The sequence below is a fragment of the Schistocerca nitens genome, chromosome 1, assembly GCF_023898315.1.
Source record: "Schistocerca nitens isolate TAMUIC-IGC-003100 chromosome 1, iqSchNite1.1, whole genome shotgun sequence".
Taxonomy (NCBI): domain Eukaryota; kingdom Metazoa; phylum Arthropoda; class Insecta; order Orthoptera; family Acrididae; genus Schistocerca; species Schistocerca nitens.
The window spans coordinates 933,239,798-933,383,976 of NC_064614.1; the positions used below are offsets into that span (position 1 = coordinate 933,239,798).

Sequence of the window (144,179 nt, forward strand, 5' to 3'; positions counted from 1 at the left end):
AGAGAGGAGAAAATTTTTCTTCGAGATTGCAACAGTTAAAACGAAACCGAGGTGTTTAATTACTCGAATGCGGGTACTTATCAGTAAATACAACACTGCTGCTCATTAAAACTCCGTCATCAGGAAGGAAAGCAAGTAACTAAATTTTAATTGTTCTAGGCACACAGTGTAATATGAAGAATTCATTAAATTCGTAGGTAATTTGGGAAAATGCAGGGTGCGAAATTCAGGGCACAGAGTTGCCACCTCTGACAGCGACAACAGCTCTAACCGATCTTGCCGTCAGTTCGAACTGAACTCTGATGACAGACATGGGCTTATCATTCCATGTTGCTCAGCTCTGTGTCAGACTTCATCGATCGTAGAGGCTGGCGACACGTGGTGTGCTCGTCTCTCGACAATCCAACTCCAGATGTTACCAGCGAGTGAGCGATGAGGAGAGCGTGCTGTCCAGAGCAACAGTCCAACAGCCTCCGCACCGAAACAGATCAGGACGCATCTGGCAAAATGGGATCTCCTGATATGTCGATGAAAGGTGTATGTTGATGAAAGGTGACATCACGAAACTAGGGCACAGCCACCAGACTGAAAACGTCAGGAGTGTAATGGCTGCTGTCCAAATTATCAGCTAAGAGAACCAGAGTTGATCATGGCGTGTACCCAATAACATTCCATATCATCACAGTTGGTGCTGAGCCCACGTGGCCATGTCAAATGCAATCTGGCTACGTTGATCCTCTTCCGAGGCTCCACACATTGGTACATCCATCGTGACGCAGACTGCAGAACCGGCACTCGCCTGAAAAAACGACGTAGTGCCACTCACGTGTCCAGTACTGTCATCGGGCACGCCACTGGAGAGACGCCTGTCTCTGCTGCTTCCTGAAGGTAAGGGGCGACAGTGGTCGCTGTACTAACAGTCCGTGGTGCTCCAGACGTCGATACACGGCCTGTTTCGATACTTGTCTCACTGCAAACAAGCCGATTTCCCGAATGGTACGCGACGTGACCTGAGCGAAGAATATGGTCCTTCATGCGCTCTTCGCGCGAGGCCACTGAGATCCTGTAAGACTCTGAGCCTCCTTGACCCATCGATTCTACACTCTCACGACAACAGCTGGTTCCCTATCAGTGCCGTGGATTACTGCTAAGATTTTTTAATTCGAGAGGTAGCTTATTGACAATGGATGCAGCAGTATACTGCACACCTTTCTGCACAAGAGTTAAGGAAGTCCGATCCAAATGCGGGTTTGATTTCTGTCCAGTATTAACTGAGTGAAAGCTGCTTATTTTTGGGGATAAGCTAATGTTAACAAGAAGTGACAGTAAGGAACATACATATTGAGAGTACAATTTCAAAATACCCGGACACGTGAACAGGGGTCGACAAGAGATTCGTGTATTTACACCACTTATTGCTCGAACCGCCAGTGCTGTGAGCCAAAAACATCCTTTTACAGTGGGAAGAGTTACCCCAAGATACAATACCATACGACATAAGCGAATAAAAATAAGCAAAGTAGACTAATTTTCGTGTCGAACGATCACTGACTTCAGATACCGTTCGAATACTAAAAATGGCAGTATTAAGTCTTTGGACAAGATCCTGAATGTGGATTCTACACGACAGTTGACTGTCTATCTGAACACCTAGAAATATAAATTGTTCAGTTTCACTAAATATATGCCCATTCTGTGAAATTAAAACGTCAGGTTTTGTTTAATTGTTAGTTAGAAACTGTAAAAACTGAGTCTTACTGTGATTTAGCATTGGTTTATTTTCTACAAGCCATGAACTTAGGTCATGAACTACACTATTTGAAACCGAACCAATGTTGCACACAACATCCTTTACTACCAAGCTAGTGTCTTCAGCAAACAGAAGTATTTTAGAGTTACCCATAATACTAGAGGGCATATTATTTAGGAAGAGGAGTGGCCCCAACACTGGCCCTGGGGCACCCCCTACTTGACTGTACCTCACTCAGACCTCACATCACAGTCATTCTCAACATTGTGAATAATGACCTATTGCTGTCTGTTGCTAAAGTAAGAGGTGAACCATTTGTGAGCTACTCCCTTTATGCCCCAATGATCCAACTTCTGGAGCAATATTTTGTGATCAACACAATTAAACGTCTTAGTTAAATCAAAAAATATGCCTAGCGTTCGAAACCCTTTGTTTAACCCATCCAGTATCTCACAGAAAAAAGAAGATACAGCATTTTCAGTTGTTAAACGACTTCTAAAGCCAAACTGTACATTTGATAGCAAATCGTCTGATATAAAATGATCAATTATCCTTACAAACACAGCCTTTTCAATAACTTTAGCAAATACCGATAGCATAGAAATAGGTTTAAAATTGTCTAAATGATCCCTTTCTCCCTTTTTATAAAGCGGCATTACTACTGAGTGCTTTAATCGTTCAGGAAACTGGCCATTCCTAAAGGAAAAATTACAAATGCGGCTAAATACAGGGCTAACATGTGTAGCACAGTACTTTAATCTTCTGCTAGGCACTCCTTTATAACCATGAGTGTCCTTAGTCTTCAGTGATTTAATTATTGATCAGACAGAGGAGTATTTCAGACATCAATTTCGGAAAGGCATTTGCTAAAAATGATTCACAGTAGAAACTAATTTTTTTATTTTATTCACCAGCAATGCTCAGAAAATGATTGTTAAATACTGTACACATACCTGACTTGTCAGTAACAGAAATATTTTTACTACGAACTCACTTTATATCATAGACCTTGTGCTGCTGACCAGACACTTCCTTCAAAACTGACCATATGGTTTAAATTTTATCCTGTGAATTAGCTGTTCTATTTGCATACAACATACTCTTTGCCTTACTAATAACATTTTAAGCACCCTACAATACTGTTTGTAATGGGCTCCTGTAGCTTTATTGTGACAACTTCTAATATTTTGATATAATTCCCGCTTTTTCTACATGATATCCTTATCCCACTAGTCAGCCACCCAGCTGCCTATTACTGCTAGTACCCTGTTTAAAATGTTCTAATGGAAAGCAACTCTCAAAGAGCATGAGAAATGTGTTACGCAAAGCATTATATTTATCATCTGTGTTATGAGCACTATAAACATCCTGCCACTCTTATTTCTTGACAAGGTTTAAAAAATTCTCTATTGTTGTTGAATTAACTTTCCTACATAGTTGGTAATTATATGTGACATTTGTTTGAGCACAAAAGCCTTTTAGTATTAAAATTTGTGCACTGTAGTCTGAAAGGCCATTCACCCTATTATTTATTTTTATTTATTTATTTATTTATTTATTTATTGTTACATAAGACAACATTAAGGAGAAGTCTCCATGGTCATGGAACGAGTCAATACATGAAATTATAACTCGATAGTGGAAATAGATAAAATGAAATATAAGAAACATATTCAGGCGGCAATTCGTAAGTTTAAATAAAGAAAATCAACAATGTAACACTGGAATTTGCTTAATTTTTCAGCTCTTCCAGGAGCACCTCGACAGAATAGAAGGAGTGAGCCATGAGGAAACTATTCAGTTTAGACTTAAAAGTGTTTGGGCTACTGCTAGCATTTTTGAGTTCTTGTGGTAGCTTATTGAAAATGGATGCAGCAGAACACTGCACTCCTTTCTGCACAAGATTCAAGTAAGTGCATTCCACATGCAGATTTGATTTCTGCCTAGTATTAACTGAGTGAAAGCTGCTAACTCTTGGGAATAAGCTAATATTGCTAACAACAAACGACATTAAAGAAAATATATACTGTGAGGTCAGTGTCAGAATTCCCAGACTATTGAATAGGGGTCGACAAGAGGTTCTCGAACTTAACACCACACATAGCTCGAACAGCCTGTTTTTGAGCCGAAAATACCCTTTTTGAATCAGAAGAATTGCCCCAAAAAATAATACCATATGACATAAGCGTATGAAAATATGCGAAGTAGACTACTTTTCGTGTTGAACTGTCACTTATTTCAGATATGTTCTAATGGTAAATAAAGCAGCATTTAGTTTCTGAACAAGATCCTGAACATGGGCTTTCCACAACAGCTTACTATCTATCCAAACGCCTAGGAACTTCAACTGATCCGTCTCGCTTATAATACACCCATTCTGTCTGATCAAAATATCGGTTCTTGTTGAATTGTGAGTTAGAAACTGTAAAAACTGAGTCTTACTGTGATTTAGCATCAAATTATTTTCCACAAGCCACGAACTTATTTCATGAACTACATTATTTGATAATGTTTCAATATTACACTATCAAGCTGGTGTCATCAGCAAACAAATATTTTTGAATCACCTGTAATACTAGAAGGCATATCATTTATATAAATAAGAAACAGCAGTGGCCCCAGCACCGACCCTTGGGGAATGCCTCACTTAACAGTGTCCCATTGGGACTGAACATCATTACCACTCTCAATATTGCGGAGAATTACCTTCTGCTTTCTGTTCTTAAAGTAAGAGGTGAACAAATTGTAAGCTACTCCCCTTACTCCATAATGGTCCAACTTCTGCAGTAATATTTTGTGGTCAGCACAGTCAAAAGCCTTCGTTAAATCAAAGAAAACACCTAGCGTTCGCAGCATTTTACTTAATCCGTCCAAAACCTCACAGAGAAAAGAGAATATAGCATTTTCAGTTGTTAAGCCATTTCTAAAACCAAACTGTGCATTTGACAGCAAATTATGTGAATTTAAATGCTCCAGTAACCTTTTATATACAACCCTCTCGATAACTTTAGCAAACACCGATGGCATAGAAATAGGTCTATAATTGTCAACATTATCCCTGTCTACCTTTTTATAAAGTGGCTTCACTACCGAGTACTTTATCGGTCAGGAAACCGACCACTCCTAAAGGAAAAGTTACAGATATGGCTAAGTACTGGGCTAACATACATAGAACAATACTTCAGTATTCTGCTAGATACCCGGTCATAACCATGAGAGTTCTTGGTCTTTAGTGACTTAATTATTAACTCAATCTCCCTCTTGTCAGTATCATGGAGGAGCATTTCAGGTAACAGTCTCGGAACACTTTTTTCTAAGAGCACTATATGGTTCCCTGTTGGGACTAGGTTTCTATTTAGTTCACCTGCTATATTCAGAAAGTGATTATTAAATACTGTACATATATGCGACTTATCAGTAACACGGACATTCCCACTATGCACTGATTCTATATCCTCGACCTGTCTCTGCAGACCAGCCACTTCCTTTACGACTGACCATATGGTTTTAATTTTATCGTGAGACTTAGCTATTCTATCTGCATACCACATCCTTTTTGCCTTCCTAATAACTTTTTGAAGCACCTTGCAATACTGTTTGTAATGGGCTGCTGCATTTAGATTGTGACTGTTTCTAACGTTTTGATGTAATTGCCACTTTGTTCTGCAAGATATTCTTATCCCTTTAGTCAGCCGCCCAGGCTGCCTGTGTACCCTGTTTTGAACGTTCTAACGGAAAGCAACTTTCAAAGAGCACGAGAAAAATCTTGAGGAAAGCATTATATGTATCCTCTACAGTATCAGCACTATAAACCTCTTGCCACTCTTGTTCCTTGATAAGGTTTACAAAGGTCTCTACAGCAATTGCATCAGCTTTCCTAAAATGTTGATAACTATATTTAACATGTGTTGCAGCACAAAAGTCTTTTAGAGTTAAAATTTGTGCATCATGATCTGAAAGGCCATTCACCTTTTTGCTAACAGAATGCCCTTCTAGTAATGAGGAATGAACAAAAATATTGTCTATGGTTGTTCTACTGTTCCCTTGCACTCTCGTTGGAAAGAATACTATTTGCATAAGATTATATGAATTAAGGAGGTCTACCAGCATCCTTTTCCTTGCACAATCACTTATTCCATTAACATTGAAGTCACCACATATAACTAACTTTTTTTATTTCCTATAAAGTGAACCAAGAACGTCCTCCAGCTTTAGCAAAAATGTTGTGAAATCGGAGTCTGGAGATCTATAAATAACAACAGTAAGAAGTTTAGCTCCACTAAATTTAACCACACCTGCACAACATTCAAACACCTTTTCAGTGCAGTACTTTGAAACATCAACTGACTCAAATGGGATACCATTTTTCACATACATGGGTGCTCCCCCACACCGCAACAGAACACTAACAGAATGCCCATCTAGTAATGAAGAATGTATAAAAATACTGTCTATAGTTGTGCTACTTACTGTTCCCCTGCACCCTAGATGGAAAAACACAGTTTGTATATGATCATATGAATTTAGCAGATCTACCAACATCCTTTTTATTGCACCATCATATACAAAATGTATATTGAAGTCACCACATGTAACTAATTTGTGGTACACCCTATAAAGTGAATCAAGAACACTCTCTAGCTTGAGCAGGAATGCTCTGAAGTCAGAGTTAGGGGACCTATAAACAACAACAATTAGATGTTTAGTTTCACTAAATTCAACTGCCCCTGCACAACATTCAAATACCTGTTCAGTGCAGTGCTGTGATACATCTATGGGCTCAAATGGAATACTGGTTTTTACGTGCATGGCCACTCCCCCACCCCGCAAAAAACTCCTTGAAAAACAGCCAGCCAATCTGTATCCTAGTAAAGGAAGCCTCTGAATTGTTAAATTATTTAAGTGGTGCTCTGGCATACCAATAATTTCAGAGTCAACATCTATAAGCAGTTCACTGACTTCATCTCTAATACCTCTTAAATTTTGATGAAATATACTAATTTCTTCTCTACTTGGAAACATGACGTGCTCTGAAGGTGAGCCCTTAGTTAGAGGGACTTCCTTTAAGCAGGTATACCTATCAGCTGACTTCAGTCTAAAAAAGGTGCAGCTCTAACACCAACTACTACAGGAATTTTTTATTAGTGATCTCACCACCACCCACTACACTATCACCTGTAAGATTTGCCAGTGTCCCCTTCCCATACTTATTGAGGTGTAGGTCATGCCTAGTGAAACCCAATCTACTGATAGACCCAACTGGCACCACTGAAATGTGACCCATGCCCTCTGCCATCAGCGCCCTTTACAGCACCATGTTAACGCATCTAACAGCCGCATTAAGATGAGGCCGATCATGACGCTGAAACAGTTGCACGAAATGCACATTAGTGCCACCAGTTTGAGTAGCTATCTTTACCAGGTCACCACCTACATAATATTGCCCGTCCCTATCACGACTGTTCCCTGCTCCACCCACTATCACTAGCTGATCCTCCTTTGTAAAATTCCTACATAACTCCCCTATGTCGTCAGTCACCTGAGCCAACCCTGCACTAGGCTTCACAGTTCTGGTGACCTGGTACTCACTAACCAACACTTCCTGCAACTGCTGGTCCACACCTCTACCATGCGAACCACCTAGCAGCAGAACCTTCTTCTTTCTGTTAGACTTTTGCAACTGACGTAGGTCTCCTAACTGCTGAGGACTGCTGCATGTTCCCTACATCTACAGCTGCAGGAGGCCCATCTTCACTCAACTCTGACAGTTAGTCAAATCTATTGCATATACGAAAAGTAGAACTGTCTAAATACTTCCTCCTCCTAGCTGCCTTCTTGCCAACCGTCAGTTCCCGTTCCCCAATCAATTAATCACGGACGACGCCCACACTTGTAATGTTCCCCCTCCTTCATACTTCCATCTACTGTCCACATTAAACAATGTCCAGTCCAAGTAATTAATAACGAAAGTCTTTTAGGAAAATTTGAGAGGAGTGAAGATTACAATAAACTTTGTAGTTTACTTAGCTTGTCATGTTGGCTACAGTTATTGTCCAGGGGTCTGATTCTTGAAGCTGAAAATGTCACATCAGGTACTCACAGGTGGTTTGAACTAAATAAATTTGAAGATTGTTCTTGCAGCATTTTTTACATAAATATATTTTCTCACATTTTAGTACACCATTCAGAGTTTTGATTTGTCACATTAACAAAGTCAAAATTACATTGTTCGCACAAAATAGAAAAATACGTCCGATCACACCAGAGGCATGCTTACGACCCTCATGCTCTGCGGAATTAACAATACTGCAAAGGGCTTACAATTTTTCTTAACAAATGAATTTCTACTAGTTTTCGTTACATTATTAATTTCGATTATTATTTCATAAATGAATCCAGAAATAAACATAGTAAACAGTATGCGATTGTGTAATTAGTAATAGAAATTTTAAGTGTGTCAATAATTCGTAATTTCACATGTTTCTTAAAAAATAATTTTAACTGTACATTCAGAACTAGTGCTTATCGATTATAACATCGAGACTAAAATATTTTATGACGCAATTACTTTTCATAAATTTTAGCTTAGTATAAAATTATATGAAAGTTTTCAGAAAAGCAACTGAGATAATATTGACCTGTCCAAAACTCGAAAAATAAAATGGGAACGACAACTACTGTTGAGGAAAAGTAATACTAGAGGTGTCTGTTCCTTTACAGGTGTTTCAGCACATCACTGTTGGTCATGTAGTAACTAAGGATTTGGCACCCAGTAATTGATCACATGGTCATGAGCACAGATTCGGAATACCGTGATGTGTCTGGGAAAGCTCCTCCAAACGATAAGAAAAAACACTGCTTTGGAAAAATCCTACGAAATACGTATTTCAAAACATTTTTCGCAGATTTTTAGAGTTAATGTTGATCCAAAGCTGGTAGGGATTGCATGTGGAAAACGAGAAAGTAATACTTAATGCTTGAAATGAAAGGAAACCAGTCTGAAAGGTCGCCAAAGGGTAAACTGGTAAAAATGAACAGAAACACAATAGCTCACATCTAAAAGACAAGTATCTGCAATAAAGGTACATTACAATAAATGATCCATGGGAGCTAGCATATTTTATAGAGATATATTTATAAAGTATTGCAAGAGAGGATACAACACAAATTCACGTCATAGGCGTACTCCAGTATAAAAAGAGGTTTGCACAAGTACAGTGGCTGACCAGAGGATGAAGGCAGGGAAGCAGCACAAATATTGAAATAAAAAGTCAGCATTCTTAAATGACCTCCCAGTCTGTGTTGTGGAAGAATGTATCGAGAGCATACAAGCTGCCTTAACTAAGGTATAAAAGAAATCTTACAACTCAGGTAATGTTCTAGAACAGATGTGTTTAGGACACATCTAAGAGAGCGTGAGCATTCACGCTCGCTCGCCGCCATGATAGTGAGCGCTCACGGCAAAACGTCGCGCTCAGACGTCATCATGTAGCGCAGGCAATGTGCAAACTGTGCGCTGTCTTCAGAGGGAAGACAGTACGGTAATATAGCAGTAGTTTTAAAACTAAGCGTATATACTTAATGGTATAGTGCATAAAGTGGCGAGTAGCTCTCTTAAATTCGATGAAAAGTAGCAATATGGCTGGGTTAGGAACTTGAAAGCAGTATCAGTTTACGAGTATAACAGTGTTAACACCTCAGTGAAGGCTGCCTTGTTACGGGGTGGACTTACACAGCATCAGTGTGGTGGAGAGCTGAGTGATAAGTTTCATAATAAAATAAGTCTTGACGACTCGTACAAAAATTTTCTTCAACGTTAATTTTTCGCAACTTCACAAGTTTGCATGTACGATTATGTCAGTGTTGGCTGTACATACGTGTAGAGCAACTTTTTTCTCCGTACTGAAAAGAACGAAATCCACCCACAGATGCTCACTGACAGACTGCAATTCAAAAGTTTATCATCGAATTAGCAGTGTTCAGGATACGAGACAGTGACATTTTAGTGAAGAGCGAAGTAACTAGTACTCATTAACATGTAGTATTCCTGTGTTTAACATGTGAATAAAATAGTGACGAAATACATGTTGACATTAGTTTAAACTTCACCAGAAAGTAACATTTCATAATGCTGCGTTAATCACAACAAATGTCATGTTTCGTACTTTGCTGCCTCATGCACTTTGCTTCATCAGTAGAAAGAAATGCAGTTTTGTTTCAGTGTCATTTCTCACCAATGCGACAATGTTAGGAAATAAATTTGTCACGAAAGCCATTAATTAGCCACCGTGAAGAGATACATCTCATTAGGGCTACTGGGTTGGCGCATATGTTCGTAGCGTTTTTTCATAAGTTTAACAAAACTGATACACATCACAGAGACTTTAGTCATCAATAACATGGTCTCCTCCATAACAATCCGCCATTGACGGGTAACTTTTCGAGTGCACGACTGTAGAAATCACGTTGTTTGGAGGCGAAGAACTCGTTGAGCCATGTGTGGAGCACATTTTCGTCCGGATACAAAGTTCCTTGAAGGTGGGTGCGGAATTACTTCCCAACCCAACTACTTTTTGTCAATCTAGCAGAATGCGGGCGGACTTCATCATGGAGTAGCATCACATCATGCTGTCTTCCTGGTCGTTGTTCTTAGATTACGTCGGGAAGAAGTCTCGGTTGTTGAAAATAAATAACAATTCGTTGTCCAACAGGTGCATAACATTATGTTTTGGGGATTCATGCAGTCTTTGTATTGGGAATTGCTGCTTTTATTGGGGTCAGCCATCCCTGTTTTTCCTCTCGTTCACGTAAAAAAACTATTTGTCGTCGCTAGTAAAGATACAAGATAGGAATGGTCGGTGTTGTTCAACAGCCAGTTGTTGTCGAGCAAGCAGAGTTGCACGTATGACCAACCGCTGACTTTTGCGATTTTGACTTAGAACATGCTGTACAGATACACCCGATTTTTGAACGTTCCCCATAGCATGCAAGCGTCGCGCGATGGAGGAATGATAAGAGTTCACCACATTTGCCATTTCGCAGGTACAATGACGTGGATCACTGTGGATTAATGCGTTTAAGGTCTCCCTCAATGTCGAGAGTCATTAACGTCAAAACGATTCTCCTTAACACAAGAAAACCATTTTCTTGCCATGCTCCATCCAATGGCACTATTGCCATACATGAGGCAAATGTTTCTGGCTGCCTCCAATGATGTCACCCTTCTATTGAACTCAAAGAGAAGAATACGTCGGAAATATTCCCATTTCTCCACTTGACACTTAATCTTTTTCCTTCCGCAGGCCCACTCACTATCTAAGAATGACAAGATGACAATATGAAAATTCAATTAACAGCAGTGAACGACAAATAAAAAATGACAACCGATAAATATATCAATAGCAACCGGAATACCAACATTAAAAACAAAAACGGTACGAACCTATGCACCAACCTGATGTTTGTGGCCATGGAACAGACTCGTACAGAGTTGTCTTGTTCTGTCTCCTCCTGCCCTCTCTACCTCTTCCCTTTCCGTTACTCACCGTGAGTTGGCCTGTTGCTCACTGCTGAAGCTGGAGCGGGAGCCAGCTCGCACGAGGAGATCGGCGAACAGGTCTTTTCTAGAATACTGAGCTGTCGTAATGTCGGCACTGTGGCGGTCCCAGCCCACTCATCATCTGGCGCTAAAATTCAATGCAGTTCTATCGCTGCGTGCGGGAGTGTGCCCGAAATGTTGAGAGTGGGTAGGGCGGAGAGGATGGGGAGGGGGGGTGATGATTGAATCTAGCGCCACAGATGTCGGGGTTGCATTGACAGAGCGACCGATGCGGTGTGACGTTGGGTGCAGCGGAACCAACACGGTATCTGGGGCAGCAAATGAAGACACCGAGCCACGACCATGGAGGACGATTCACTGCTGGTAGTGCGCCTTACGGGTAACTGAAGAACAGGACAACCCGGTGGCTGTCGAATCTGGAGCAGGCCAACACAGCGAAAGCGGCACTGACTGACCCCATGAGTCCTAGCAAGAGTCTTTAGCTCCGTCCGTCTTCCAGGTGCCTGCAGGATTCTTGCCATTGGAGTACTCGGGCGATGCCTGTGTCCTTTTGCTGTGTTGCTTTATACTTCATATAGCACAAGTGGGGGATCTTTCTACTGTGGGTATTGCGGTTTAGCTGTTAACACTTTCCAATCTTGAAGTTTGAATTAAACTAACTGAACGGTGCTACTCGGCAGGGCTGGGATGTTAAGGGTTATGTGTAATACATTCCATTCACTACATATTCGCTGTTAAAGGTAGTGCCATGACTCTTTATTTCCATTACAATTTTTAGTTCATCGTGACTCTTGTCAAGATCAAATTACGTGTCTTTTGATAAATTTAACTGTTATTCTCATGTCCATGTTTGGTACTTTACTTAGTTGCCTTGAGTCCTACTTTCGAGTGTGTTGGTTGATTTTTTTAAAAAAAATCATTGTTCTATTTATTTAATTACCAAGCCAATTTCTTGTACCAAGAGAGTTTTGGACCTAGTTCTATTCTGATTATTTCTAATGTGCTACTAATTAAAAGCCAACATTACGCGCCCACAATTTCCATCCCTTCCACTCCACAGCCGCAACGCTGCTCAAGCCCTCTCTGTAGAGTGAGAATGAGTAATTCCCTCATACCCATAGTAGAGTGATATTTGGTACAGCAGTCTGCTACGGTGTTAGGCTCTGTGTGCTGAACTTTCTGAAGTACCCAACAGATAGCGCAAGTCGCCAGCTTTCCAGGTCTATGACATACTCCAGCAGTCTGTGGGAAAGAAGTCGAGTACAGCGATGAACAGTGGTGAAATCCTCGAGATTTTCTGTGCTTTGTGACCACTGCTGAAGAAATACTGAACTGAGAGGTAAATATCAATGTAAAAATGTTTTTAATGGTGATAATGTAGGTAAATTAGAGGCAATCAATGAATCTCATTGTGACAATAATCAAGTGCTTACACAGTGCTGGAAGAACTTCCCCGTGTCATACTACATTATTGCATTTTGTGCAACGTGGTCTTTTTACTTAACGAGGGTTGCCATAACAAATGCAGATACAAAGGGTGATTAAATAAAATAGTTTGTGAAAGTGAGGCTATGCTTACATTTACATTCTGTGAAGTGCGTAGACAAGTAATATATAATTTTCATTAATTATTAGCGTACGAAAATAGCGGAAAATATTGTCAAATACACCTCCCTGGCCGGCCGAAGTGGCCGTGCGGTTAAAGGCGCTGCAGTCTGGAACCGCAAGACCGCTACGGTCGCAGGTTCGAATCCTGCCTCGGGCATGGATGTTTGTGATGTCCTTAGGTTAGTTAGGTTTAACTAGTTCTAAGTTCTAGGGGACTAATGACCTCAGCAGTTGAGTCCCATAGTGCTCAGAGCCATTTGAGCCATTTTACACCTCCCTGTACCACAATGAGATTCTCGCTGTTCCATATTTGTTTTCGAAGTAATATAGAGTAACTTGCATATTTTTACTCCTTGTTTTGTTCCGCTGTCAGCAATAGGAAAAGTAAAGACAGACACGAAACATGTAAAACCTTCCATCAAGTCATATGAGCTTAGAAAGCTTGAACTGGCCATAAGGAAAATTTTACAGGAAGACTGGATCATTTTCAAAGATTCAAATTTTTTTTCAATTGCTTGGGCTACTCTAAAAGCAAATGTCGTGAAACCTACACAGCACTTCGACTGCAACACGAATCAGTTTCAAAAATTTGAACATGAAGAAGTGGGTAGGCCGTTTGCTCTCTCGTTGGAGGTTGAACAACAGCTTACATCATACACAGTTGAAATGCAGAAGATCGCCTTTAGGCCATATGTTATCCAAATAAGAAAACTTACCTACATATTAAGAGAAAAATGTAGAGCAATAGTAAGGTTCAGCTGTAAAAGGCAGGTTGCTAGACAAAAGTAGTGTGCTAATTTTAAGAGCTCATTCTGTCTTACAATGTGAAAAACTTGAAAACTTATCTAAATATCATCTTGTGCAATCCACGTTAGTTCAAATATTTTATGACTGTCCTGAGAAAGTTCTGTGGCATGCGTCACATCTACTACTACTGCTAGATATAAGTGTCCACAAATGACTGAAATGTTCCTGGAAATCTGAACTCAATTCGCATATGAGGATGAACCCTGGAAAGGCACCAAGCAGATGTGCTTTGCCGGCATTCTCCAATGCATGCTATGAGAAAGCCTTCTGTCATCAATTAATTAAATCTGGGTTCAAGAAGGCCTACATTCTCCCTTTTAACAGAGATGCAATCACACCAGAGGCTCTACCACCCTTTTCAGTCTCCGACCAGCCACTTGCTGAAGTTTATCAAATCTCAGAGGAAAAACAGTTATTGTCCATTCCCGTATGTGAACCATTCCCAGCGACGAACACTCGCAGAAAATAACGGACTGCACAAGTTCATACCACAACCCCAACTACATGCAATGCTGATCCTGAACTTAGCCCATCTTCTAAAAAGCCACAGGGAAGAAATGACAAATTTCATGACAACACTACTTGTTCCATGTGCAATTTCGTCTATGAATATAATGTACAGATACACTCCTGGAAATGGAAAAAAGAACACATTGACACCGGTGTGTCAGACCCACCATACTTGCTCCGGACACTGCGAGAGGGCTGTACAAGCAATGATCACACGCACGGCACAGCGGACACACCAGGAACCGCGGTGTTGGCCGTCGAATGGCGCTAGCTGCGCAGCATTTGTGCACCGCCGCCGTCAGTGTCAGCCAGTTTGCCGTGGCATACGGAGCTCCATCGCAGTCTTTAACACTGGTAGCATGCCGCGACAGCGTGGACGTGAACCGTATGTGCAGTTGACGGACTTCGAGCGAGGGCGTATAGTGGGCATGCGGGAGGCCGGGTGGACGTACCGCCGAATTGCTCAACACGTGGGGCGTGAGGTCTCCACAGTACATCGATGTTGTCGCCAGTGATCGGCGGAAGGTGCACGTGCCCGTCGACCTGGGACCGGACCGCAGCGACGCACGGATACACGCCAAGACCGTAGGATCCTACGCAGTGCCGTAGGGGACCGCACCGCCACTTCCCAGCAAATTAGGGACACTGTTGCTCCTGGGGTATCGGCGAGGACCATTCGCAACCGTCTCCATGAAGCTGGGCTACGGTCCCGCACACCGTTAGGCCGTCTTCCGCTCACGCCCCAACATCGTGCAGCCCGCCTCCAGTGGTGTCGCGACAGGCGTGAATGGAGGGACGAATGGAGACGTGTCGTCTTCAGCGATGAGAGTCGCTTCTGCCTTGGTGCCAATGATGGTCGTATGCGTGTTTGGCGCCGTGCAGGTGAGCGCCACAATCAGGACTGCATACGACCGAGGCACACAGGGCCAACACCCGGCATCATGGTGTGGGGAGCGATCTCCTACACTGGCCGTACACCACTGGTGATCGTCGAGGGGACACTGAATAGTGCACGGTACATCCAAACCGTCATCGAACCCATCGTTCTACCATTCCTAGACCGGCAAGGAAACTTGCTGTTCCAACAGGACAATGCACGTCCGCATGTATCCCGTGCCACCCAACGTGCTCTAGAAGGTGTAAGTCAACTACCCTGGCCAGCAAGTTCTCCGGATCTGTCCCCCATTGAGCATGTTTGGGACTGGATGAAGCGTCGTCTCACGCGGTCTGCACGTCCAGCACGAACGCTGGTCCAACTGAGGCGCCAGGTGGAAATGGCATGGCAAGCCGTTCCACAGGACTACATCCAGCATCTCTACGATCGTCTCCATGGGAGAATAGCAGCCTGCATTGCTGCGAAAGGTGGATATACACTGTACTAGTGCCGACATTGTGCATGCTCTGTTGCCTGTGTCTATGTGCCTGTGGTTCTGTCAGTGTGATCATGTGATGTATCTGACCCCAGGAATGTGTCAATTAAGTTTCCCCTTCCTGGGACAATGAATTCACGGTGTTCTTATTTCAATTTCCAGGAGTGTATAAAGATATATGATGTACAGAATCGCACTGGAGCAGAATGGATAATATGTTGTTTCTACCTAGAGAGGTACCACAACAAATGTGAGAATCTAAGAGATGATTATGATGAAGACGTTTATATGTGATCAGTAATTGCAGATTAATACTTGTACTTGAACAAAAAGACAATATCCTGTTGTGTTATACTGTTTGTATATGTTTTTCCCTTTTTTCTTCTTTAGGACATGTGTCGCTTTAGGCGAAAAGAGTTTCGTACATTTGCACATTTACGACTTTTTCATCAAATAAATATGTTAGCAATATTAACACAATGTAGTGGATCACTATGTAATATTAGCAAACAGTGGTTTTGTATATTTCATGTTCGTTGCTTTTAGTTACATGGAATTAGGACACCATTCACAGAATTAAGATACCACTAACATGGAGATTTAGATTTCCTGTCAAGCATTTAGATGTATCATCACACAATTCACTACATTTGCCAAAACTTAACAATACTTATTCAAATAAAAAAATGTTCTAGAACTTTCGATCTGTCTTACAGAGTTGCTGTTTAAATGACGTTTTTTCATTTATGAGTACTGTGCATAACTAGCTGAAAAATATCACAGAATTAGGCATCCTTGCAGTACCCAAATGAGAGATGAGTCGAAGATTTGTAAAATGATGCTGAATAACAAGATATAGAAAATTGTAGGTATGTCTATTTGTTGTCATCATACCCAAAAATAGATCAATTAAGCACAAACATATTAATGATACTAAATATTTCTCCAGGAAAGCATAGTTTGCTTGCCACAGTAGTAAAAGTCCATAATCGGCTGTAGATGAGTTTACCAAGTGTTACTTTATGTACTAGACAGTGATGACTCCATCACAGACGTTTTAAAATAAGTTATGCAAGGCTTCAAAACTAAAATTATTTTTATTTCCAGACAATACCTTTTTTATACTTTCAGGTCAGCAGTTTTGAGCATCTCAACTTGATATTTTAAGATTTAAAAGTAATAGCTGCAACACTGATAATTTGACATATGAATTATATTCATTACTATAAGATAAAACCCAGGAAAAGCTAACCATAATATTCTGCTAAATAATTTACGCCTGGTTCTGAGCTATGTAGGAAAAAATGATAAGGAGACTGGAGAAATGCATGATTGGCAACATTGTGGCGACTCAGTAGGAAGATAAGAGATAAAATGAAGCTTCTGTTATAAAATTGTGTTACACAACAAAGACTTCTGTAATAACAGCATTCATATACACTCCTGGAAATTGAAATAAGAACACCGTGAATTCATTGTCCCAGGAAGGGGAAACTTTATTGACACATTCCTGGGGTCAGATACATCACATGATCACACTGACAGAACCACAGGCACATAGACACAGGCAACAGAGCATGCACAATGTCGGCACTAGTACAGTGTATATCCACCTTTCGCAGCAATGCAGGCTGCTATTCTCCCATGGAGACGATCGTAGAGATGCTGGATGTAGTCCTGTGGAACGGCTTGCCATGCCATTTCCACCTGGCGCCTCAGTTGGACCAGCGTTCGTGCTGGAAGTGCAGACCGCGTTAGACGACGCTTCATCCAGTCCCAAACATGCTCACTGGGGGACAGATCCGGAGATCTTGCTGGCCAGGGTAGTTGACTTACACCTTCTAGAGCACGTTGGGTGGCACGGGATACATGCGGACGTGCATTGTCCTGTTGGAACAGCAAGTTCCCTTGCCGGTCTAGGAATGGTAGAACGATGGGTTCGATGACGGTTTGAATGTACCGTGCACTATTCAGTGTCCCCTCGACGATCACCAGTGGTGTACGGCCAGTGTAGGAGATCGCTCCCCACACCATGATGCCGGGTGTTGGCCCTGTGTGCCTCGGTCGTATGCAGTCCTGATTGTGGCGCTCACCTGCACGGCGCCAAACACGCATACGACCATCATTGGCACCAAGGCAGAAGCGACTCTCATCGCTGAAGACGACACGTCTCCATTCGTCCCTCCATTCACGCCTGTCGCGACACCACTGGAGGCGGGCTGCACGATGTTGGGGCGTGAGCGGAAGACGGCCTAACGGTGTGCGGGACCGTAGCCCAGCTTCATGGAGATGGTTGCGAATGGTCCTCGCCGATACCCCAGGAGCAACAGTGTCCCTAATTTGCTGGGAAGTGGCGGTGCGGTCCCCTACGGCACTGCATAGGATCCTACGGTATTGGCGTGCATCCGTGCGTCGCTGCGGTCCGGTCCCAGGTCGACGGGCACGTGCACCTTCCGCCGACCACTGGCGACAACATCGATGTACTGTGGAGACCTCACGCCCCACGTGTTGAGCAATTCGGCGGTACGTCCACCCGGCCTCCCGCATGCCCACTATACGCCCTCGCTCAAAGTCCGTCAACTGCACATACGGTTCACGTCCACGCTGTCGCGGCATGCTACCAGTGTTAAAGACTGCGATGGAGCTCCGTATGCCACGGCAAACTGGCTGACACTGACGGCGGCGGTGCACAAATGCTGCGCAGCTAGCGCCATTCGACGGCCAACACCGCGGTTCCTGGTGTGTCCGCTGTGCCGTGCGTGTGATCATTGCTTGTACAGCCCTCTCGCAGTGTCCGGAGCAAGTATGGTGGGTCTGACACACCGGTGTCAATGTGTTCTTTTTTCCATTTCCAGGAGTGTATAATGTGCCATTTAAATGTAAAGATAGAATAAATTAATTTACTGATCAGCACCATGCTTCCAGTATATTTGTATTAAACATGTACTACTGACTTGCATCAATTTCATTTAGTAGGAAGTGACAACATTCTTACAAGTACATCACTCAGTAACTTCTCATCAGTTGAGTTGAGAGTAACTGCTCCTTAACTGCTTCATCAAAGTATTGCTTTATTCTTATCTAGGAATTCTGCTCTCTATCAAGTGAGACTGACATCAACATGATGTAATAGCGAAATAATATTCAGTTCACTTTTCAAAGGGTTCATTTGTGGAGAATGATGCAATATTTTGGATGAAACGTTTTACAGATCTAAAACATATTATTATAAGAGATTCTTGGAGCTGAAACTTGGGATATACAACTATGACATCCAGTGAATTTTGAGGAAGAGGAAAAGTTTTCTTTGCTAACAGCAGCCACGCTGTAGTCTATATATACAGGGAGATTTCGTGATGATCATACAAACTTTCAGAGATGATGGACAATTGTAAATGTGTCACTTTGACATGAGAGGCCCAGGTATGGAAACAACTAGGTAGAAAATTATAAGTGAGAAATCATTGATACCTCTCACAGTGAAATACATGTGACAGCACTGTTTTTGCTAACAACGTAGGGTAGAAGATGGTAGTACAGACCACAGGAAATTAAAAAGAATATCTAGAAAAACTTAGTCTCCAAAATGCATGACTTAAGAGTTATGAGCACTTGTTCACCTTCACTATTGTGAAACATATCTCCTCTACTGAACAAGTTCCTGTACCTCTTACGGTATGCATTTTAGATTCCATATTTACCAATCTTTCTTTTTATGATTTTGGTCCATACTTCTACCTCTGAAAGTTGCCTGCCGTACTATCTTGGTGGAGAAAATTAATTAAATCTTAAGGGATGTGACAGTTCAGCAGTATCCAATAAACTAACACTGATTACTAGAGAAACAAACAGCATGAATTGCGGGCTAAGGACAGCAGTAATATGTGAAATTAAATGAGCTAATTCCTCAAATTGTGTAACAAACAAAATATTTCCTCTTCACTACTGTCAAATGATGTGAGTGCAAATGCTAGGATACGGAATGTCACTAGCATGTTATGTCATTACAGTCCTGTCATCAGAGTAAAAGGAAAACAGAAAAAGAAACAAGTTCCTAGTAGTTACATATTAGCCCTATATGCATTCATTCAGGCACAGTACTCAAAGTACAGGATTGGTACATAACAATAATAACTAAATAATCATATTTATTGTTTAAAGCTTACACATATATTGCTACATCTAAGGTATAACTTAGATAAACAAAGTAAAAGGGTAGGGGAAAATGCAACATAAATGAATAACAGATATTTGCCATTTTATAACATATGTATACAAAATAACACATAGTATCAGAAACTTGTATGCACAAGATCACTAATGAACAATGTTGGTTTCCTATAATCTCACTGAGTCCAATATATCCTTCTTAGGGAGCTGTGCTGACTCAGTTTTGCAGACATATGAGAAAGCAGGAAGAACATAATGGGAAGGTAAGGGTACTGTCATGGTACTGATATCAACTCAAAGACTAGTTGTATATTGTGTGCAATGACTACCATGAGATGAAATTGAATAGTGTAACATTAGCTTTGGCACTATCAGGTAACTGATTTCTGAGTATCTACATATAAAAATAACTGCTCACCATGTGAAATTAGATCTGTAAGTGATTGCACCCTTGCTCATAGGAATGTGTTTGGTAACTAACTAGATTTTTATTGAAGAGAGATGTAGAATAAAAATGTGTTAAGTGTAATAAGTTTATTTCAATAAATTTACAATTATAATACTGTGTTATTAACATTTTTGGAGGTAACATTATAAAAAATATCACAAGTCTCAAAGTAGAAAAATTATAAAGTAGAAATAACAAATGTTGTGTAGTTGCCTCATCTGTTGCTCCCAGTATCAATTGCCGAGGCTTGTTCATTTTGTTCGTTGTTCTTGTTGGTACCCTTGTCTCTTTTACATCGTCCTTCAGCAATAATTTTCAGTCCTGCAACAAAATAAATATCTAGAAATAAGCAGTCTTACAGTTGTCTTAAATGAAGAATTACATCCTACCAAATTTTGTAATATAATATGACACTAAATGAGAATATTTATGATTATTTTATTCACATGAATACATTCAAACTGATATTATTTGTCTGACTGCCATAAAACACTTGCATATAAAAAAATTCTGTCATAGATATATAATAAAACCTACTTCCCACACAAGACATAGAGAATTAGCTCTTTCCATGCTCCCCAACTCTGGGCAACAGAAGACTAATTTATGTAAAATGTGAATGCTTGGTTTCTCTTGTTTGCATGATTAGTTTCTTGATTATCCATAGCGTTATCTGTAGAGAAAATGTAGTTTTTGTTTAACATCGTCACAATAATGGCGCTGGGACTTTTGCTTAATGTAAGGTACAGGTTTTAGTATTGTGCAGGTGTTATTTTCTTGGTTGCTATAAAAGTTTGAGGAAATGGAACAAGAGCATTTGGTGTATTATTGACCTCAAAATTACTTTCCTTCTTTCTGTCTCCCACTGTTCAATTATTTATTCACTGCTTCCACTTCCTTTATAAGTTTTTGCTCACAAGCCATAAATGTTATACATTTCAATACAATTCAGTAGGAATCCATGTTGTAAAACCAGTCTGCCATGTGACATTGGTATATAGTGCTCTAAGTTTTTATTGGTGTAGATGAATGCATGTAGCCGGCCGAAGTGGCCGTGCGGTTCTGGCGCTGCAGTCTGAACTGCGAGACCGCTACGGTCGCAGGTTCGAATCAGTAGTGATGTCCTTAGGTTAGTTAGATTTAAGTAGTTCTAAGTTCTAGGGGACTAATGACCTCAGAAGTTGAGTCCCATAGTGCTCAGAGCCATTTGAACCATTTGAATGCATGTAATGAATGGAAACATTCATATAAGGACAGAGAAACTGTTGCAGATACACCGTAAATGGATAAATTTTCCATCTGTTTCTAATTTCTGCCTCGTATAATTGGAATTATAAATATAAAGGATGTACTATTATGATAAAAAAGATTAAAAATTTTCCACAATATTCAACAATGACTCATCTGTAAACACTACAACTGATTTACATAATTAAGTGATCTTGTTGGTAGTCACACAAGGGTATAATCAATGAAAAGTGAAATAAATAGTTCCATTAAGAAAAAGGTGCCATCTTAAATGTTGGGTACATAAAAAATAAAGTAACCTAAGGCAGGAACTACACCTCAACTGTATGCACTTTAATGAAGAAAGTCTTCGATTATGAAGTTTACTATGACTTGGGTATTTGAAATAAGTAGTTCGCTCATTGCTGACGTAAACACAGGAAGTAACTCATCTGATTTTCAAAAGGAATTTGTGTCAAATGTGGTAGTATTTCTGGACGACGAATTTGCTAAACCTGTCGCGTTTTTTGTAACGAAAGTGTATAGTGAGGGGATTAGTGGCACCATTGTTAGTAACCATCATCAAAACTGCAGAACTCCATGTGGTACTGATGTTCATGAGGACTGATCGTTTTCACTTTCTATACAAATCATGGAACAAGTAGACCCATGTCACATCAGTTTAGTAAACTCTTGAGCAGACAGATGGTGAGGAAATGAATCACCGGAAAGTAATTGAGCGTGGCTGACAGCATCAAATGTGTACTACTGATCACTAATCTCTGACATATTTCTGTGTTATGCTGGGTAGGTAGTGGTAAATATCGGACAACAGGCAACACTTGCTATAAGTACACAAGACTGTTAGGGTAGCGTTTCGTTCCGGTGAATGTTAAACGATTTTTCCGACGCTTTGTGCTAGATCAACATAGTCATAAATGAGAAACAGAATATTGTTTATATTATACAGGATTAATTTATCTAGCTAACCTGTTTTCATGTCATTATTTATTTTATTTTATTTTGGTTGACTATGTTCTCCACATATTCAATGATTACAATTGTCAATTCTTTCTTTCACACTGTTTATGTATGATTTTCTATGTATATGTAATACCTCTTAAAGCCATTATTTAGTACCTTAATCAAGTATTAATTTAACTGTATTGGGATTATTAATTTATTTAAATTGTTATAAAGGGTGAAGTGAAATTCACGTACTCGGGCTTTGCAGCGAGACTACCATACTTACATGCCAGCGATAAAAAAATGTATCTGAAAAAATTTCGTCCGGCGAGTACATCCGGCAGAAAAAGGACGTTAGAGACTTGCAATGTGGCAACACTGTAATCACATATATGTTAACTACCTCTCAGTCAGCACTTCTCAGTCGTGTTGTATAGTTGGCGCAGTGGACAGAGCTGTGGGTTACTATGGAGGAGGTCAGGGTTAGATCCTGGGTTGGGGCTCATTTTTTTATTTGCTAATTTCATTCTGACATTTCATAATGTAATATGACCCATTTCTTCGGTCACGTGTATCATCAGTTTACAACATTTAGAACGCTGAACATAACAAAGACGTGGTTACACAAATAAGAAGTAGACAGTTGAAACAAATAACCTGTCATAGGACAGAATAACTACAAAAACAATAGCAATTTCGAGATGCTAAATATGATAGCATAGTACAATAACACAACATCTACTTGTCATATATACTACATGTAATATGAGCGCTCAGATGTCACACATTAGCAACCAATGACGATAATAGTGTCCATATTAATGATCGCATGAGCTTCACAATAGAATACGTTGTCCTCAGAACAACAAATGCTCAAAGTGACCTGCGTTCACGTCCAAACATTGCGCACTCCGCCACATCATACAGCTCTGGACCGTCCACAGCAGAGCTGCATCCACATTAACAAGAGCAACATGAACACGCACTGTCAATTCTTCTACATTCGTCGGGCGGGGGCGGAGTAGAGTGCGCATACTCCTTCAGGTGTCCCCACAGGAAGAAGTCCAGGGCATTTAGGTCAGGTGAACAAGGTGGCCATACAGCTGAACCTCCATGTCCGAGCCATTTCCATGGAAACGTTCTCTCCAGAGTGTGAAAGTGCACCATCATGTTGGAACCATTTCCTCTGCCGAACATGTAGTGATGGCTGGGTGTTGTGTGCTGTCCTTAGGTTACTTAGGTTTAAGTAGTTCTAAGCTCTATGGGACTGATGACCATAGATGTTAAGTCCCATAGTGCTCAGAGCCATTTGAACCATTTTGAAAATGTAGTGGAACATCTTCCAGCGCATCAGGCAGATAGTTTGAGAGGAATACAGTCAACCGATCAGGCAACATGTAGGGGGCCAAACACCTGTCGCCCAATATTCTGGCGCAGACGTTCATATCAAAGCGAACTTGATAGCCACGGTTGTGGGTGACATGCGGGGTAACATCACATCAGTAGTGGGCATTGTGCATATTGAAGACACCGTCACGAGTGATTGCTGCTTCATCCGATCACATTAAAGTGTTCACGAAGTCATCGCTGGCTTCCTGTTGTTGTTGGAACTATTCACAGAATTGCATCCACTGATGGCGATCTGCAGGAAGCAGGTGTTGCGTGAAAGCAGAACTATAGGGGTGCAGCCCATACTCGTGCAGCTCTTTAACGACCGTGCGTTGCGAGACACGCAGCTGCCTTGCTACCCTGCATGTACTTCGCTGAGGTTCTTGGTGTATGACTTCCAGAGTAGCTTCCTCAGTAGCTAGACTATGGCGAGTCCATGGACGACCTCCGTCATGCGATGGTGGAATGAGAGAATCTGATTCCCGAAGGCGCAGCTCCAGATGACGAAATACATTTTTATCTGGATGGCGTCGACGAGGATATCTAGCAGCATATTCACGAGTGGTAACACCTGCCCAGTTATCAGATGCACCAAGGACCAGGAGCATATTCACATATTCATCTTTTTTGTATGCCATACGTCTGCCACACTAGTCTAGAGGTTTAAAATGAGAAAATTCGATATGTGTGCGCATGTACATTGGAGTATGTCACAGGCGCGTTACTCCGCTCACAACTAGTCCCTTTCTGATGGACAGCACACACAGTATAAACATGCCGTCAGTCCTGCGTGCTGTTCCTCTTAACTCGCATGATTCATCCCGACACTGCTAATTGTGAAATGTTTGGTTTCGAATAACACTCTTTCCCTAATGGTAAAAGACGTAATGTTTCCACAGTCCCATGGATAGAATAATAATAACAATAATGCACTGAGACACGTACAAAACAGCATGCAGTTACCAGACTCAGTGTTAAAAGGCATAATTAGTATGACCAGGGTGATAACAGATACAAATAGTAACCTAGTTAGGACATCGTTCACAAAGCACTTTGCTAGTCCTACTGCAAATGTAATGCTCTAACGAAATGTAATGGACCATAACGAGGCAGGAATAATAGTTAGTACTAATCTACAGGACCACTGGAGGAGGATACAAAGAAAACAGGTTTCTCATCTAGCAGATGAAATGGTGGAAATAAATTCACGCCCACGACGTGGAAAAGGCTTCTTTCAAAGCTGAGCAGTCTTCCATTTCTACGATTGTAGTAAGTGGAATTGTTTTAGAGGACCCGCTGCAATCGCTATTGACGATTAAGAGGCCAGGTACCGTAACACCTGGACTACATTTATCAAATAAAAAACATATATTTAAACTCAGGATCGAACCGTCGATCTGCAGCATGCTAACCCAAAACTCTATCCATTGCACCAACTATACAACACGACTCAGATGTGCTGACAGAGGTAGTTACCCCACAAGTGGTTACAGTGTTGTCAGGTTGCCACTCTTTAACGTCCTTTTTCTGCCGGATGTACTCGCTGAACGAAATTTTGTGGGAGACATTTTTTATCGCCCTGCGAAACTCGAGTGCGCGAATTTCGCTTCACCCTGTATATGCAGTGTTTCTCGAGTTTAGTGTCAATGTCTTTCGTGGTTTGCTCGCTTTATATTTATTTACTGTTCAACTTTTTACCCTTGTGCATTACCGCTGCACTTTCAAAGACTACATTTACTGCGGATTCCCATCTCAATCTAGATAAGTAACATCTTTCTTGTGTTGCTTTTCAATTATTGTAACTTCTTTGACGACGACAGTCAGTTAAAGTCTGTCTATTGTTTTCTAAGGCGAAACCCTGTTAGCTAAAGGAATTAATCCTATAAAACATACACACTATTTTATTTTTCATTTATAACTCTGATAATGTTTTCACGGTATTCATTAGGCTCAGCAACCGATACAAGAGACTTCCTGATTTCGCCAAGATAATACTGATTACCTAAGATCTAGAAATGTCTGAACAGCCCAGTCGAGACCTAAAAATACCTTCCCGTGTCTAAACTTTCCCTGTTCATCCGAAATGAACGTCCACGGAACCATTCAAGTCGTGGAATTCACCGCCTGACAACTCCACACGGACAAAGAGACTTATAAGCGCCTGAATCACTACTGTCTCTCTTCAACATGCGTTGATGGCTGTAGTTCAGTGGGTTCTACCAGGTGGTCGCAGTTATATGACTCAGTTGCAAAGGGATTCGTCTTCCAACATGTTTGTTAAATCTTGGATAGTAGCTCTCGTCACAAGTGTGAAATGCTAGTTTTTAATTTTAAGGAGCCTGTCATAGCACCTGTGGCGGTTTCACTTGCTCTTTATTATCCTCTGTGCTGTAAGTCTTGGGGAGTATCTGCTAGGTGCTGTACTAATTCATCTTGTTGCAGCAGTAAGACTGGAGTATTTGCTAGGTGCTGTACTGATTGTCATTATTGCAGCATTTTCAGAAGTAGGGCTTGGAGATTACGTGTCAGGTATAACACTAGTGGTCTGACTACAGCAGTTGAAGCAGCACGGTTTGTGGACTGTGTGGTAGGTGTTGTACTAACTGGTCTTACTGCAGCAACTGGAGCAGTAAGGCTTGGGACTATGTGCTAGGTGCTGCAGTAATGGTTGTGGCAGTAAGGCCCGCTAGGTGCAGTACTGACTGGTCTTGTTCCGGCAGTTGAAGCTGCGCAGCTCGCAGGAGTTGCGGAACTGCCTGGTGAAGGTCCCGCCCGCGGGGTCTCCGGCGCACACCGGCCGGTAGACGTTCTTGCAGAAGTCCAGGCACGACTCCAGCTGCTGCGCCTGGGCCGCCGCTAGCAGCGCCGCTGCAACACAGGAGTCAGCGCTCATACACACGGACAAGGGCGTACACAGCGAGGGCAGAGAAGGCCAGCTGCCCCCCCCCCTCCCTTCCTCACACCCCTAAATTTTTTATTTTTTTTTTAATGAAACGCACGTCCAGTCCTGTGAAACACACAGTCGTATTAATTCAGTATCAGTTTAGTGAAAGCCAGAACATGTAATGGATATTAGCTAAGTGTGCCCAGAGCAGTTTATCGTGAAATCTAATAAGAAACTCATGTTCAGAAAATACAGAACACTTGAACGACTAGAGATAGGATCTACATATTCAGAGAACTTGTACATTAGTATGATTGGCATTTGGGCCATGCTGGCCCACTGGTTCAAGGCCAACATTGGTATCGCGGCGCAACACCGCTTACCGGTAAAATGTCCCTGCGGCTCTCGTTGTAACTATAAACCGAAGGTAAAGGACCCAGTGTGACTTGAGCAGACGTGCTGGATGCCTCGCAGATGTGTGCGCGAACAGTACCGAAAAAAATCAGTAATTTGGCATGAGAGAATGTGACGCATCCATCAGGGAAACTGCTACTCGTGTGGGGCAAAAAGTTTCGGCAGTGCAACGGGTGTGTGCATAATTTTTCACGGAAGGCCACAGAACAAGACGAGGTGGGTCAGGTCGCACCACCCAGACCACTCACCTAGCCTCCCCGAGAAGATCGACACCTGTCCGAATGGCATTGCAGGACAGATCTGTACCCTTCTCGCCTCTGGCGCAACAATGGGACGGTGCACACTATCAGGGGTGACAGCCCGTCGCCATTTATTATGGCATGGGTTACGTGTGCGTCGTCCACTTCTCTACCTACTTTTGACTAAAGTGCAGAAACATGCTAACCAGCAATGGTGTATGGAACGACGTCACTAGGAACAGGAATGGCATCAAATAGTGTTTTAGGACGAGTGAAGGTTCTGGTTGTTTGAAAATCATGGCCGCGTTTTGGTTCGGCGCAGACAGAGGTATCGGTATCACAGTGATTGCATTCCCACAGGACACACAGTGCCACGTCAATGCCTCATCGTGTGGTGTGCTACTGAACCACAAATGACAGTTGGTGCATGTCCAGGCCACTGTGACCTGTGTGACCTACGTGAATGACATGGATGATACCCTTTCTGATAACATCCCACTGGCACTGGGTCACAGCGCTGAACTCCTCGTTTCACCAAAACCCACATATTTTCGACTGGCGACAACTCTGGTGATCTTGCGGGCCAGGCCAATAGGCTGACATCCTGTGACACCAAAAAGGCATGTTTCGCCGGCCACGGTGGTCTAGCGGTTCTAGGCGTGCAGTCCGGAACCGCGCGACTGCTACGGTCGCAGGTTCGAATCCTGCCTCGGGCATGGATGTGTGTGATGTCCTTAGGTTAGTTAGGTTTAGGTAGTTCTAAGTTCTAGGGGACTGATGACCACAGATGTTAAGTCCCATAGTGCTCAGAACCATTTTTTGAGACATGTTTTCGTGTAGCAACATGTGGCAGTGCATTGTCTTATTGAAAAATGGCTTTGGGATGTTGTCAAAAGGGTATCCTACGTGTCGGAGGATGTCATTCATGTAGTCACAACTGTCTCATTGACCTGTACACGTACCAACTGTGATTTCTGGTTGTATCCAGTAGCACCCCACATGATAAAGCGTTGCCTTGGCGCTGTATGTCTTGTGCGAATGCAATCACTGTTATACCTCTCTCTCTGTCTGCGCCGAACCAAAATGCGCCCATCATCCTGAAGCAGACAGAACCTGGATTCGTCCGAAAACACTATTTGATGCCGTTCCTGTCCCCAGTGACGTCGTTCCATACACCATCGCTGTCTGCATGTTTCTGCACTTTCGTCAAAAGTAGGTAGAGAAGTGGACGACGCACACTTAACCCATGCCATAGTAAATGGCGACAGACTGTCACCCCTGATAGTGTGCACTGTTCCATTATTGCGCCAGAGCTCAGGAGGGTACAGATCCGTCCTGCAATGCCATTCGGATGAGGTGTCGATCATCTCCAGGGGGCTGGGGGAGTGGTCTGTGTGATGCGACCTGACTCATCTCGTCGTGTTCTGTGGCCTTCCGTGAAAAATTCTGCACACACCCGTTGCACTGCCGAAAGTCTTTGTGGCACACGAACAGCAGTTTCCCTGATGGATACGTCACATTCTCTCATGCCAATGATGTACCCCCTTCCGAACTTACTGATTTGATGGTACGGTTCGCGCACACATCTGCGAGGCATCCAGCACATCTCCTGAAGTCACACTGATCCACTACCTTCTGTTTGTACCGACAACGAGAGCCACAGGCACATTTTGCCCGCAAGTGGTGTTGCGCCGCGATATCGATGTTGACCTTGAACCCGCCATTACATTTAAGTCCAAATTTACTCGAAAAGAACAACAGAGGTCTGTAGATCCATCTAGAAAGCAACAAATATTTTTCGCTAAGCAGCCGTGTAATACAAGTTTGAGTGCGTTGCGATCCTCCGCACCAGGTACTGAAACATTTGTTTTGTATATAAACAGTATAAAATTTTACGCCGGTCGCAGTGGCCGAGCGGTTCTAGGCGCTTCAGTCTGGAACCGCGCGGCCGCTACGGTCGCGGGTTCGAATCCTGCCTCGGTCATAGAAGTGTGTGATGTCCTTAGGTTAGTTAGGCTTAAGTAGTTCTAAGTTCTAGGGGACTGATGACCTCAGATGTTAAGTTCTATAGTGCTCAGAGCCATTTGAGCCATAAAAGTTTACACTCCTATTTTCCTGATAAAAAGGGAAGATCATAAATAACTGACGTCCACAAAGATTGTAAAACTTTTTTGTTTTCTCGGGGACATGAAAGGAAATTTGTGGTAAGTCGTATGGGACCAAACTGCTTAGGTCATCGGTCCCTAAACTTACACACAATTTAACTTAAACTAACTTACGCTAAAGACAACACACACTCACACACCCATGCCCGAGGCAAGACTCGAACCTGCGACAGGAGCAGCCGTGCGAGCCGCGACAAGGTGCCTTAGACCGCACGTCTACCCCATGCGGCTCATGGACATGACATCTGTCACTATTTAGTGTCTGCCTCTGGAGGCAAACGAACCTGTGACGCTGAAGCTCTACTTAGTAACGTCACATACACTTAGGCCTAACACGCCCGAACTACACTGACAGGACAAATCGCAGCACCAAGGAAAGTCGTGCGACATAAATGAACGTAGGAATGCGTGTTTTTACATCTGAAAGACGATATCTGTCCAAATTTCCTACGAGTCGCATAAGATGTAAGATGGCAAGATCTACACCTCTTACATGAAGTCATTAAAGATCACCTAAGTCACGTTGAGCGAACAGTAGGGCTGAACAAAATGACTGACAAGGCACAGCGCATCTTGTAGAGGATATAGTATGGACGTATTGGAATAATTAATGTCAGGTGATGGTTTTAAAATAATTCACACGACATGAAAACTTTGTGGAAACGAGTCGATTTACTGGAGAGTTGGCCGTGGCCGGCTGGGGAACGGCGAAGGGAAGCGACAATAGGCAGCTTAGGGCGGCTCAAGCTCTGAGAAAGCGGTAACCCGGCGCGGTCTCCAGCCGCCTTAAGATGAGTGACAGCATGGGGTGGTTGACCTTGACCCCATGCTGGTGTACCGGGAAGCAGACGGACAACTTGTATGCCTGTTGATAAATGTCCGTCGTCCCGTTTTCAGGGAAACATGTGAGAAAGCAGCGCAAAGCTACAGTGGAGCGGTAAACAGAGGTCAAAATATGCGTGTTCGTGACTATAGCAACTTCACGCTGAATTCACAGTCTGCAGAGTCTGAAGTAAATCAGGTGAAGAGCGACAGAATGAAATACGCCGGCCTACGATGGGAACGTAGGACCGAGGAATTTGAAGTACTCTCCTGGGAGTCAGAATTCCGGAAAAATTGGTGTTTGTGCAGACGCTAACCTTCAGGGGTGGCCTGGGAGGAGCTAAACAGAGGAAGGGAAATTTTATGGGAATTTGTTCACTTCCCAGATCAGGCTTTGGTCGGCGCCGGGACGCGACGCATAATTCTACATCTACATCTACATGATTACTCTGCAATTCACATTTAAGTGCTTGGCAGAGGGTTCATCAAACCACAATCATACTATCTCTCTACCATTCCACTCCCGAACAGCGTGCGGGAAAAACGAACTCCTATACCTTTCTGTTCGAGCTCTGATTTCTCTTATTTTATTTTGATGATCATTCCTACCTATGTAGGTTGGGCTCAACAAAATATTTTCGCATTCGGAAGACAATGTTGGTGACTGAAATTTCGTAAATAGATCGCGCCGCGACGAAAAACGTCTTTGCTTTAATGACTTCCATCCCAACTCGCGTATCATATCTGCCACACTCTCTCCCCTATTACATGATAATACAAAACGAGCTGCCCTTTTTTGCACCCTTTCGATGTCCTCTGTCAATCCCACCTGGTAAGGATCCCACACCGCGCAGCAATATTCTAACAGAGGACGAACGAGTGTAGTGTAAGCTGTCTCTTTAGTGGACTTGTTGCATCTACCAATGAAACGCAACCTTTGGCTCGCCTTCCCGACAATATTGTCTATGTGGTCTTTCCAACTGAAGTTGTTCGTAATTTTTACACCCAGATACTTGGTTGAATTGACAGCCTTGAGAATTTTACTATTTATCGAGTAATCGAATTCCAACGGATTTCTTTTGGAACTCATGTGGATCACCTCACACTTTTCGTTATTTAGCGTCAACTGACACCTGCCACACCATACAGCAATCTTTTCTAAATCGCTTTGCAAACTAATACTGGTCTTCAGATGACCTTACTAGACGGTAAATTACAGCATCATCTACGAACAACCTAAGAGAATTGCTCAGATTGTCACCCAGGTCATTTATATAGATCAGGGACAGCAGAGGTCCCAGGACGCTTCCCTGGGGAACACCTGGTATCGCTTCAGTTTTACTCGATGATTTGCCGTCTATTACTAGGAACTGCGACCTTCCTGACAGGAAATCACGAATCCAGTCGCACAACTGAGACGATACCCCGTAGGCCCGCAGCTTGATTAGAAGTCAATTAACGCGACTTGCGCTGCTATTGGCGTAAGTGATTTTGCTGGAGGGGAAACGGAGGTGAAGAGCGGACTGGGAGAAGTCCCCGTAGAGGTCTTCCGTTCCCAGGTTGCCTAGAGTGCGGACGTGGCGTTCTTTACTCAGCTTGCCTGAGAAAGAGTGAGCATCTCTGCAGTTTAGGACTTAGCAAAGGGAACGACTGAGCTTGGAGATAGGAACTTTGGTTCAGCTATGTACTGAGCAAGATAGCTTGGAGTGAATAGACGAGAACAGCCTTGCAGCACCACGAGGTCGGCCGACGTCCACACAACGACGCCGCTCCGTCACGCTGAATTCGGTGATATTGCGCCCGCTCCGGCCACTGATTAATTTGTTGGATCACGTCGGCAAAGTTTCCTCGAAGGTTCCAGGGGCCGTGTATTGTAGAATTCTTCTCGCACTTCGCATTACGCCTGGGTCAGTCGATAGGAATAACTTTTGATTTATCGCGCTTTACCCCACGCAAACGCAATTTATTACCACTGCCTGTTAGGAGAGTCATGTAATGTGATGATTGAAGGTCGTGAGTTGAAATAAATCTGTGCTAATCGACTGCATCTGTTTTAATCAAGTAGTTGAAATCCCAAGTCACTTTATTAATTAATTTTATGCTCAACATTTTCATCTGGTGTTCAATAGCTGAATATAACATCAATGTGCACCCCTTTTTAATTAAAAGGGATCAATTCTGAATCAATTAACGTCAACACTGCCACCGCAGTTCAATCAGGAGTCACAGGGCCTTATTACTTTCTTTGCGTTATCCGACATTGCGGCAGTTTTGCACTCTCTGTTGACCTGTTAGTCAATTGCCTGGGGTGAACACACACGAAAACCAGATAAGTGACGGGTGGGGTGTTACAAAGAAATCCTTTAAGGGGCTCCGGAACGCCCTATACTTGCAATGTTAAAATAACGCTTATAAATTACATCTTTCCTCACAAAGTATTTGAGGTAGGAAGTTGAACTTTTTACAGATAATTTATTGGAATATGGGCTACAACTTAACACAGGGATTTTACAAAATTTTAGTTCAGTTATTAAAGATGATTTTTTTCAATTGTAATGAAAATTCACAACATTTTTTGCAATTTTTTATTTATATATTCAAAAATATACATTTTTTTGGAAAAAGGCTGTGTTAAATTATGCAGAAGGTACTGTGTAACATTTACTGAAAGTTTGAAACAAATATGTTTGGAAGATCTTTAGAAAACATGTAATTAGTATGAGAAAATAAAAGTTTTGGGAATCGAGCGACAAAGATTGGATTAACTTTTTAGTGCATTCCAGGTCCATAGGATGGATTATCTTCATCCTCTGCAAACTCCTCCTCCAGCTTCCTCTTGTTCCTCCTCCTGTTTACTCTTGCTTGTATTTCTAGACTCTTTACAGCCCTGTCTGCAGCCCGAAGGCGTTCCTTGTCTAAAGCAAGCATCGCTCGTACCATGTTAAAACCTATCTTAATTCCCATATTTCTAAATACCTTGCACCTTACAATGTTGCCATCATTGAAAGTCGCAACAGCATCATACACACCAAAGTGAAGTGTTTCTATTCCAACAAATACCGTCTTGGGGATTCTCGACCATATAACACTATTTACACTTTCATTGGGGTTTTGAGTTTTTCCGTGAATACACTTTTTCAACAGTTCAGGTGCTGCTAAGTCTCTGAAAATAGGTTTTATCACCTCCATTATTGCATGAGGCAGACTATGCTTATGAGTGTACACTTCACCAGTTAGCAATCCTTTGTCATATTTACACCAACTGTCTTCTTCTTTGGGACACAAGCTATGTTGGGGATTTTCATCGTTTTTATTGTTTACAGTAATAACACATACCTTTGGCTTTCCAACATTTCTCCTTTTGTTAAAAGCCTTCAGAGGATTTCTAATAACTTTACTTTTACTCATTATTATACTTCAACAAAACAGAGACTCAAGAAACAGAATTAATTACGAATATTTTCGAGATAACGACAGAGTAAATAAACATGAAACAATCGACAACCACACCAGCGATATATATTGAACCATCACAGGTTAGCCACAACACATACTTTATCTCACATCACTAAAATGTACCTGATGAACACGGACGTTAATAATACCACCATTTGACAGCAGTTTAACAGCGCCATAGTGGGTCACGCCCATGTAGAAAACATTTTTAAAAAATTTAAAAATAGTTGTAGTCTTCGGAATTGAATAAATTATATATCTATTAAAAGGTAATAGTCTGCAGATTCAGAAAACGCAAAAAAGTAAAAATTGAACTTTTCACGATTTTGAGCCTTTCCGGAGCCCCTTAAGGGAACGGATACGCCATTATCAACACATTTCTATGAACGAGGTCGTGTAGTAGGGATACGAGAAGTTGGACGTTCCTTCTGCGATACTACAGAAAGATTTGGCAGGAATGTAGCCACTGTATATGATTGGTAGGAGTGGTGATCATGAAAATGTACTGTCGCAAGAAGACCGGGCTCTGGACGGCCACATGGAACTAAAGAGAGGGCAGAACATCGTGTTCGGCGTATGGCTCTGCCGCACCGTACTGCTTCTGCAGCAGCAATTTGAGCAGCAGTTGACACCACATTGACACAACGAACTGTTAGAAATCGGTTACTTGAAGGGCAGCTCCGACCCAGACGCCCTGTAGCGTGCGTTCCACTGACCCCAAACCACCGCCATTTGGGCCTTCAGTGGTGCCAAGCGAGAGCTCATTAGAGGGCAGGGTGGACGCCTGCTGCGTTTTCTGATTCTGTATCGATGCCAATGGCGGTGTGTTGGTGAGAAGGGGGCCACTTGAGGGCCTGCAAACAACCTGTCTGCACGCTAGTCACGCTGGATCTGCACCTGGAGTCATAGTCTGGGGTGAGATTTCCTATGACACTGGGAGCACTATCGTGGTTATCCAATGCACCCTAACTGCAAATGTGTACGTCAACACGGTGAGTCGACCTGTTGCGCTGCTATTCACGAACAGCATTCCAGGGCGTGGAACTCAACCCCGCAGCCTAACATCCGACACTTGTACAACACAATGCATGCACGTTTGAATGCTTACGTTTAACATTTTCGCGATTGTCCCGGTTATTAATGTACCACCATTTCACATTTGCAATGGATTACCTCGCTGTTACATTAATCTGTGGTCTTGCAATGTTAACCAGTTAAATACACTACTGGCCATTAAAATTGCTACACCACGAAGATGACGTGCTACAGACGCGAAATTTAACCGACAGCAAGAAGATGCTGTGATATGCAAATGATTAGCTTTTCAGAGCATTCACACAACGCGACACCTACAACGTGCTGACATGAGGAAAGTTTCCAACCGATTTCTCATACACAAACAGCAGTTGACCGGCGTTGCCTGGTGAAATGTTGTTGTGATGCCTCGTGTGAGGAGGAGAAATGCGTACCATCACGTTACCGACTTTGATAAAGATCGGATTGTAGCCTAACGCGATTGCGGTTTATCGTATCGCGACATTGCTGCTCGCGTTGGTCGAGATCCAATGACTGTTAGCAGAATACGGAATCGGTGTATTCAGGAGGTTAATACGGAACGCCGTGCTGGATCCCAATGGCCTCGTATCTCTAGCAGTAGAAATGACAGGCATCTTATCAGAACGGTTTTAACGGATCGTGCAGCCACGTCTCGATCCCTGAGTCAACAAATGGGGACGTTTGCAAGACAACAACCATCTGCACGAACAGTTCGACGACGTTTGCAGCAGCATGGACTATCAGCTCGGAGACCGTGGCTTCGGTTACCCTTGACGCTGCATCACAGTCAGGAGCGCCTGCGATGATGTACTGAACGACGAACCTGGGTGCACGAATGGCAAAACGTCATTTTTTTCGGATGAATCCAGGTTCTGTTTACAGCATCATGATGGTGGCATCCTTGCTTGGCGACATCGCGGTGAATGCACATTGGAAGCGTGTATTCGTCATTGCCATACTGGCTTATCACCCGGCGTGCCATTTGTTACACGTCTCGGTCACCTCTTGTTTGCATTGACGGCACTTTGAATAGTGGACGCTACATTTCAGATGTGTTACGACCTGTGGCTCTACATTTCATTCGATCCATGCGAAACCCTACATTTCAGCAGGATAACGCACGAACGCATGTTGCAGATCCTGTACGGACGTTTCTCGATACAGAAAATCTTCTACTGCTGCCCTGACCAGCACATTCCCCAGATCTCTCACCAATGAAAACGTCTGGTCAATGGTGCCCGAGCAGCTGACTCGTCACAATATGCCAGTCACTGAACTGTGGTATCGTGTTGAAGATGCATGGGCAGCTGTACCTGTACACGCCATCCAAGATGTGTTTGTCTCAATGCCCAGGCGTATCAAGGCCATTATTACTGCCATAGGTGGTTGTTCTGGGAACTGATTTCTCAGAATCTATGCACCCGAAATGCGTGAAAATGTAATCACATGTCAGTTTGAGTATAATATATTTGTCCAATGAATACCCGTTTATCATCTGCATTTCTTCTTGGTGTAGCAATTTTTATGGCCAGTAGTGTATGTTACCTAGACAAATGTATTCCCAAAATTACATTGCTCTACATTGATTACTTTTTGGTGCTGTGATTTTTTTTCCGTCAGTGTATTTTTCACGCAACATTCATCAGTGGGGTTGTCATTCAAAGTACGAAGTCTCATCCTGTTTCAAAACACAACTATTAATCTTGTCACATGTGAATACAATTTGTTTCACCATTAAGACTGTAACGAGATTATCAAGAAAGTATTAATCCATTTTTGTGAATAATGGATAAGCAAACTATTTGTAGTCGTTACGACACCAACTGAACTATTCAAGGGAATTGCATCCGATATTCAGCCACAAGAATACAGCATCAATGGGTCGCCTATTATTTCACGCTACTCTCCGAATGTCTTGACTTCATTCAGGGCGGAGTCGGAAGAAACCAGAAGACATCAGAGTTTTGCAGTGATGGCTCCCACTATTACTATATCAGCGGTGGAGAAAACAAAACAACAAAACTGCAGGCTCGGTACCGGAGCGAGGCGGCGCATTTGTTGAACCACTGGACTCACGTCTGCGGGGTTCAGATCGCATTGATCAACTAGACTGAGATGGACGATGGGACAGTTCCTTTGGAAAAGGAACATGGTCAGTTCCTTTCCCCACTCCTGTCCTATTTGTGGTTGTGCTCCGTTTGTAATGACCCTTTCTTCTTTCTAAAGGCACCGTTGTCGATGAGAAAGAACGATCCACTGTTGAGCTCTCACACTCACTTTTGCCGCTCCAGCACAGGGTTCTCCCTGACAGAAGTCCTGCAACTGTATTTGTTGTCTGTTTCCATGTGTCCCTTTGTTCAGGACAGTCTGGTAGTTCCGAGAGTTCACAGCCAGCGCGGACGCGTGTCTCAGCCTGGCGAGCTCCTCTGTGAGCAGAACCCATTACGTATCACACCGTTTGTTGGAATAAAGGTGATTTATGTGTCATGTCGCAAGTTTGTTTTCTGTATCATCATTTGAATGTAATAAGGGAAGACCAGTGAATCCTCTCGTCCTAAACACTCAGAACATAGGAAACAGTTGTGTACATCCTCTAAAATATAATCAGCTGTTGAGCGTATCCTTATCACCGCTCTCTGGCCAACAATAACGAGAGCGAATTTCTTAATTTTTTGTTTTTATTTTTTCCCGTTTTTTTTTTCTTTTTGCGCATTTCAGGCATAGCCCATCATCAGAATATCAGAGTTCAGAACTTAATACAGAGCTACTAGAGGCTAAATAGCGGTGATAAAGATGTGCTCAGTATTAATATAATGGTCGCAAGTTAAACAATCAAGTGTTGAATGCGAATATTACGCACGACGTATGGTTGTTACAAATAAAAAAAGAGGAAGAGTAAATCCTGACTCTTTATGAGGTTTGTGTATTTCTGACGTATTCACCTGCATTAGTCAGTTGTAGTTGGCAGCGGAAATTCTTGAAAATCCCCGCAACGGAAATGGCACTGAACAACGGCCAGTGATAACTGGTACGAAAGTGTAATAATGCCTTGGTATTGAAATAAAGAGGAAAAGGTTCCATACCCCGCGACACTTATTCCGTGTAGTGACTAGGTCATTTTATGGGATTTCTTCTAGAGTACTTGTCGATCTGCGCAAGAATGTCACCTCCAATAACTCTGTTTTATTGTGTTGTGATTAAGGATGCTAGTTAAAGACGTAAAGATTTCAGTTTCAATATCTCACATAATTAGCTCAGTTGTTTTCTGCCTTGACATGCCAATCTATAACACAAAAATAAAAATCAGGAAAATATTTTAAAAAAATTTTAGGTGTACGTGGGTGAGTCAAATGAAAACCTAAACTTTTTATTTATCGTGCAGACGTGGTACAAAGCTGTATCACTTTTCAACATAATCTCCCCCACGCTCAATGCAAGTTCTCCAGCGCTTACAAAGAGCATAAATTCCTTTTGAAAAAAATTCTTTTGATAGTCAGCACAATCACTCATGCACCGCGTGGCATACCTCTTCATCAGAACGGAACTTCTTTCCTCCCATTGCGGCCGGCTGGGATGGCCGAGCGGTTCTAGGCGCTACAGTCTGGAACCGCGCGACCGCTACGGTCGCAGGTTTGAATCTTGCCTCGGGCATGGATGTGTGTGATGTCCTTAGGTTAGGTTTAAGGAGTTCTAAGTTCTAGGGGACTGATGACCTCAGAAGTTAACTCCCATAGAGCTCAGAGCCATCTGAACCATTTGAACCTCCCATTGCGTCTTTGAGTAGTCCAAACATACGGAAATCACTTGGGACAAGGTCTGGTGCGTATGGTGGATGAGGAAAACACTCAAAATGTAAAAATGGTTCAAATGGCTCTGAGCACTATGGGACTCAACTGCTGAGGTCATTAGTCCCCTAGAACTTAGAACTAGTTAAACCTAACTAACGTAAGGACATCACAAACATCCATGCCCGAGGCAGGATTCGAACCTGCGACCGTAGCGGTCTTGCGGTTCCAGACTGCAGCGCCTTTAACCGCACGGCCACTTCGGCCGGCCTCAAAATGTAGGTCTGTGATTGTTGCAACTGTTGTACGGGCAGTTTGGGGCCAAGCATTGTCAAGGTGCAAAAGGACACCTGCTGACAGCAATCCACGTGGCTCTGATTTGATTGCAGACCGCAGATGATTTTTCAGGAGATCTGTGTTTGATGCACTGGTGACAGTGGTCCCTCTAGGCACGTAATGCTCCAAAATGACGCCTTTTTCGTCCCAAAAGAGAGTCAGCATAACCTTCCCTACTGATGGTTCTGTTCGAAACTTCTTTGGTTTTGGTGATGAGAAATGGCACCATTCCTTGCTCGCTCTCTTTGTTTCCGGTTGGGGAAAGTGAACCCAAGTTTCGTCCCCAGTAACGATTCTTGCAAGGAAGCCATCACCTTCTCGTTCAAAGCGCCGAAGAAGTTCTTCACAAGTATCTATACGTCGTTCTCTCATTTGAGGAGTCAGCTGCCGTGGCACCCATCTTGCAGACACCTTGTGAAACTGGAGCACATCGTGCACAATGTGGTGTGCTGACCCATGACTAATCTGTAAACATGATGCAGTGTCATTCAGTGTCACTCGGCGGTTTTCCTTCACTTTGGCTTCAACTGCTGCGATGTTCTGTGGAGTCACAACTCGTTGTGCCTGACCTGGACGAGGAGCATCTCCCACTGAAGTCACACCATTTGCGAACTTCCTACTCCATTTGCAGACTTGCTGCTGTGACAAACATGCATCACCGTACTGAACCTTCATTCGTCGATGAATTTCAATAGGTTTCACACCTTCACTACGCAAAAACCGAATAAGAGAACGCTGTTCTTCCCTGGTGCAAGTCGCAAGTGGGGCGGCCATCTTTATACTGCGACGGTATGTGTGCATCTGCACTGTGCTGCCACCTACAGGCCATTCTGCACGCTGTTTGTAGCACGCTTTCCAACTTACAGGATAACGGCGTAGAATGCCGACGGCTGTCCTGGAGGCAAACAAAGTTTTAGCACACCACACACAATCTAGTAAAAAGCCTTTCAGTGGCGTCGATGTCCCGTGACAAATCAAGTGAGGTTTATCTCTTTCGGAACTATGATACTGCTCGCTATCTCTGTTCCTGCCTTCGAAAAGCAACGGACAGATCTTAAATCCTGACTCCAGAAAGACTGGAGTCTTCCGTTGTATCTCCCCGTAACTAGATCCCATATCTGTCAGAACTCTCAGAAGTATTCTATATGGCTGATATGCTTCTTTGTCCTTTTAAAACACGGTTTCTACGGCGAACGATCGCTCGTGTTCGTATCGAACTGAAGGCCTACAGAGGTGCAGTTCATTGCGCAGCCGTGTGAAAGCTGCTGTTACGGCTGCCGCTAATCCGTCGCCAAACGCGTGTTTATTGACAAGTGCCTCTAGTACGACTGTGGTTCAAATGGCTCTGAGCACTATGGGACTTAACATCTATGGTCATCAGTCCCCTAGAACTTAGAACTACTTAAACCTAACTAACCTAAGGACATCACACAACACCCAGTCATCACAGTACGACTGTGGAAGCTGACTTGAGTTTCAGGGCGCGGCGAGATGTTACTGGCAGTTACTCGCGTTTCTGTCTGAAGATAGCGTATACAGTAATGCTCATGGACAGTTAAACGAAATGAATCGTATAGCGACTGTCAGAATCAAGAGCCACAATCAAGTGTTTCGTTGATAGCTAGTGGTTATATCCAGGCTGACAATTAATTATGCTAGGTTTTATAGTGTTCCATGGATACATTTACATAGGATGGAGCGATTGGTAGAAGCCGACCGAGAGGAGGATCTTTATGTGTCTCGGAGACGTTGGAAAATGAGAGGCAACACTGACCCCACGATTGATCTTAGAAGGCATGCTGAAGAAAAACAAAACCACATTTGTACCATTTCTAGGTTTAGAAAACGCTTCTTTGAATGTTAATCGGGATACCATCTTTAAAATTCTGGAGTCGTCGGGTTAAAATACAATTATCTACAACGTGTACGGAACCAAACCGCTCTAACTAAAGTCAAAGGCCATGAAAGTGAGGCAGCAGTTGCGAAAGTTGTTTGATAGGATTGAGGCCCGTCCCACACGTTGTTTCGTTCAAATGGCTTTGATCACTATGCGACTTAACTTCTGAGGTCATCAGTCGCCTAGAACTTAGAATTAATTAAACCTAAGTAACCTAAGGACATCACACACATCCATGCCCGAGGCAGGATTCCGACCTGCAACCGTAGCCGTCGCTCGGTTCCAGACTGTAGCGCCTAGAACCGCACGGCCACTCCGGGCGGCCGTTGTTTCGTCTGTGAGTATGTTTAGAGCAAATAGTAGAGGAAGCCTAGAGAAATTTTGGAACGAAATGCAAATTCAGGGAGACGTAGGAAGATATTCAAGATTTTGCCAGTGATACTGCAATCATGCCAGAGACGGCTAAGGATTTCGAAGATCATTTGAATGGAATGGACAGAGGTTGAACAGTGGTCATATGTAAAATGAACATACAACGAAAACAAATCTAGTATATCAGCGTGTAGTCGAAATAAATCAGGTGAGGGTAATAGGTTAGAAAATAAACCACCAAAAAGAGTGTTGCTATTTTAGAAGCAAAAATATTCGAAGTAAAAAGAATATAAAATACTGACATGCAGCTACAAGAAAAGTGTCTCTGAGGAAGAGGAATACATTAGCACTGAATACGAATGTTTTGGAATGTCGTTTCTGAAAGTATTCGTCTAGAGTGTAATATTAAATGGAAATCAAACATGGACAATAAGCGTTAGAGACAACCCGAGATGAGAAGCTTGGGTATGTCGAGTAACTGACGAAGAGGTACTGCGTCGCACTGAAGAAGAAAGTGCGTCGTGCGCAAGAGAAGGGATAAGTCGATATGATAAAGTCTGAGACTGTGTGTGTAGAGTGACGCTGGGGGGAGGGTGTGGGGGGTGGGGCAGCAGCGGGGGTGAGGGTCAGGAACAATTGTAGGCTGCAGAAGTCATGCTGATATGAAGAGACTTGCATAAGATAGCCTAACGCGGAGGGCAACGTCAGTCCAGTCTTCGGTCCCTGCAGCTTGTCGCTTATTCCTGCGCGTCTTGGCGCAGCAAACCCAGGACTGTGGTTGATATCTGCGTCCATCTACCTAGATTTTATTTTTCCATGATTCCTCCGAAATACCTTAAGGTGAATGCCAGCCAGGATGCCACGTCCTTTTTTTTCCTCATGCTCCCTACTAGCTCATGCCCCGTCTCCACTGACCTCATCGCCGGCGGGACGTTAAAATCTAACCATCCCTCCTTCAAGACGTTTTTTATTTTCTGTTTTTGTGAGCTCTTCCCGATAAGTCTAAAAGCAACTAGACATTATGAGAAACTGGTACTCAAACGAAAACGTTGTAACGGTAACTGCTGTTAGAATAACGAAAAGAGATTAATACTAAAACTTTTCTCAATATCAACAATACTAAGTTTCTTCTCGTTCTCTGTGCTGAGAGTATTTTTGAGTTATCAGTGACAATGAACCAGGACAAGCAAAAAAGTCACCTTCTGCTAAAAATTTAAATTATGTGTTTAGAAATGTAGGGTCTGTAATAGCATTAAGGGTGCAAACTATTCAGAGCTACGCCACTATGACAGTGCGCCACGTAAACTGCATAATTGTAATGAACAATAAAGAAAGGAAATAAAGAGCATTAATTTTTGCAAGTACTCAGATTACGTTCCTTGAATGACGTGACAACAAATAACGGGGAGCACCATATAAGGAGTCAGTACATATGTCAGCTTGTCTGGAAGTATTCGTTTGGAAGTGCCGTGATATTTACCTTTACGCCTCTTCGTTGCGAAACCCGTCAGCAGCGGTACTTGGTGGTGCTTGATGGAAGTGGTAGTCCGTACGCAATACGCCATGTGTCGTCACTGCCATATGCTGACATACAGACAGCGTGCAGTTAATTTCTGTGCGTGCGCCTTGAGCTAATGTTGAGCTCTGTGGCCTCTGAGAATTGCACAAACCTGTTTTTCCCGTTACTTCAGTCAGAAGCTTCATACACTACGAAAAAGTCTGATAAAGGAAGACAGGACTGCCGTGAGTAATATTGCATTACATTATTAAACGTTAGTTTTTATATCGTATCATCAGTTGGTGGAGCGTAATTGAATTATAGGTCTCTACTAAACTATAGCGAACCATCGTTATCATGTGCCATTAATCTCGAAAAATCATAAGCGTTTGTGTGTGTATCTGTGTAGGTAGCATCTTTTGTGATACTTACAAACTATACAATAAACACGTTGATGCGTAGGAAAACAAAGTGCATCATAGACCGCAGTGTATCGTTGCTGGATATGCTGTTTGGCGGAACACAAAAAATGGTTCAAATGGCTCTGAGCACTATAGGACTTAACATCTGAGGTCATCAGTCCCCTAGAACTTAGAACTACTTAAACCTAACTAACCTAAGGACATCATACACAACCATGCCCGAGGCAGGATTCGAACCTGAGACCGTAGCGGTCGCGCGGTTCCAGACTGAAGCGCCTAGAACCGCACGGCCACAGCGGCCGGCGGCGGAACACAGTAAATTACCTTCTGACTCAGAAGATGTAATCTATCAACCGACCCTTCCTTTCTGTCAAGTTCGGAGAAATATTTTCTTTCTTGTACCTTTATTACGGGGGGACGTTGATGAAATTGACCAAAAATGTCAATTTTTGATTTATTTTTTATTTGTTAGTACAATTCATGGACAATAAGTTCCTTAAGTTTCAATGTCGAAATCGCATACGAAGTGCCTGAAAATTAATTAAAAGTGTGGCGCGGCCTCCCTGCCACGCCCACGTTTTGAAGCAGCACTTCAATACCAGCTCAATGAACAACGATTCTGTGTATTACCTTCAACCAAACGTGGGGGATACATCTAGAAGGTGGTGATACATACTCTTTGGTTTTATGGATCATCTTTGGCTGATCCTGCACTTCTCAAAAAGTGTGTTCATGGCAAAACCCCAAATCCAAATGAGTCTCTAAATTCACTCATATGGAAACGATTCCCTAAAAACACATTTGCATCTGCTACAGAATTGCAACTTATGATGTAGTTAGTGTCTTTAAAGATAGGAACTTCGGGAGGATGTAGGTATTAGAATGAATGAATGGGCTTCAACATAGGAAATTTTACTCATGACATCCTGAGAAAAATAGATTTACAGCACGTATCTGCAGCTGAAAAGTCAATTGAAGACCTGGTAAAGGAAAGAAGACGGACAACAAGAGATCAAAAGAGAAGCCTTGAAGGGAAAGACGACCCAGAACACGAATGTGGTGCCTTCTGAAGAAGTGACATAAGGAAAAAAGTTAGGTTGAACTTTAAATTGCATTTCCTGAAAAGTTTGTTTTTTAAAGTTTATGTACCTTTTCCTCAGATTCTATGAATGCTAGAATTATGAAATTTTGTACACATATTTCTGTAAACTTAATAAACGTTGTCTCAATAGCAGATTTTGAAATTCTGATTACAGGCTGAGATATGGGGCAAAGTGCTTGGAATTTTGTATGAATTTAAAATTGTACTTGTGGAAATATAATTAAAACATTATGAAAATTCTCCTATTTGACCTATTCCAAAAACTTCATGAGAGGAGCTTACAATGTATGAAGAGATGAAACAGTGAAACTTTTGTAGATATTTCTTGAATATTTTCTGAGAAAAAGGAACATACATTATTTTTTGAAAATAAAACTTCAAATTTCATTAAAAAAAGTTGAATATACATAATCAAAGAATTTTATTTGTAAATGTGTTACTTTCATTTAAAGCATGGTACAAAATTTCATTGCCATATCTCCAAAATTGTGGATTTGGTGCAGTTTTGAAATAGTGTATGTTTTTCATCGACGTCCCCACTTAATAAAATTTCATTAGACTCAAACATATATATAAATGTTCTGTGATTTAATAACAATCAAAATCTCAACTTTTTTAAAAATTAAACAAATTTGCTGGAAAACCTATGTGTAAATCATCAATAAGAAACTTTCCACAGAACAAATGTAAATAATAAATTTCCTATTCCGAATCTAACAACTATTTTTCACATAAGAGTCTCTATTTTTGATATATCGAACATTCGATACCAGAAACACTGATTTTTACATATGATACACAATATGAATCAGAAATCCACCGACAAAATTTCAAAAGTCGTTGACGGAAATTCTCTGAGTATTTTGGCACAGTGGATCCACAGTTCCGGAGGCTCGTTGCAGGAGAACTGCATTTCGTTACATTTCTTGCCACTCTCTGTCTCTGTTGCACTGAAAAAGCTGCGTGACAGTGCAAATTTGGACGGTTCAAATGGCTGTGAGCACTATGGGACTTAACATCTGTGGTCATCAGTCCCCTAGAACTTAGAACTACTTAAACCTAACTAACCTAAGGACGTCACACACATCCATGTCCGAGGCAGGATTTGAACCTGCGACCGTAGCAGTCGCGCGGTTCCGGACTGAGCGCCTAGAACCGCTAGACCACCGCGGCCGGCAAATTTGGACGGTGTGCGTTATACGTCTTGTTTGGAAACAAGCTTGTTCCGGTCGCTCACGGTACTTACGATTGAGAGTCATTTACACCGCTACACCGAGAAAGTGATGCAACCAGAAGACATGGTCGGATGGCAATGTAACTTCGTACATGCACACACCACCGGCGGGTATGTAAATCATTTGAGCTACAATTCTGTGTGACAGGCAGAGCAGCCAAAATAATGCATTAGTGTTGCTCGTGTTTAGTGTTGTTACCAGATCTGTTAGGGTATATAAGGGGCCTGAACAGCGTCAGGTGTTGAGTGATTGTTGTGAAGCACACGGAGACACAGTGTATTCCTTATCAGCACCAGACGGTTTGGAAGGGTTCTTATTGTAGGAACGCATATGGTGATCTGGTCGAATCATGCAATATCCGGATTTGTGATACATTCGGATGCGACAGTGCCCAATGTCGGGCTGCATGGGAGTGCGAGGTCAAGCTTACTGGTCTTGAAGGTTCCGGTGGACCACGCCTGACCACCACAGGGCAGGATCACCGTATTGTGCACCGTGCAAATCTTAACCCCTGCACGTCTGTACTTTCAATTGGAGAACAAATAAAAGACCCCCTGCAACATTCTATGTCATTCCACTCCATACGTCACAGACTGAAAGCTGCCGGACTAGTGAATTATCGTCCCATATGTTTTTTTTTTATTCACCAAAAACAGTAACAAAAATGGCTACAATGAAATGACATAAATAAGGTGACAGATAATTGCAGTCATAAATTACAGCATTCAAAAAATGAGTCTTTAGCAGTAGCACAATTTAGCACCTTCACTGTCACCTTCAACTGGTGGCAGATCAGCATGCACATTTTCTTCTTCTGCAGCCGGTTCCTCATCATCATTTCCCAGACCAAAATTAATCATTCAGTAAATCCTTGATGTGTGTTCCTTCCAGGGTAAATTACATGGACAGAAGAGAAGTCCTGAACAGCGACATCGCAAGATATTTCACTGCCTTGTTATTTTGTCAGTTCCAGGGTTCTAAACGCATCTATAGGGAGTTCAAGATCTTCCTTTATATCAGACACCAGATGTTTCTCGCCATATTCTTGTATCTGCTGTACTGCTGATTTATTTTTCATGTGTGACTTGCAGGTGATGTTAGGGTCGGGAACGTGACCCAATCCATTCCCTCTCTACTAGGAATCCAGTTCCTAACCTATACCCATTCGGTTGAAGACAATTCGGAGCATGTTACCATATTTCTTATTGTGATTCTGATATTTGAGTATTTTCTCGAATTCATTTTCCATATACATCTTGTATTCAATATGTTCATCGCTCCCAATATTGTTAAAAACATAACTTGTATATTTGCCCATTAACCAAATCACTGCGTTATTTTTTGCCTGAGGGTAGTAACTTTCCTCTGGTCTGAAGAAAATGTTAGTCGGTACATTGTTTGCTGAAGTTCTTGTTATTTGAGCAATTTTCTCCCTGGTCCACCTCCAGTTGATAATCCGATCTCCACAAGTGTAACGATGAGGCACACTATCAACGAGGTTGCATTTGCTGCAGAGGTTTGTGTCACTTAAACCGATGGCAAAGAGACGCTCATTAGTGCTGATGATATTATTGACTACCTTGTACCACGCTGTTCTCACGTCAGACGAAAGAACATCACTACTGATGTTTTTCCAGATCACATTCCATGCTATTCCAGCATATTTGGTTTCTATGTTATTTTTCCTTTCATGTTTCCGTCTTTCAGCTAAAATCGTCTTTGCTGTAACGTTTTTCGAGTTTAAAATCTTTTTGCTGAGATAACTTAGTTCAAGATAACACTCCCTAATATGTTTCAGCTTAAAACTTATTTTTTGTATATTTATCGGCGGCTCTACACTTTCTGGCCTGACAATATCATATAGTTTTGCTGTAATGCACCCTGGATCATTACACATTATGCTCTATGTTCGATTGACATACAATGCCATCGCTTTAGACTTGATGTCGGTTAGACCCATTCCTCCATTGCTTGGATCCAAAACTGCTGTCTTCACCGGCACTCGAAACAATTCCCCTTTCCACAAGAACTTTGCTAAGGTGGACATGATCGTCTTCGCCACCATTGATGGAATTGGGAGAACCTGTGCTATGTAGTAGGCCTTGGATAAAATATACGTGTTGATAAACAGTATTCTCTGGAGCTGGTCTATGCTACGTTGACAGTTTTCAATCAAAGCTCCTTTGATTTTTCTTGCCACCTCCCGCCAATTTATTGCTATCATTTTTAAAAGGGACGTTGTCAATGCCATTCCAAGAGCTTTGTGTTCATTAACATGGTTCGTCCACTCAATGCGTAAGTTAGCAAGCCGCTTTATATTTAGAAATTTACTTTTATTTTCATTTACCCTCGCACCTGATGCGGAACAGTATTTTGCAAGTATCATCTCTAGTTGTGTCACATCTGTTTGGTCTCTGATGATTACGCCTACATCGTCCGCGTAAGCACCAACCACGGTCTTTGTTCCTTGAATGGTAATGCCTGTCAGCCTGTGCTGTAGCTGTCTCAGGAAAGGTTCCAGCGATATAACGAACAGGAGCATGGATAAGGGACTTCCTTGGGTAACACCCCTTTTTATTTCAATTTTTTTTGTCAGTTGACAGTTAACGGAGATTTGTGCAGTAACACCCATAGCCATGTTCTTGATGATGTCGATGGTTTTTGGCAGGAAGTCCATTCGGCGCATTATCTCTATCAGGTATTTGTGATTAATTTGATCAAATGCCTTATGGAAGTCTATGAAAAGCTGCAGTTAACTCCAGAAAATAGGTGCATTTCGAGTGGTGTTGTGTCCGGGCAGGCGTCGCGTTGTGTTCAGCGATGAATCGCGGTTCTGTACTCCATCTACATCTGCTACCGCGGACGACCGCCGTCGGCGAGTATGGCGACGACCTGGTCGGAGATTTCGATCTTCTAGTGTTGCAACGAGACACAGTGGTGACACTCCTGACGTCATGGCGTGGGGAGGCACTGGTAATGACTTTAGGTCACAGGTGTTGGTGACTGACGGATCTCTGATTTTACAGCGCTGCGCCACGGATATCCTGCGCCCTCATGTGTTACCTCTTATGCGACAGTATCGTGGTGCAATTTTTCAACAGGTCAGTCTTTCTTCCATGCATAACATGTGTCTGTATGAACTGCCTGCGTGATGTTGAGGTACTCCCACGCCCAACCAGATCCCCAGATCTGTCTCCAATAGCACATGTGTGGGGCCAGCTGGAAGTGAAGTCCGCCCCAGTGCCAGTGTCCAGGTTATCAAGGACGAGGTACAACAGTTAGGCCGGTATTGCACTATCAAATTTCTTTGTCAAAGATTTGATCAAAGATATGATGAAATATTCGTCAAATTTATTTGACAAAATCTTTGACGTGGCGCTAAAAAGGGGTATTACACTGTCATCATATTTTTCGTCAAAGTTCAAGATCGCTGACAACAACAACTTGTTATTAACCGCAGCAGTTGCATGTTTGACAACTGCACTGTGTGCACGTGGGAGAGAAACGGGGGAAAAAAAGGGGAACGTACCTGGGTGAAGCCGTGGGTTTTACCACGAGACGATAAAAGCATTCAACAAAACTTGTTATGTGAGCTTGTAGAGGAGGACGTCAAGTCGTACATAAATTACTTAAGAATGGATGAGCATACATTTCAGTATTTGCTCAGCGAAGTGTATCCTCATATCACTAAGCACAATACACACTTAAAAACTTCTATATCTCCAGAAGACAGGCTCGCTGTAACACTCCGATTCCTTGCTACAGGAGAGAGTTAGGTTAGGTTACGTTAGGTCTCCAATCTTCTTAATCTATTTTTGTATTCAGGGTGCCTCACGTTGTAAAGCGCCTCATCAGCTTCATACATCTCTATTAATTTTGTAGTTGTCGGTACACACCAATTGTATTTACCGGCCATGTTTATAAACACACTACAGATGACAGAACGCTGCACGTGGTAACATGTCACATTGCAGTTAACAGAAAACAAACGACTTTTATGATCAGATCTACAGCGAGGCCCTAGATTTGATCAAATTTATTTGAGGACAGACGAGATTTAACACAGTGCCCTATACACCATCAAACTTCCTTGACAAAAATATTTGACATATTAACTTTGACAAAGAAATTTGATAGTGTAATACATGCCTTATGGGCCAACTTGCGTCAGGTGAAGATACAACGGCCTGATGACAGGCTACCCAACCGAATCGTGCATGCATCAAGGCCAGAGAGGGTGCAACGTCATACTGGGAAGTGGGTCCACACTGCCAAGGTCTCCATATATCTGACTCCCTTTTCTAATCACGGAAGTAAAGTCATACACCCCCTCAACCCGTGGTGTTTCATTTCGGTTTCTCCTTTTCTTATGAGTGCTTCATTTTCTTGTCAGCCCGTGTATATTTACATCTACATTGAAACCCTGCAAGCTACCGTACGGCAAGTAGTGGAGGGCATTTCTAATAATAGTTTCACTTACACCCTTTCCCCTTGCATACCCCAATGGTGTTTGGGGGGTGGGGGGGGGGGGCTGTCTACAAACCTCAGTGTGAGCTGAGAGACATACAAGGTGTAGCTATAAAATAAGCTGTCACACAGTAATTACGCATGCCCCAAAGGCAAACGAACAATATTTGTGAAGCGTGAAGCTTTCTCTGTCGGCATATCTGGTGTGTGTAAACAAATCCGTGTTGCCGTGATCTTTGTTAGTGTAACAGCTTTTATTTTGTTTTGGCGGAAAGATGACAAGTGTAACAGCAGTGCAACGATTGTCGTGAGGCTTCACACAAAACTGGTACTGAAATATACGTTTTACTAAAAGGAGACAGTTTATCACGTTCGCGAGTGTTTCAGTCGTTCAGCCGTTTCGAAGATGGCTGAGATGTTCAAGATAACTCATGAACGGGACGCCCTTCAACAGCAAAAACAGATGAAAATATCGAAAAAGTAGGTAATCTGATTCGATTTGACCGTCGGTTGACTGTTCTATCGATTTATGAAATTGCAGAAACTGTCAAAGAATGCTCAAGGCGAATTTTATGCAATCAATGTAATATTAGAAAAGTGTGTGCGAAACTGTCACCGAAAACTCTCACGATCGAACAAAATGGAGCTCGTCAAAATGTTTGTATTGACAGTCCGAATACAATTGAAAATGATCGTAATTTCATGGAAAGAGTTATAACGTATGACGAATCTTGGTTTTTCACTTCTGATCCAGAAACTAAGCGCCAGTCCATGCATTGGATGGGCGCAGCCTCAAAGATAAGGAAATAGCTCGAATGAGAAAATTAAGATTCAAAGCGATGATGATTGCCTTTCTCTGATACTCGTGGAACTTTGTATCTTCACTGGGTTCCTGGAGGTAGAACTATCAATGAACATTACTACCTTGAGCTTCTTGCTCAACTCGGTCAGAAAATAAGAGAAAAAACGACCCGAAACGTGGAAGAAGAACCCATGGTTTCTGCATCAAGACAAGGCACCGGCTTATACTGCATTATACTGCAGGACTCTGGCGAAGCACAGCATCGCAGTCTTAGGCCACTCCCCTTAATCGCCTGACCTAGCACCACTTGACTTACCTGTTCCCTAAGGTCAAACCTACGTTAAAAGGAACAAAATATCAGCCCACTGAAGCAGTGAAAGAAAAAGCGGGTTACGTCATTAAGGAGCTCACAGAGGAAGACTTCCAGTAATGTTGTAGGTATAGAGGAGAGGAGTATATTGAGGGTGACAATAACTAAATGTGTATGATTCGGAAAGAATATGTTTTACAGCGATAGTCCCGTCATTTTATAGCCACACTTCGTATGTGAGACAAAGTATGTTGCCCGACTCTCGAAGTTTCTACAGTAAGACCTCTTAGTGATGCACAGAGCCTATCTTGTAGAGTCTGCTGCTGGAGTTTGTTGAGCATCTCCGTAGAACACTACAGTCGCCTAAATGTGTTCGTCAAGAAACGTGCCGCTCTTCGTCCGATCTTCTCTATCTGTTCTGCTAATCCTACTTGGTAGCTGATGAACTCGATAACTGGCCTTACAAGTGATTTATAAGCTATTTCCCTCGTCGATTAATTGTATTTCCTTGAAACTCTTCCACTGAATCTGAATTGACATATGCTTTCCTCGAAGTGAACATTCCACTTTAAGTAGCTCATAATAGTAACTCTTAGGTATTTTACAGTGGCTACTGTTTTCAGAGATTTCTCGTAATCGAACTGGACTGTATCTCTTCGTCTACTTATGCGCAAATATTACATTTATTTCATATGCAGACGTATCTTCAGATGTACCTCAATGACATGATTGTGTATTAACAACCTGGCCGACATACATCGATACTAACTTCAGATTTTTGCTAATAATGTAGTAACCTACAATGAAGAAACATCAGAAAAAAATTCACGAATATCTAGTCACATCCTGATAAAATTTCAGAGAGATTCAAAGACAGGTACATTTACAAATAGAGTACTTCACAAGACGTAGAAACATAGGATCCTTTGAAAATAATATCAGTGCCTTACAAATGTATTCGGCCAACTCTTACAAATAACTGAATGTAACGTTTTGTGGGAATGTGAAGTGGAATATCCATATATTCATTCGTAGGCAAAGCAGGTATAAGACTTGGGTTCAATGATAGCAGCCTACACTGGTTAAATGCACACTACAGCGGTGATTGCTTACAGCACACTCGTGCCGTCCATTCTAGACTGTTTCTCAAATACGAGATACGATTAATAGTTTTACAAAGTGGCAAGAGATCATAGCATGCATCTCTGTTTCGAACGTAATATTGGGTTGTGTGTGCAGGCCTTTCCGTCAGTTATTTCACAGCTGATTTCCACTTTTGATACTGTCTTCCCAAGAAACATGACCAACTTGTTAGCTAAATTGTGCAAATGATGATACGGTAGTGGAGGTTGGAGAGGAATTGGGAGGGGGTGGTTGCAAGAACATAATTTACGGTTTCTAGTTCTTGTTTAGAGAGATTTAGATGGCTTGAGGATTGCGTGAAGAGCTCACGATATTCGTGACTCGAGCGGAAAGGCACCTCGATGTTACGGTTGCACGATGCGGCATCCAACTCGGTGAAAGTGACACAATTAACATTGAGACTATATGACACAGGTAAACAACCTTGATTAGTAAGGTGATATACGGTGCATTTATTTAAACAACCGGTGTTAGTAACGAAACTACAGCGTGTTTGTAACTTAGGCACGGACAAACTGAGTGTGATGTAGGTGTAGGCTCATATTAGATTTATTCATGAAAGTAAGCGTACGGTACTAAAAACATTGTCGTCTCGTAAGGAATGCTGTTCCAATGTGGCAACATCTGGATAGTTGCTCTCTTCATGGCAAACCGTCAGAATTCTGCTGTTCGTCTTGGCTATTAAATCGACAAGAGAAATAAAGACTGGATACTGCCTTAATAACTTACATTTATGGAAGGACAATTTGAAAGTGAAGAATTTGTTAAGAATTCTTATTGAAGTTCGAGGTGATAGTCTTGTCTATAATATTAGAAACACGAGAGTGTAAATTGGGCAACTTATGTCACTGATAAGTATCTACTATGTCTCAAAAGCGTCTGAAATATTTTCTGTCCGTACAAAAGAAACGCATGCTGGGAGAATGTTGAAGCGTGCATACCTAATTTAGCACATTTGTCCGTGAACAATGCATAATATCGTTACAAGTGATTGCAAAACAAGAGTCTAGTTTTTGCAACCCAAGTTCGGGAATTTACAGTCGTAGCGAAGTGTCTACAAAACTGGCCATTTGCGTACACACTATGTGTTCAAAAGTATCCGGACACCACCGAAAACATACGTTTTTCATATTAGGCGCATTGTGCTGCCACCTACTGCTAGGTACTCCATTTCAGCGACCTCAGTAGTCATTAGACATTGTGAGAGAGCAGAATGGGGTGCTCCGCGGAACTCACGGACTTCGAACGTGGTCAGATGATTGTGTGTCACTTGTGTGGTACGTCTGTACGCGAGATTTCCACACTCCTAAACATCCCTAGGTCCACTATTTCTGATATGATAGTGAAAAAGAAACATCAAGGGACACGTACAGCAAAAAAACGTACAGGCCGACCTCGTCTGTTGACTGTCAGAGACCGCCGACAGTTGAAGAGGATCGTAATGTGTAATAGGCACACATCTATCCAGACCATCGCACAGGAATTCCAAACTTCATCTGGATCCACTGCAAGTACTATGACAGAAAGGCGGGAGGTGAAAAAACTTGGATTTCATGGTCGAGCGGCTGCTCATAAGCCACACATTACACCGGTAAATGCCAAACAACGACTCGCTTGATGTAAGGAGCGTAAACATTGGTCGATTGAACAGTGGAAAAACGTTGTGTGGAGTGACGAATCACGGTACATAATGTGGCGATCCGATGCCAGGGTGTGGATATGGCGAATGCCCGGTGAACGTCATCTGGTAGCGTGTGTAGTGCCAACAGTAAAATTCGGAGACGGTAGTGTTACGGTGTGGTCGCTTGAACCCCTTGTTGTTTTGCGTAGCACTATCTCAGTACAGGCCTACATTGATGTTTTAAGCACCTTCTTGCTTCGCACTGTTGAAGAGCAGTTCGGGGATGACGATTGCATCTTTCAACATGATCGAGCACCTGTTCATAATGTACGGCCTGTGGCGGATTGGTTACAAGACAATAGCATCCTCGTAATGGACTGACCTACACAGAGTCCTGACCTGAATCCTACAGAACACCTTTGGGATGTTTCGGAACGCCGTATTCGTACCAGGCCTCACCGACCGACATCGATACCTCTCCTCAGTGCAGTACTCCGCGAAGAATGGACTGCCATTCCCCAAGAAACCTTCCAGCACCTGATCGAACGTACGCCTGCGAGAGTGGAAGCTGTCATCAAGGCTAAGGGTGGACCAACACCATACCTAATTCCAGCATTACCGATGGAGGGCACCACGAACCTGTCAGTCATTTTCAGCCAGGCGTTCGGATACTTTTGATCTCATAGCGATCTGTTTCACCACTGTCTTAATGTTAAAGTTGGGAAATTGTTAAATAAATGTAAACGCAGTCTAAGAACCACGAGGCATCATCTTCAATCTAAATTAAAAATTATCAACATAGCGCAGTGAGATATCAAGATAATCAGTAACATGAACTTGGTGGTGGCAGTGATAGTGTTCCTAGTGTTGCATAATTTCCCCTGCCTTCATCTCATAAGCCACTTTTTGTAGATATGTCGTTATGACTCGACACCTCCGAGTTAACAGTTTGGGCACGACGCAACTGTGTGTGGTGCACATGTGAGAAATTCGCATGCAAAGTTGCACCTATCTACGTCAAAGTGTTAAAAACTGCCTTTAATGTTTGCTCCTAAGCAGTAGTACAGTTGCTTAGTGTAACTTCGATTGTAGGTCGTATGATATAAAACATAAAATCAGAATTTTGCAACAAAAAATGGCTCTGAGCACTAAGGGACTTAACACCTGAGGTCATCAGTTCCCTAGACTGAGAACTACTTAAACCTAACTAACCTAAGGACATCACACACATCCGTACCCCAGTCAGGATTCGAACCTACGACCGTAGCAGCCGCGTGCTCGTTTTTGGGAATTTTAAACTGTTCCGATTCTAATGGTTCTGCATTCTGTGTTTTGATAACAAGTTGACACGGTGTAAATTATCTTAAACGAAAAACGAATACAGAAAACGATGCTTCTTTGGAAGAGCAATACCTAGAACTGTAATACATTGTTTCTGCTTAATGTAGTGAAATGGTCACAGTGTCAGACTGAAAGACGATAGGGTTCTGTTTTTGCGCCTGAGTACTTTTTTCTTCCTGATTGGTTAAAAGCTTCATAAGGAAAGAAGCACAATAGGCACATTTAAGCATTAATTGTGTGTGTTAAACTATGACTTTATGAATGAAAACACAACACTGTTGTCATATTGTACAATATTTAATATTTATTTCGCCAACCGGTTTTCGGTTGTTACACCATCATCAGATACAAACATAAGCATGAGGTGCAGTGAAATTTTGTTGTAGCAAAGATTTCAAACTAGTGCATCTATACAGTATCTCCTGCATTTTAAGATTATTTAACTAAGATGATATATGTGAAACATTAACAAATGAACTATGTAAAAATCAACAGTTGTTCATAGCAGAAAATAAATTGTAATTGGTGACATGCTCCAAAGGCATGGCTAAACAAAATAATCTTGTCTATAAGAGGTCCTACATTAAAACGGATATACTAGAGGGGTTAAGCAGGTAAATGAAGCAGCTGTGATTATACCAAGTAATATTTTATCACAACAAGAAAAAATATAGCAAATGAAATGAAGGAAAATGGGAAATGTGAGAAGAGAGGTAATTTGAAACATGGCCTGGATGGGATTATGAGCAGTATCTGCAGTTAGAAGTGGCGAGTAAGGGAACTGTGTCCGGTCATTCAGTACTAATCTTGTACTGATGGACATAAGTTTATTAATTTCCATTATTTCAAGATAACTCATCCTTCCTTTACGGACGTGATGTAATTCTTCATGTTTTATCTTGTAACTATGGCCGTCTTTAAGCACATGGTCTAAGTTTCCAGCTTCTGTATATTACTTGTAGTTGTGGCAAAATCAATATAGGTCAGTCTGACAGTGCAATATGCACCTGCTTGAAAGGACATCACAGAAGTTGCAAACTCAGAAAAGGGGACTAATCTTTTATAGACCACCTACTTAAAGAACGCCTTAGTTGCAAGATGAAACATTAAGTATCACATCAAATCCATAAAGCAAGGAAGGCGAACTATCTTGGAACAGTGGAAATTAATAAACATATGTCCATCAGACACATTTAAGCATTAACTATATGTGTTAAATTATTACTTTATGAATGAAAACAAACACAACACTGGCGTCATACTGTACAATATTTATTATTTATTTCGGTTGTTACGCCATCCTCAGATACAAACTGACAGTGGTGATACTGAAACATATCACCAAAGTTAATTGTTCAATTTATTTTGTTCTATGAACAATTGTTGTAATTTGTATATAGTTCATTATTTAATGTATCATATATTTTATCTTAGCTAAACAATCTTACGTTGCATTGACGCTGAAACAATCCCTCTTGTTGCAAGTGAAATAGTGATCTTGTACATATGGTAACTGTTTCCGCTGTGTGGTTAAGGTTAGTCGTACTCCCCTTCCCTGGCCAAACAAGGTTAGAGAATATGTTATTACTTTTACTAAACTATGAGCAAAAAGTATTTTTACCAAATCACAAAATTCCTTAGGAAGTAAAACAGATAAAGAACGAACTAGAAAACCAGTTTAAAGGACTTTATGAACCCAAAAAGTTTTGTTCCAAGCAACATTAGCTACTACTCATAATCCATCCAGGCCATGTTGTAAATTATCTCGCTTCTCAAATGCCCCATTTTCCTTTATTTCAGTTGTTATATTTTGTCTTATTGTGATAAAACATTACTTTGTACAATCACAGCTGCTTCATTTACCTGATTAACCTCACTAGTATATCATATCCGTTTTAATTTAGGACCTATTAAAGACAAGATTATTTAGTTCGGCCATCCCTTTGGAACATATCACCAAAGTTAACTGTTCAATTTATTTTGTTCTATGAACAATTGTCGTAATTTGTATATAGTTCATTATTTAATGTGTCATATATTTTATCTTAGCTAAACAATCTTACGTTGCATTGACACTGAAACAATCCCTCTTGTTTTATTCGTAAACCTAACGTTAATATTTTTCATCTCTGGAAATGGAGGTGCTCTATAGATGCACTAGTTTAAAATCTGTGCTCCAACGGAATTTCGCTGCACAACATACTTACGTTTGTACCTGATGATGGTGTAACAGCCGAAAACCGGTTTTCTGAAAAAAATAACAAATATCGTAAAGTACGACATCAGTTTTGTATGTGTTTTCATTACGTATAAAATATTCTACCAAGAACCGACGGAATAGTCAATCAATGCAATGTAAATTACCAGTGTTTCAATAATACAATTAGTGCCTGAAGTATCTTTCTTAGACAGGTATGGATTGAATAATCTCCAGTTTCCTCTTTCATGTGTCTCTTTCTTAATTTGCGGCTAACTTGAGTCATTTCAATGTCATCATCCAGCATTCCAAGTCTTCTTTTTCCTCTCATCCCCTACAATTGTTCTTCGATGGCTTCTCGCTGCTGGAAAATTCGACGTCGCATATACCCTAGCTAAGACTTTTCCTCATTTTTATTCTTTCCATTAATTTTCTGTTCTCTCCTGCTATTAGAAATACTTCATTTATCATTCTTGTCTGTCCATTTTATTTCGGAAAATTTCTTCACAATCACCTTTCAGAAGTATCCCAGTACTTTCCCTCTTTCTTTATATATACACATGGGTCACTGCCCTGAACTTCACAGACGAAACTCTCGGCAAATCGCTTAATCCCATCGGAATTTCTATTGCTGTCAATAAACCTTTCACCTTTTTTATAAACTCCTTTGTTCATAGATATTCCATTTCTTGTTTCCTCCGTACAGCTTTCATTTTTTGTCACCAAATATCCTAAGGACCTAAAAGAATCTACTAGTTCGGAGGACTTACCTTTTTATGGTATTTCCGTGAAACCCTCATGTTTTCCGATTTTTATCAATTTGGACTTTCCAAAATTTATTAATTTTATTCTCTTTTCCCCAGTTTTGTGGTCATATTCATCATAAATTGTAATTCTTCCTCTGATGCAGCGAACACTGTTTGGTCGTCTGCATACTTAATTGTCTTCAACCATTCTCCTGCTACTTTTATTCCTCACCCGTTCTCTAATGCTTTGCTTTGACTGTTAGTCTGAAAAGAGTAGGTTGCAAATAAAATCCTCATCTAGCACTTCTTCCAATACCCGTTTCGTGTGTTTGTTCATCGCCAGTCCTTACTATCCGTTTTTGTTTTGCGAAGAATTCTGTTATGAGTCTTCAGTCCTCGTAATTACGAAAGTATAAAGACAACCACTGCTCCTCTCCCTCCCCCCTCCTCCGGCCAAACATGTGTAGAAAATGTGTTAGTACTTTTACTAAACTATAAGCAAAAAGTATATGTTATCAAATAACGATTCCTTAGGAAGTAAAACAGAAAAAGAACGAAGTAGAAAACCAGTTTAAAGGACATTATGAGTCCAAACAGTTTTCTTGCAAGCAATTATAGCAGCTTTAACAATATTAAAAGCAATGGCTGTCATTTACTATAACAGTTTGCAAGGCTATTATCACAGAATCGTCAATTTTCTAAACTGGTATTACATGCGTTACACGAATAACAGGAGTCAAAACCTTTCACCTTTGAAGAACTGCACCAGTATTGTTCATACTGTATCCTGGGCTTTTTTCCCAGAGAGCTGTCGAGATGAGAAATGGACAATTAAAATGAACTTTGCTGCAAACGTAGGGATAACCATGTGGAAGGCCACGAGCATGCTGATGACGTAAGCAGTCACTTGCCGTCAATCTTGCTATTCACCTTCCCATCAAGTAGGAAATTCAAGTTCGGGCTGTGGCCTTGGATGACACACGGCGCCAGTTATTTGCATGTCTGACGACCGCTAGCGATTTGCAAGTGAAATGGTGATCGCGCACATATGGTAACTGTTTTCGCTGTGTGGTTAAGGTTAGCCGTGCTTCTACGGAACCGCAGTGCTTCTTCAAAACCATTGTGCGGCAAATGTCTGGATTTAAGCCGGCTGAATAAAAGGTCCTGCATGTCCATGTGAATGTTCCTTAAATCACTGACAGTTGTGGACCGATGGGGTGGTGCATTGTCTTGCTTCCATAATTCGACCATACTCTACTGAGAATATTTGAAAAGGAAGCGTTGACATGAATTCCAAGTTCTTATGCTGCTGGTTCACCAACACTTCACTGCAGTGTGAGAGCTGCCTCTTAAGGCCTGGATTTCAAAGTGGATGCCAAACTTTCTTCAGCACAACAGTATACATTTGACAATGTTTTCTGCTCACAAGGAAAATTACTTTTCGACTAAATTATGAAGATATTTGTATCTCTTCAGAATATCTACACTTTTGAGACAGGCCTTGTCAGCGTTAGTTATCCTGGGGTTGAAACAAGAACTTAGGACTGTGTACACCGACTTAAGTGTATCTGTGCCCGCAAGAGTATTCATCGTAGTTCAAAGCTGCAAACCAATGCAAGGTCTTGTATTGTTACCTTCACCTGTGCTTGAGGTATTCGTCTCTTCATGTTTTTCAAAAGCTTCCTAGTTTCAGCACCAAAAATTCCCTTTCGCTCAATAATGAAGTCCTCATTTCTTATAACTTGGAGTCAACGTCACATCTCCTACAATTTTGCACAACACATCGTGCCGAAGATGAGGCGTTTTGGAGAGATCGTTAATGCGGTGAATCAATTAAACTGCGTTTATTCATAGGGCGCAAGCATAAATATGGAAACCACCAAATACGGCCCAGTTTCACAAACAAGTAAATCAACATGACATCTACTTCGTTCGAGACCATGTGAGGACGTGCAAATGCGTTTCTGACAATAGGGCAGGACCTGAGAACATTTATTTCAACATGTATTCAATAATATTTTTACTGTTTTGTAAAATGAAGTTTATGATAGTGAAGGTGTAGCGTAACCAGCGTTCGGTTTAGTTGGCTGCGCCAAAGAATGTAATTGTAATATGTGACGTGTGCGTAAACGTCATATACCCCACTTTATAACTGGATGATAGAAGTAAACTGAGCTGGCGTCCTATTGCTACGTGTTTGTGAAACTAAAGAACTCTATTTTGTGGCTCAAATGGCTCTGAGCACTATGGGACTTAACTGCTGAGGTCATCAGTCCACTAGAACTTAGAACTACTTAAACCTAACCAACCTAAGGACATCACACACATCCATGCCCGGGGCAGGATTCGAACCTGCGACCGTAGCGGTCGCGCGGTTCCAGACTGTAGCGCGTAGAATCGCTCGGCAACTCCGGCCGGCTTCTATTTTGTGGTTTTACTATTTATACTTGCTTACTATGCAACTATGCAGTGCAGTTGATGGGCCGCATTGTACATATCTCCCAAATGCACCGTTTTAGAAAGAGCTTTTATACAGGGTGTTACAAAAGGGTACGGCCAAACTTTCAGGAAACATTCCTCACACACAAAGAAAGAAAATATGTTATGTGGACATGTGTCCGGAAACGATTACTTTCCATGTTAGAGCTCATTTTATTACCTCTTCAAATCACATTAATCATGGAATGGAAACACACAGCAACAGAACGTACCAGCTTGACTTCAAACACTTTGTTACAGTATATGTTCAAAATGTCCTCCGTTAGCGAGGATACATGCATCCACCCTCCGTCGCATAGAATCCCTGATGCGCTGATACAGCCCTGGATAATGGCATATTGTATCACAGCCGTCCACAATACGAGCACGAAGAGTCTCTACATTTGGTACCGGGGTTGCGTAGACAAGAGCTTTCAAATGCCCCCATAAATCAAAGTCAAGAGGGTTGAGGTCAGGAGAGCGTGGAGGCCATGGAATTGGTCCGCCTCTATCAATCCATCGGTCACCGAATCTGTTGTTGAGAAGTGTACGAACACTTCGACTGAAATGTGCAGGAGCTGCATCGTGCATGAACCACATGTTGTGTCGTACTTGTAAAGGCACATGTTCTAGCAGCACAGGTAGAGTATCCCGTATGAAATCATGATAACGTGCTCCATTGAGCGTAGGTGGAAGAACATGGGGCCCAATCAAGACATCACCAACAATGCCTGCCCAAACGTTCACAGAAAATCTGTGTTGATGACGTGATTGCACAATTGCGTGTGGATTCTCGTCAGCCCACACATGTCGATTGTGAAAATTTACAATTTGATCACGTTGGAATGAAGCCTCATCCGTAAAGAGAACATTTGCACTGAAATGAGGATTGACACATTGTTGGATGAACCATTCGCAGAAGTGTACCCTTGGAGGCCAATCAGCTGCTGATAGTGCCTGCACACGCTGTACATGGTACGGAAACAACTGGTTCTCCCGCAGCACTCTCCGTACAGTGACGTGGTCAACGTTACCTTGTACAGCAGCAACTTCTCTGACGCTGACACTAGGGTTATCGTCAACTGCACGAAGAATTGCCTCGTCCATTGCAGGTGTCCTCGTCGTTCTATGTCTTCCCCAGTCGTGAGTCATAGGCTGGAATGTTCCGTGCTCCCTAAGACGCCGATCAATTGCTTCGAACGTCTTCCTGTCGGGACACCTTCGTTCTGGAAATCTGTCTCGATACAAACGTACCGCGCCACGGCTATTGCCCCGTGCTAATCCATACATCAAATGGGCATATGCCAACTCCGCATTCGTAAACATTGCACTGACTGCAAAACCACGTTCGTGGTGAACACTGACCTGTTGATTCTACGTACTGATGTGCTTGATGCTAGTACTGTAGAGCAATGAGTCGCATGTCAACACAAAAACGAAGTCAACATTACCTTCCTTCAATTGGGCCGACTGGCGGTGAATCGAGGAAATACAGTACATACTGACGAAACTAAAATGAGCTCTAACATGGAAAGTAAGCGTTTCCGGACACATGTCCACATAACATCTTTTCTTTCTTTGTGTGTGAGGAATGTTTCCTGAAAGTTTGGCTGTACCTTTTTGTAACACCCTATATAAAAGTTTCGGGAAATTCGACGACGTCCTCTTTTTGTAGCGTATTCGAGCCTCGTGATTGAGGGCAACCGCGATCAGGTGATACAACGAAGTCGGTCACGCGGGCGCCACAGCGTTCTACAAAAAGACGAGACGGGGGCCATCATTTCTCTGAAAGCAGAGTGAGAGATGTGAGTGAAGTACATGTTCCACAGGTGATTATAGACTTGAGGTTTTCCCATACAAAGATATCAATAAGAGTGTAGTGTATGCGTTTTCCGGAAGACTTGCATTTTCTGATTCCCTCGATCAACTCAATTTTTTCATGATTGAGAGGTAGATTAATGTAAAAACCACATGAACGCAACAGGTTCGCTTATGTTTAAAGCTTCTGATATCTGCTGGGAAATTACTTATCTTGTTTCCACAGCCAGGCATTAAGAAACTGTCTATGTTGCTGTGCAATATATTCGGAAATGTTGAACTCGTAGACGGGGGGACAGACATGAAAAAGTTTGGAACCAAATCGACCCAATGCAGAGGACCACGTGAACGCCACACAGCACCAAGAGATCATGTATGCATAAACAAGAATGAGATATTTCATCTGTAGGGACAAAAACATCTGTGTTGTTCAACAAATCGAACTGTCTTTGTTTCATTCCTACCTGTAGTTTTTCCACAATCATGCTACTTATTTTTTGTGTGTTGATATATATACAAACAACGAACAGGATACCTATAGCATCATAGGATAACCGAACACACTACTGTTTTGCTAGTACGTATAATTTGTGTCATGACTTTCGCATATCGTTATACAATGCCGATTCATTTCAGGGCCAGCATATTTTTCCTCTTTTACGTTCGAGGTCGCTTGGGCTGTGTATGTGTGGAAAACAGAAGCTGTGCATCGGACTGAGAAGCCCGTCAGTAAATCTCACTGTATCAACCACGCATCCATGGTTCGTGGCCGAGTTGTGGCGTAAGTCTGAACCCCGCACCCTACCACATTTTCTGCCTGGGCGGGCGACGTCAAGAGGGCGCCCACTACCCTCTGGAGGTGAGTGAGTACGATAATTAGGCTGCTCTGCGTTGGCGTCTTGAGGGCCGATGAGCTGGCGCCATTAGAACGTTGGAGCGGAGCCTCTGTTTCGCCCGAAAGCATGATTCAGCCAACAACTGCATCAGTTCGCCTATCGTTGGGTGCAGACGAACAGGCCAATCAAAAATACAACGGTTTCACTCTCGTATCAACTTCGTAAGGGAAATTGTGTGTGGTGTACGCAGAAGGGAGGAGACATGTCTTTTTTTCGACTTTTAGAAAATTTTGTGGCATTTCTCTGCTGTCATGTTGGCAATACTAGAGGAAAGTTCCCTGTTATCGGATAACGATTTTAAACTTAAAATTACCAGTAAATTATAAGTCCTAATCTAAGGTAAATGTGCTATACTTCTACCACGGAATATTTACGAGACGTGTTTTTTAACTAAGTAACGTTTTGAAATTAAAAAAAGACGTGCTAAGATATCTCATTAATTTTATTTTTGCATGAAAGCCGGTACCTTAATCTAAGCACTGACGCCATTACAGTCTGATTATTCCTTGTTTACGTTGTGTACTGTGTCTTTAAGATGCCTCCGATAATCGTGAGTACCGCCGATTGTGAAGTACGGGCTGTTATAAGATTTCTTAGTGCTAAAGGCCTAAAAGCGATCGATATTCATCGTGAGATCTGTGCAGTTTACGGAGAAAACATTATGAGTGATGGAATGGTAAGAAAGTGGGTGAGAGCATTTAAAGATGGCCGCATAAATGTACATGATGTACAACGGAGTGGGCGTCCTTCGGTCGTTAATGAAAGTTTGGTGCAGGAAGTGGACAATAAGGTGAGAGAAAACAGACGCTTTACGATCTCCTCCTTGCGGCATGACTTTCCTAATGTTTCTCGTAGTGTTTTGTATGGCATTGTGACGGAGCACTTGAATTACAGAAAATTGTGCACACGTTGGGTACCGAATATGTTGTCGGATGTGCACAAAACCAAACGTTTAGACAGTGCATTGACTTTCCTTGAGCGGTACCACAACGACGGTGATGATTTCTTAAGCCAAATTGTTACGGGCGATGAAACATGTGTGGCCTACTTCACACCATAATCAGAGCAACAGTTAATGGAAGTTGACCAAGGGCATCGTTTTGGTGCAAGACGATGCCCGTCCACATGTGGCGAATCAGACCAAAGATCTCATCACATATTTTCGATGGGAAACACTAGATCATCCTCCGTACAGCCCCGATCTTGCGCCCAGTGACTACCATCTGTTCCTGCACTTGGAGAAACACCTGGGCGGTCAGCGTCTTCAAGACGATGACGAAGTCAAAACAGTGGTGATGCACTGGTTAACAAGTCAGGCGGCAGACTTCTGTGAGGAGGGTATTCAAAAACTGGTACAACGTTATGACAAGTGCCTCAATATTGACGGAAATCATGTAGAAAAGTAGATTAAGGCACAGGCTTTCATGTAAAAATGAAATTATTGAGATATCTTAGCACGTCTTGTTTTAATTTCAAAACGGTACTTACTTAAAAAACACGCCTCGTAAATTCCACCACTGCAGACAATCGCATTTAAAAGCCTGCCAAGTATCATCGTCGACCCCTGCACAAAGCTCGCAACATCACCGCAAGCAAGCGATGCACTTCATGCAGGTCTCTTTAGAGGTAGCAGTTGACCACAGCTGGTCGCAGTATATGCACTCTCCGTTCTCTTCGTAACCAGATGATGAGTCTTTCAACACAGTTTCATCAATGCTTGAATTGGAGTCTTCCTCACCGTGATCTTCCTGCTTCGTATCTCTCTGGTTCTTTCTTACGAAAAACTTCTTATTGGTAGCGCCAGATGTTGAAGTTGTATTAGACGCATCAAATGAAGCTCCTGGAAGAGATTTTTAGTGGTGCCTTTCCTTTACTTTCGGTACCTACTTTCTCTCTCTCTTTAGTAGGTGACTCTTTTTTAAAAGGAGATAAAGTCAACACTACTGTTTTACCGGCTGTTGGCGTTGGGTTCGATGGTGGAAGTACAGAATATGGTCTACCTTCAAAAGTAGAAACCACTGCTTCCTGCATTCCATGAACTGCAGTCGACAATGGCACTGCTGTGGCTTCTGAGGCCTTAACCGCATTTATCGCTGATTGGCAAGGAGGAAAATCCATAAGTGAAGAAACCGGGAGGTCATGAGGATAAATCCCACATTTTTGGAAACCGTTTGCAGCCGGTTCCATTGTTGTCGCTCTATAGTACGCCCAACCCATAAATGGCCCAACGTCATTTGTCTCTTAAACACTGGAAATGTGGCATCTAAAAAAAATTCAGAACATCTGTTTGTATAAAGTGAAGCCAAATTTCGGGGAACCAAAAATAGTGCAACCTGTTACTACCCGCAATTAGGGACGATTACTTACTTCTATTTTTGACGCAAATTAACACTTAAGTGAACTGTGGACGACACGTTTTACCTATTAGATAAGAAAGAGCATGCTTCAAACCACTGTGTCTTACGAAATACTTTGAAAGTACATGGTACCTGGCAAGGGAGGACTTCCGACTGAAATTGTACAAAACGTTTATCCTGACAAGATGCAAAGACAGCAGTGGAGAACGAAACGTTAACAGCACCGGCACCAGATTCACAACTCATCGGAAGCAATCGCCTGATTTTTCTCAGCTGTTTGACAGGGGCAAACAATCACACAACAAATTTATCTGCTCTTTAGGAAAATTGTATCTTAAGTACATCAACGCGTTGCATAGACCCCTAAAACTTGGAACGTTTCCAGCTCGCTAACTAAAATGATTAGCAATTTGATTTAAGGTGATTTGTACTTTGTTGGTTTTTAAATAAGCCAACCATATGCTAGAAAAAATAATATTCTGTTACGAAATTATAATTCATTGGTATGTATCTCTGGAAAATAACTAAATAAAGTATGCTCACAACTCCACAGCAAAGGAATGTTCCATCATTTACCTATCCAGATAAATATTCCATTCACTTATAATTTCGTCCTTCCGCGAGCAATGCGTGGCATTTGTACATTCCTAGAGTCATAATTTGAAGCTGGTTCGTGAAAGTTTCAAGTATTTCACAGTTCAGTTTCGTCACCATCTGTGTGACACTCCCCCACGGGTCAAATAAACCTGTGACCATTCGTGCTGCCCTTCTTAATACATATACAATGAGTATCCCATCAAGAAAAAATCAACAGATAACAGTTATATTGTGCAGGTGGTGAAGATATTTTGGCAGTGATTCACTGAGTAATGTTTTACAGTGAATGGCTGAAGTACATCACGCAGTTCGCAGTACTGAGCGCTGACAGTGTAGTGCCAGTTGTATAGATCTCGTGTTTATCGGAAACAGAGAGGTAACCCTAATATAATCCATACATATTACAAAAATGTGTGTGTGTGTGTGTGTGTGTGTGTGTGTATTTGGTGCACATATCACCTACTGTCAGACAACAATCGCTGTCGAGTAACAACTACCTGCCTATCATATTGTAAGAGATATGGCGTCATAATCAATTAGATGCTTGGAAAACTGCCACCATATACATATGCATGACATTTAAGTGTGTTACTTCTGCGCTACTTACTGTATTCTCAATAAATTTCACAAGCAGTATCCATATATGCTGCTAAATGCATCTATAATGCCGGCCGTTGTGGCCGAGCGGTTCTAGGCGCTTCAGTCCGGAACCGCGCAACTGCTACGGTCGCAGGTTCGAATCCTGCCTCGGACATGGATGTGTGCGATGTCTTAGGTTAGTTAGGTTTAAGTAGTTCTAAGTTCTAGGGGACTGATGATCTCAGATGTTAAGTCCCATAGTGCTCAGAGCCATTTGAAATCTATAAAAGTATATCGTGGTATCTCACATAGTTCAGAAGATGTGACGTCATAAACACTGAGATGCGTGAGAAAGTGCTCATTTTGTATGACGTCTTAACACATTTATTCTTTACTACTAAGACACTCCTACAGTAGAGTTGTAAGTAGGCTGTTTAGGTTTTTTTTGGTAACGCCACCTCTGTATGAAAATCACTGGCTGTGCTGTGTGCAGTCTGTGGCTGCTTTGCATTGTTGTAATACTCAACCATTGTAGTGTTAGGCAGCTGGCTGTGAACAGCGCGTAGCATTGCGCAGTTGGAGGTGAGCCGCCAGCAGTGGTGGATGTGGGGAGAGAGATGGCGGAGTTTTGGAATTTGTCATGAACTGCTATATATATATATATATATATATATATATATATATATATATGATGATATCAAGGTAAATACATTGTTTGTTCTCTATTAATATCTTTCATTTGCTAACTATCCCTATCAGTAGTTAGTGCCTTCCATAGTTTGAATCTTTTATTTAGCTGGCAGTAGTGGCGCTCGCTCTATTGCAGTAGTGGGAGTAACCAAGATTTTTGTGAGGTAAGTGATTTGTGAAAAGTACAGGTTAATGTTAGTCAGGGCCATTCTCTTGTAGAGATTATTGAAAGTCAGATTGCGTTGCGCTAAAAATATTGTGTGTCAGTTTAAGCACAGTCTTGTATAAATTTTTCAAAGGGGACGTTTCATATGTCGACCCTTAGCCTAGGATACCTCACTGGAATCTTCTGATGTTTTTCTTGTAGTTTGTGTAATTAGTGTAGATTTTGTTTATTGCTAGCGCGTAATTGTAGAGAGAATCTCCTTTGTAGTTGCAGTCTTTCATTGTTGTACAGTAAAACAGGTGTGGCACGCATGTAGATTTGCACCAAGTATTTCGCAGCTGTAATTAACTAGATATTATTTTCAGTGCTATGTTAATGTGTTCCCCTATTTTTGCTCTTCAAATTGTGTTTTTCTGTGTTGTCGTGTGAAATATTGTGACAATAATGGCGTGTGAAAAACGTAACACTAGGCTCCAAAGTAAATTGAGAAATGACAGCGAAGACGAAAGCAGTGTGTTAGCGCCACCGTGTAATGAATTAACTAATATTCAAAGTAGTAATTTGGTAACTGTGCATAGGGAAATGGAGCGGGTGGCAAACAATGGCGTGGACAGTGAAACAATTAGTGAAGAGGGAAGCATTATCGATCGATTGGTCGGCAACAGCTCACCTCAGGAATCGGGAATGACAGGACACAATTTTGCAAATACTGTAGATTCAGGTTTTGGGTCCCCACCATTTTCTCAAATAAGTCAAGACACAATTTCTGCTTGTCAAAATGTGAATGTTGCCGGTGCAAATGCACTGCCGAAAAGCATAGAGGAACAGATTCCAGACACTAATACATTATTATTGCAATTAATGCAACAAATGAAACAAAATCAGAGACAAACACAGCAACAGCTAGACACAATGGGACAAAATCTTCGAAAGTTAGACATAGTGGAACAAAATCAGAGACAAACACAGCAAAAGCTTCAAAAGTTAGACGCAATGGAACAAAATCTTCAAAAGTTAGACTCATTGGAGCAAACTCTTGAACAAACACGTGAGGATTTAACTAATGAGTTACATCACATTGAATCGAAATGTCAAAAAGTCTGCAATGACGTAAAAACACAAATTTGTGAGCATTTTCAACCTATTTTTTCGCGGCATGAAAATGCATTACAGAATCACGAAGCAGCCATAAAAGAACTGCAAACCATTGTTCATGAAAATCATGAGACCTTGTGGGCTAAAATTGACTCAGTTGCATCTACCGATTCGGTTACGCAACTTGCAAAAACTCAGGAAAACTTGAAGGACACAGTAGATTCGATTTCAACACAAATGGACACTCTGAAACTTGGTTCAGAAAAACACACTGAGGAAATGTGTTCACTATCGGAGAAAGTAGCCGAACTTTCGGATCAGGTCACTAACTTATCTACAAAGGTAGATGGTGATCTGAATGACACAAGACCTGTAGCCTTCACTGACACAGAAGAGTATGAACAAATTAGAAAATTCAAACAAAATCAAAATCAAATCAGTACACAGTACAAAAGAGAAATCCGAGAAGTACAAGATCAGTTGACGCAGGTAATACAAGAATTACATATTTCGGAGGACACTCGCGCTCCAGTACGGGAAGAGGGACATAGAAATACGGAACAACCACAAAATAATAACACAGGACACTTCGGAAATTATGAAAGAAATTGGCAAGGCACACCGAATTTTGAGATGGAACCGCCGACACGACGTAACAATGACCGATATGCGACTCGCCGACATGATTGATTTTGACTATAAGCTGTTCATTACTACACGTAAATTCAAAACATTTAAGAATTCTGCCAACGACATTCATCCACAAGCGTGGCTCCATCAATTCTCTCATTGTTTTCCTCCCAACTGGTCGTTAGAACACAGATTAGAATTTATGTGTGGCTATTTAGAGAATGAACCAGCGGTAAGAATGCGATCGGTCATTCACGATTGTCACAGTGAAGGAGAATTTTATCATGCCTTCCTCTCAGCGTATTGGTCTCAAGCTACACAAGACCGAGTAAAACACAGCATCATAATGATGAAACGTTTCGAACAATCTGAATTTTTCAGTCTTATGAAATATTTTGAAGACATGTTGCATAAGAATCAGTATCTTTCAAACCCATACAGCCCCTCAGAACTCATCCGCATTTGCTTAATCAAATTACCTGAACATTTACGGCATATTATTTTAGCAGGACGTTGCAAAGACGACATTGAAGCTTTCCAGGGACTGTTACAAGAACTGGAAATTGACACTGACAATCGCGGAACGCGAGAACAGGAGCACAACAATTACAGGTCACATCTGTCACAATCCCGCGATGACAGAAATAATACACGACAAGGCTATTCTTATAACGTAAATCGTGACCAAAACAGACACCACCCGTATGACAACCGTTGGCAGAGTAATAGTTACAGAGAAAGATCGCATTTCCGTAGCAATGAATATGACAGAGATTACCATAGAAACAGACAATATGGGTACCAAAACAATTATTATCAAGGGAGACAGAATAACTTTAGACGCAACGGTCCAGCGCGCAGTTACGATTCAGGGAGAAATTCTCCACCACGTGACCGACAAGGAAGAAACTATGGAAACTACCGACATGACGACAGACGATATATTCGTAACGACAGACCTGAATTGCATCAGAACTGGCGGGATTTAAACAGGGCAGGGCCTTCTCGGCAAGGCGAATTTGTAGACGTTAGGTCTCCTAATCCCAATACCGACGCACGCCAACAAAGAGACAGACAATGACTCGCACAGCAGGCAGCCGCGTGCGCCGGCTGGGTCAGGGAAAAATAACATAGACGCTAACCTTGAGAAAAATTCCAGTATTCTTTACCGACGTATATCGCATGATAATTGCATTCAAGTTCAAACTCTGAGTACTATGAAGAGTAAAGGTTTACACCACATTTCACATGTAAAACCGTTTATAGAAAGATAATCTGCTTTTTAACTTTGTCTTTGCCATAAAACTTTTCACCTCACATTACTAATATGCTTTGTAAGAATTAGAATCTGTTAATATGCAACAATGTTTGAAGTTAAATATCCAGTCAAGAACCAAGAGAACTTATTTCAACAGAAGTTACGAATGCATTGTTATAGTGAACAGACGACACAGTGTTATTGTGTGTGTACATTCTTGCTTGTTAGTTGCACGATTACGTAACGACTATAAGGATCGCATACTTAGAACATATACCGACAACGCTAATGAGATTTTAATGCAACATTTTGGTTTATTTGAAAATACATTCTGAAATTAAAGTGCTTTCTGAGAGATACCAGATGACACAGAGGTTAGTTTATGTGACAGCTACACGATTTTATCACGACGCTACTAATGAGTGACAATTTACAATGTTGCTTTTGCGGTGTATCTGTTTTATATCTGCACAATTTTTCTGAATTCTTCTGGAAAGTAAAACATGTTTTAGTATTTAACTTTTGTGGTATAGCTACAATGAGACAGCCTTTTCTGTGGCACAACAATACGTCACAGCACAGTACTTTCTTCATCACAACAATAAGCGTAATAACTAAGATATCTATACGCAAAGCATTTCACTTTTGTTTATCATGAGGTAAGTACATTGACTTCTGCAGAACTTTGCTTACAGAGGACGATAACTATGACAGTTCCACAGAGATTATCTTACAACATGACGCACAGTTTAGCGCTACAGTACCCCATTGCTGTAATCTGTAACATCTGAAGGTATAATTACATTAATCCTCAGGGGGGTACACACCTACTTTGTGTACCATGTGTTTGGCAAGCACAAGGAGCCCTAGCTAATATGGTATTTGCTTATACAACTTTACACATCGGTACCATATTTCTCTAACACAGAATTACACAGCTATCTGATCATTTAACTGAGAGATAAACATTTTTTTTTACTACATCAGTGACACATGTTTACGCAATTACACAGTTGGGTAACTTCACACTTACGAAATTGTATTTTGTCTGTACTTTGTGATCTGTTCATATTTTTCGGAACCATTGTGATACTATGAGAGCTATGAATGATGTATTTGGTAAGGGAGCATGATTTTAAAGTACGTTTGAGGTAGATGACACTATTGAAATGAGCAGAGAATATTTTTTTAGGATTTGAAATTATTGGAGGAAGCTACGACGTTTTTGAGATTTGACTGAGGTTTTATGATGTTATTATTATGGCGACGATGTGTATTATGTTGTTGAGGTATGTTTATTATCAATGAGATGATGCTATATGAGGAATCTGATTATGCTACGTATATTATGATGAAATATTGAAGACGTGTCGACGAATATGTATATGTGTAATAAGGTAAGGAATAATGAGGGACTCTGACTTGTGAAAAAGGATGTTGGAAACCAAGAATCATACTTTAAGAGTTATGAAATGTGTGTATATGCGTGAATGTATCACAATGCCGGCGAAAATTTTTGGACACTGTTATATTTATAGGATTTTGTTTCTACACATTTGTAATGCAAATTTTCGACCTGTGAATTTTTTATATGAGACTGTCACTGTAGCGAAAACTGCTGTCGTAAATATTTCAGTATGAAAGGTAAGTGACCGTGACGTAATTCATTGTGAGCGGCCAGGTGTGCCAGCCGCCTTGAGAAAAAGCCATTAGGTGGTAGAAAAAAAAGGGAGGCCATTATCCTCGCTATTGGCATTCCCTTGTAGAAAGCATCGTAAATACGACACGCTAATAATAACTTGGAAACATTCTTACAACTGCACACCTGATTAGGACAAGTGTCTTTCTACGAGAGTTGAGAGAATTTCTACTAACTTATGAAATGTCACATGACTATTGAATGATATTTTTATGCTTTGGTTTGCGTAATTGCTTATTTCATTTGATATCTGGTTTCCAGCTGTCTTGCAGCATTGGTTTCATAAAATAAAATTAAATGCATTTGCTAATGTGAACACTTTCTGTCAACAGATCTATTAAATAATTACTTTATGATCCACATTCTTCGAAAAAGGAGCTCTTGGAATGGAAAGAATAATAAGAAGGGACTAGTAACAGGAACTGCATACATAATTTTCTTTTCAACTACTTGGTAATTTTTTTGGTAGAGTAAGTTATCGTGATGCATCACTCTAGTGTTAAGATGTGACATAGGTATTAGACATGGCCATTTTTAGTGTAATATTTTTTTCTGCTTGAGGTCTAGGTTTAAATTTTATTTACTGCTGCTGTTTGCCAGGCGTAGTGTTAATAAATTTCACTTTGTATTACTCTGTTAAGCTAGTTTTACTACTGATTTATTTTTCTCGTTTGCTGCGCATTGCCTCATATTAGTTGTAATGTTGAATTGCTTGGTAATTTAGATTTACTGTAGCTTGCTTTGCCAGCTTGAAATTTTTGTCATTGATGTTTGTGTTACTTGATTTGTGCTGCTGCATTGCCTCGTCCCTTAGTTTAGCATCTGAGCTCAGTAGATTTAAGTTAGCTTAAGAGGGGGTAGACTATATAAGAAACTAACTATGATGAATTGGAAGCAATGCATTGACAAGGTATATAAAAAAAGATTTGGGCCAAAATGAGTATTGTACAATGAGCCATAATTATTTTGAAAGAAATATGGTTATAATACAGAAAACAGGTATAGATAGGACTTTTTGGAAATAGTGAGGAACGAAGGGAGATCTCCGAGAAGTAAAGAAAGTTTTGTTTGCAAAATACTGCAGTAAAAGAAACCCTGTCCTTTCCTTGTGTTATCCCACTATGTGTTTGTGTTCCCTTGTGTATTTATGTTTTTCCTGTATTTATATGTTGAAGAATTTTTCTAATACTAAGCTACATTCACTATGATGAGGAATACTGTTATCCTCAAATATAATTGGCATTAATAATATGTTATTTACCTTGTACATATGCTTAGACATTATTTATTCTGTTTTGTTGCTCATATGTGAAGTTGATGTTTCGAAAGTTATTCTGATCTTTTATGTATGTACTCATGTCATAATTCCTGTAACACTGATGTATATGTTATTTCGATTCTTTTGTAAAGCTTGTACTACAAATGTTATCTGTATTGTTATGTTCTTTAATGATGTTTTCTGTATCTTTGTAATTATATTCTCATGTTATAAAATTGTACTTGTCACCAGTTCATCATATTATTAACTTGTAAGTTACATTTCACTGCACACGTTTCTGTTGGTCATAGTATATGGACAATATGTGAGAAGTAGGGACTGTTAGTGCTTGCACGTGTGTTAATAATTCAGAAAGGGACTGGTTAACAGCATTGCTGGTTCTAAGGACAATTCCAAAAACTTTGTGAGTGCACAAGTGGTGGTTATGGACTTGCTATATTATCCGCAAGACTCTTCAATGGTGATTGTGCACCTGCACAGTCACAACAGATGGCTGCTGGCCATCTCTACAAGGACTGCAGTGGGTCTGCACCTCTGGTGGCCCACCAGTACCATTATCTCTACAAGGACTACAGTGGGTCTGCGTCTTTGCTGACTCACCAGTACCATTATCTCTACAAGGACTACAGTGGGTCTGCGTCTTTGCTGACTCACGAGTACCATTATTTCTACAAGGACTGCAGTGGGTCTGCACCTCTGGTGGCCCACCAATACCGTAATCTCTACCAGCACTACAGTGGGTCTGCTCTGTGATGACCTACCCACCAATACTCTTCAAAACTTCGACTGACTCCGCTGTGGGTTTGCTCTGTTGTGGCCCATTACCTGTCAGCATGTCAAGAGTCAACACTGTCTTTCCGTTGGAAGGACAACGCTACTTCTTCAAGACTGCATGGAAATCCACTACTTCCGTGTGCATTTTCTTTTACTGCTCAGACTTTGAGAAAAACACTCCAATTTGATGAATGATCAGGACTGTCTTTATGGACTGTGAGGAAAATTTTAGCTTTTGACCAACATTGTATCAATAAGTGTGTGCATTTGATTTCTTTGTTATTGTAATTACGATTATGAAAAATTTTAACAAATATGTATTGCCCACTGCCCAAAACCATTTGTAAATTTTTTTGTGGGGAGCATGGGGGCTATGTAAGTAGGCTGTTTAGGTTTTTTTTGGTAACGCCACCTCTGTATGAAAATCACTGGCTGTGCTGTGTGCAGTCTGTGGCTGCTTTGCATTGTTGTAATACTCAACCATTGTAGTGTTAGGCAGCTGGCTGTGAACAGCGCGTAGCGTTGCGCAGTTGGAGGTGAGCCGCCAGCAGTGGTGGATGTGGGGAGAGAGATGGCGGAGTTTTGGAATTTGTCATGAACTGCTATATATATATATATATATATATATATATATATATATATATATATATATGATATCAAGGTAAATACATTGTTTGTTCTCTATTAATATCTTTCATTTGCTAACTATCCCTATCAGTAGTTAGTGCCTTCCATAGTTTGAATCTTTTATTTAGCTGGCAGTAGTGGCGCTCGCTCTATTGCAGTAGTGGGAGTAACCAAGATTTTTGTGAGGTAAGTCTGTGTGCAGTCTGTGGCTGCTTTGCATTGTTGTAATACTCAACCATTGTAGTGTTAGGCAGCTGGCTGTGAACAGCGCGTAGCGTTGCGCAGTTGGAGGTGAGCCGCCAGCAGTGGTGGATGTGGGGAGAGAGATGGCGGAGTTTTGGAATTTGTCATGAACTGCTATATATATATATATATATATATATATATATATATATATATGATATCAAGGTAAATACATTGTTTGTTCTCTATTAATATCTTTCATTTGCTAACTATCCCTATCAGTAGTTAGTGCCTTCCATAGTTTGAATCTTTTATTTAGCTGGCAGTAGTGGCGCTCGCTCTATTGCAGTAGTGGGAGTAACCAAGATTTTTGTGAGGTAAGTGATTTGTGAAAAGTACAGGTTAATGTTAGTCAGGGCCATTCTCTTGTAGAGATTATTGAAAGTCAGATTGCGTTGCGCTAAAAATATTGTGTGTCAGTTTAAGCACAGTCGAGTATAAATGTTCAAAGGGGACGTTTCAGAGTCAGCCTAAGGAAATTCCTGACAGCTGACAGCGCTTTTGACAGCTTTGAACTCCGAAGTGCAAACGGCTGTAGCCGAAATGACAGCCGTCTAAAGGGTTGTGAAGAGGCGCTGTCATAGAGACATTTGCAAAATCGCGTTGTAGACACGGGAAGCAGCTGCGCTAAGGGTACAGAAACTGTCCGGGACCATGTTTCTTAATTTCGATATTGTAGTTACACATCTGTACATTATGCATATTTCTATGTACGACTGTTTAACAATTTCAAAGATGTTCTCACGAGTACAATGAAATGAAATTTTTCGATACTTCAGTACAAACAGTCCATTTTTTGTTTTCATTTCTAATAGAATATTGGCAAAAAAATACCCAGGCAATGCGGAATTATCCAGCTAGTTATAATCTATATATATAAAACAAAGTCGTGTTAGTTACACTATTTGTAACTTAAGAACGGCTGAAGCGATTTGGCTGAAAATTGGTGGAGAGGTAGCTTACAAGAGAACGTCCCCATCGCACCCCCCTCAGATTTAGTTATAAGTTGGCACAGTGGACAGGCCTTGAAAAACTGAACATAGATCAATCGAGAAAACAGGAAGAAGTTGTGTGAAACTATGAAAGAAATAAGCAAAATATACGAACTGAGTAGTCCATGCGCAAGATAAGTAACATCCAAGACAATATGAGCTTAGGAGCGCCGTGGTCCCGTCGTTAGCGTGAGCAGCTGCGGAACGAGAGGTCGTTGGTTCAAGTTTTCCCTCGACTGAAAAGTTTAACTTTTTATTTCCAGACGATTATCAAAGTTCAGGCACTCACACATAATCAACTTCGCTCTCCAAAATTCCAGGACATGTTCATATTTGCTTGGACATATGCAGGATTTGACGTTCTACACACGGAAAAATTTGAAAACGTTAAAAACATATGTTTTGACAGAGCACAGGGAAAACTGTGCGACTGTGAAACTGTTGCATTCATTTGTTGCAGTTCATGTGACAAACTCTTATGTTTTCATCACTTTTTTGGGAGTGATTATCACATCCACAAGAAAATCTAAATCGGGCAAGGTACAAGAATCTTTTTACCCATTCGCCAAGTGTACAAGTTAGGTGGGTCGACAACATATTCCTGTCATGTGACGTACATGCCGTCACCAGTGTCGTATAGAATATATCAGACGTGTTTTCCTGTCGAGGAATCGGTTGACCTATGACCTTGCGATCAAATGTTTTCGGTTCCCATTCGAGAGGCACGTCCTTTAGTCTACTAATCGCACGGTTTTGCGGTGCGGTCGCAAAACACAGACACTAAACTTATTACAGTGAACAGAGACGTCAATGAACGAACGGACAGATCATAACTTTGCGAAAATAAAGAAAGTAAACTTTTAACTCGAGGGAAGCTTTGAACCAAGGACCTCTCGTTCCGCAGCTGCTCACGCAGCTGCACCACGGGACCACGGCGCTCCTGAGGCCAGACTATCCTTGATGTTGCCTATCTTGCGCATGGACTACTCAGTTGACATATTTTGCTTATTTTTTTCATAGTTCCACACAACTTCTTCCTGTTTTCTCGATTGATCTGTGTTCAGTTTTTCAAGGCCTGTCCACTGTGCCAACTTATAACTAAATCTGAGGGGGGTGTGATCGGGAGGTTCCCTTGTTAGAACCAGGAGACGGACATAGGATACTTTTTATCCCGTTAGACCGCTATAAAACATGGTATAACAAAAACGCATCTGGCATGGAATAACAAAACGCAAATGTCAGCTAAACGTCACTATAAAACATGGTATAACAAAAACGCATCTGACATAGAATAACAAAACGCAAATGACAGCTAAACGCCTATGGTTAAGTATCAGTATATATCATTAATTAAAAATTTCATTTCCTCATAATTTCTATAGCTTTGTCTCATCGAAAGACGAAATTATCAACAAAGTATTCCCACACATCATTACTAACTACAAAAGTAATGAATGGTTGAGTGAGCGAGCTATTTTAGCGGCTAAGAATAAAGATGTAGATGACCTAAACTACATGATTCAGAATGAGATCATTGGTAAAATGCATTCATTCAAATCTATTGACTGTGTAACAAATGAAGATGAAGCCACCAACTATCCAACTGAATTTTTAAAATCCTTGGATGTGCGTGACTTACCACCGTACAATTTACGCCTAAAAGTTGGCTCCGTAGTAATCATGCTTCGAAACATATACCAACCAAAAATGTGCAACGGTACGCGTTTCGTGGTAAGTAAATTGATGAACAATGTTATTTACGCTACGATACTCAAAGGAAAATTCGAAGGTGAGGAAGTTCTCATTCTGAGGATCCCGATGATCCCAGCCGATATGCCGTTTGAGTTTAAAAGACTTCAGTTTCCGATCCGTCTTGCATTCGCCATGACCGTTAACAAATCACAAGGGCAATCCTTGAAAGTTTGTGGTTTAAATCTGGAATATCCAAGTTTTTCACATGGTCAACTATATGTGGCATGTCCACGGGTCGGAAGACCATCTGCGTTGTATATATGGTTCTCGGGCGAGACGTCGGGTGTCATAGTGAAAACTCCATAATATTTCATCAGCGCAACTGGCCGACATCTTGAGGTGCGACGAACACACTGCTAAGGCAGGTTTTTTTTTTTTTTCTTTATTGTAATTTTAATCACGTCATACAAGGCGGGCTGGCAGCAGCTGAATACGCTGCTCTTCAGCCTTATGGGGTACAATAATATGATATAGGTGACACAGACAATACAAAAAATGGCGGGCAAAGAAAGTAGTTACAAAAAACAAAAAACAAGAAGCCGTTCACGTTGGACGATAAAAACACTAACACTTGTTGACACGGCGCACAAAACACGGAGAACGGCGACGGCACATGTGAACAGTTGAGTTGTAACTGCACGAAACACAAAACGAAGCACACACACACTAGACACTGATGGCGATGATCTCTGGCGCGCGAATGTTCACTATGCGTGTGCGAGTCCGGGGACCTGCCAAGAGAGGAGGAGGAGGAAGGGGAGTGGGAGAGGGAGAGGGGAGAGCAGAGATGCCACGGGCAGGGGAGAAAGGGGGGAGGGAGGAAGGGGGAGGGGAAGCCCGGGGGGAAGAGGGGTGGAGGGAGGGGACGGGGGAAAAGGAAAGAGAAGGGAAGGGAAGGGAAGAGATGGGAGGGAGGGAGGGTGCCTAAAGGAAAGGACACCGGAAGTGGGGGGTGGGGCAGGGTCAAAGTTGATAGGAGGGGTAGATGGAGGGGAGGAGGACATCATCAGGGAGGGGGAGCTGGCGGAAGCCACCTTGGGAGAGGGTAAGGAGGGTGGAGAGATGGACACCAGGTGGGACGTGGGCATACAGGCGCGGCAGCGGGCGGGGGTGGGAGAGGATTGGGGAGACGAGCGGGTGAGGAGGATCGAGTTTGCGGGAGGTGTACAGGATCCGTATCCTTTCAAGGAAAAGGAGGAGGTGGGGGAAGGGGATGAGATCGTACATGCTAAGGCAGGACCAGAGCCCCCTATTTATGTGTCTTGGGCAGGAAGTGCGCATGCGTGGAGGCGCCAAATTCGATGGCCAATAGCGACGATATCAACCGATAGCTGGAAGGACAACAACGCCACCTACAGGATGAAGAACCAGAGACTTCGGCGCACGCGCGGAGGCTGCCGCTGCTGCTCTGTGCTGCCATCGGCCGCCTCAGCGACCTCTGTCGGAAGCCGCAAGCAAACATGCGCGTCCGCGTGGGCACGTGACTATCCTCCCGTTGTCAACGGAATATTTATGGTGCTGGCGAATCGTCATCCGTCGTATGACCAATAGTACTCCTCTCTGCTCGATGCGCTGATGAAATATTGTGAAGTTTTCACTATGACATCCGACGTCTCGCCCGAGAACCATATATACAACATGGCCGTCGGGACCGGCCGGATTGGCCGAGCGGTTCTAGGCGCTACAGTCTGGAACCGCGAGACCGCTAAGGTCGCAGGTTCGAATCCTGGCTCGGAAATGGATGTGTGTGATGTCCTTAGGTTAGTTAGATTTAAGTAGTTCTAAGTTCTAAGTTTCTTCACTCGTCTACAAACATGGCTGAATCAGAGACGAGTGACTCTAGTGCGACCTCGAGGGCGTCGATCGCGACTGTTCCTGCCTCACAGGAGGAAGCGGAACAGAACGAGCAAAACACACTCGAGAGACATACTAAAATCAATCAAATTCTGGATTCGAGTGTGAAAAACGGCAAAATCAGCCAGGCTGCAGTCCTGGCAATTAAAAATGAGCTCGCCGCCTGGGCCATTGCAAGTGCAAAGCTTGAGGGGCGACTCGAAGAATTGGAAAAAGAGAATAACAGACTAAGGCAGCAGCCAACCAAAACATGGGCTGCAGTGGCTGCACAAGCAAAATAAACAAAGTTAAGGCAACAAAAAACGTGGTAGTAGTTGACGTAGCAACAGAGGAAGACAGAGATAAAATCCTAAACAATACTAAATTGAATACAGCAGTCAAATGTGAACCACCGAAAAAGCGGAATCCGCTGGTGATCCTCTACGACGTACCAGCAGCATTAACAGAATCTGACATATATGAGACGTTATATAATCAAAATTTCGATGACATGGAGTGGGAAACATTCAGAAATGACTTCAAATTACGTTTCAAAACAGGGCCCCAGGAGCGTGAAGTCGTACATCACGTTGCCGAGGTCTCTGGAAAGATGTGGCGCAGAATCACCACCATGGGGAGAATCTATTTAGGTTTTCACGCTATAAACGTACGAGACTATCTAGTAGTTCCCAGATGCCACAACTGTGGCGACTTAGATCATATACATAAGCGTTGTGAAAGGAAGCCAGCCTGCTCCAGGTGTGAGGCCGAGGATCACACGAGGAAAAACTGCAGCAAAGCCGGAATCTGCATACCTTGCATAAAAAGAGACAAAAAGTCATGTAACGCCACTGGCAGAAATTGCTCTACTTCAGGATGCACGAGCAGAGACTCATAGCTCGAACTGACTACGGCTGAGTCCCTAAATGGGAACAGGAAGCCCAAAAGAAAGTCTCCAAGTAAGAGGTTGAGGGATGCAATAAGGGCTAACAAATTCAGAGAATTTATAGAGAAGATTATCAGGCCACAACACCTCATTATCACAATGAAAGATGTCTGTATCCAAACAGACCCTTGTGATGAGAATGATGCACCCTCCCCTCCGAATCGGGGACACAGGTCGCCTAAAGATCAAGCACGACCACTTGGGCATCCTGTGGTAGGGAAGTTATTAATGACAGAAGACCCAAAGATAAAAAGTCAGGAAGAGCAAGTGCAAGTAAATAAAATAAGTAGCACTAGTGTACCGATAAACACAGGTACACCAACGAGCCCACCTACCGAACGAGGGCCAGGAATAGATCCTGCCAGGATTTACCCCAACCTGGAGCACGCTTTACAGCTGTCTAGGCTGGAAGAGCCGGCCACCCTCACAACAGCCTTGAGGCATGTGGTGCGTGTCGGCCACGAATACGGTAGAGACATTACCTTCCCAGTGATGGAGGCTGCAGACAGAATACAGCTCAAGACAATGAATCTCCCCACAGACTTCGGAGCCCTGCGAGACCTGGTTAAGAAAGTGTTCGAAAGGCGGAATGAAAAATTCTACCTTAACGAATTATACAACCAATCTGTCATCACCAACGGCAGAATAGCACACGACTGGCACAAAAACTGGCCAGAGTCCCATATACACACATACTTCCCACGTGAGCCAGTTAAGAGTGGGACAGATAAACACACATAATAGTAAACTGGTTCTGCAGGAACTCCGAAAAGTGGTGGAGGAGAAGAGTCTAGATGTACTCTGCATACAGGAGCCATACTCCCTGGCTGGACGGATCCCGTTCACCGCAGTCAACTGGCAGCAAATCTACAGTGGCGCGGAACCGAGAGCCGCGATTATAATCATAAATAAAGCGTTGAGAGCCACCGTACTAGCACAATTTTCGGATAACCACTGCAACGTCGTGGAGCTTCATTCACCCACAGGAGTACTATACGTGGTTAATATGTACTACCAGTACGGAAGACAAATAGATGAATTTCTGGATAAGCTTGTCCAAATAGCCACGGCGTTGCGGGGACAAAAAATTCTTGTGACTGCAGACATCAATGCAAAATCCCCCCTGTGGTTCAGTGGCACTCAGGACGACCGAGGAGAAAAAGCTGTCGACACAATCAAGTCATTACAACTCATGGTCGCTAACAAACGGGGAAACCCTCCCACCTACACCGGGGGTGGGGGGGGGGGGGGGGAGGACAAGGTACAAACATTGACGTTACCCTGGTAACGCTAAACCTTGCAAGAAAAATATTGAACTGGACAGTTTGGGATCAGATTACTACTAGTGACCACAACATAATAACATTTACCATAGGAGACAGCGAGTACCACTGGGACATGGGGTGGGAAACGCAGCTCAACTATAACAAAACCGACTGGGACCGACTGGCGAGGGAGTGTGGCATTCCTGCGTTACTGGAGGGTGATGTCAACGTAGAAGAATATGCCATAAATCTTACAAGTGCGATAACCAGGGCAGTAAAGGCAGCTGTACCAACCAGGAGGAGGGCCGTCGCGGCCTCCCCTTCACCATGGTCAGCCGAACTGGGGCAAATGCGCCAGGGAGTACGGAGGGCGAGGAGGTATTACCAGCGGTGTGTCGTCTGGCATGAAAAGCAGCGCTGGCTGCAGATATACAGAGAAGCCAAAGAACAGTTCCAACTGGAACTCAAGGCTGTCAGGATGAGGAGCTGGGAGAAATATGTGCAAAGCCAATTGGCTACGGACCCCTGGGGATTACCCTACAAAATAGTAAGAGAAAAAATCAAATCACCTATGGTGTTATCTACCGTCAGGGACGGGGACCTGATGACGGAGACCTGGCAGGAAACTGCGGGGGTCCTACTCCGTGCCCTGCTACCTGACGATAGAGAGGAAGATGACTCGGAAGAACAACAGAGAATAAGAAGAGAGAACCAACGGGTCTATGAAAACAACCGTGTGGTCTACCCCTTCTCCGAAGAAGAGGTAAGCTCCCAAATAAAAGCTCTCAAAAAAGGCAAAGCTCCTGGCCCAGACGGCATTATTGCGGAGGTGATACAGTACCTCGCCCCCCAGCTGGTGGCACCTCTCACTCAGCTATACAACGAGTGTTTACGGCTTCAGACTTTCCCCTCAATATGGAAGAAGGCGAACGTAGTCATAATTAAAAAAGGCCCAGATAAAGACCCCCAAAGAAGCCAAGTCATACAGACCCATATGTCTACTGGGCTTGTTGGGCAAGCTCTTTGAGAGGTTGCTGGCAGACAGGCTGGCTGCACACCGGGTCCTGTACGGGATGAGTGACAGACAATTCGGTTTTCGGACAGGACGGTCGACGTCTGACGCAATCGCCCTGGCTGCGGATGTCTGTGACTCTGCCCCGCACAGGTACAAAGTTGGCATCATGGTGGACATCAGTGGCGCCTTTGACAACCTGTGGTGGCCTTCGCTCTTCTCCTGCTTGCGGGAGAAAGAATGCCCAGGGCCGCTATATTGCTGTCTGAGGAGCTATTGTGAAGAAAGGGAGGTCTGGCTATCGGCCCCTAGCGGCAAAGTCAGTAAGAAAATCACCAAGGGGTGTCCTCAGGGATCCGTCCTGGGGCCACTCTTTTGGGACATAAATATGGAACCACTCTTAGAAGAACTAAAGAGCAGTGAAGATGTGCTAGAGGTCATAGCCTACGCAGATGACCTCCTCCTGCTGGTCGGCGGCCGCAGCCGCGAGGATTTGGAACCACAAATAGAAAGAGCTATTACAATACTGACCACATGGTGTCATAAAACAAAAATGTCTATCGCGCCAAACAAGTCAACCTACTTGCTGCTGAAGGGTCAACTCATAATAAATCCTACCGTTAGAATAAATGGCCTACCAGTCCTCAGGCGACGAGAAGCTCGGTATCTTGGTGTCATCGTCGACGAGAGGTGGAACTATGCATCGCATACTGACACAGTAACACAAAGATCACTCACAGTACTACACAACTTAATTGGAATAGGACACAAAAGATTTCACCTATCACCTGATCTCATTAAATTGTATCATAACAGCATCCTCACATCTATAGTAGGCTATGGGTCAGCGGTCTGGGCACACAGGCTCACGAGGGTCATGCCTGCTGTGGCCGTAAGAAGAGTGCAGCGAAATATGCTCCTACGGTCAGTAGGCGCATATAGAACAACTCCAGGAGGGGCACTTTCAGTACTGATGGGGTTATGTCCATTAGACATAAAAATTAGGGAACAGGCCACCTGGTACTGGATAAAGAAAAATAGAAGGGAGAAAATAGAAGAAATTATGGGGGTATATGTAGGGGACAAGCAAAGCATCAAAAGAAGGGGAATGGAATTATGGCAGGAACTCTGGGATAGTGATGAGACTGGCCGAAGAACGCACGAGCTGTTTCCAAGCATAAAGGAACGCCTAGAACTCACCTACATCAAACCGACAAGGGGATTGCTGCACTTTCTTACCGGGCACGGACCCTACCCGACATATCTCTGTCGGTTCGGGAAAAGGGCAACATCAGCGTGCGACTGTGGAGCAGTGCAGGGCACTCCAGACCATGTGGTGTACGAGTGTCCCCTCTTCGACGACGTTGCACAACAACTTAGGGAACAACTACCCAACAACGACACGTACCACTTGCTCAGGCACGAAAACACATTCAACGTCCTGAATCATCTAACAAACGTAATATCGAGTAAAGTCCTCAAAGAATATTTACGTAACAATCAATAAATAAACACCAGACTTGTCGCGTACACCCCCCTGTTCCGCCGGGACGTGGATTTGGCCAGCCGCCTCACGGCTGGAATCCGCCAGGTTTTCGGAATAGGTTGGGGGGTAGTACATTACCACCGGATTTGACTATGCACCGATCACGACATTAGATATAAGATTAGTTATAAGATCAAACTAGGATAATAGAAATATCATAGAACTGCAGCGACTACGACACCGGCCAGCCCAGTGCCAGGGGCACTCCCACTGGGATTAGCTCAGTGGGAATGGCCAAAAATTAGGTTTGTATCGTATTCTGGCACACTTGTAACGCTGCAGGTAGAGTAGTCATAATAATAACCATCTACAAGTAGCATCCTAACAATAGAAGCTAAAATCAAGGAACACTAGACAAATAATAACATAGTATAGTATAGCATAGCAGAATAACCCCCATAGTGGTGATGGATTGTAGTAAAAATCTGTAGTGTTAAACATAAAAATAGCTGCAGATAGAACCTAGAAATAGTTAAAAATAGGACCTACTAATGTATTTAGGTAGTAGGTTACATTGTATCACGATAATGATTAAATAAAGATTTAAAAAAAAAAGTTCTAGGGGACTGATGACCTCTGAAGTTAAGTCCCATAGGGCTCAGAGCCATTTGGACCATTTTTGTACGCCGGGAAAGCCTCAAGCACCATCTGCGTTGTTTGTTCTTGCGCCTGATAATAAAACAAAAAATGTCGTGTATCACAAGGTACTTAATTGAAGAGTGGAAGCTATGCACCAAAAAACATAAAGAATGAAGAATCATTAAAATACTTAATTTTTTTATTTGTATTTCCTAATAAAAAATTGAACTTATCATCCAAAATGTGATTTTTTTATTGGCTTTAAGGCGGAACAGAGTTCGCCGGGTCAGCTAGTAATAATAATAATAATAATAATAATAATAATAATAGCATCGCAAGGGTCAACAGCCCGGTGCAAATCTTTCAGTTGGACGCCCCTTCGGCGACTTCGTGTGTCCCTGAAAAAATGGCACACGATGTTATCGGGATTTCACCCGTAACGGGATCACAGAAAGTGCAAATAATAATCGAAATTCTCTATGGCTTCTGTTTTGTTTTCAGTCAGAGCCACAGCTGGCTGTGTAGACGCCAGCCGGTGACCAGTTACTGGGCAGGCTGTCCTACGGTGGCTGCTGGCTGCGCGGGCCGGCCACCTGTCTGTGACAGGGCAGCGACCGGGGCAGTCGGCTCGAGCGAGAGCGCCGGCTTCTTGCGGCCTCTCCTCTCCTGCCCCGCTCACTTCTCCGGTCCATAGCAACCCGCAACTGCGTGGTTTTGCCGAGCGGCAGCTGCTTTCTAAAGAGACTCCCGCAGTTTCCCTGTACCCCCTCTGATCTACGTTTCTTACTGTCTTCCAAATTAATACTTAAAACAGCCCGCCCAGTTGGCCGTGCGGTCTAACGCACGGCTTTCCGGGCGGGAAGTAGCGTCGGTCCCCGGCACGAATCCGCCAGGCGGATTTGTGTCGAGGTCCGGTGAGCCGGCCAGTCTGTGGATGGTTTTTAGGCGGTTTTCCATCTGCCTCGGCAAATGTGGGCTGGTTCCCCTTTATTCCGCCTCAGCTACACTATGTCGGCGCAAACAAGTTCTCCACGTACGAGTACATCACCATTACTCTACCACGCGAACATAGGGATTCCACTCGTCTGGTGTGAGACGTTCCCTGGGGGGGTCCACCGGGGGCCGAACCGCACAATAACCCTGGGTTCGGTGTGGGGCGGCGGAGGGGTGAAGTGGACTGCGGTAGTCGTCGTGGGGTTGCGGACCACTGCGGCTGCGGCGGGGACGGAGCCTCTCCGTCGTTTCTAGGTCCCCGATTAACATAACATAACATAACATAATACTTAAAGCAGTAAATAATTTTCCGACGATTTCCTATTTAATCAACAATGAATTGGAAACAATCATCTTTTGTGGATAAATGTACAGCAGATATGTAGTATAAACATTTCCGTAATGTCGTCCTCTTTTTTTCCGTCTTCGTCGTTGCTTAGTTGCTTCAAAATCATTGGAAATGTGTTCTGCCCTTGCAGTTAAATGAATGGCAGTTTGTTTTTTGCCATACGCCTTTCCCTTCTTTTATATATGTATCATCTTCACTGGCTTTTAATAGATGTTTGTTTCTATGTACACACATCAAGAAAAGTTTTGCATCACCCCGGTTCCCAGAACTCCTAAAGATAGACGTTGACTGTGGATATTCTATAGCAAACACAGTCCATTTGACTGTTTAGAGATGTCACTAAACTTCCCCAAAGACGTAAACAACCATGCATGTACAACGCCCATTAGACGGAGGGGGTCCGACAGCTGATCCGTTTCAGTCATTCCACCAGGAAGGAGGTGCTCGGCTCGTTTTGTCTGCAGTTCAACCATGCCTGGACGGTCAATACCGCGGTTCGACCACGTCCGCATTGCTTCTTTGTGCCAGGAAGGGCCATCGACAAGGGAAGTGTCCAGGCGTCTGAGAGTGAACCAAAGTGATGTTCACACATGGAGGAGATACAGAGAGACAGGAACTGTCGATGACATGCCTCGCTCAGGCCGCCCAAAGGCTACTAATGCAGTGAATGACCGCTACCTACGGATTATGGCTAGGAGGAATCCCGACAGCAACGCCACCATGTTGAATAATGCATTCGTGCACCCACAGGACGTCGTGTTACGACTCAAACTGTGCGCAATAGGCTGCATGATGCGCAACTTCACTCTCGACGTCCATGGCAAGGTCCATCTTTGCAACCACGACACCATGCAGCGCGGTACAGATGGACCCAACAACATGCTGAATGGACCGATCAGGATTGGTGTCACGTTCTCTTCACCGTTGAGTGTCATGAGTGTCACCTATGCCTTCAACCAGACAATCGTCGGTGACGTGTTTGGAGGCAACCCGGTCAGGCTGAATACCTTAGACACACTGCCCAGCGAGTGCAGCAAGGTGAAGGTTCCCTGCTGTTTTGGCGTGGCATTATGTGGGGCCGACGTACGCCGCTGGTAGTCATGGAAGGCGCCGTAACAGCTCTACGATATGTGAATGCCTTCCTCCGATAGTGCAACCATATCGGCAGCATATTGCCGAGGCATTCGTCTTCATGGTTGACAGTTCGCGCCCTAATCTTGCACATCTTGTGAATAACTTCCTTCAGGATAACGACATCGCTCGACTAAAGAGGCCATCATGTTCTCCAGACATGAACGCTATCGAACATGCCTGGGATAGATTGGAAAGGGCTGTTTATGGACGACGTGACCCACTAACCACTCTGAGGGATCTACGCCGAATCGCCGTTGAGGAGAGGGACAATCTGGACCAACAGTGCCTTCATGAACTTGTGGGTAGTATGCCACGACGAATGCTGGCATGCATCAATACAAGAGGACATGCTACCGGGTATTAGAGGTACCGTTGTGTACTACAATCTGGACCACCACCTCTGAAGGTCTCGCTATATGGTGGTACAACATGGAATGTGTGGTTTTCACGGGCAATAAAAAGGACGGAAATAATGTTTATGTTGATCTCTCTTCCAGTTTTGTGTGCAGGTACCGAAACTCTCGGAACCGAGGTGATGCAAAACTTTTTTTGATGTGTGTATAGTAAATACATTATGTAGGAGTTACAAGTATATTAATGTGTTACATTATGTCGTATTATTCTCTTGTTTTTCTGATTAGAAGTGACTTTTGCAGCATATATTTCATGAAGTTACATTATTGTTTGGTGTTACGTATGGTTTCCTATGCTGGCAGTCGACGTGTGTAGTCCTACAGAAATGTTTACTCGGTCTCCATACTCCAGATGTCCGATTTCCGGTGGTTTCTCGCCACATTTATTACATTGCTTCAAGTTGCACTTTCCAGTATGTGCTGAGTGTGTATGTGTTTATAGTGTGTAGTGTCGCCAACTGTCACGGTATTTTTGTCTTTCGTCCTTCTTTATGTGTGGTGTGTTCGCTTTGAAATAGGTGTGTGTGTGTGTGTGTGTGTGTATGTGTGTGTGTGTGTGTGTGTGTGTGTGTGTGCAGCGACGGTTGGCAACAACACACATTGTAAACACAGACATGCTCAACACACACTGCAAAGTGCAGCTTGAAGTGTTGTTATAAATATGGGCGAGAAAACGCCGGAAATCGGCCATCTGGAGCATGGAAACCGAGTAAACGTATCTCTAGGACTATACACATGGACTACCAATATGGGAAATCGTAAATAACACAAAAAGATGACGTAAGCTCACGAAACGTATGCTGTAAAAGTCGTTTCTAACCGGAAAAACAAGAGAATAACATGACATATCGTAACACAGTAACACACTTGTAATTAATGCATAATGGACAGGGTGACAGTTACTGAACTATATGAAATAAAATATTCATAACTTCTGAACGGTTATATAATATATAACGGTTATATAATATATAATAATTCCAATCCCAAAGAAAGCAGGTGTTGACAGATGTGAAAATTACCGAACTATCAGTTTAATAAGTCACAGCTGCAAAATACTAACACGAATTCTTTACAGACGAATGGAAAAATTGATAGAATCCGACCTCGGGGAAGATCAGTTTGGATTCCGTAGAAATGTTGGAACACGTGAGGCAATACTGACCCTGCGACTCATCTTAGAAGAAAGATTAAGGAAAGGGAAACCTACGTTTCTAGCATTTGTAGACTTAGAGAAAGCTTTTGACAATGTTGATTGGAATACTCTCTTTCAAATTCTGAAGGTGGCAGGGGTAAAATACAGGGAGCGAAAAGCTATTTACAATTTGTACAGAAACCAGATGGCAGTTATAAGAGTCGAGGGGTATGAAAGGGAAGCAGTGGTTGGGAAGGGAGTGAGACAGGGTTGTAGCCTATCCCCGATGTTGTTCAATCTGTATATTGAGCAAGCAATAAAGGAAACAAAAGAAAAGTTCGGAGTAGGTATTAAAATCCATGGAGAAGAAATAAGAACTTTGAGGTTCGCCGATGACATAGTAATTCTCTCAGAGACAGCAAAGGATTTGGAAGAGCAGCTGAATGGAATGGACAGTGTCTTGAAAGGAGGATATAAGATGAACATCAACAAAAGCAAAACGAGGATAATGGAAAGTAGTCGAATTAAGTCGGGTGATGCTGAGGGAATTAGATTAGGAAATGAGAGGCTTAAAGTAGTTAATGAGTTTTGCTATCTGGGGAGCAAACTAACTGATGATGGTCGAGGTAGAGAGGATATAAAATGTAGACTGGCAATGGCAAGGAAAGCGTTTCTGAAGAAGAAAAATTTGTTAACATCGAGTATATATTTAAATGTCAAGAAGTCGTTTCTGAAAGTATTTGTATGGAGTGTAGCCATGTATGGAAGTGAAACATGGAAGATAAATAGTTTAGACAAGAAGAGAATAGAAGCTTTCGAAATGTGGTGCTACAGAAGAATGCTGAAGATTAGATGGGTAGATCACATAACTAATGAGGAGGTATTGAATAGAATTGGGGAGAAGAGGAGCTTGTGGCACAACTTGACTAGAAGAAATGATCGGTTGGTAGGACATGTTCTGAGACATCGAGGGATCACCAATTTAGTATTGGAGGGCAGTGTGGAGGGTAAAAATCATAGAGGGAGACCAAGAGATGAATACACTAAGCAGCTTCAGAAGGATGTAAGCTGCAGTAGGTACTGTGAGATGAAGAAGGTTGCACAGGACAGAGTAGCATGGAGAGCTGCATCAAACCAGTCTCAGGACTGAAGACCACAACAACAACTGAACGGTTCGCGTTAGGACGTTGAAACTGCACAGTTGGCCACAGGGAATTATGGGAATTAGCATGTGCCTGTATGGTTTGGTTTAGCGATGAAACCCACTTTCATTTGGATGAGTTCGTCAATAATCAAAACTGGCGCATTTGCGAGACTGAGAATCAGCATTTCTCGGTCGAGAAGTCTCTTTGCCCTCAACGGCTGACTGTGGGATGTGCAGTGTCCAGTCACGAAATAATCGGTGCGGTATTCGTTGATTGCACGGTGACTACCGAACGGTACGTGAATGTTTTGGAAGATGATTTCATACCTATTATCCAAAGTGACCCTGATTTCGGTAAGATGTGGTTCATGCAAAACTGAGCTCGACCCCATCAAAGCAGGAGAGTGATGTCTTGGAGGAGCACTTTGAGGGCCGCATTCTGACTCTGGGGTACACAGAGGCCACTGCCATGGGCCTCGATTGGCCGCCATATTCTCTGAATCTGAACGTCATGCAACTCCTTTTTGTTGGGCTACATTAAAGTCAAGGTGTACAGCAACAATCCCAAAACCGTTGCTCTGCTGAAGACAGCCATTCAGGAGGTCATCGATAACATCGTTGTTCCGGCACTTCACTGGTCATACAGAATTTCGCTATTCGTCTGTGCCACATCATAGGCAATGATGGCGGCCATATCGAACATGTCATAACCTAAATTCGAATATCTGTAGTGACGGTTACATGTTGAATAAAGCGTGTGCACGCCGTAGTTTGAAACTTATTTACGTTTCTTTCTATACCGTTCAATAATTGTCACTCTGTATTTACTATGTATAAAAAAACATGTATTAACGGTCGGTAAAGAAGATTCATCATTAAAAGAAGCGAAACACGTATGAAAAATAACAAACTACCTTTCATTTATTCGCAAGATAGGACATACCTCCATGGATTCCTGTAATGTTTAAATACGGTAATAACGGCATACCGCTTGACTCAGGCACATCGATTAAATATTTAGGCATAAAGCTGAGAAACGACTGGAAATGGTACAAGTACGTAAGATCAGTTGTGGGCGAAGCGAAGGAGCGGCTAAGGATTATTTGACGAGCGCTGAGAAAGTGCACCGCACCTGTAGAAGAGAATGCGTACGTAACACCGTCTGACCCATTCTTTAATACTGCTTGAATCTTTGGTACACCACCAAGTCTCATTAAAGAAAGAAATCGAAGCATTTCAGAGGCCTTCTACTAGATTGGTTAACAGGCAGATCATTCAGTACGAGTGAGCTACGAAAATGCTCCATGAGCCTAGATGAAAATCCTTGGGGTAAGAAGAAGTGGTTTTTGAAAGGAAAGACAGATTCTGTATACAAGAGTGTAGTGAAGAAAAAAAGTTTTATGTAAGTCATTGTGCTGTGTAGATGTTATGCGTAGGACATGTTGATGATCAAAAATGACCACCAACCGTGCAAAGTACCTTCCGCGATCCTCAATGCAGTGGTTTGCGGAGTATTAATCTAGAGAACAGTAGATGCCTGGTATAAATTTAAAAGTTGAAATCACACAACTGAGGGTTATTGACTCGTCGCTCGAAAGCTTTGCTGCAATTCTAATACATAGGAGAATCAAAACTCGCGCACTCAGATGCAATAGCGTGATTCCTTGCATGCTAAAGGTACCAAACTTCTGTTCCTGCATATTTTCGCCTAGAAAGAAAGCCAGTTTGGCAGCAGTGGGTAGTATTTTGCCTTGCAACACTCGAGTTCGAGGGTTCGATTATCGATCTAGGTGCAGAGGTGCAGCTTTTATTGTTTTCTAATTTTACAATGCGTGATATGGTAATTATTGTCGCATTTATTATACGGCAATTAGAGTAAGTTTTATACCAAACACGTGAACTATTATTTAATACTAACACAGAACTGAGGTGCAATGAAAGACATGCTGTCACTGATAGTCTGTTTAAAATATTACAACAGACCGCTCTCACTCAATGTGATACATATGTCTAACATTTTCATATTGATGAATTCAATCCTATTTATTTTCAACTGATTATTACTCTGTATGAGTATTTCTGAATATCTGACGCATAATTGTTAAATTTGGAAATTTGTGATAAGGTCTTATGGGACCAAACTGCTGAAGTCATCGGTCCCTAAGCTTACACACTACTTAGCCTAACTTAAACTAACTTACGCTAATGACGTCACACACACCGATGCCCGAGGAAGGACTCGAACCTCCGACGAGGGAGCCGCGCGGACCGTGAGAAGGCGCCCTAGGCCGCGCGGCTACCCCAGGCGGCATAATTGTTATTTCCAACGTTTAAAAAATAGTTGTTGTAAGGTATGTATCATTTAAGAAACAGTGTTTGTTACAGCATTATTGGAGAGACCAAAACAAGGAAACAAAAGGAGTTACAGCTAGCCTCGAAATTCTCCAACTCGACTATTCTAATGCCAAACTCTGCCTACTGTACTAACTATACTACGCTACCACACAGCACTGAATGAAGACACTTGTGAGACATGTGTTTACAGTGCTGCCAAGTTACATTTCTATCTGCCGAAAATATGTATAGGACGAAAGTTTGTTGGAGTCATTTTTGCACTGTTAGCATGCTACCAATCGCTCTATACAGTATGTGATAATTTCGGTTCACCCTGTATATTCATGTGTTACATGTCGGATTACTTCAACAAAGTGGGACATTTTCTGGTTCTGTTATCCATAGACGAGAGGCAAGTATACACAAGAGCCATTCAGTAACAGACTTAACGACGGTCACTAAGGAAGGAGTGAGCTTAAATGTGCGTAATAATGTAAAAAGTTCTGTGTGAAGTGTTGTTTTTGTTGTATAGTAGGATATGTAATTGAAATTTATTTTAATATAAATGCGTTAGTAGCTAGTACTGGGACTTCATGTTAATCTACGAAGACGTTTTTCCATGTAGTTAAATAGCTGGACAATTACTTACAATTACAAAATTGAATGTTTAATATTAGATAAGTGCCTAATGTATCTTGTCTTGAGACATACCATGTTACATAATAACGGGAAGTTTACTCACGCTGTAGAATAGTAGAGAACCTCTATAGGGATAATGTTTGCAACAAACACGCACAGTGCTTCCCCTGGCTTTACTGGTTGCCAAAATACTGTGACCATGTTTAGCGCTGATTTGAGGGCGGTATTGCTCAGTAAGGCGATCTCGAACAGAAGATCTGCTTTAATTTACCTTGCTATAATGATAATACAGCAAAACTCATAACCCTATTTATTGAGGATCCTAAATCGTTTCGAGATCAAAATACACTAGGCAGGGAACAGACTTAATGGGATTGACCTTAGCTTCCTAGTGGGCCTAAACTGACAAATTAGGCTACTGTATGCATTCACGCATTAGAGTATTTGAACTTCTGACAGAGGGTTACCTGTTCCGCAGAGCTACTCTAAGGGAGGGAATCTCACCGGCAAAGCCTTGAAAACTGCGTCTGAAGCAGATTGTCGGCCGTAGTCGCTAAGTAGGTCCCAGGGACGCGCAGACTGAGGACGATGGCTCTGGGTCAGTGAGTGAAACCGCTGCTCCTTGGTGTAACCACACATTCGTGACAACGCAGCACAAGTGGAAGGAGAGGATCTGAAGGAAAGTCGGTGAGAAAGCGAGCTATGGCAGGTTATACTTTACAGAGCTACTCCCGTGCCAATCTATCAAGTACCGTTTCTGCTCTAAATTTATTTTTGAGCTTTTATTGATTTAATTGGGATCGTAGTATTGGGCGAGATGACACCACGCAGGCGGTCTCGAGCCAGTTCCAGCTGCCCATGTTCAAATCTTATTTAGGGAGACTACGTCCCTTCAATTTTTTGATAGTAATTAATACATTTACACATAACATCCATGGTCTGTTCACCTTCGTCCTTCGATTAAAATAATTACCCTAGCAACGTTGCGTCAGTGGAAAGAATTGTATGTAGTCAGCTGACGTTCAGCAAAGGTACTGACGCAAACCTACAGGAGATAATTGCCTCTTACCTGTGCCTCATACACGGCTCCACCTTCTATATATTTCGATTCTGAGAAAAACACTAGATTGGAAGAAGCGGTTTGGATAAGACGTCTTTGTGAACTTCAAACAGTAGAATATAAATTGAGATATTTGATCTTCAGTGTTGCGTCCCTTTGTGTGACGTGCCTGTGTATCTTTTCAGAATACGTTGACACAGAGGCGAGCTTCAGTGATCATGTGGGCAGCTTGACACTTAGTCGCTGCTGGAAGACAGTATGGCAGCACTTTCAAGAACGAAATTATTTTTCCAAAATACGTAGGGATGCCCACGGTGGTACTTAAACCCACACATTATTTCGCGAACTCGACTTACCGACTGCACCTAAGGGAGCCAGCTAAAACATGTATTGTGAACGAATAGTGGGATAAGATCACGCGCTACTGATACTTGAATCTGAAAACGCTATTCCTCTCAATAACAGAATATTTGCGTAGAGGCAGCCAACATGCGTCATATGCATTAACAACAGCCAAGACAGTCCTCTGGAAACAGTACTAAGGAGACGAAATCTTCCTAAATATTCTCCACTGCTTTCGGAAAATAACAGAATGGGAATACAGGATTCACTTGCACGGATGCGACCAGCGACGATGAAATCATAACAGCCGAAGGTCTTCTCACCGTAGCCTTGACAAACACATTACCCTTTCTGCGTCGGAGGTCTGCTTACGTACGCCCGATCTCGGTAGTGCTGTAAGGGTTCAGTATTTTTCGACTTCAGACAAGCGTTTAATTCACGATCACAGCTACGCTTATTATCAAACGTACAATAGTATAGGCTATTAAGTGAAGTTTGTGACTGGACTGAAGATTTTTTGGGAGGGGAGAACGCAGAAAGTTACGTCGGATGAAGAATTAGCGACAAATATAGAAATAACTTCGGATGTGCTCTGCTCGTGTTGTTTGTAAATGACCTGACAAACAGTATTAATAGTAACCTCAGAGTTTGTGTAGATGACGTGGTTATCTGTAATGAAATACTGTCCGAAAGAAGCTGCACGCATTGATAAGGTTTGAAAGTGGTGCAAAGATTGGCAGCTTGCTTTAAACGTTCAGAAATGTAAAATCGCTCACTGCACAAAACCAAAAAATGTAGTAGGCTCTGACTATCGTATCAATAAGTCACAGCTGAAATCGGTCAGCTCATACAAATACCTGGGTGTAATACCTTGTAGGATCATGAAATGAAGCGATATGATAGGCTCAGTCGTGGGTAAAGCGGGTACGATACGTTGGTTTATTCGTAGTATACATGGAAAATGCAGTCTAAGAGATCGCTTGCAAATAAGTGTGCGACCCACCGTACAATATTGTTGAAGTGTGTGGCACTAACAGGGGACTCAGAACGTATACAGAGGACAGCACGAATAGTCATAGGTAATAGGCGTAAACTAGACCGAGAAGGCCTACTTACAAAGTTTCAAGACTGACGACTCCAAGAATATACTACAGCCGCCTCCCATGAGGAGTTTGAGGTCAAGACAAAGATTAATTGCCCGCATCTCGTGGTCGTGCGGTAGCGTTCTCGTTTCCCACGCCCGGGTTCCCGGGTTCGATTCCCGGCGGGGTCAGGGATTTTCTCTGCCTCGTGATGGCTGGGTGTTGTGTGCTGTCCTTAGGTTAGTTAGGTTTAAGTAGTTCTAAGTTCTAGGGGACTGATGACCATAGCTGTTAAGTCCCATAGTGCTCAGAGCCATTTGAACAAAGATTAATTACAGCGCGCACAGAGACATTCAGTCATTCTTCCGTTTCTCCATTTGTAAATGGAACGAGAAGAAGCCCCAGCAACTTGTACAATGGGACGCAGTCTCCGCTACGCACTTCGTAGTGCTATGCAGAGTGTAGATGTACTACGCCACGCTATACCGCAGACAGCTGAACATTCCCAGAACTTACCGAGCAGTGAACGCACACAACGCCTATAAGCGGTATGTGCATTCCGAAGGAGCAAGCCTCAAATTGCATAAAGTATATGCCACAGTCATGCACAGCGGCATTAGTTTATTTCCTGGGCTAGAAAAATAAAAATGAAAGTCAGATGTAGTATATAAGGAGTGAGGAGGCTAATTAGATTGCGCGCCTATGGAGTGTCATCTCAGTTATGCCTCTGCATTCGTGATTACCTGTCGGAAAAATCACAGTTCGTAGTAAGTGACGGAAAGTCATCTAATGGTATGTGGGGCTCCCCAACGAAGAGTTACAAGAGTTTCTACTGTTGTTACTCAATGTAAACGTTTTAACAGACAATCTGAGGAGCCCGATTGGACTGTTTGCAAATGACGTTATCGTTCACTGTTTAGTACAGTCAACAGGAAACCAAAATTAATTGTAAAATGATGTACAAAAGATATATGCAGGGTGATAACAGTGGCAGTTGACCCAGGAATTACAATTACAAAAAAACTTACATTGGAATCATTACCACACAAAATGTTGTGGGGAAGCGAACGACAGACTGCGTTTTAATGGCAGAACACTTAGAAGCTGTAACAAAACTACCAAACAGACTGTCTGCACTACGCTTGGTACATGGTCTTCTGTTGTATTGTTGGGAGGCGTGGGGCCCTTATCGGATATGACTGAAGCAGGATATTGAAAAAGTTTCAAGAAGAGAACCTCGTTTTATATTACCGCAAATTTGGGAAGAGAGTGTCACGAACATGTTAAGTGCGTTGGTGTGATATTCTTTAAAACAAAGGCGGTTTTCCTTGCGGTGACATATTTTCTCGAAATTGGTTCAAATGGATCTGAGCACTATGGTACTTAGCTTCTGAGGTCATCAGTCCGCTAGAACTACTTAAATCTAACTAACCTAAGGACATCACACACGTCTATGCCCGAGGGAGGATTCGAACCTGTGGCCCTAGCGGTCGCGCGGTTCCAGACTGTTGCGCCTCTAAAACCGCTCGGCCATCCAGGCCGGCTTCTCGAAATTTCAACCATCAACTTTCTCTTCCGAGTGCCAAAATATTTTATGACTCAGGTCTACGCAGGGAGAAATGACTAGAGTAATAAAATAAATCATAGGTCATATCGTAAGACTGAAGGGTTAATTTTTGCCAGGTACTATGCGTCAGCCGGCCGTTTTGGCCGAGCGGTTGTAGGTGCTTCAGTCTGGAACCACGCGACCGCTACGGTTGCAGGTTCGAATCCTGCCTCGGGCATGGATGTGTGTGCTGTCCTTAGGTTAGTTAGATTTAAGTAGTTCTAAGTTCTAGGGGAGTGATGACCTGAGATGTTAAGTCCCATAGTGCTCAGCGCCATTTTTTTGCTATGCGTCAGTGGAACAGTGAAGAAATAGTGTGGTTCTGTAAACGCTCTGCCAAATATGAGTGTGAATTTCAGAGCAGTCATGTAAATATAGAAGTTGTAAGCCGGAAAGCGTCGCGGAGATGCACATTCAACCCCCGTGGCAGACGTTACAAGGGAGGCATTGTGCATAACGGTGTTCTCTGTTAAAATTTGGAGAGGGTACGTACTAATACATTCTTTCCTGATACGTATATATCATGGAAAGACATGAAGTGCAAGTTAGAAAAGTGGGAACCCACACACTGAGGCTTACCAACAATCGTCCTTCCCGCGCACTATTCGCGACTGGAAGAGGAAAGGCGGGAAGTGACAAAGTACCCTCCTTCACGTACGGTAGCGCGGTTTGCAAAGTATAAACGAGGGTAGCTGAAGATCGGTTTCTACTCTCCTCTTGCCGAAGCTCAGTGTGGCGCGTGCGCAGCTGCGCGGCTCGGCTCACCTGAGAGCAGGAGGAGCAGCAGCGCGGCCGCTCGCGAAGACATGGTGGCGGCGACTGGCGCGCAACACCACGGCGCGCCGCTCTGGCAGCCGCGGGCCGGCCTTGGCGGCCGGGATAAAAGTCAAGGGTGCGCCGCGCCGGGCCGGGCCAGCGGCCTCACCCCGCCACGGCAGCTCGGCTCCCGCGCCCTCCCTGCGCTACGGAACCCCGCGTCGCAACCTGGCGTTCAGCATCGAATGTCTGCTGTTACGTGCACAGTCGTTTTGCCCATCATTGAGCACCGGTTCCGAAGTGGAGTGTCCTGCGGATAGGAGATGCTGGCAAATCATCTGGTGTGGGTTACCAACACAAGTACAAGAATAGCGTACCAATACGGACAAGAAAGGAGGCATGAAGGGAACAGAGATAACAATCATCCATTTATTGCACCATTACACACACACATGATGATATATGAGGCATTATAGTTGCCATACTCAATTTATTATGATAAACAATATGTATCACGAAGGGCACACACAATGGAGTTTAAGAAATTACAATGGCACATCAACTCCGCTATGACAAACAGTGTGCATAATGAAGGCCGCACAATTTTACCAATGTAAGAAATTTAAAAAAAATACTAGCATAAAATTAACTAAAATGCCTTTAAGGAAATGCTTATGAGAAGAACACGACGGGGCCGCAAGGGAGGAGGCAACACAATACTTAACTCAGGTGCACCAAAACAAACAACGGACACCAGGCCGCGCCAACCACGGACACGTAAGGCACGCAACTACTCTCTCCGTTGCGGTTCCGTGCGTTCCACCCAAGTAATAGCTACCTGAAACATTTTAATGCTTGGAACAGTACACCAGTGATCAGCAAATTACAACAACAATAACATGACTTAAAAATACAATCATTTAAGAAAATCACATATGACTATGAGCTTAAGGTCTTTCGGTAATTAACAGATTACGAAACAGGTAAAGGGGCATGTGCCACTATTAAGTCTTCCGTAATTACACTACTAAATTTCTCAGTACCTAAGTTGCAATTAACGCAACAAGAATTAAACCATTTAAGTGATAATGTTACTTTAAAATAATAATAAAATCATTTCCTATAGGAGAGGACCAAGAATGGCCCGATCAGTACTACCCAGTGAAGCAGTTCACACAAATGGTACTCCACGGCTCCGAGCACACAGCCCCATACAAAATGCAACAACTACAGCGACCCGGCGTACTACCACAACCACCAGACAGTAAACCAAAATCGCACTAAGCCAAAACACGAACCGACTTTTAACATAACGAGACCTAGCCCGGGCCGGACAACAGACCAAATGCCGGGAAATCCATAAGAAACCTCAGCCAACTTAATACCAAAACAATTTATGAACAATATGCAAAACATAAGACCTCTCAGTCCAAAGGCTTCCGTTTAGTCGCGAAGGTGGCTCCGACCCGCCTGCTGAGGTGGCAAGCGTCGTACGGAGTGCCGAATCAAGCTTAACCTTCGTTGACGGAAAGCGGAAGCACCACAAGACAAAATAAACTCCAATCTAACTGCGCAAGGCAAACTATAAGGAGTGCCACTCGAAGACTATGCACTTTAAGATCAAACATGAAGCACCCAGACTAACGTGCCGCTGAACGATGCACTTCCATCACCAGCGTCTAGTAGAGTACGGAGAGCAGCGTACCCCATCGATATACACCCATGGGACGGTAAACGAGGATAGCAATCCCAGCGACAGAGACAGGAGGACGAAATGACACCCCGCCGCACATAGAAGGTATTTCAAACTCAGGCTCGACAAACTACAACAGGCGAGATTTTGCGAATGCCGGACATTTGCCACACCGGACATTTGCCACGCCGGACATTTGCCACACTTGCCCCTTCGCCAGGTAGCTTGAGTAGCGATCCCTCAGGTAAGGGACGCCCTTCCCCGCACTACCTCTGTCCGCTTTCAAACCGCCGTCTCCACATCTTACTCGATACAACCAGTACGTAAGGGACCTTCTTCTTCGACATCTTGGCCAAATACAGAGCATCTTTTCCGAAATCGAAATATTTATAACTTTTGGGAAACGAAAGCAATACCGACGATTATGTCAGTATGTAATTAGTTCTGCCAAGTATAAATATAGATTCCTCTGTCTATACGGTAGCGTCCTTTCACGATGAAACGAGAATGCGAATGTACGCTAATCTTTTCTTTTTGATCACTGCATTTGTGCCTACTTTAATTAGTACAACTGCATACCCAAAAGACAATAGGGAAAGAATAAATGGGTTTGTGAATGTTTGAAAAGAAGAACGACGTACTCCATATTAATTTACTCTCTAAAAACATTGGTTAATGAAGTGTAGCGGGACAATGTTCAAAACGTAACTGAAAACACGTTCACTAAATAGAGATAAGAACATCTATGATTGACATGTCATCTAAAGTCGACTTACAATTTTAAAATGTTAGAAATAAGGAAATGAAGTAATACAGAATGCTACGCTTGTAACGTATATTGTTGTTCTACATTGTTTAGCTCTGGTATTCACAAGGTCACAGAGAAAGCATCTTAGGTTCTGGAGGGAAAAGCCGTAATTGTTATTATCTGCACTACAACAGAAACAAGAAGGACAACTTAAGGAAAAATAATGTAAGCTCACAATCGATTTTGAAGCAGATAGTTCCTGTGACTTAGTATGGGCAGAGGTTATATTCGACAACCGGAATAAATTAATAACTGGCTCCTTTTACCGACCCACTGTCTCACATGAAACACTTGCTGAACTGTTCAAAGAAAGGAAAACTTGAGTCTCATCACAAATAGGTACCCTACTCATACAATTACAGTTGACAGTTACTTCAATCTACCTTCCGCATGTTGACAAAAATACAAAATGGCTCTGAGCACTATGGGACATAACATCTATGGTCATCAGTCCCCTAGAACTTAGAACTACTTAAACCTAACTAACCTAAGGACATCACACAACACCCAGTCAACACGAGGCAGAGAAAATCCCTGACCCCGCCAGGAATCGAACCCGGGAACCCGGGCGCGGGAAGCGAGAACGCTACCGCACGACCACGAGCTGCGGACCGACAAAAATACATTTTCATACCCTATTGTAAATAGAAAACAACTTCCGTAATTGTTCTAAATGCTTTTTTTATTTTTAACAATTAGTTGATAAGGCCATTCAAATTGTAAATGGTTACGCCGGCGGCAGTGGTCTCGCGGTTCTAGGCGCTCAGTCCGGAACCGCGCGACTGCTACGGTCGCAGGTTCGAATCCTGCCTCGGGCATGGATGTGTGTGATGTCCTTAGGTTAGTTAGGTTTAAGTAGTTCTAAGTTCTAGGGGACTGATGACCACAGATGTTAAGTCCCATAGTGCTAAGAGCCATTTGAACCATTTGTAAATGGTTACGAAAACACGACGGATACAGGAATTAGTGAACACGCAGTCGTAGCGAGGCTCACTGCCGTAACAAAAAAATTCACCAAAACTAAACGCGAAATATATCTATTTATAAAAGCAGCTAAACATTCGGGTGACGTCTTTCCAAGAGGTAGTCTCCAATCCTTCCAAACTGTGTAAATTAAGACCATATGTGGCTTAAGTTCAAAGAAATAGTATCAACAGCACTAGAGATATTAATACCAAATAAATTAATAAGAGACGGAACTGATCCCCCGTGGTACACAAAACACGACAGAAAGCTGTTGCAGGAGCACCGCAAAAGGCACAGACGAACGCAAAATCTCCAAGATTGGTGAAGTTTTACTGAGGCTCGAAATTTGGTGCGGATTTCAATGCGAGATGCATTTAATAGCTTCCACAACGAAACTCGCTCTAGAAATGTGGCGGAAAATCCAAAGAGATACTGGTCCCATGTTAAGTAAACCAGCGGAAAGGCTCAGTAAGTACCTTTACTGCGCGACAGCGATGGTAATGTTACTGTAGACAGTGCCACTAAAGTGGAGTTAGTAAATGCATTTTCCGAAATTCCTTCACCAAAGAAGACGAAGTAAATATTCCAGAATTCAAATGAGAACAGCTGGAAACATAATTTAGGAGTAGATATCCCTGGTGTTGCAAAGCAACTGAAATTACACTGTCAGTGACAGAGGAAATGATCAAATATCTTTTCAAAAAGTCTCTAATGTATAAGAAAAGTAGGTCTAATACATTTGATTCTGATGTTCTTTAGTAACAATTAATTTTCAGTAGTAAGCTCCATGCTTTTCTGACCTGTTTAAAGATAATCAACAATTTAGTAAGAAATTTTAATTTTTAAAGGACTATATTTAAATGTACTTAAGTAGATTTACAACTATTATAAATGTTTACAGCTAAACTTAAATAAAAAATATTTGAGGTGCCAAAATTGTCAACCTTAGGATCAGATCAGTTTTGGGATGTCAATTTTAGGTGCATTTCAAAGGTTAAGTTCCCATTTTCTTTCACAAAAGCGTATACTATCAGTTTAACAAACCATGACATTTTAGGTGATAGTTGCGATTCTGAAGCTTCAGAAAATTATTTTAGAACTCACAATTATTTAATAGTATGGCCATAATATTGGAAGGTAGAAAAAAGTTATCTTAACGTGACAACAATAGGGATACTTTTGTGAGGCTTGAAACACTTTTTAATTTTTACATTAAAGGCTGATTCGCATCACACTTTGCATAGGCTTTGGACCGTGAAAATGGTAAATGACCATCTACCATTCTGACGTGTGTAAAATCAGCCTAAACACGCTGAACTAATGTACACTCTATTTACAATTACAACTTAATATTAGCTCCGATAATGCTGCTTCATTGTTTTAATAATTTTATCTTAGTAATCTACGAGGACTCAGTGGTCTTCATAGCTTTTAATACATTTTTAACGTATTTTAGTCCAGTTTCTGAATATGGGCAATGGCTTTCAAGCAAGGCCTAATGTTGCCAGTCTCTTCATAATTCTTTACGATTCTCTCTATCCTGTCGTCCAGCTACAAGTACTTCTTCTTCCTCTTCTTACCTTGAAGATTCATTTCCAATTTCATGTACATGCAGTTTGTGAGCTCTGCTTCCTTTTCAAGCACCACCAAATAGTTGATTCTAGGGTGAGGGTTTCCAATAATACTATTTATTTTGTTTTGCCACCCTTCAACAGCATTCGTCGTTCGGTGCCTTTTTCCGTAACAGTACCACATTTCTATTGCGATATCCTCATTCTCTAGCCAGTTATCCACAAAGTAGTCAAGAAAATGAGAGAACCTTCCGTTATCAGGAGCTTCTGCATGAATCTCAATCCATCCATTGCTTACGTCCTCCGGTTTTACAACTGCCAGCGCTGCACACACGCTGACGTGAAGTCTTAAATCCTCGTTCTAGCGGTACTCCTCAGTTAGACCGAGAACTTTAATTCTTCTCCATAAACTCTTCTTCTTATGGAAATAGAATCCATATATTTCAGTTGTGGGAAAAACTTGACGAATGGTCGATATCGCAGCTGCCTCAGTCCACCTTTACTTGTTTAGGACACCACTCAGACGCTGCCTGTTTTATCAGACGAAACAGACGAACGTATGTGTCTTTCTTCTTATTAGAGAGTAGTGCAAGTACAATAGGAAGAATGTTTGTTTCTTTAATCGGGCCTCCTAAGTCTACGTGTATGGTGAAGGTCTGTACAAACTGCTTGCTGCATCTCTTAAATGTTCCATCCATAAAAAAAATGGGCACATGTTTTTAAAATTTCTTTTCCTTTGCTTCCACTAAAAATCATTATTCTCGCCTCTAATCGATCGTCTTCCAGAAGAAAACTACTGCCATCTCCCATTTTTAATAGATCTTCATGAAGATCAATTTCATAAGAGTTCTTAGGCTGTTGTTGGTTCCCCCGCTCTTGACTCCGTCGGCGACGCATGGTTCTGTTCATAGATTCTGAATTAGGCATCACTGTAACAAAGTCACAAACTGTATTATGTAGATTTCCCATATCATCCGCGTATATCTCCGATAACTGTGTAGTTTCTTCTCGAGACCTTCTCTCCGCCCTTTCCACTTGCTTTCTCACTTTCAGAGCTGCATCGTCAGGTGGCTCACAGAGATGTTCTAATACGCTCAACACTTCTGCGTTCCTCGAAAGCAGCTTTCCCTTGCAATGATCCGCTTTTCGGGGTAAACACATCCATGTAACAACACCTTCTTTAGATTCCCTCTGTTTAAGATACGCGTAACCTTTGTAATGAGCAGGAGGCCTGACTTCGAAAGCAAACTGGGCGGCCGGGTGAGGAGGAGGAGGAGGAGGAGGAGGAGGAGGAGGAGGAGGAGGGGGGGGGGGCAAGGGACCCGACCCTTCGGAGCAGGTAAAACCGTGGCAAATGTCCGGTGTGGCAAATGTCCGGACACCGATTTTGCTCCCCTTGCGATGTAAGATAAACGGCACACCACGCCGCTGTCCACACTATTAACCGTAAAATCACGGTCCGTTCTTCCCATCGGGCCCCACTCGGCGTCCAGACGCAAACAACCCCAGCCGAGCCGAACTGTCTTCACGCCAAGGCCTTACCTTCTCACGCGCCTCCCGCTAAGCTCCGGCCAGCGATCACACACGGAAACAACTGCCAAACGCCAAAGCGCCGTCTGAGTGAAAACTCAGCACTAAGATCGATACGGACTTGGAAATAAGTGGGCACCGTAACATCATCGATGCTACATCTACATCTACGTGATCACTCCGCTATTCACAATAAAGTGCCTGGCAGACGGTTCAATGAACCACCTTCAAGCTGTCTCTCTACCGTTCCACTCTCGAACGGCACTCGGGGAAAATGAGCACTTAAGTTTTTCTGTGCAAGCCCTGATTTCTCTTACTTTATGGTGATGATCATTTCTCCCTATGTAGGTGGGTGTCAACAGAGTGTGTTCGCAATCGGAGGAGAAAACTGGTGACTAAAATTTCATGAGAAGATCCCGTCGCAACTCCAAATCACGTATCATGTCTGTGACACTATCTCCTCCATTTCGTGATAATAAAAAAGGAGCTGCCCTTCTTTGTACTTTTTCGAAGTCATGCGTCAGTCCCACCTGATGCGGATCCCACACCGCACAGCAATATTCCAAAATAGGGCGGACAAGCGTGGTGTAAGCAGTCTGGCTCTGAGCACTATGGGACTTAACATCTATGGTCATCAGTCCCCTAGAACTTAGAACTACTTAAACCTAACTAACCTAAGGACAGCACACAACACCCAGTCATCACGAGACAGAGAAAATCCCTGACCCCGCCGGGAATCGAACCCGGGAACCCGGGCGTCGGAAGCGAGAACGCTACCGCACGACTACGAGCTGCGGACGTAAGCAGTCTCTTTAGTAGACGTTGTAAGGTGCCTCTTACGTGAGGACGACAATTTTACCAGTTTTAATAAATTATTGTCTCTTATTGATGTATTCACGATAGTTAGGAAGTGCTGTAGTCCGTAGCCGGCCATAAATCGAAGAGCATTTCCCTCGCTGGCTGGCTAGGTGACGACGCGACCTTACGTCACGCGTAGTGGGGTTGGGCTCGGCGCTCGACCGTAGCAACAAGCGTTAGCCTGGGAAATATACATGACGGGGAGTACCGCCATCTTGGCGCCAAAGTCATCGATTTTGTTTATTTATATTTAATATGTTGTTGTTGTGGTCTTCAGTCCTGAGACTGGTTTGATGCAGCTCTCCATGCTATATTTAATAATTAAAGTCATTTATGACAACATGAATGCTAGGAGGAGCCTCTGGATGTTTAAAACTATTTATCATAATTTTGCCTCGTTAAAATTCACACCCGTTCATTAACAAATGCATGTCTTAGTAAGTACGAACTTGATCGGAAATCCACGAACTATGACGAAACTAGTAACAGATACGGACTGCGCGCCAAAATCGGCAGTCGGCGTTAAGAGCTCTTCCTGTCTTGCCCGATGGTAGCCATGCTCTCGGTTACGAGTTGTTTGTGACATGAGTGTTTCATTATTGATCTAATAGGAATAAAAGTGATATTACGGCATTCTGGATGTTAATTTCGAGTAAATGGATACCCCAAAGTTGACCGACAGCAATTTCAGATAATTTGCTTCCACCGACAGAGACATCCAATGCGCCAATGAAGAATCTGCACGGGACGACATTTAAGAGAGCTGTGCCGCGCACAGGTAGGAGGAAATCCGACGACACGACCCACCAAGGTGGATCAAGGAAGATCCGACTTACTCTCGCAAATTCCGGGTGCAAATGCTGACCAGTCATACTGTACGTCACATGTACCACCCTCTACGGACTCGCGGCTAACCTGAGTAATAACAGTATCAGTTTAGAAGCGAGGGGATCTTGCAACCTGTTGCACCTTCTAAGTGTTCTGCCAATGAATCGCAGTCTTTGGGTTACTCTACCCACAATATTATCTATGTGATCGTTCCAGTTTAGATTATTTGTAATTGTAATCCCTAAGTATTTAGTTGAATTTACAGCCTTCAGATTTGTGTGACTTGTCGCGTAATCGAAATTTAGCTGATTCCTTTTAGTACTCATGTGAATAACTTCACACTTTTCCTTATTCAGGGTCAATTGCCACTTTTCGCACCATACAGATATCTAAATCGTTTTGCAAGTCGTTTTGGTCATCTGATGAATTTACAAGACGGTAAATGACAGCATCATCTGCAAACAATCTAAGACGGCTACTCATGCTGATTTTGATTTAACCATCGACCTCTAAATATCGATGATCGATGATAATTGGTCCCAAAACATTAATAGTACATCGATAAATGAAAAAGATAGAATAGTGAAGAAAGCAACCTACAGATACGAGGGGCGTTCAATGAGTAATGCAACACATTTTCTTTCCGGGCTGATTTAAAGTGAAAAAATGCGGAATTTGTTTAGCGAGATAGTGGAATACTCCCACTTCAACCCCGTATTTTCATAAAGCTCCGATAGCTGTCTCTGAGTTTCTTTTGGCAGAAAACCATAGAATCGCAGATATTCATAGGCACTCGTAGAATGTATACGGAGACCTCGCAGTGAACAAAAGCAGTGCCGTTGGAGGAGGCGTCTGTCATCATCGCAACAAGATCGCTCAAGTCTGTCTCACCTCCCGCCTGAGTGCCGCCCAGCTGCACACGCACACACCCGCTACGGTCGCAGGTTCGAATCCTGCCTCGGGCATGGATGTGTGTGGTGTCCTTAGGTTAGTTAGGTTTAAGTAGTTCTAAGTTCTAGGGGACTGATGACCTCAGATGTTAAGTCCCATAGTGCTTAGAGCCATTTGAACTCACACACCTCTGTTACGTCCTGCGTTGGAACGTGCGGACACTCTCATTCGAAGAGATCGACGGATCACAGTGAAACACCTCGCTGCATATCTGGATGTCTCTGTTGGTACCGCTGACACACATGTCCACTAGTTGGGGTACTCAGAGGTGCGTACCTGCAGAGTTCCTCGCCGTCTAGCAGGAGACCATAAAGAGCGAGGAATGACCATCCGTGCAGAAATACTTAGGCGTTACGAGCTGATCGTGACAACGTTTTGTCGGATCGTCACAGGCGATGAAACATACGTTCATCACTTCGAAGCGGAAACAAAAGGGCTGTCCATGGAGTGGCGTCACGGCAGCTTTCCTCCGAAAAAGGTTCAATGCCGCTCCTTCGGCCGTAGAGTAGCGCCGACAGTCTTCTGGGACTCCGAAGGGTTTATTCCGTTTGATGTCCTCTCTCTTGGTGCAACGAGCAGCCCTGAAGTGTATTGTGTCACCAGCATGAAGTTGAAGAAAGGACTTCAGTGTGTCCGCCACCACAAAAAGGGCTGTCCATGGAGTGGCGTCACGGCAGCTTTCCTCCGAAAAAGGTTCAATGCCGCTCCTTCGGCCGTAGAGTAGCGCCGACAGTCTTCTGGGACTCCGAAGGGTTTATTCCGTTTGATGTCCTCTCTCTTGGTGCAACGAGCAGCCCTGAAGTGTATTGTGTCACCAGCATGAAGTTGAAGAAAGGACTTCAGTGTGTCCGCCGCCACAAAAATGCAAATGGAATTCTTCTCAACGACATCGCAACTTCCCACACAAATCTGCACCCACGGGAGCAGCTCAAAGAACTTCATTGTACTGCTTGTTCTTCCTCAGCCACCTTACAGACCGAACCTCGCACCTTTCGACCCGCGTCTGTTTGGCCCAATGAAGGAGGCACTCCGCGGGAAGCAGAACGTGGATGATGATGAGGTTACTGATGCAGCAAGATGTTGGCTCCGACGTCGACCAGCAGAGTGATAGCATGCAGGGATACAGGCTCTCCCTGTAAGGCGGCGCAAGGCCGCCCCATTAAATGGACATAATGTTGAAAAATAGGGTTTTGTAGCCGAAAGAGTGGGGAACAATATGGTGCTGAACTGGAATCCTGAATGAAAGTGACCTGCTTTCAGAAAAATGTGTTGCAATACTTAATAAACGCCTCTTCTGCACCTAATGTCATACACTCCTGGAAATTGAAATAAGAACACCGTGAATTCATTGTCCCAGGAAGGGGAAACTTTATTGATACATTCCTGGGGTCAGATACATCACATGATCACACTGACAGAACCACAGGCACATAGACACAGGCAACAGAGCATGCACAATGTCGGCACTAGTACAGTGTATATCCACCTTTCGCAGCAATGCAGGCTGCTATTCTCCCATTGAGACGATCGTAGAGATGCTGGATGTAGTCCTGTGGAACGGCTTGCCATGCCATTTCCACCTGGCGCCTCAGTTGGACCAGCATTCGTGCTGGACGTGCAGACTGCGTGAGACGACGCTTCATCCAGTCCCAAACATGCTCAATGGGGGACAGATCCGGAGATCTTGCTGGCCAGGGTAGTTGACTTACACCTTCTAGAGCACGTTGGGTGGCACGGGATACATGCGGACGTGCATTGTCCTGTTGGAACAGCGAGTTCCCTTGCCGGTCTAGGAATGGTAGAACGATGGGTTCGATGACGGTTTGGATGTACCGTGCACTATTCAGTGTCCCCTCGACGATCACCAGTGGTGTACGGCCAGTGTAGGAGATCGCTCCCCACACCATGATGCCGGGTGTTGGCCCTGTGTGCCTCGGTCGTATGCAGTCCTGATTGTGGCGCTCACCTGCACGGCGCCAAACACGCATACGACCATCATTGGCACCAAGGCAGAAGCGACTCTCATCGCTGAAGACGACACGTCTCCATTCGTCCCTCCATTCACGCCTGTCGCGACACCACTGGAGGCGGGCTGCACGATGTTGGGGCGTGAGCGGAAGACGGCCTAACGGTGTGCGGGACCGTAGCCCAGCTTCATGGAGACGGTTGCGAATGGTCCTCGCCGATACCCCAGGAGCAACAGTGTCCCTAATTTGCTGGGAAGTGGCGGTGCGGTCCCCTACGGCACTGCGTAGGATCCTACGGTCGTGGCGTGCATCCGTGCGTCGCTGCGGTCCGGTCCCAGGTCGACGGGCACGTGCACCTTCCGCCGACCACTGGCGACAACATCGATGTACTGTGGAGACCTCACGCCCCACGTGTTGAGCAATTCGGCGGTACGTCCACCCGGCCTCCCGCATGCCCACTATACGCCCTCGCTCAAAGTCCGTCAACTGCACATACGGTTCACGTCCACGCATTCGCGGCATGCTACCAGTGTTAAAGACTGCGATGGAGCTCCGTATGCCACGGCAAACTGGCTGACACTGACGGCGGCGGTGCACAAATGCTGCGCAGCTAGCGCCATTCGACGGCCAACACCGCGGTTCCTGGTGTGTCCGCTGTGCCGTGCGTGTGATCATTGCTTGTACAGCCCTCTCGCAGTGTCCGGAGCAAGTATGGTGGGTCTGACACACCGGTGTCAATGTGTTCTTTTTTCCATTTCCAGGAGTGTATTTATTAATCAATACATATGGCAATGATTAACATTACATATTCCACAACATTTTGTCTACAAATTGTAATCGTTTTTTAATTACCTATTGGTAGTCCCAGTAATGATAGGGCAACGGCCTTTCCGCAGTGGATACACCGGTTCCCGTCAGATCAACAAAGTTAAGCGCTGTCGGCCGAGGCTGCCACTTGAATGGGTGACCATCCGGCCGCCATGCGCTGTTGCCATTTTTTGGGGTGCACTCAGCCTCGTGATGCCAATTGAGGAGCTACTCGACCGAATAGTAGCGGCTCCGGTCACAGAAAACCATCATAACGACCGGGAGAGCGGTGTGCTGATCACGTGCCCCTCCTATCCGCACCCTCCCCTGAGGATGACGCGGCGGTCGGATGGTCCCGATGAGCCACTTGTGGCCTGAAGACGGAGTGCTTAGTCCTAGTAATGATACACAAATAAACTGATTATTGATCAGCATTTAACATAACACAGAATTCTCTTCCATTTCGGCAATGCCTTTCGTATCAGCGTCAATGTTAACAAACAGAAAATAAAGTATCAACAATTCGTTAAAATCGTTCGTCGGCTAATAAGACCTACCTACACGCCCTATCATTTGGTAACATCACTGATGGCAACACAGACCGCGTGAAAATGGAAAAGAATTGAACATGTCTATTATACGTGCTGATTATCTTTCAAAGTAACAAACAATATAACTAAAATTAGTGGAGAAATGTCAGAACATAAACACACGAAAAATTAAAGTGTGCATATTTTGGGATCTTCACACAGTGCATGACAAAAAAAAGTGGAGTACCCATGATGGAGGGAGAAAGGAAATCATACGTCACCGGTTGAAAGGATTTTGATGTTATTTCAGTGATTACGAAAGCGAGTTACATTAACAAACAACTTGGCAATAAGAGCCCATTTGCTAGCGTGACGTTCCACCCCGTGTGGACTGGATTCATGGACTGATTCGGTTGGGAGGGCCGTGATAAGGCCGTTGTATCTCCTCCTGAGGCAAGCTGTCCCATAAATGCTGTACCTGGTCCTCGATAACCTGGATATTGCCACTAGGACGCAGCTGACGTCCGAGCCGGTCCCGCACGTGTTGTGTCGGGACAGTTCTGGGGATCTTCCTGGCCAACGGGGTAGCTCAACATCACGCAGTCAGTTCACAGACACAGATGCCGCATGCGATAGAGCACTGTCCTGTTGGAAAATGGTACGACGTTACTGTTGCATGTCAGGTAACACATTAGGCCGCGACTTTCCGTGACGTACCACTTTCCTCAGTTACTACCAGCCGGGACGTTAATTCATACACAGTAGCTCCCGAAGCATGACGCCAAGAATAACACTGCTGTGACTCTCCAAAACAGTGGAATGATGGGACGTTTCCCAAAATAGCCACCATACTCGCCGATTACAGTCATCTGGGGTAGAGCAGAACTGCGTTCTTACCTGAAGACAACGCGACGCGATTCACCATCATTGCATGATTCCTGGCCTAGGCACCGCTCCAAATGCAGCCGTTTGTGTTTTGTATGAACAGCAGACTACCCACAGCACGGGACAACAACTCCCTATTCCATCTGGCGCTAATCTCACACCATTGTGTGGGATGTCGCAGAACGTTGTAAGGAACCCTTTACTTGTTCTCGGAAGGAAAGCGTACTTGTGATGGGTTTCTGACGTGTTTAGTTCAAAATGCGGCCATCCTCTCGTTTGGAGAACAGACAAGGTCGACCGGAACCTGACGACGAATACGCTTGTCCTCGCGTTTCCACGCAGTCCAACACAGGGCCACTGTCACATCTGAATGACCCACAAGTCGGGATATCGCACGGTTCGACCAGAAGGCGAAGCAGAGCCCCACAATGAGGCCTCTTTCTCTGTCAGGTGCTGATAATACCGTCGCATACTAGCAGGGAGCATTTCTGTATACTTCACAGTGGTCACTCAACATCTGACGGTAATCACGCCTGTCATATAACATAGGAGGCCCGGTAAAACAGTAACGAAAGTTTGGTAGCCGTTCTACCTCTCACTGAGAACTGTCACTTTAATCATTTACATACCAGCCGCTGATTTGTACATGAACGTACTACTTTGATTTGTGATCATCTCTTCTGGGTGCTTCACTGTTTTTAGCCAATTTGTGTATAAGAACTTATATTTGCATGATTCACATTTAATGTTTCGTGTTACAAACGGATAATGTACTCACAAATTCGAAGAATTATTTTTAGTAATCAAGCAAAAAACATTCCAAACAATACAGGCATACGCTACTTGCCACCACGTAAGTATGAACACAGCTAAAAATGAATGGCAGTAGTGCACGCTTAGCCACAATGGCTAATTTCCCGAGGTTAATTCGTTCATAAATATTGCTTCCATTCCCCCTCCCCCTTCACTCCCTCCGCCACCTCCTCCCACGACACCGTCTGAAAAGTCGCAAAAGTGTTGCACTGGCGTCATTATGAGATATGTTAAAAAAGACATTTGTTTAAATGACGTAAAACTCATTCATGGTGGTAACTCATGAACGTCGAAGGTGGATATTTTGTCTTTAACGTGAATGTTACGCTTACTTCATTGTCAATTTTGAAACAATGATTTACTAACACCAAGATAAAAAATTTGTAAATGTCGATGGTCATAGAACAGCCCTACTTTCACTTTACTTTTTTCGGTGAAGAGAACACAGAGCTCGTACTTTCTAAATACTTTCTATAGAATATACTTAGAAGTCGCTGCAAACAGCATTTGTACTTATTTCAATTTAATTTAAGCTAATGAACCACGGACCTTGCCGTCGGTGGGGAGGCTTGCGTCCCTCAGCGATACAGATGGCCGCACCGTAGGTGCAACCACAACGGAGGGGTATCTGTTGAGAGGCCAGACAAACATGTGGTTCCTGAAGAGGGGCAGCAGCCTTTTCAGTAGTTGCAGGGGCAACAGTCTGGATGATTGACTGATCTGGCCTTGTAACATTAACCAAAACGGCCTTGCTGTGCTGGTACTGCGAACGGCTGAAAGCAAGGGGAAACTACAGCCGTAATTTTTCCCGAGGACATGCAGCTTTACTGTATGATTAAATGATGATGGTGTCCTCTTGGGTAAAATATTCCGGAGGTAAAATAGTCCCCCATTCGGATCTCCGGGCGGGGACTACTCAAGGGGACGTCATTATCAGGAGAAAGAAAACTGGCATTCTACGGATCGGAGCGTGGAATGTCAGATCCCTTAATCGGGCAGGTAGGCTAGAAAATTTAAAAAGGGAAATGGATAGGTTAAAGTTAGATATAGTGGGAATTACTGAAGTTCGGTGGCAGGAGGAACAGGCCTTCTGGTCAGGTGAATACAGAGTTATAAATACAAAATCAAATAGGGGTAATGCAGGAGTAGGTTTCATAATGAATAAAAAAATAGGAGTGCGGGTTAGCTACTACAAGCAGCACAGTGAACGCATTATTGTGGCCAAGATAGACACAAAGCCCTTGCCTACTACAGTAGTACAAGTTTATATGCCAACTAGCTCTGCAGATGATGAATAAATTGAAGAAATGTATGACGAGATAAAAGAAATTATTCAGGTAGCGAAGGGAGATGAAAATTTAATAGTCATGGGTGACTGGAATTCGTCAGTAGGAAAAGGGAGAGAAGGAAACATAGTAGGTGAATATGGATTGGGGGGAAGAAATGGAAGAGGAAGCCGCATTGTAGAATTTTGCACAGAGCATAACTTAATCATAGCTAACACTTGGTTCAAGAATCATAAAAGAAGGTTGTATACCTGGAAGAATCCTGCAGATACTAAAAGGTATCAGATAGATTATATAATGGTAAGACAGAGATTTAGGAACCAGATTTTAAATTGTAAGACATTTCCAGGGGCAGATGTGGATTCTGACCACAATCTATTGGTTATGAACTGCAGATTGAAACTGAAGAAACTGCAAAAAGGTGGGAATTTAAGGAGATGGGACCTGGATAAACTGAAAGAACCAGAGGTTGTAGAGAGTTTCAGGGAGAGCATAAGGGAACAATTGACAGGAATTGGGGAAAGAAATACAGTAGACGAAGAATGGGTAGCTCTGAGGGATGAAGTAGTGAAGGCAGCAGACGATCAAGTAGGTAAAAAGGCGAGGGCTAATAGAAATCCTTGGGTAACAGAAGAAATATTGAATTTAATTGATGAAAGGAGAAAATGTAAAAATGCAGTGAATGAAGCAGGCAAAAAGGAATACAAACGTCTCAAAAATGAGATCGACAGGAAGTGCAAAATGGCTAAGCAGGGATGGCTAGAGGACAAATGTAAGGATGTAGAGGCTTGTCTCACTAGGGGTAAGATAGATACTGCCTACAGGAAAATTAAAGAGACCTTTGGAGAGAAGAGAACCACTTGTATGAATATCAAGAGCTCAGATGGCAACCCAGTTCTAAGCAAAGAAGGGAAGGCAGAAAGGTGGAAGGAGTATATAGAGGGTTTATACAAGGGCGATGTACTTGAGGACAATATTATGGAAATGGAAGAGGATGTAGACGAAGACGAAATGGGAGATAAGATACTGCGTGAAGAGTTCGACAGAGCACTGAAAGACCTGAGTCGAAACAAGGCCCCGGGAGTAGACAACATTCCATTAGAACTACTGATGGCCTTGGGAGAGCCAGTCCTGACAAAACTCTACCATCTGGTGAGCAAGATGTATGAGACAGGCGAAATACCCTCAGACTTCAAGAAGAATATAATAATTCCAATCCCAAAGAAAGCAGGTGTTGACAGATGTGAAAATTACCGAACTATCAGTTTAATAAGTCACAGCTGCAAAATACTAACGCGAATTCTTTACAGACGAATGGAAAAACTGGTAGAAGCGGACCTCGGGGAAGATCAGTTTGGATTCCGTAGAAATGTTGGAACACGTGAGGCAATACTAACCTTACGACTTATCTTAGAAGAAAGATTAAGAAAAGGCAAAACTACGTTTCTAGCATTTGTAGACTTAGAGAAAGCTTTTGACAATGTTAACTGGAATACTCTCTTTCAAATTCTGAAGGTGGCAGGGGTAAAATACAAGGAGCGAAAGGCTATTTACAATTTGTACAGAAACCAGATGGCAGTTATAAGAGTCGAGGGGCATGAAAGGGAAGCAGTGGTTGGGAAAGGAGTGAGACAGGGTTGTAGCCTCTCTCCGATGTTATTCAATCTGTATATTGAGCAAGCAGTAAAGGAAACAAAAGAAAAATTCGGAGTAGGTATTAAAATTCATGCAGAAGAAGTAAAAACTTTGAGGTTCGCCGATGACATTGTAATTCTGTCAGAGACAGCAAAGGACTTGGAAGAGCTGTTGAACGGAATGGACAGTGTCTTGAAAGGAGGATATAAGATGAACATCAACAAAAGCAAAACGAGGATAATGGAATGTAGTCAAATTAAATCGGGTGATGCTGAGGGAATTAGATTAGGAAATGAGACACTTAAAGTAGTAAAGGAGTTTTGCTATTTAGGGAGTAAAATAACTGATGATGGTCGAAGTAGAGAGGATATAAAATGTAGACTGACAATGGCAAGGAAATCGTTTCTGAAGAAGAGAAATTTGTTAACATCGGGTATAGATTTAAGTGTCAGGAAGTCGTTTCTGAAAGTATTTGTATGGAGTGTAGCCATGTATGGAAGTGAAACATGGACAATAACTAGTTTGGACAAGAAGAGAATAGAAGCTTTCGAAATGTGGTGCTACAGAAGAATGCTGAAGATAAGGTGGGTAGATCACGTAACTAATGAGGAGGTACTGAATAGGATTGGGGAGAAGAGAAGTTTGTGGCACAACTTGACTAGAAGAAGGGATCGGTTGGTAGGACATGTTTTGAGGCATCAAGGTATCACAAATTTAGCATTGGAGGGCAGTGTGGAGGGTAAAAATCGTAGAGGGAGACCAAGAGATGAATACACTAAGCAGATTCAGAAGGATGTAGGCTGCAGTAGGTACTGGGAGATGAAGAAGCTTGCACAGGATAGAGTAGCATGGAGAGCTGCATCAAACCAGTCTCAGGACTGAAGACCACAACAACAACAACAATGTTATTACTAAACTTTCCAGTACGAAACACACTGACATGAAAGTTAAACATAAAATAATTTATTTGTGTAAAATCGCACAGTTTTGGATTCATGGGTGCAAGATGCACATGTTTCGATGCAGAAAAGAAAGCAACCGTGAGCCCAGAGGTTGGTTCGAACACCACACAGCTTCACTAGGCATTGTTCTGTTGTGGTAAGCCATTGCCTTACTCCGATCTCTGAACTGATTCATCTAGCCTGTTATTTGGGGGGGGGGGGGGGGGACGTACAATTTAACGTGGGCTCCGAAACGCTGCGCAACTCGGCATTTTTCACATTGACAAACATTGACAGAGGAAAAAGTATTGACGAGTGACAGCTAAACATCAAAAGACTGCCCGGGTATCAAAAACGAAATCTTTGACTTCGTATTCTAAAACTGACCCAGGTGAAAGTATACAACAATACAAGCACAAGCGTTCCAGTAAAAAGGGGTCTGCGAGCGCAGCGGCCTGATTGGCTACCTTCAATGCTAATTAATTCAGAAACGGTACTTCTCTGTACAACGTACCCTGCAACACCCTTGCAAGATTTTCAGTCTGTTTCTGACCAACCTAAATACAGAGTGTAAAACTTAAGGATGGAAGTAACATTCGCATGATGTGTCACTACCAAGTAACATGGCTCGATGAAACTTGGACTATTCCCGGAAAGCAGTGCTGCAGTATAGTACAAGAGGTAACTGAAGGAATACGCAGTGAGACGAACAGAAGTCACGCTTCTGCACAAAGGCAATAATTACACTAAAGTCACCACTATTCATGATGGTCCTCTGAACATCACGAACGGCAAGACGTTCTTAATAAAGTGTGGGATCACCACGGACGCCAGTGCATGCTCTGCAACTTCCTTCCATGCTGGCCGCAAGGATGGTGACGAGTCCTTGTGGTGGGGCGTTCCATTCCCCACCAGCGCGGTTGACAAGTGCTGGATGCCCGTCGGCGCACGTGGACGTTCTGCAATACATCTGCTCAACGCATCCCCCAAGTGCTCGATGGGATTTAAGTCAAGCGAACAGGCAGGGACTAGCTGAATATCCTCTAGTTCCAAGAGCTTCTCCATCTGCGCTGTTCAATGCGACAGGTCATCCTTAAAGATGAAGTCAGGACCAAATTGTCCCTGGAAAAGAAGCACTAGGGGAAGTACCGTGTTCAAAGATCTGGAGGTTGGTAGGCCCAGCAACATTATGCCTGCCCACGCCATAACAGCTGGACCACCAAAACTATCATGTTGGACAGTGTTCCTGGGTACATTATGTATTCCCTCCTCTCGCCAAATGAGGATACGTCCAGCATTGTGAAACATGAGCATTTTGGTGGTCCAGCTGTTATGGTTTGGGCAGGTATAATGTGACCTCCCAACCTTTGAACACAGTACATTACCGGTTAACGTTATTGTGGCAGTGTATTCCTTCCAATGTGCGTCTTTTCAACGGCATATTCCGCGCAGACTTCATTTTCATGGACGACAATATGCGACCGAACCGAACAGCGCAGCTGGAGGAGATCTTGGAACGAGAGAATATTCCGCGAATGGACTGGCCTGTCCGTTCGCCACGACTTCAATCCCATCGAGGACGTGTGGGGTGCGTTGAGAAGACTTCTTGCAGGAACTCCACCTGCACCAACGACCACCCAGCAGTTGTTAACGGCGCCGGTGGAGGAATGGAACGCCCTGCCACAACAACTCCTAACCAACCTTGTGGCCAGCATGGGTGCACGTTGCAGGGCGTGCACTGCCATTACATCCCGTCTTCCGTAACGCCCAGGGGACCAATGTGAGTGAGTAGCTATGGCTTCAGGGTAATTACTGTCTTTGAATAAAATTGTCATTTCCGTTCGTTTCATCGAGTATATCTTCAGTTACTTTCTTTCTATGTACGAGGGTAACCAAAAAAGTAAGGTCTCCTATTGATTTATAAGTACATAACTCTGTTTGTGTGGCAGTTGGTCACACTGTTATGATGAGTGCTTCACGCGCTGTGTGTAAACGTGCACACGCCGCGCTGAGGCGCTCAGTCTTGGCTTGGCAGCCGTTGAGAATGGAGTTCCCGTTGGATGTTACCGCTAAGTGCGAATTGCGCTCAGTTATTCGGTTTTTGAACGCAAAGGGCACTGCGCCGATTCAAATCCATCGCCAATTGACGGAAGTGTATGGTGAGCATGGATGTCAAAAATGTTGGTAAGTGGTGTAGAGAGTTTGCAGCTGGTCGAAGCGAAATTCACGACGAACAAAGGGGCGGGAGACCGTCAATTTCTGAGACAGTGTTGAAGGTTGAGCAAAGCATGCGTGAAGATCGACGGATCACCCTGGATGATCTCTGCACGTTGGTTCCTGAGGTTTCCCGAAGCACCGCTCACAGAATTTTAACGGAAACATTGAACTACCAGAAGGTGCGTGCAAGATGGGTGCCACGCATGCTGACTGAGGACCACATGCGGCAACGAGTTGATGCTCTCCCATTTCTTCATCGCCGTGCAGCAGGGCAGGACAACTTTCTGGACTCAGTCGTCACGGCTGACGAAACCTGGGCATACCACTTTACACCTGAGACCAAGCAACAATCACGCCAGCGGCGGCATTCTTCTCCCCCAAAGCCGCGGGAATTCAAACAAACACAGTCTGCTGGTAAAGTCATGACAACCGTTTCTTGGGAGCGGAAAGAGGTATTGTTGGTCGACTTTATGCCCACTGGGACCACAATTAACGCCGACAGGTACTGTGAGACTGAAAAAACTCAAACTGGCAATTCAGAACTGGAGAAGAGGAATGTTGAGCAAGGGCGTACACATTTTCCAGGACAACGCTCGCCCACACATTGCTCGGCAAACCGTTGCTCTCTTCAACAGTTTCAGTGGAACGTAATCACCCACCCACCCTATAGTACTGACTTGGCGCCCAGTGACTATCACCTTATTCCCTAAGTTACATCTACATCTACATCTACATTTATACTCCGCAAGCCACCCAACGGTGTGTGGCGGAGGGCACTTTACGTGCCACTGTCATTACCTTCCTTTCCTGTTCCAGTCGCGTATGGTTCGCGGGAAGAACGACTGTCTGAAAGCCTCCGTGCGCGCTCTAATCTCTCTAATTTTACATTCGTGATCTCCTCGGGAGGTATAAGTAGGGGGAAGCAATATATTCGATACCTCATCCAGAAACGCACCCTCTCGAAACCTGGCGAGCAAGCTACACCGCGATGCAGAGCGCCTCTCTTGCAGAGTCTGCCACTTGAGTTTATTAAACATCTCCGTAACGCTATCACGGTTACCAAATAACCCTGTGATGAAACGCGCCGCTCTTCTTTGGATCTTCTCTATCTCCTCCGTCAACCCGATCTGGTACGGATCCCACACTGATGAGCAATACTCAAGTATAGGTCGAACGAGTGTTTTGTAAGCCACCTCCTTTGTTGATGGACTACATTTTCTAAGCACTCTCCCAATGAATCTCAACCTGGTACCCGCCTTACCAACAATTAATTTTATATGATCATTCCACTTCAAATCGTTCCGCACGCATACTCCCAGATATTTTACAGAAGTAACTGCTACCAGTGTTTGTTCCGCTATCATATAATCATACAATAAAGGATCCTTCTTTCTATGTATTCGCAATACATTACATTTGTCTATGTTAAGGGACAGTTGCCACTCCCTGCAACAAGTGCCTATCCGCTGCAGATCTTCCTGCATTTCGCTACAATTTTCTAATGGTGCAACTTCTCTGTATACTACAGCATCATCCGCGAAAAGCCGCATGGAACTTCCGACACTATCTATTAGGTCATTTATATACATTGTGAAAAGCAATGGTCCCATAACACTCCCCTGTGGCACGCCAGAGGTTACTTTAACGTCTGTAGACGTCTCTCCATTGATAACAACATGCTGTGTTCTGTTTGCTAAAAACTCTTCAATCCAGCCACACAGCTGGTCTGATATTCCGTAGGCTCTTACTTTGTTTATCAGGCGACAGTGCGGAACTGTATCGAAAGCCTTCCGGAAGTCAAGAAAAATAGCATCTACCTGGGAGCCTGTATCTAATATTTTCTGGGTCTCATGAACAAATAACGCGAGTTGGGTCTCACACGATCGCTGTTTCCGGAATCCATGTTGATTCCTACATAGTAGATTCTGGGTTTCCAAAAACGACATGATACTCGAGCAAAAAACATGTTCTAAAATTCTACAACAGATCGACGTCAGAGATATAGGTCTATAGTTTTGCGCATCTGCTCGACGACCCTTCTTGAAGACTGGGACTACCTGTGCTCTTTTCCAATCATTTGGAACCCTCCGTTCCTCTAGAGACTTGCGGTACACGGCTGTTAGAAGGGGGGCAAGTTCTTTCGCGTACTCTGTGTAGAATCGAATTGGTATCCCGTCAGGTCCAGTGGACTTTCCTCTGTTGAGTGATTCCAGTTGCTTTTCTATTCCTTGGACACTTATTTCGATGTCAGCCATTTTTTCGTTTGTGCGAGGATTTAGAGAAGGAACTGCAGTGCGGTCTTCCTCTGTGAAACAGCTTTGGAAAAAGGTGTTTAGTATTTCAGCCTTACGCGTGTCATCCTCTGTTTCAATGCCATCATCATCCCGGAGTGTCTGGATATGCTGTTTCGAGACGCTTACTGATTTAACGTAAGACCAGAACTTCCTAGGATTTTCTGTCAAGTCGGTACATAGAATTTTACTTTCGAATTCACTGAACGCTTCTCGCATAGCCCTCCTTACGCCAACTTTGACATCGCTTAGCTTCTGTTTGTCTGAGAGGTTTTGGCTGCGTTTAAACTTGGAGTGAAGCTCTCTTTGCTTTCGCAATAGTTTCCTAACTTCGTTGTTGTACCACGGTGGGTTTTTCCCGTCCCTCACAGTTTTACTCGGCACGTGCCTGTCTAAAACGCATTTTACGATTGCCTTGAACTTTTTCCATAAACACTCAACATTATCAGTGTCGGAACAGAAATTTTCGTTTTGATATGTAAGGTAGTCTGAAATCTAAAGAACATTAGTTAAAAGAACATTTGGCCGGAAAGCGATTCTACTCAGACGACGAGGTGAAAGAAGAGGTTCATAACTTTCTGAACAGTATGGCGGCGAGCTGGTACGACATGGACATACAAAAACTGCCATAGCGTCTACAAAAACGCGTCGACAGAAATGGTGATTATGTCGAAAAATAGCTAAATGTTCAAGCTGTAAACTGATGTAAACCATTATAGAAATAAACAGGTCTATGTACTTATAAAAAAATAGGAGACCTTACTTTTGGGATTATCCTCGTATTATACAAGTTTCAAAGCGGGTTGTTACCTGGCAGTGACACATTATCCGGAAGTTACTTCCGGCCTTTAGTTTTGCTATTCAGTGTGTATGTTATCATGATTACTGAATATGCTCCACCTGTTTAGAGTTTACAGATAGCTGGTACAATATCTATGGCAATCAACTGAAAACGGGAAAATAATTATCCGCCGAAAACTAGTATTCTCAAACTAAAATTCCCACATTTTTCGTGTGTAGGAGATGGCAGGCAATATCTTTTCAATCTTAGTTCAGTATATGTTAACAACAAATTACGGAACGTAAGATATGGTTATGGAGTGGGGCAGTGGCAACTCATATTAGTTCCGGGGCAGAAGGTGAAGGTGGAGTTACTGAAACAAAGTTTCTCGCAAAATAAAACAATGAATTGCTGAAAAACGTTCTTTATTAATCACCAAACCTACTAATGCTGTCACTTCATAACAGCTACCTAACATGTGCTTTGTATTTAACTGAGAGTGTACACTTTGCACAAGATTTTTAAATATTATTTTGCTGTCAGGCAGTTATCGTTCAGATACAAAAAAATGGTTCAAATGGCTCTGAGCACTATGGGACTTAACTGCTGTGGTCATCAGTCCCCTAGAATTTAGAACTACTTAAACCTAATTAACCTAAGGACATCACACACATCCATGCCCGAGGTAGGATTCGAACCTGCGACCGTAGCGGTCGTGCGGTTCCAGACTGTAGCGCCTAGAACCGCTCGGCCACTTCGGCCGGCGTTCAGATACATTCGAATACTTTGTATAGTTGGTTTATACAACACATTATACATTTTACCAAGCTGACCTAAAACAAGGTTTTTTCTTCGTTAAGGGGAGCCGATGGTGCCTATGCTGCCCATGTTAAAATCACAAAGTTTGAAGAACAGTTATGAATAAACTACCAAATAGAAATATTTGAATTTTTTTACATATAGAGTGGTTTAGTATTGCAGTTATGACAGAGGGATTTTGGAGTATCTTTTCTAGTTTCCTTCCAATTATTTTTTATATTAATGACCCAATTTTTTTTTACAAATAATTGCTTTATAATTAAACTGAAATGAAACTACTGAACATATTGCCAAATGGCTGTGTTACAATGTAAGTTTGACCACTAGGAGTGCTGTATAAAAATTTCATCTCTCTAGCTTGAGTGGATTTTGAGAAAATGTTCCTTATATTCGAAAAATTCTAATTTACGGGAAATGGCTATCAAAGTTTCTCAATACATTCCTGCACTATAGGATGGATTATCAGGGTCTTCTTCTTCATCCTCCAAAAGCTTCCTCTTCTGTCTTCTTTTCCATCATACTTCATATGCCTTTCTCCTCTTTCTGCTCCTCTTATCCTTTCTCTGTCAATATTTCTTAGTGCTCGTACAGTGTTCACCCCAGCTGTAAATCCTAATGCCTTCAGAACTTCACACTTCACACTGTTCCCTTGGTTGTAGGTTGCTATTGCATCATAAATGCCAAAGTGCAGTGTTTTTATGCCTACAAACACCCTTTTAGGAATCACTTTCCAAATCAAATTGTTTACGCTCTCATTAGGATTCTGCGTCTTTCCGTGTAGACATTTGTGTAACAATTCTGGCTGTGCTAAGTCATGAAAAATTGGTTTTATTGTTCCCTCCTGATTCTTGTACATACTGCATATTACCCGCTTTACACAAGAAGTATAACACTACCAACAACAGGCGCAACACTGAACTAATTCGAAACTGTAAACAGCAAAGAGACGATGTTTCGCGCTGTTATTCACTGTAGTATCGCAACTTGGTATTAGTGTTAATTTTCTTTTCCCTACGTTCTTCCTCTTCTTATATACACGGTTACTAAAACGTGGCATCGTAACCAGAACAAAAGTGTACGACAATATTAAATGGAGCAAGATGTTTGAAATTCTGAGGAAAATAGGAGTAAGCTGCAAGGAAATACGGGTAATATTTGTCACAGAAAACAATGTAGCCAACCCTTGCACACTCGCTGTATGCGTAACAGGCCGAGAAAATCCCAAGCAGTTCGCCAGGAAGTCACGAGAGGGTGTTAGATGCATTTAGCGGCCGCCCATTTCCTCTGCAGGCGTGGGGGAAAATGGTAATAACTCCACTTCTAGGGCGAGTAGAACAATAATCCAAAGTTTACCTTAAGGAGGAATGTTCCAATTAATTTTCGGTAGCAAAAAAAAAAATCATAATTTTTTGGATTTGACCACATCCGGCTCCCCTTAAAGGTAAGTGAAATGCAGTTGTCTTTTACGGCTAAAAGAGCGAATACTGAACTGTTCCTTAATTAAAACAATATTTCTTACACCATTCTTAATCCGTGCTGTTGACTACAAATATTGGGTACAATTGGACAAAGTGCAATGCTAGTGTTGCTTTCTGTGACCAATGGCAGACAGATACAATGATTCCGAGGTCGTTAATACGAGTCCTTTGTCACTTCGGCCACATCTACAGCAAGTAGACATTAATACTACATTTGTGCAGTTTTGTACTAAAACGTCGTAGGATTGATTGACTGCCGTGTTTTTTGCAGCAGACACTACGACTTCATACCCAGGAAATCTTAAGAAACGCTTCCTGAAAACAGGAAAAGTCAGTCCGTATGCTAGGATGTTATATATTTTTTTGAGCAATATGATACTTGTTTTGTGAAATCTATACAAAATTTCACTGTCACTTATACACTACTGGCCATTAAAATTGCTACACCACGAAGATGATGTGCTACAGATGCGAAATTTAACCGAAAGGAAGAAGATGCTGTGGTATGCAAATGATTAGCTTTTCAGAGCACTCACACAAGGTTGGCGCCGGTGGCGACACCTATACGTGCTGACATGAGGAAAGTTTCCAACCGATTTCTCATACACAAACAGCAGTTGACCGGCGTTGCCTGGTGAAACGTTGTTGTGATGCCTCTTGTAAGGAAGAGAAATGCGTACCATCACGTTTCCGGCTTTGATGAAGGTCGGATTGTAGCCTATCGCGATTGCGGTTTATCGTATCGAGACATCGGTGGGTTCGAGATGGTAATACGGAACGCCGTGCTGGATCCCAACGGCCTCGTATCACTAGCAGTCGAGATGACAGGCATCTTATCCGCATGACTGTAACGGATCGTGTAGCCACGTCTCGATCCCAGAGTCAACAGATGAGGACGTTTGCTAGACAACAACCATCTGCACGAACAGTTCGACGACGTTTGCAGCAGCATGGATTATCAGCTCGGAGACCATGGCTGCGGTTACTCTTGACGCTGCATCATAGACAGGAGCGCCTGCGATGGTGTACTCAACGACGAACCTGGGTGCACGAATGGCAAAACGTCATTTTTTCGGATGAATCCAGGTTCTGTTTAGAGAATCATGATGGTCGCATCCGTGTTTGGCGACATCGCGCTGAACGCACATTGGAAGCGTGTATTCGTCATCGCCATACTGGCGTCTCACCCGGCGTGATGGTATGGGGTGCCATTGGTTACACGTCTCGGTCACCTCTTGTTCGCATTGACGGCACTTTGAACAGTGGGCGTTACGTTTCAGATGTGTTACGAACCGTGGCTCTACCGTTCATTCGATCCCTGTGAAACCCTACATTTCAGCAGGATAATGCACGACCGCATGTTGCAGGTCCTGTACGGGCCTTTCTGGATACAGTAAATGTTCGACTGCTGCCCTGGCCAGCACATTCTCCAGATCTCTCACCAACTGAAAACGTCTGGTCAATGGTGGCCGAGCAACTGGCTCGTCACAACATGCCAGTCACTACTCTCGATGAACTGTGGTATCGTGTTGAAGCTACATGGGCAGCTGTACCTGTACACGCGATCCAAGCTCTGTTTGATTCAATGCCCAGGCGCATCAAGGCCGTTATTAAGGCCAGAAGTGGTTTTTCTGGGTACTGGTTTCTCCGGATCTATGGACCCAAATTGCGTGAAAATGTAATCACATGTCAGTTCTAGTATAATATATTTGTCCAATGAATACCCGTTTGTCATCTGTTTTTCTTCTTGGTGTAGCAATTTTAATGGTCAGTAGTGTAATACAATGTTCAGCAGGTTTATTGTGTTTCTTATTTACATGAATAGCAAGAGTTTCACATATGTTTCAGAGGGAGGAAGGATGTAAATAATGTACATGTAGCGGCCACAATTCACTGTAATCGTTTTGGAGAACCAATTGAAACTGTTTCCTTGGCGTACCCAACGCTACGCTATACACTGAGGTGAAAGAACTCGTAAGATAGCGTCACGCACATTTACAGAGGGCGGTAGCACAATGTCAGTGCATTGCCGGACCTGTCATTTGTACTCATGCCATTCATGTGAAAAGGTTTCCGACGCGATTATGGCCGCACGGCAGAAATTAACAGACTTTGAACGCGGAATGTTAGTTGGAACTTGACGCACTGTACATTACATTTCGGAAGTCGTTTGGGAAATCAATATTCAGCGATCCACAGTGTCAAAAATGTGCCGAGAATATACCATTTCAGACATTACCTTTCACCGACAACGCAGTCGCCAACGACCTTCATTTAACGACCGATAGCTGCGGCGTTTGTGTAGAGTTGACAGTGCTAACAGGCAAGCAACACTGTGTGAAACAGCTGCAGAAATCATCGGGGGGGGGGGGGGGGGGGAATGTATCTTTTAGGACAGTGTGTAGAAATTTGGCGTTAACAGTTTGTGGCAGGAAACGACCGACGGGAGCGCTTATGCTAACAGCACATCGACTGCAGCGCCTCTCCTGGGCTCGTGATCACATATGGGTTGGACACATGGCCACTGGAAAACCGTGGTCTGGTTAGATGGGTCCACATTTCAGTTGGTAAGATCTGATAGTAAAGTTTGAGAGTGACGCAGACCTCACGAAGTTGTCGACAAGGCACTGTGCAAGCTGGTGGTGACTCCGTAAAGGTGTGGAATGTGTTTATGTGCAACCGACTGGGTCATCTGGATATTCGGCTACTTGGAGACCACTTGCAGCCATTGACGGATGTCATCTTTCCAAATAATATTGGACTCCAGAACTAAATTTTCACTCTGCAGAGGAGTGTGCGCTGCTATGAAACTTCCTGACAGATTAAAACTGTGTGCCGGACCGAGACTCGAAATCGGGACCTTTGCCTATGGCGGACAGGTGCTCTACCAACTGAGCTACCCAGGCACGACACACGACCCGTCCTCATAGCTTTAATTCCGCCAGTACCTCGTCTCCTACCTCCCAAACTTCACAGAAGCTCTCGTGTGCTACTTGCAAGACTGGCAAGATTGGAAGGTAAGGGATGAGGTGTTGTTGGAAGTAAACCTGTGAGGACAGGTTGTGACTCCTGCTTGGGTAGCTCAGGTGACTTGCCCGCAAAAGACAAAAATTGCACAAATAATAGTATCCGTAAGTACCAAAGAGCTCAGAGAGGAATGACAATATTTATGGAAACAGTTTCGTACGCTAGTAACAGATGGCTTTCCTCGTTCCGGTTACAGAACAGTGGCTCATACTTTGAAATATCTCGGACCAGATTTATAGATTGTCCCGAGTTCGAGTCTCGGTCCGGCACACAGTTTTAATTTACCAGCAAGTTTCAACATTGGACTGTTTATGGATAACAGTGCGCCATGTCACTGGGCTACAATTGTTCGCGATTGGTTTGAATAACATTCTACATAGTTCGAGTGAGTAGTTTGGCTACCTAGATCGCTCGACACGAATCCCCTAGAATATTTATGGGATTTAATCGAGAGGTCATTTCCTGCACAAAATCCTGCCCCGGAACACTTTTAAAGTTATGTATAGCCTTAGAGGCAGCTGGTTCAATATTTCTTCAGGGGACTTCCAACGACTTTTTGACACCATAACACGTCGAGTTGCTGCACTACGCTATTAGGTATCTCATGACTTTTGTCACCTCAGTGCGCTTAGTGAAAGCAGTCATTTACGAATGCAGAACTAATTCTCATTATCTGAGCAGTGCTGCTGAATATAATATGTAGGTTTTTAAATAAAGTAGTAGGTCGGATTTATTACATACTTTCACACTCATTCATTACTATAATGCAAGTACCATACTAAGATCATTACGGTAAGGAAAATGAGTAAAGTAAGAACAACGCCTTAGCTTCTTTTTCTCAATTATGTTCTACGACGGTTAGTCACCAATTAGCCTCCCATTAGTTATGTAAAAAAATAGCTGAGTAGCCTGTCACGCCTTCATCTTGGGAAAGAGATGGAAGTCGGTTGCTGCCAAGTTCTGAACATTGGGATGTTGTTGTTGTTGTGGTCTTCAGTCCTCAGACTGGTTTGATGCAGCTCTCCATGCTACTCTATCCTGTGCAAGCTTCTTCATCTCCCAGTACCTACTGCAACCTACATCCTTCTGAATCTGCTTAGTGTATTGATCTCTTGGTCTCCCTCTACGATTTTTACCCTCCACGCTGCCCTCCAATGCTAAATTTGTGATCCCTTGATGCCTCAAAACATGTCCTACCAACCGATCCCTTCTTCTAGTCAAGTTGTGCCACAAACTTCTCTTCTCCCCAATCCTATTCAATACCTCCTCATTAGTTACGTGATCTACCCACCTTATCTTCAGCATTCTTCTGTAGCACCACATTTCGAAAGCTTCTATTCTCTTTTTGTCCAAACTATTTATCGTCCATGTTTCACTTCCATACATGACTCCACTCCATACAAATACTTTCAGAAACGACTTCCTGACACTTAAATCTATACTTGATGTTAACAAATTTCTCTCCTTCAGAAACGATTTCCTTGCCATTGCCAGTCAACATTTTATATCCTCTCTACTTCGACCATCATCAGTTATTTTACTCCCTAAACAGCAAAACTCCTTTACTACTTTAAGTGTCTCATTTCCTAATCTAATCCCCTCAGCATCACCCGATTTAATTTGACTACATTCCATTATCCTCGTTTTGCTTTTGTTGATGTTCATCTTATATCCTCCTTTCAAGACACTGTCCATTCCGTTCAACTGCTCTTCCAAGTCCTTTGCTGTCTCTGACAGAATTACAATGTCATCGGCGAACCTCAAAGTTTTTATTTCTTCTCCATGGGTTTTAATACCTACTCCGAATTTTTCTTTTGTTTCCTTTACTGCTTGCTCAATATACAGATTGAATAACATCGGGGAGAGGCTGCAACCCTGTCTCACTCCTTTCCCAACCACTGCTTCCCTTTGATGCCCATCGACTCTTATAACTGCCATCTGGTTTCTGTACAAATTGTAAATAGCCTTTCGCTCCTTGTATTTTACCCCTGCCACCTTCAGAATTTGAAAGAGAGTATTCCAGTTAACGTTGTCAAAAGCTTTCTCTAAGTCTACAAATGCTAGAAACGTAGGTTTGCTTTTTCTTAATCTTTCTTCTAAGATAAGTCGTAAAGTTAGTATTGCCTCACGTGTTCCAACATTTCTACGGAATCCAAACTGATCTTCGCCGAGGTCCGCTTCTACCAGTTTTTCCATTCGTCTGTAAAGAATTCGTTAGTATTTTGCAGCTGTGACTTATTAAACTGATAGTTCGGTAATTTTCACATCTGTCAACACCTGCTTTCTTTGGGATTGGAATTATTATATTCTTCTTGAAGTCTGTGGGTATTTTGCCTGTCTCATACATCTTGCTCACCAGATGGTAGAGTTTTGTCATGACTGGCTCTCCCAAGGCCATCAGTAGTTCTAATGGAATGTTGTCTACTCCCGGGGCCTTGTTTCGACTCAGGTCATACAGTAAAGCTGCATGTCCTCGGGAAAAATTACGGCTGTAGTTTCCCCTTGCTTTCAGCCGTTCGCAGTACCAGCACAGCAAGGCTGTTTTGGTTAATGTTACAAGGCCAGATCAGTCAATCATCCAGACTGTTGCCCCTGCAACTACTGAAAAGGCTGCTGCCCCTCTTCAGGAACCACATGTTTGTCTGGCCTCTCAACAGATACCCCTCCGTTGTGGTTGCACCTACGGTACGGCCATCTGTATCGCTGAGGCACGCAAGCCTCCCCGCCAACGGCATTGGGATGACGTTGAAAAATCTCCCAGCGAGAAATTCCGTTTCTTTCGTTCTATTTGCAGCATTGTCGTGATTGGTTCGGTAACCATGCTGTGCCATTCCTGCTTCATCCACTTCGCAGTTTCGTTGGCGTCTCACAACAAACATGTGATGCCACTGCATCTCATGCGTTACTCTCATGAAATCTGTTGTCAAAATATGCCTGCGGTTCGAAATAACCGTGACCATTATTTTGCGGTTTGACGGTGTCAGCTGTATTTTTTGGAGTTATTGGGAGAATAAGTGAGCATCCACTGTTTGGACTTTTCTTAGATTCAAATTTCATTTGTTGTACCCGTGTCTCGTCCCCAGTCACGATTCGTTCAGAAATACCTGTCTCCTCTTCATGGTAGCGCTGAAGGAATGTCAAGACTGTACAAATTCTTCCAATTTTGTGAGTACTGATTAGACATTTCTGTGCTGAACGTACAGAAATCTCATGGCAACCTAACCTCTGACAGTGTCAAATAAGCTTGTCCTTGAGATCTGAGACACTTCTAAAAGTTCCGAAATTGCGAAGTGATATATCGCCCGCACAATTTCGTCAACATGTTGTACAAGTTCATAAGTCACATCTGAAAATGTTCCTCGACGATTTTCAGCATGTATATCTGTGCGAATAACCTTAAATTTTCTGCACCACTGCCTCACGAGATCAATCCATCGGTTGAAGCTTTTAGGCTCATTGGGAAAATGAGAGTGTGTTCACTGTTAGTACTACTCTTCAGATTCATATTTCATGTACTGCACCCATGTCTCGTTCCGAATCACGATTCTCTTCGAAAATTGCTTCCCCTCTTGACGGTAGCGCTGAAGGAATGACAAGGCTGAACCCATTCTTTCAATGTTATGAATATTGATTAGACATTTCGGTACGGAACGTGCCCAAAACGTAACCTCTCCGTGACAATGTTAAACAACGTTGTCCTTAAAATCTGAGGCATATCTTCTGAAAGTTCGGAAATTGTGAAGCGACTCCTCGCATGCACAATTACGTCACCATGTTGCACGAGTTCATCATTCACATCTGAATGTCTTCCTCGACCATTTTCAGCGTGCTCATCTGTGGGACCATCTTAGAGTTTCGTGTACCACTTCCCCACAATACCATCACTCACAACTTCTTCCCCACACACGTCCCACATTGATTTCTGCGGTTATTTCACGCAATGTTGCTTGTCTGTTGGCACCGACCACGCTATGCAAACGCCGCTTCTTTTAGTCTTTAAGCGAAGACCGTAGGCTACTGCGTTGGTGAGAGGTAATGCCTGGGCACACTTTTGACACTGTGAACCTTGGGATATGGAAATCCCTAACGATTTCCGAAATGGAATGTCCCATGCATCTAGCTCCAACTACCATTCCGCGCTCAAAGTCTGTTAATTTCTGCCGTGCAATCAAAATCACGGCAGAAAGATTTCCACACGAATCACATGAGTACAATTACTGCTTCGCCAATGCACTGCCGTATTATACCTGGATTCTACCGCAATCTTTATATGTGCATACCATCACACAATGACTTTTGTCACCTCAGAGCATTTATATCATTAGGTATGTGATACGATGGTGCACACTGAAACCGAAAGTTTTGAAGATACCATTATCTTACACCCACAACAGTATATTAACTGAGAAGAGTCACTGTGGTCACCAGCTAACGAGGTCACACATATTTGCAAAGAGTGTCATTTTATTTATTTGCTACAGCCTGTGACAAAGCAATTGTATGCACCAATCAGTTTGATTAGAATGAAATTTACGGATACTGAAAAGCCTTCTGTACACGCCAAAGACTATAAAAAGACATCACGTGAGCATGCGCACGCTGCCTCTCGAATTGATTGTCGCGTGCAGAAGGATTTTGCTTGGTCAGACTCACAACGCATCATCTTCAACTAGTTTTTAACGATAAGCCACCAAAGGTGAGGGGAAGGAGAGGATATTGAAAGTCCTTTGCCGATATAAATGGCCTTTATACGAGCAAACTACTAAGTTGAAAAATGGACATGTGATCGATCTACGAGTGGGAGGGAGTTCTTTTACCGCTAAATTACTTTTTGTGTTAGCTAGGCGTTGAGAGTCTTGAAAAAAAATACTCGTATTTAATAAGTAGAGCAGGATGAGCCGGTAATTCTGTGTTAGTTCATGGAACATACCGATTTCACTTGATAATATATCTGTTTATCTCATCAGGCAACTTCTTCAGTAAAACTGCTACGTGACTTGGTATACCTATACGCGTAGTTACTTAACAACGTCAAATGGTTCAAATGGCTCTAAGCTTATGGGACTTAACATCTGAAATCACCAGTTCCCTAGACTTAGAACTACGTAAATCTCACTAATCTAAGGACATCAAACACATCCACTCCCGAGGCAGGATTCGAACCTGCGACCGTAGCAGCCACGCGGTTCCAGACTGAAGTGCCTAGAACCGCTCTGCTACAGCGGCCGGCCTTAACAACGTCACGTCCTGAGAGCCGTTTCTGAGCACGCGTTATAGTTCGTCATTCTTGGCAACTGGCGTCAGAGTGATACGAGCTCCCATCAGGTATTAAAGATGAACTCGCCTGTTGTGAACTGCGCTACCTGAATGACCCCGTTAAAGCTGAAGTCATACTTTGGTAGTCTTAGCACTCTCCTAAGGCTATATTCCAATAAAAAACTTCGGACGCCGAGCCACTCAAAATATCGAAGTACTCTCCTCAAAACACATATCACCCTCTCCCTCCTTGGATCCGCGCCAGTGATGTGACATGTATGGTATGTCGTCATCTGGCAACTGGCCATCCAGAAACTTACATTACCCAGCGAATCGTGCGCTTAGACAGTAAACGACTTTGCGGGCAACTCTCAAGAAAAGTAAGTTGTACTCGTAAAAACGTTTGTTACAGACTATCGCAGATTCACAGAATTATTACTTGTGAGTAAAATGATCTGAAACTTTAACTGCTATTTTGTGCCGTAGTAACTGTGTTGGTTGAGAGCCCCGTTACCAGTCCAGTGTCGCCCTTACTGTGGCCCTCCTAACGGCGGCAGCGCCCCGTGGCAGGAGCTCTGCTACATACAGAAAGCCTTCAATTGAAATCCATGGCCGCACCAACTCACGGAAATTGTTCGCATCCCACAGTTGTGGCCGAGCGGTTCTAGGCGCTTCGGAGCGTTAATCTGGGCTTGATCGCTGAGTTCAGGTTAATCAAGTTAAGTTAAAAAAAAGAATTAGGTACGGTAATAATGAATCAAAGCGAATGAAAAACTAATTGTCATTGACATAATTCAGAGTAAAATGGTTGTTCTTCTAGAAAGACATGAAAAATATCAATTATTTATCTTTAGAAGGTGAGCAGTCGTCGGAATAATTAACTGGCAATAGATGTGAAAACGGTTCAGATTCTTGTGCGGCCTTTTCGCTTGTCCTTTCAGTGAGACATGAAAAGAACGTGGCCCACTTTCTGCTCAATCAATGCGAACTAAACATTTTACTCCGTCACAAATGATTTCGACTTCAACGAGACGTTGAAAAGTACAATTCCTACCTTATCTTTTTGAATGAATATGTGCGACCTGTAAGGTAAAAAAAATATGCAAGAGTAGTGATAGCGCCGAACCAGACGTGTATAAAGGCATCCACTGCCACAAGCATGCTTCGTACACTGATGCGAGCAGAGGAACTCGGTGGAACGAAGGCGACGGGAACCTTAGAGCGTGGATCGTTACGGAATGACGTTTCATAAAATACAGTTAGATGATGCCGCAATATTTTTGAAACCTACGTAAGACATGTGGTGAGGCCACCTTCTTTTAAAAAGTGCTGATGTTCAACGATGTAACGAATTACTCACAAGCATGACTGAAGTGTCTTGATTAGTGTTCTCGGCAGAAAAGAAAACGTAAAGAACCATTTGTTACAGCAGCATCGACAGAAATTGCCGTCTACTGGCTGGCTGCATGAAGGACACGTTGCGTAAAACGCTGCTAATGGTTTATTTTATGATCTACGCCAGGCAGTAAGAGCATCAAATGCAGCCGCTTCTTCTTGCATTAAAAAAATAAAAAAAAAATAAAAAAAAAAAAGTTTCTGAGTGTGTCGATTTTTACCAAGATTTTTCTTCAGCGAGTCTGCTGTGGTTCTAAATCTTAAACGAGATCAGAAACGACCTCGAGGTCTTGTGATATTCCAAACAGTACAATCCGTGGCACTCATAAAGTATGTCAAAAGTAGAAACAGAGTATAAACGGAAAAGAATAATGATCGTTGTTTATTTTTGAGACAATCGTTTTTTAATGACACAATCATAACCGGTTTCGGCCTACAATGGCAACCTTCAAATGCCTCCCACTCACCAATTTACAAAGCCCATACCTCCAACATATTTTCGAAAACTAGTACTTTAACCTAATACACCACGGTTAACCAGTAAACCAGCGAATCTCTACTAACAGCAGAACGTAATATAAATACAATAGTACTGCAATACACCATTAGAAAAAATGAAGAATATCAGTAATTTCACTTTTCAGCTTATCATTTTGGCTAATTCCGTAGGACAACATTAAGAAATTCTGATTGACAAACTGGAGAAAAATAATAGCTGTACAGCTAACGTCAGACAGCCAGCCAGCTGAACATCTGTTTGTAATACTAAGGTATATATTTTTGTTAAATTTTTTAAAATATGTTATCAATGTAAATGTTATAATCTCAAAATCATTTATGTATTATGATGAAAAATTTCTTTGTATGTCATTTGACAGATAATAAATGAACACAACGTAGACGGAGAAACGTCTCGGGAACATGCTTGGGTATTAAAAAAACAAGAACTGATTCGCCTGTCGGTTCTTGGGAGAACAACATTGTAATAAATGGAAAGTACTATATTGCTTATTTTATACAGTATTAACCTAATGAGTTGTTTTGTTGGTTTCAGTATCGCTTTACTTGTCTAACACCTCTTGAACTCGTCTCGTCAAGTATTAATTTTATGTTATGTGGTTTGTTTATTTAATGCAAGCTGTTATACAGACACAGTTTTCGAATATAGTGTTAATGCTTTTCCTGTTTGCACTCTTTATATTCCTTTATCGTTCAGCTTATTACCTTTTAAATTGCTTTACCATTACACTATCAAAGATGTTATTTACTCTGTCTTTGTGCCTCACTCTAGATGTGTAACATTTTTTTACATTATGGTTTATAAACATTGTACCTCCTTTGGCAACGATAGTTAAATTCTAATGCTGATCTTTAACCGGTTAACTCAATAATAACTCAAGCTATATAATTCTCATCATTTACTAAGACGAATTGTGTTTGCTGAAGGCAGAACTAGTTTTCCATTTTATATATTAGGAAACAAACGCGGACAAAAAGAGAGTATCAGCCACAAGACGATTAGTATAGTTCTCTTCCATAACTCTTCGCACTAGACGTGGACGTTCTCTATGGGAAAATCTTCACTTGTGAAAACCGTATGACAAACTAGAGATCCGACACGACTCCGCAGAGCAAACTAAACGACTTGACTGGCGTTGCGTATTTTGTTTTGGGCCACGAATAAATTCCAGAGAACGACGTTAAGTAATTGAATATCATCATTTTCGTATGTTGTTGTCGTGGTCTTCAATCCGAAGACTTGTTTGATGCAGCTCTCCGTGCTACTCTACCTTGTGCGAGTCTATGCTTACCCGAATAACTACTGCAAATTACATCCTTCTGAATCTGCTTACTGTATTCGTCTATTGGTCTTCCTCTACGGTTTTTACCCCACGCACTTCCCTTCAACACGTAACTGGTGATCCCTAGATGTCTCAGAGTCTCAGAACGTGCCCTATCAACCGATCCTTTCTTCTGGTCAAGCTGGGGCACAAATTACTTGTCTCCCCAACTCTATCCAATACTTCCTCATTAGTTACATGATCGACCCATACAATCTTCAGTATCCTTCTGTAGCACCAAATTTCTAAAGCTTCTGTTCTCTTTTTATCTAAACTGTTTATTGTCCGTGTTTCACTTCCATGGCTACACGCCAGACAAATACCTTCAGAGAGACTTCATAACACATAAATCTATATTCGATGTTATCAAATCTCTGTTCTTCAGAAATGCCTTTCTTGCCATTTACAGCCTACATTTTCATATATATTTCACATATATATGTTTTTCATTTATTTTCATTTCTTTTATTTTTATATGACTTACGTGATGTAAGCACTGCACGCTAGGAAAGTTTTCTGGAGGCATGAATGTTATGTATTCTATATTTAATTGGTTTGGAGTGACACCCTATGGCAACAATGGGAGTACATCGTGACGTAAGTAATGTGTCCACAACCAGTGATAATATAGTATGCGAATCATGGGTGTATACGAGTGTGAGAGACTAAATATGTGTCGGAGGCTGGCTGATGTGCCACAAACAAAAGAAAAAGCACGCATGATGTGTATGTTTAGCTCCTGTTAGAGCACTCCGCTTTTGAAGCTTAGTACACACTGTTATGCACTGTTGGGACTCATTGCCGCAATTGTTTGTCGTGGACTCTTTATGGCAGACTTCCTCACCGTGTCATGAAGAAAATCGTGTCCACATCTATATTTGATTCAGGGGAGATAGAAAGCTGAGTGGAGTCAGCTGCAGCGCTGCTGAAAGGGAGTACTGTGTGTAAATGAAGCAAAGTTGTTGAAGTAGTTCTTTGGAAAGAGTTTGGGTTCGCATGTTTTCTGCTATGGAGTTGTTCTCAAACAATTGCAGTGAAGCTACTGTAAAAATAGTTGATTAATTCAAATTCTCAGTCCCACGTCACACCCTGATGAGTAAATGGCTGTCTTTTCGCTATGGTCATATTTATTACGATACTTCACAGCTAAGTAAGTCACTGACCATTGTTCGAAGAATTTGCAGTGAATTAAGAGTACGCATCTTTTAGAAGAAAGGTATTCTTATTACGCCTTCACACACACACACACACACACACACACACACACACACACACTACCTGTCAGTTATTTTATGTTATTAGACAATTCAACAAAGAGTTTTGTGGCTGCCCACCTGCACACCATTCTGATCTACTGGCAACTTAAGTAAATAAAATTTTGGTTCTAATTTCGGATCGTTCCTTCTGTAATACACCCGCTACACTATAAACGAACTTTAATCAAAACATAGCAGCACAGAAGACAAAGATGTTTACTATGGCTCTTAATTTATGTGTCTTTCATTAATAATAAGAGCAGCGACCAACATTAGTATGTTCAGTTTTACTATTTGTAGGCAGTAAGCAAGTAACCGTACATTGCCTGTACATTGCCTATAAACTGATTCGTCCCACTTCTTTTCGATAGCAATCTTGCATGTTGTCCATGGAAGGAAGAACTAAGACATCAGTAGGAGGTTACCGTTTAACGTCCCGCCGGCGACTTCATCATTTATAGAGCACAAGCTTGGATAGGAGAACGGAATGGCAAAGGTTCGTGTTGTGTTTCCAGCCGGATGGGATCTGAATTGCCGTCCTCATGAATGCAAGTCCTGTACTTTAATCACAGCGCCACCTCACGGAGTAACCTGGAATCAGTTAACTGCACTAGGCCAATGCCAGTTTCCTCTGTTGCCACTATTCAAATGAGCTAGTGCACCGTGCATAGTTACTTCGACGTCGCTGGGACATTAGACACTAACCTTATAACCTTATAGCTTTATTTCACACGTGATTTCGTGCAATGTGGAACACCAAGACTTTTTATATCAGTATAGTACATTGTTGGAGCAGTGTTTACGTAGCTACGACGTTAAAATGAAGGGAGTTTAAGATAAAACTTCCTGTCGCCGACGAGCTCATTACAGACTGAGTTCCAGCTCGGAATAGGGAAAAGATGGGGAAGATATTCGGCTGGGAACCATCCCATCATTCTCCATACGTGATTTACGGAATTCACGGAAAACCTAAATCGAGATGGGCTGACTTTCTAATAAGAGTTTGCTTTGAATCGCCCAATAGCTGCACTTTACATATCTGGCAAGTCATTGACTTCATTAAGCTACAGTATTCTCATAAATGCCTTATCATCGTCGACATAATCAGTAAATTTATGGTGTCTTTAATACTTACTTTACTGAGGCAATAACTTCAAAATTCTATATTACACAAGGAGTGTAAGGAAAGAAACACCAAACAAAAAATACTGTATACACAAATTTTATTATCAAAGTTCTTTAGGTTTTAATATAAGTAATCAAAGATAATTTGAAATTTGAGCACACATCGTTTGTCATGTTATGGTGTGACAAAATGGAAGCGTACTAAATTAATCATCATCTTCAACAGTTCTTCGAATATCATATAGTTCAAATAATAGGATGTTACAAATTGAGTAAACGTTTCGGATATCTCCATTAGACAACCAAGTTCTGAACGCAATATCTGCCTTAATAAAACCGAAATGATGAGAATTCTATTGTGAGGGCAACCTGTGCACAGTACGAATACTCTTAATTTAACAGTCATACAGAAATAGAAACAGTTCATTGTAATAAATACATTCATACATATCTCACCAAATAGTTCGGACTCTGTAAAGCACTCCCACTTGAACCAGTATATTATTTTGATACTCACTTCTTGAAAAGTGTTTACATCTCAACGAAAACTACTGGCTTTATTTGTGAGAACTAAACAGTCTTGTGAATTAAAAACGAGCCATAACAATACTCCTTTAGAGACCAACATTAATATCTCTTATAGTTCCACTGCATGATACAGGGTGACAATCATTAAACTATACGAAATAAAATCAATATAACTTCTGAACGGTTTGCGTTAGGACGTTCAAACAGCACGGTTGGCCATGGGGCATGATCAGAATTAGTATGCGCTTGTATGTTAGGTCTAGCGACGAAGTTCACTTTCATTGGGATGTGTTCGTCAATAAGCAAAACTCGCGCATTTGAGGGACTGAGAATCCGCAATTCACGATCGAGAAGTCTCTTCACCCTCAATGAGTGACTGAGTGGCATGTAATGTCCAGTCAAGGAATAATCGGTGCGATATTGCTTGATGGTGTGGTGACTACTGAACGGTACGTGAAGGTTTTGGAAGATGATTTCATCCCTATTATCCAAAGTGACCCTGATTTCGACAAGATGTGGTTCATTCAAGACGTAGCCTGATCCCATCGAAGCAGGAGAGTGTTCGATGTCCTGGAAAAGCACCTGGGTGCCGATTTCTGGCTCTGGAGTACTCCTAGGCCACTGGTATGGGCCTTAGTTGGCCGCCACATTCTCCGGATCCGAACACATGCAACTCCTTTGTGTGGGGTTGTATTCAAGACAAGGTGTACAGCAATAGTAGTAGGGTACTAGGAATCTTAGTTCAATTTTAATATAAAATTGATATCAAATACATATACAAAATAATTAAATTGATAAATTAATTACCCTCCTCATCCCCCACGCCACTCCCCACCCCCATCCGCCCCTAACCCACATGAAGTCGTGTGTTTTCCTCAGCATGCATTGGTTTCCCCTGAAACGTCCCCTTTTGAACAATTTTACACGACTGTCCTTAACCTGACACACAATATTTATAGCGCAACGCAATCTGACTTTCCACACACAATATTTTGTTAACGCAACGCAATCTGACTTTCAAAATTCTCTACAAGAGAATGGCCCTGACTAACATTAACCTGTACTTTTCAGAAATCACTTACCTCACAAAAATCTTGGTTACTCCCACTACTGCAATACAGCAAGCGCCACTACTGCCAGCTAAATAAAAGATTCAAACTATGGAAGGCACTAACTACTGATAGGGATCGTTAGCAAATGAAAGATATTAATAGAGAACAAACAATGTATTTACCTTGATATCATGACAAATTACAAAACTCCGCCATCTCTCTCCCCACATCCACCACTGCTGGCGGCTCACCTCCAACTGCCCAGCGCTACGCGCTGTTCACAGCCAGCTGCCTAACACTACAATGGTTGAGTATTACAACAATGCAAAGCAGCCACAGACTGCACACGGCACAGCCGGTGATTTTCATACTGAGGTGGCGTTATCAATAAAAAAACCTAAACAGCCTACTTACATAGCCCCCATGCTCCCCACAAAAAAAATTTTACAAATTGGGTTGGGCAGTGGGCAATACATATTTGTTAAAATTTTTCATAATCGTAATTACAATAACAAATAAATCAAATGCACACACTTATTGATACAATGTTGGTCAAAAGCTAAAATTTTCTCACAGTCCCTAAAGACAGTCCTGATCATTCATCACATTGCAGTGTTTTTCTCAAAGTCTGAGCAATAAAAGACAATGCACACAGACGTAGTGGATTTCCAGGCAGTCTTGAAGAAGTAGTGTTGTCCTTCCAACGGAAAGACAGTGCTGACTCTTGACATGCTGACAGGTAATGGGCCACAACAGAGCAAACCCACAACAGAGTCAGTCGAAGTTTTGAAGAGTATTGGTGTGTAGGTCATCACAGAGCAGACCCACTGTAGTCCTGGTAGAGATTACGGTATTGGTGGGCCACCAGAGGTGCAGACCCACTGTAGTCCTTGTAGAGATGGCTAGCAGCCATCTGTTATGACTGTGCAGGTACACAATCACCATTGAAGAGTCTTGCGGATAATATAGCAAGTCCATAACCACCACTTGTGCACTCACAAAGTTTTTGGAATTGTCCTTAGAACCAGCAGTGCTGTTATCCAGTCCCTTGCTGAATTATTAACACACGTGCAAACACTAACAGTCCCTACTTGTCACATATTGTCCATATATTATGACCAACAAAAACGTGTGCAGTGAAATGTAACTTACAAGTTACTTAATTCGATGACCTGGTGTCAATTACAATTTTATAACATAAGAATACAATAACAACGGTATAAAATACATCATTAAAAACATAATAATACAGATAACATTTGTAGGAATAGGGGCTTTACAAAAGAATAGAAATAAACAAATACATCAGTGTTACAAAAATAATGACATAAGTACATACATAAAGATCAGAATAACTTTTGGAATATCAACTTCCACATGAGCATTAAAACAAAACAGAACAAATACTGTTTAAACATGTTTACAAAGTAAATAACATGGTATTAGAAAAATTCTACAACATAGGTCTTATCAGATAAACAACTAAAGACAGGAAGTACACAAATACACAAGGGAACACAAACACATAGTGGGATAACACAAGGAAAGGACAGGGTTTCTTTTACTGCAGTATTTTGCAAACAAAACTTTCTTTACTTCTCGGAGATCTCCCTTCGTTCCTCACTATTTCCAAAAAGTCCTATCTATACCTGTTTTCTGTATTCTAACCATATTTCTTTCAAAATAATTATGGCTCATTGTACAATACTCATTTTGGCCCAAATCTTTTTTTATATACCTTGTCAATGCATTGCTTCCAATTCATCATAGTTAGTTTCTTATATAGTCTACCCCCTCTTAAGCTAACTTAAATCTACTGAGCTCAGATATATATACCAAGGGACGAGGCAATGCAGCATCACATAAAACAATAAACATCAATGACAAAAATTTCAAACTGGCAAAGCAAGCTACAGTAAATCTAAATTACCAAGCAATTCAACATTACAACTAATATGAGGCAATGCGCAGCAAACAATAAAATAATCATTAGTAAAACTGGCTTAACAGCGTAATACAAAGTCAAATTCAGTAACATTATGCCTGGCAAACAGCAGAAGCAAAAGCAATAAATTATATCTAAACATGACAACGCTCAAGCAGAAAAATATTACAGTAAAGACAACAATGCAGATAAGGGAAATGTATAATCACATCTTAATGTCTAAGTAATTAAAGTGGTGCACCACAAAAACTAATTCTAGAAAAGATTACTAAGTACTAGAAAAGAAAATTATGTATGCAGTTCCTGTGAAGGTAAATGCCCTTTTTTTTGTGCTCCCTCATTTTTGTAAAAAAATTATTATTTACTCGATCTGTAGACAGAAAATATTTACATTAATACATCTATAAAATTTTATTTTTACCAATGCTGCAGTGCAGCTAGAAACTAGATATTAAATGAAATAAGCAATTACGCAAACCAAAGCATAAAAATATCATTCAATAGTCATGTGACATTTCATAAGTTAGAAATTCTCTCAACTCTCGTAGAAAGACGCTTGTCGTAATCAGGTGTGCAGATGTAAAAATATTTCTCGTCATTTCATTAGGCATTTCTGTCGCCATATGGCATTTCTCTCAACTAGCACGACAATAGCCGTGAAATGTTGCGATGCTTTCTACAAAGGAACGTCAAGCGAGGATAATGGCCCCCCCTTTTTTTTTTCTTCACCTAATGGCTGTTTCTCCAGGTGGCTGGCACAGGTGGCCGCTCACAACGAATTACGTCTCGGTCACTTACCTCTCATCCCGGAATATTTACGACAGCAGTTTTCGCTACAGTGACTCATATAAAAATATTTCACAGGTCAAGAATTTGGATTACAAATCTGTAGAAACAAAATCCTATAAATATAACAGCGTCCAAAAAAATTTTCGTCGGCATTGTGATACATTCACGCATTTACACACATTTCATAATTCTAAAATACGATTCTTGGTTTCCAACATCCTTTTCCACAAAGCAGAGTCCCTAAATCACTATTCATTACTCCTTACCTTATTACACATATATATATATCGTCGACACATAATCAAATTCCTCATATAGCATCAGCTTCTTGACCATAAACATACCTCAGCAGCATAATACACATCGTCATCATAATAATAACATCATAAAACCTCAGTCAAATCTCAAAAACGTCGTAGCTTCCTCCAATAATTTCAAAACCTAAAAAAATTCTCTGCTCATTTCAATAGTGTCATCAACCTCAAACGTACTTTAAAATCATGATCCCATACCAAATACATCATTCAAAGCTCTCATAGTATCACAATGGTTCCGAAAAAATATGAACAGTTCACAAAGTACAGACAAAATACAGTTTCATAAGTGTGAAGTTATCCAACTGTGTAATTGTGTAAACATGTGTCACTGATGTAGTAAAAAGAATGTTTGTTTCTCTGTCAAATAATCAGATAGCTGTGTAATTTATGTGTTAGAGAAATATGGTACCGATGTGTAAAGTTGTATAAGCAAATACCATATTAGCTAGGGTTCCTTGTGGTTGCCACACACATGGTACACAAAGTAAGCGTGTACCCCCCTGAGGATAAATGTAATTATACCCTCAGGTGTTACAAATTACATCAATGGAATGAAATGTATGACGGAAAACTTTCTTTGCAATTTAAAAATCTTAAAAAATAAATGTTTGAAGTACAAAATTAATCACTCAAATACGTGTCCTGTAGCGCTAAACTGTGCGTCATGTTGTAAGATAATCTCTGTGGAAGTCTCGTAGTTATCGTCCTCCGAAAGCTAAGTTCTACAGAAGTCAATGTACTTACCTGATGATATACAAAAGTGAAATGCTTTGCGTATAGATATCTTAGTTATTACGCTTATTGTTGTGATGAAGAAAATACTGTACTGTAACGTATTGTTGTGCCACGAAAAAGGCTGTCTCATTGTTGCTATACCACAAGAGTTACTACTAAAACATGTTTTACTTTCCAGAAGAATTCAGAAAAACTGTGCAGATATAAAACAGATACACCGCAAAAGCAACAAGGTAAATTGTGTCACACATTAGTAGCGTCGTGATATAGTCGTGTAGCTGTCAAATAAACTAACCTCTGTGTCATCTGGTATCTCTCAGAAAGCACTTTAATTTCAGAATGTATTTGCAAGTAAACCAAAATGTTGCATTAAAATCTCAAGTTAAAAAAGCACATTATCTCTCAATAAACGGTTTTACGTGTGAAATGTGGTGTAAACCTTTGCTCTTCATAGTACTCAGAGTTTGAACAATGCAATTAACATGCGGTATACGTCGTTAAAGAATACTGGAATTTTTCTCAAGGTTAGCGTCAATGTTATTTTTCTCGGAGCCAGCCGGCGCAGGTGTCTGCCTGCGGTGCGGGTCATTGTTGGCGCGCGTCGTTAATGGGATTCGGAGACCGAACTTCTAGAAATTCACCTTGCCGAGAGGGCCCTGCCGTGTTTAAATCCCGCCAGTTCTGATGCAATTCAGGTCTGTCATTACGAATATATCGTCTGTCGTCATGTCGGTAGGTTCCGTAGTTTCTTCCTTGTCCGTCACGTGGTGGAGAATTTCTCCCTGAATCGTAACTGTGCGCCGAACTGTTGCGTCTGAAGTTATTCTGCCTCCCTTGATAATAATAATTGTTTTGGTTCCCATATTGTCTGTTTCTATGATTGTCTCTGTCATAGTCATTACTACGGAAATGCGATCTTTCTCTGTAACTATTATTACTCTGCCAACGGTTGTCATACGGGTGGTGTCTGTTTTGGTCACGATTTGTGTTGTGAGAATAGCCTTGTCGTGTCCAGTTCTTGTTTCTGTCGTCACGGAATTGTGACG

The 144,179-nt window shown here is 42.6% G+C and overlaps 1 protein-coding gene across 1 annotated transcript; it reads right to left on the reverse strand.

Moving 5' to 3' along the window:
• Nucleotides 1-20,293: 20,293 nt before the first annotated feature.
• Nucleotides 20,294-98,289, reverse strand: LOC126237349 (enhancer of split M1 protein). Its single transcript, XM_049947419.1, has 3 exons — nucleotides 98,222-98,289; nucleotides 26,508-26,672; nucleotides 20,294-20,543 (listed from the first exon to the last, which is right to left on the reverse strand). Exons 1-3 carry the CDS (start codon nucleotides 98,262-98,264, stop codon nucleotides 20,437-20,439), a joined length of 315 nt encoding a protein of 104 aa, XP_049803376.1. The 5' UTR covers nucleotides 98,265-98,289; the 3' UTR covers nucleotides 20,294-20,436.
• Between the last annotated feature and the right edge of the window lie 45,890 nt (nucleotides 98,290-144,179).

What these genes read in the sequence shown, in the direction of transcription:
- LOC126237349 (XM_049947419.1), bottom strand. Translation starts at nt 98,264, where the DNA reads ATGTCTTCGCGAGCGGCCGCGCTGCTGCTCCTCCTGCTCTCAG. An exon ending in GCTGCTCCTCCTGCTCTCAG is followed by an intron (nt 26,673 to 98,221) that starts GTGAGCCGAGCC and finishes CCTGTGTTGCAG; the next exon opens with CGGCGCTGCTAGCGGCGGCC. An exon ending in CAACTGCCGGAACAAGACCA is followed by an intron (nt 20,544 to 26,507) that starts GTCAGTACTGCA and finishes ATTTTGTTGCAG; the next exon opens with GACTGAAAATTATTGCTGAA.